At 41.6% G+C, this 121,896-nt stretch overlaps 3 protein-coding genes across 6 annotated transcripts; 1 reads left to right on the top strand and 2 right to left on the bottom strand.

Annotated features, from left to right (window-relative positions):
- Positions 1 to 626: 626 nt before the first annotated feature.
- Positions 627 to 102,330, bottom strand: LOC124133842. Of its 3 annotated transcripts, XM_048397015.1 has the most exons (11): positions 102,136 to 102,328; positions 55,927 to 56,110; positions 54,059 to 54,631; positions 39,643 to 39,721; positions 32,490 to 32,631; positions 29,732 to 29,844; positions 23,694 to 23,796; positions 21,001 to 21,081; positions 17,933 to 18,078; positions 16,219 to 16,359; positions 627 to 9,546 (listed from the first exon to the last, which is right to left on the bottom strand). In XM_048397015.1, exons 3-11 carry the CDS (start codon positions 54,619 to 54,621, stop codon positions 9,397 to 9,399), a joined length of 1,518 nt encoding a protein of 505 aa, XP_048252972.1. In that variant the 5' UTR covers positions 54,622 to 54,631; positions 55,927 to 56,110; positions 102,136 to 102,328; the 3' UTR covers positions 627 to 9,396. The 3 variants fall into 3 exon arrangements, with proteins under 3 accessions (XP_048252972.1, XP_048252971.1, XP_048252973.1); XM_048397014.1 differs by lacking the exon at positions 102,136 to 102,328 and having other exon boundaries at positions 55,927 to 57,888; XM_048397016.1 differs by lacking the exons at positions 54,059 to 54,631; positions 55,927 to 56,110 and having other exon boundaries at positions 102,136 to 102,330.
- Positions 102,331 to 105,541: 3,211 nt separating this feature from the next.
- LOC124133894 (postreplication repair E3 ubiquitin-protein ligase rad18-like) lies at positions 105,542 to 108,972 on the bottom strand. The gene is made up of 3 exons (XM_046498480.2): positions 108,837 to 108,972; positions 107,366 to 107,549; positions 105,542 to 106,170 (listed from the first exon to the last, which is right to left on the bottom strand). The coding sequence occupies exons 1-3, from the start codon at positions 108,950 to 108,952 to the stop codon at positions 105,661 to 105,663; spliced, it is 810 nt and encodes a 269-aa protein (XP_046354436.1). The 5' UTR covers positions 108,953 to 108,972; the 3' UTR covers positions 105,542 to 105,660.
- Positions 108,973 to 111,727: 2,755 nt separating this feature from the next.
- On the top strand, positions 111,728 to 114,777 carry LOC124133843. Of its 2 annotated transcripts, XM_046498422.2 has the most exons (2): positions 111,728 to 113,355; positions 114,278 to 114,777. In XM_046498422.2, exons 1-2 carry the CDS (start codon positions 111,974 to 111,976, stop codon positions 114,279 to 114,281), a joined length of 1,386 nt encoding a protein of 461 aa, XP_046354378.1. In that variant the 5' UTR covers positions 111,728 to 111,973; the 3' UTR covers positions 114,282 to 114,777. The 2 variants fall into 2 exon arrangements, with proteins under 2 accessions (XP_046354378.1, XP_046354379.1); XM_046498423.2 differs by lacking the exon at positions 114,278 to 114,777 and having other exon boundaries at positions 111,728 to 113,477.
- Positions 114,778 to 121,896: the final 7,119 nt, after the last annotated feature.

The raw sequence follows: 121,896 nt of genomic DNA, 5'->3' as shown, positions 1-121,896 counted from the left end.
TTAATGTTTGTTTCGGCTACCGAACATTCAATTTTTTAGGGAAAAAGCCATTAAAGATGATAATAAAAAAAACATTCTTTACTTTCACTTTAAAAGAAATCTAAACTTGTTTCTTGCACTACTCCTCCTACTTCCACTTTTTAACATTTTGAGGAAATCAAAAATATATTTGAAATGGGAATTTATACTTTTTTCATTTTTTCGACCAAGCAAAGTCGTATAGTGATATTTGTACATCTTTGGACGTGGTGAGTTGAATTTTTGGGCCCAAACAAAAAAGTCTGTCCCTTGAAAGTGACAACCATGGATTCTAACCACACACACACACTGCATCATAGGATATACATGTATCATGATTCACAAAAATAAGTCCCCAAAATAATGTAACATTACATCAAAAGAATATTTCACAACCCACTGTATATTGTTTCATAATGCGAAACCCAGGTGTAGTCAATGTGATGAGGGGGCACGGGTGGCCCAGTCGTCTAAGGCGCCGCGATTCGCTGTGCACAGTTGCGTCCCTTTGGCACGCCAGAAACCTATGATTGTGGGTTCGAATCCCGGTTCACCCCGATTATGTTTCTAGGTTTGTCAGCACCATACCCGTGCTCGTGGGTTTCACTGAAGTTTTAACGTCCGAGACCTGCATCACTTCGGGCTTTCCTCCCACATTAAGCTGACACGCCGTGATATAACAGGAATAATGTTAAAAGCGGCGTTAAACCCAACTCACTCACTCACTCAATGAGATGAAATGATGACAAATTCTACCCAGTGAAACTAGAACTGATCGTGAACCCGACATATATAACATGTAATGCTGAAGTCATGTGTCTAGGACATGCAGATTTACCGGTACCATCAAGAAGTCATCTTTGGTTGTGTGCAAGGCAAAAAGATTTAAATTAAAGCACAATAGTTACCATGTGCCATCTTTGGGCTAAGAATAAAGAATTGCGGTGTGTTCCCTTTACAAAACTGCTATGTGCGCTGACCAAGGTGGTCTGACCTTAAACATTTAGCAATTGTGGTATGTGCCATGGTCACGCTGGAGACTATATATATGGTTTTGACTTAACAATGATGTATGTATCTATTGCTTCTGTTGTCTGGGATCTTTCTGAAAAAATATTTTCCAAAGAAAAAAGAACATGAAATTCCTCAGGTTTTACCCCAAAATATAAATTTATCATTAGTTCCAAGATGTCCTGAAAATGAATGTTTAGTTAAATAAAATATTTATTGTTTTTCAAACCTTCCTACATAAGAAAACATCCAACTATGTTTTGTTTTTTAACATTTGAAAGATATAATGATCTTTGGGACACATCCATTTTCAAACTAAAAAATATTTTGCTGTCTGTCCATTTGTAAGATATTTTTAAAAATCAGGATCCAAATAACAATTATTATTTACCTAGCTCAAGGATGATGTGTATCAATGATTGAGTGATTTTGGCTTAATGCCGCTTTGAACGGTATTTCAGTTATGTCAGTGGGGAAAGGGGGGGGGAGTCTCAAGTGATGCATGTCTCAGACGATTCCCACTTAGGTGAATCCAATGAGCACGGGTATGGTGCTGACAAGCCTAGAAACATAATCGGGAAGAATTGGGATTCAAATCCACGATCATTAGATTCTGCCATGCCCAAGGGAAGCAACTGTTCACATTGAATTATAGTGCCTTACACGACTGGTCCACCCATGCTCCCGATGATGATAGTGATGATGATGATGATGATGATGGTGATGATGATGATGATGGATTTCATGATCATTCTGCATCAAGACAATAACACAAGAAAACAAAGGTACTGATTACATCAAACATAAACATACTCTGGTGTAAAATGGATTTCATCATGTGGTGGAATTTTGCAACAACAATATCATTAAAATCAGATCTAAGTTCTCGTTGTCGCTAAACAAAGATCTGAGGACATCCCATTACGAGTCACGTCAGAATGACCTTTCATGAACTTTGACCGACCACTGAAACATCTAACAATCATCCAGTTCCGGCAAGAACATTCCGGAATGTCTAATATATGGTTGTGATTGTATGGCAGTGCTTCCCACGTACTGTGCAATGCCTCTTCCGTTCAAATGTTTATCCCATGGAAGGGAGAGATACTTATGGGCCATAACTGTCGTTCGGAATAACCCGTTTTAACGTTTTTGAGGTTGCATGATCAAAAAACACATTCCGACTGTCACTTTCATGATCTGGTAAGCGACCCTTTAATTGGTCGGATGAAAGGTCGTTCTGACGTGACCCCTAATGGGATGTCCTCAGATCTTTGTTTAGCAATAGCGAGAACTAAGATCGGATTTAAATGAGATTGTACGCGACAAGGACTTGTACACACAGCATAAAATAACATAGTACAGTCTTTCTATTGATGGACAAAATAACATAAATAGTCTTCACATTTTGTTCACTTCAAAGAAGCTAAAATGACAAGAAACAAATAAATATAGTCTATTAATAAATGAAATTAAAATATAAGTTCCATGTTACAATAAAGGAACTTTTAATAAACACAGTACTTTTTTCTTCACTCAAACAAATTATTTCCTTCATCAGCACTAAGGAAAAAAATTGAATGAGAGTTGTTTTTTAAAGAAAAGGTTACTAAGCAACCTGTGCAAATGCACTATCAATCACATTTGTTAAAAAAACACTCAGTGAGTGTAAACTTTAGCGCTCACATTTCATCCACACACGCTACAGTATCTGCAAAATCTCTGCATTTTAACCACTTATAAATAATTTGATGGAAATATAATTTCTTATTATCTTGCTATCATTTAATACACATTTATATCATGTACTGGATAGCGTTATCGATGCAGTAAACCAATCTGATAAACTTGGTATCAGAATCTGATTAATATGCAAATGAGTGCCCCAAAGGAACTATATTTTATAAGCTCCCACGAATCAAGGCAAGGTCTACTTGGTCAATAAACAGTTACCTGACACTCCCAATAATCATAGACAGGTGTTTTTCATCGTGCGGATGTTTCTGTACACAAACATGACTTCAAATTATTTTTTCGAATTTAGTGATTAGGGTGGTTCACTCTTGCATTGTATTCATACATGTTTTACGAAAGACACTCAATTGACTGAAATATTGTCAGAAAGGGCAATTTTAAACAACGTTCTCCCCCTTCAAACAACGATTATTTTAAGAGTGCCATGTGATAAAGAGATTATCAACCTCGTGTGTTTCTGCATCTGTCATAAATATCATCAGGAATACAAGATATGGATTATACAACTTGTATCCCTGATATAGGATGGAAACACACTCGCCTAATTATATCTAAATTGGTCATTGTACTGAGAAAGGTTTAATTAGCTGTAAGCAGCCGGAACAACAGCTGAATATAAAATATCCATAATCAGGGCACATGTCCACAGTTGACCAAATTAATCCTCATAGAGCATGTACATGAACTAATACGTATTTGTTGAGATCATCATGACCCACACATTTGTAAACACTACAAAAAGTGTTTTTTCGGTGATGTTCATTGAACCATATAAGAGATCTGTGCCAAAAGCTCTTGAGTCTACGAGCTTGAATATATCTCTAAGTTGTGTTCAGTGGTGTCATATAAACTCTTATAGCTGACCTTACAAGACCAAACAGTTTTTAACAAAACTCAGGCTTCTGATTTGTGATTTAAACTCGCAGAAGTCTTTCAAATACTCTAAAGTTGAAATTTTGACCGCTAGGCAGTCAGAGTATCCAGAGCACAGAAATTATAGTGATACAACATAAAACCAAAAAGCGGTGAAATATGAAAAATCTATATAAAGATATGAATTGGAAATGTTAGAATTTATGTAATAATTCACAAAAAGTGGAAGCCAGAAATACAAATATGCTGAGTGTAGGGTGAAGACCCTCTGACTCTGGGCTACCCGGGAAACAATACAACCTGGACTCTGTTCCACAAAGCAATCTTAGCGCTAAGATGATCATAACTCCCATACTTTAACATAGGCTAACGGTAGTCATAGGGCTATGATCGCTTTGTGGAACGGGGCCCTGTACATATACAGTGGACCACAGTGACCTCCGTCGTGCACAGTGGACCACAGTGACCTCCGTTGTGCACAGTGGACCACATTGACCTCCGTCGTGCACAGTGGACCACAGTGACCTCCGTCGTGCACAGTGGACCACATTGACCTCCGTCGTGCACAGTGGACCACAGTGACCTCCGTCGTGCACAGTGGACCACAGTGACCTCCGTCGTGCACAGTGGACCACAGTGACCTCCGTCGTGAACAGTGGACCACAGTGACCTCCGTCATGCACGGCCCAGTGGACCACAGTGACCTCCGTCATGCACGGACCAGTGGACCACAGTGACCTCCGTCATGCATGGCCAAGTGGACCACAGTGACCTCCGTCGTGCACGGCCCAGTGGACCACAGTGACCTCCGTCATGCTCGGACCAGTGGACCACAGTGACCTCCGTCATGCTCGGACCAGTGGACCACAGTGACCTCCGTCATGCTCGGACCAGTGGATCTACAGAGGAAGACTTGTATGGAAGGAATGATGGGGAGACCATGGAATGATGAGAACAATATAATTTACACACTGATACCAATATTTACATATCTTATATACAAAATATTTTCATGCGATAAAAGTTTGGGAAAACATAGAGGAATATTCACCCAAATATTAAATATGAAACTTGAAGTTCAGGAATAAAACTGGGGAAGAAAAAAACCCTGGAGGTGCTTGCCAAATACCAGTATATTCAGGGCCCCGTTCCTCAAAGCGATCTTAGCGCGGCGATGATCGTAAGCCTATGTTAAAGTATGGGACTTACGATCACCTTAGCGCAAAGATTGCTTTGAGGAACGGGGCCCAGGTCAAGAATAGGGCCCATTCTGCAATGAAATTATTTTCCTAAAGGAACCTGCCCAGTATCAGAGCATATCAGTATCTTCAGGTTTTCAAGAATAGGGAATAAATAAAATTATTGCCCAATGTCAGAGAAAATATGTGATCTCACCCCTCTTTTATGCTCAATATTACTATATGTAGGTTTCATTATGGGTCAAATCTACAATGAGCGGGACCTCAGAAGCATGTGACACAATGAATCAATGTGGTCAGTCCTTTAACCTAAATACCCACAGTCTACACCAGTACTTCAATGGGACGAATAACTCACGAGTTTGTGTGTAATTGTCTAAATCCATTGACGCAGTAATGGTTCTTGTCTTGCCATAATCCCGTGTTATTCTGCCACACATCAATAAGGCTTGATATATAAACATAACAATAAACTATTAGCCTGTAAACAAGTTACATGTGTTGAAGCACATGTTTATCTAAAGCAGGTGTGTAGCGTTATCGAGTACACCGAACTCCATAACCTAAAGTCTTTAAGCTTTAAGTTTACATTACTTTATTTTATTGGTGCATTACTTGGTTTGCGAATCTACCAACTCAAAAATATGATATCTGACGTAATAAGCCCCCGCTCTAATAAACGCCCATGGCGATATTTGCTAATATATTGGCAAGTGAACAATCCCAATAAGGGCCCCCTAATTCTAATTTTGAGAGTGCCTGGGCATTTATTTCGTCGAATACGGTAATCCCAGCTTGTTTCGCTGACCCAGTCAAGTAATTCATGCTCACTGATAAAAAACACTACCACAAAACAAAGGATGTCGCCATGACAAATACCATCTTCTTCCCTATAAACACTGACTCACCAATAATGCAAAATTGAAAAAAACAAAAACAAAAAAAAAACAACATTTTTTATTTATCCAGGCACTAGGTTTTAAAATTTAAATCTAAGTGAGTCAGACAAAATTTAGAACAGGGCATACCTTCCACTGTGCACTGGCTGAAGAAAACTAAACATCAAATGTTGTTAGGAAAATAGTACTGAGTAGCTCTCCTCACAGGGAACTTGGTGTGTGGTTGTTGATATACAGTGGTGTTAATGGTCCCTTGGTTATTACTATTTGAAACTGAGTTCATATGCAATAAAGACATGTCTGTTGAAGTGAGTGTCATGTGAGGAATGCGAGTAGCTGAAGCGTGGCCATTGTAACACGAATCAAAGGCAATAATGATATGAAATATAGTTTTCAGTAATATTTCTGTTTTTGCACGACTATATCTTGCAGAAATGTGTCAGTGCCCCTGATTACTTGGCAGGAAAGTAACACTAGCTCTGTATTCCGATACATGTACAAACAAATATCCTGCCATGTTTCCCCATGTCAACTATTAAATATTATCTTATTACAAAAAATTATTGTGGGGTGAGTGAGTATGGTTTTACGCCGCTTTTAGCAATATTCCAGCAATATCACGGCGGGGGACACCACAAATGGGCTTCACACATTGTACCCATGTCGGGAATCGAACCCGGGTCTTCGGTGTGACGAGCTAACACTTTAACCACTAGGCTACCCGACTGCCCCCACAAAAACTAAATATTTTAGGCCTTAATCATAAGAAATAACTGATAAAATTTTCATAATTTGTCATTTTTCTCTTGCCTCACATCATTTTATTTTCCCCAGTTGCCTATTCATCATAGTCCAAAGATAGGCGGGGCGGATCTCCAGGGTGGGGTGGGGTGTAGACAATATCCACACAAAACCCCCACCCATCCATCCCACACACGCACATACACACACACACACACAATACTGAGAGATGGTTTTGATATTTTTGGACTCCTCCTTTTGAATAATGCTGGTTCCTCCTTTGCCAAGACATTTTACAGACAGATATTTTAAGCGCGCTTCATACAGTTTTCTGAGATCTCTGAAAATGGATTCATTACTTCAAAAACTTTTGATCTTTTTTTGTAGACAATATTTGCTGTTACCAACATATCTATACAAAGACAACACACCTGCTAAATATAATTTGCAATACCAAAGAATCTCCCACGCCAGCCATAGCCTACAGGATCAGCTGGTTTCTCCCCTTTGTGCAGATATTCATCCATGTTTCCCCATGTTAACTATTAGATATTATCTTATAACAAAAAATAAAGTGGGTTGAGTGAGTATGGTTTTACGCCGCTTTTAGCAATATTCCAGCAATATCACGGCAGGGGACACCAGAAATGGACTTCACACATTGTACCCATGTCGGGAATCGAACCCGGGTCTTCGGCGTGACGAGCGAATGCTTTAATCACGAGGCTACCAGACCGCCCCCACAAACCCATAGTGAAAACATGCACCTAATGCATTCACTTCTGTTCCCACACACATCCTTTCTAATCAACCCACAACACAGAAATATCTGTAGTGTTTCAACATATCTCAAGCCATTTCCCAAACTGTGTCTAAGTCTGCGGATTGTAAACAGTCCATCGATATTTGTAATCATCCTACCAACCAATGCATGTTCAGCTATCAGTTGTTCCTTCACAAATATGCTCGGATTCCAACTGTCAGTCCAACCTGTTCCTTTCTTTATGCTTTGACCCTGTTCCACAGAGCAATCTTAGCACAAAGATGATCGTAACTCCCATCCTATAACATAGACTTACGCTAACCACAGCAGTAAGATTGCTTTGACCCTGTTCCACAGAGCAAAATTAGCGCAAAGATGATCGTAACTCTGATACTATAATATAGACTTACGCTAACCACAGCAGTAAGATTGCTTTGACCCTGTTCCACAGAGCAAAATTAGCGCAAAGATGATCGTAACTCCCATCCTATAATATAGACCTACGCTATCCACAGAACTAAGAGGACCTGGGCCCTGTTCCTCAAAGCGATCTTAGCGCTACAATGATCGTAAACCTATGTTAAAGTAAGGGGCTTACGATCACCTTAGTGCTAAGATCGCTTGGTGGAAAGGGGCCCCCAGGCCCTATTCCTTTCTTTATGGCCATATATACTCACCAACAAAAGAAACGCGAATACCGTACATGTTCGTCAGTGTGTGAAGAATTACTCATATTCAAGAGGTATAAGATTGGTTCGATGCACAAACGAACATACTGGTATGTTGTGTGAACCGATACTCATGAATGCATCACATGTGACATCATAGATCCATGACTCAAGATGCACCTTTGTCTCGTGCAGGATTAGCGTGTAAAGTTTGGAAATCACGTGCAGCATATTGGGATAAGAAGACAGACACTCTGGGTAACACTTGACGGATTGTAAGTTTTGTCAGTAATCGGTACACACTGGAAACATCTCTTCTTAACATACATACTTCTCTATATGTTTCGATGGTTCGCGTTTCTATTGGTGGTGATATATTACATATCTCCAGTTAATAATATGGTCCTATGACCACAACCTTTGATCATTTTGATTTTGATCCAAATCTCTTCAAATTACAATTTCCTTCTTAATAAAAAAACAAAACATTTTTCAGACACATTACACTCATTTGTCACTTTTCTAAATTAAGCGACCTTTCTGAATAAAACAAAATTGTATTGTGATATACCTCTCATTCATTGGTGTAAAATAGCATTGAATGAGAATAACATGACTTCTAATCACCACCCACCTCCCCACTTGGACCCCCCATGGTCTGAGGCACAATGCTGTGTGCAGAGTTGTGTCCCTTAGATACCGGGGGTCCATGCCCCTTGCTTCACCAGTGATAAATGTCTACACCATGCTTCACTCGGGCACCCACAAAGTGATCTAAGGGCTAAGATTAACGTAACTTCCATGTTCTAACATAGACTTACGCTAACCACAGGACTAAGATCGCTTTGTCCCTGTTCAACAGAGCAAACTTAGTGCAAAAATTAACGTAACAACCTTACTATAACGTAGGCTTACGATTACCACAGGACTAAGATTGCTTTGACCCTGTTCCACAGAGCAATCTTAGCACAAAGATGATCGTAATTCCCATACTATAACATAGACTTACGCTTACCACAGGACTAAGATCGTTTAGACCCTGTTCCACAGAGCAAAATTAGTGCAAAAATTAACATAACATCCTTACTATAACGTAGGCTTATGATTACCACAGCACTAAGATTGCTTTGACCCTGTTCTTAGATTGCTCTGTGGAACAGGGTCAAAGCAATCTTAGCGCAAAGATGATCATAACTCCGATACTATAACATAGAGCAATCTTAGTGCAAAGATAATCACAACTCCCATACTATAACTTATGCTAACCACAGAACTAAGAGGACCTGGTCCCTGTTTCACAGTGTGACATTACCGCTAAGACAATAATAACTCTCACGTTTCAACAATAACTTAGATAGTTGTAGTGCTACGATCGCTTTGCGGAACGATGCCCTGGTCTCCATATGCGCAGCCACGCCGTGACGTAACTACAAAATTGTTGACAGCGGCGCTTAATCCAACTCACTCACTCAATTGTGTCTCTCTTGCTGCTCTTCCAATTGCTCTATTCGGCGAAGTTGCTGGCCGGCTCTGCGGGCGGCTTCCTTGTTGCCGAGTTTCTCCTCCATGTCCTTCAGGTAGAAGTAGAATGCCTTTTGGTAGGGTTCCACCTTGATGCCCTGCAGACGATATCAAAAATGCTCTTAGCAATAATCCAGCAATAGTACAACGAAATGTTAAAAAATCCCCGATTTATCTCCTGTATAATATCATATAAAATTTACGTAAATAACGAACTCTCTACAGCGAACTAACGGATACAGCGAACTGATATCTGATCACCGACAAGCCCATCTATCACTAATTAGTGACGTGTATAGCGAACTGAGAAATCTCACTCAGTGTCAAGTGTCACTGACAATTGGCTGTACGCAATCAGCGGCGAATCAAAACAATGGCGGCGAATCAATAGCGGTGACGGATCAACCTTGTTAAATGTGTACATAAAATAGTCTATTTAGCCTATTCTCAAACTTGCGACTTGCATAGATTATGGAAAGAAAACTATCAATAATAAAATCCTAACTTTTCCAGGGAAAACTCTTCCTTCTTTCATACATTGGGGTTTATGTTGCACATGTTAAAAGTGTTCCAACTATCATGAGAAAAGCAGTTAAGGAAGGTGATATCGTGAGAACAAATCCATGGGATTTAGAGTGTAGTACCAAAGACTTGTTTCTGTAGCACAAAAAGGTCATTTAAATAGAATCTGAAATGTTGGGGCGTAGGGAAAGGTCTTATTAACAAGAAAACATAGTGATCCATATCCCCCGCCATCTTTGCATTTTTAGTACAATTGTAAATACATATACATATCCAAGATGGCGGACGTTTCCGAGCGAAAACGTGTATAACGAACAACGGATATAACGAACTGATTTCTCTGGTCCCTTGAGTTCTGACCCGTGAAGATTCCGGGGAAGAATAGGTCTTCAGCAACCCATGCTTGCCGTAAAAGGTGACTATGCTTGTCGTAAAAGGCGACTAACGGGATCGGGTGGTCAGACTCGCTGACTTGGTTGATGCATGCCATCGATCCCAATTGCGTGGATCGATGCTCATGATATCAATAACTGGATTGTCTGGTCAAAACTTGATTATTTTACAGACCGCCATCATATAGCTGGAATATTGCTGAGTGCGGCGTTAAACAACAAACAAACCAACCAACCCACATGTAGACTGGTCTGTTTTCTTGGCACCCAAGGCAAGGGAGACAACTGATGTGACTCCAGCTTCCACACTTTCATGTGGAGGATTAAGCACATGTGAGGATTTTTATGAAATTAAAACCTGCGTCCACAGGATAATTTTCATCACAAGGATAAGGGTTTTAAATATCATAAAAACCAACGAGGAAGTGTTCTTATAAACCAAAAAAACAACAACTTTACACATTTTTATCAACATTTGTATGTTTCCAGCATACTTTCCATAAACCTTAGGAAATGGGCGTAAAATATTTGTTGCTGGCATAACGGTTCTTGAAAACGATGTTCTAAAAAGCATTGTGTTTTATCAGCGCCTCTGTAGCCTTGTGGTACACTCACTGGGCTACAGATACGAAGGTTGCGTGTTTGATCCTGGGAAATATAAAGAAAATGTTTTACATTTCATTGCATGTTACAATCTGAATGGAAGTTGTATCAATAAAATCCCCTCAATGTTTATAACACAGTATATAGCAAACATGCCTGGAATATTCATAAAATTCCGGGAATATTATATAAAGTCCTTGGGATATTACAACGTCCCTGTTTATGAGATTTAACCCCACTGGAGAACAATAGGATGACGTCACTGGAGGCTTATAAAGTCAGTTAACTCTCTTGCCTGGGGAAGCTGTTTTCTGGGCGACCTGTGTTCTCTTGATTCTCTTGAGTCACAGCCCTAAAAACTGAGCTGACCTGAATGTTTCTGGATTATTTGCAGCATCATCTATTCATGGATCAGACTACACACGTTAAGTGGCACACAATTGAAGCTCATTGTATGTGTGTATTATGCACACACTGGTAGTCAATCTGTAGTCAAATACTCTATATCCCAAGTACCCTATTGTTTGTGCTATTTTAAATCTGTTTGATATCAAAAGCGATATATATATATATATTTTGTGGTATTTAAGATGTTTTCATGATCACAAGTTTTATAATCATTGTGTTATAGTAGAGGTCATAACATCTATTTTATGGTCTCTGGTTATAGTGAGATTATATAATTGTGTTATAGTAGAGATCATAACATCTATTTTATGGTCTCTGGTTATAGTGAGATTATATAATAGTGTTATAGCAGAGATCATAACATCTATTTCTTGGTCTCTGGTTATAGTGAGATTATATAATAGTGTTATAGTAGAGATCATAACATCTATTTTATGGTCTCTGGTTATAGTGAGATTACATAACTGTGTTATAGCAGTCATCATAACATCTATTTTATGGTCTCTGGTTATTGTGAGATTATATAATGGTGTTATAGTAATACTGAATCATTTGGATTTAAAACATTTAGTTAAAGGTGACCATGAAAAAACCATAGATGCATCATCTAATTAAGCACACAAAGCTGGTTAACTGGTGGAAAAACATGGAACCTTTTTTTTGTATGCTCTTGAAAGCATGCATTGGATAACATGATGTTTTACAAAAGAACAAAGGCTTGGATTTCCTGCCTGAAGAGTTACCATGGTGACCACCACTACCTGCTTCAAATTGGACCAAGAGACAAATTTATCGGTATTTTACTCATCAAGGAATACATTTATGAATGGCCTTTCCCAGGTTGATATTACACAGCTGTATAATTGGTTACATATTAGTTTGGACAGCCCAGAACAAAGGAGGAAACTAGAGAGGCCACTTGTGCGCAAATTTTGTTTTTTTATTGAAACAATTTTTAGAAGCCTAACCTCGGAGTCGTGATTTATCCTATGCACAGGCATCACAGTAACCTCAAAATTCAGGATTTGGAAAACGTCCTGTCTAACCTGTCAAGTGAACATCTCACCTGTCAAGTGAACGTTTCACCTGTCAAAGCAGTGTCAGTGAACGTCTCACCTGTCAAGTGAACGTCTCACCTGTCAAGTAAACGTCTCACCTGTCAAGTGAACGTTTCACATGTCAAAGCAGTGTCAGTGAACATCTCACCTGTCAAGTGAACGTCTCACCTGTCACGTGAATGTTTCACCTGTCAAGGCAGGGTCAGTAAACGTCTCACCTGTCAAGTGAACGTCTCACCTGTCAAGTGAACGTTTCACCTGTCAAGGCAGGGTCAGTAAACGTCTCACCTGTCAAGTGAATGCCTCACCTGTCAAGGCAGTGTCAGTAACTGCCTCACCTGTCAAGGCAGTGTCAGTAACTGCCTCACCTGTCAAGGTAGTGTCAGTGAACGTCTCACCTGTCAAGGCAGTGTCAGTGAATGCCTCACCTGTCAAGGCAGTGTCAGTGAATGTCTCACCTGTCAAGGCAGTGTCAGTAACTGCCTCACCTGTCAAGGCAGTGTCAGTGAATGCCTCACCTGTCAAGGCAGTGTCAGTGAACGTCTCACCTGTCAAGGCACTGTCAGTGAACGTCTCACCTGTCAAGTGAACGTCTCACCTGTCAAGACAGTGTCAGTGAATGCCTCACCTGTCAAGGCAGGTCAGTAAACGTCTCACCTGTCAAGTGAATGCCTCACCTGTCAAGTGAACGTCTCACCTGTCAAGGCAGTGTCAGTTACTGCCTCACCTGTCAAGGCAGTGTCAGTGAATGCCTCACCTGTCAAGGAAGTGTCAGTAACTGCCTCACCTGTCAAGGCAGTGTCAGTAACTGCCTCACCTGTCAAGGCAGTGTCAGTGAATGCCTCACCTGTCAAGGCAGTGTCAGTGAATGCCTCACCTGTCAAGGCAGTGTCAGTGAACGTCTCACCTTTCAAGGCAGTGTCAGTGAATGCCTCACCTGTCAAGGCAGTGTCAGTGAATGCCTCACCTGTCAAGGCAGTGTCAGTGAATGTCTCACCTGTCAAGGCAGTGTCAGTAACTGCCTCATCTGTCAAGGCAGTGTCAGTGAACGTCTCACCTGTCAAGTAAACGTCTCACCTGTCAAGTGATCATCTCACCTGTCAAGTGAATGTCTCACCTGTCAAGTGAACGTCTTACCTGTCAAGTGAACGTCTCACCTGTCAAGTGAACGTCTCACCTGTCAAGGCAGTGTCAGTAACTGCCTCACCTGTCAAGGAAGTGTCAGTAACTGCCTCACCTGTCAAGGCAGTGTCAGTGAACGCCTCACCTGTCAAGGCAGGGTCAGTAAACGTCTCACCTGTCAAGTGAATGCCTCACCTGTCAAGGCAGTGTCAGTGAATACCTCACCGGCCAAGGCAGTGTCAGTGAATGCCTCACCTGCCAAGGCAGTGTCAGTGAACGTCTCACCTGTCAAGGCAGTGTCAGTGAATGCCTCACCTGTCAAGGCAGTGTCAGTGAATGTCTCACCTGTCAAGGCAGTGTCAGTAACTGCCTCACCTGTCAAGGCAGTGTCAGTGAATGCCTCACCTGTCAAGGCAGTGTCAGTGAACGTCTCACCTGTCAAGGCAGTGTCAGTGAACGTCTCACCTGTCAAGTGAACGTCTCACCTGTCAAGGCAGTGTCAGTGAATGCCTCACCTGTCAAGGCAGTGTCAGTAAACGTCTCACCTGTCAAGTGAATGCCTCACCTGTCAAGTGAACGTCTCACCTGTCAAGGCAGTGTCAGTTACTGCCTCACCTGTCAAGGCAGTGTCAGTGAATGCCTCACCTGTCAAGGCAGTGTCAGTAACTGCCTCACCTGTCAAGGCAGTGTCAGTAACTGCCTCACCTGTCAAGGCAGTGTCAGTGAATGCCTCACCTGTCAAGGCAGTGTCAGTGAACGTCTCACCTGTCAAGGCAGTGTCAGTGAATGCCTCACCTGTCAAGGCAGTGTCAGTGAATGCCTCACCTGTCAAGGCAGTGTCAGTGAATGTCTCACCTGTCAAGGCAGTGTCAGTTACTGCCTCATCTGTCAAGGCAGTGTCAGTGAACGTCTCACCTGTCAAGTGAACGTCTCACCTGTCAAGTGATCATCTCACCTGTCAAGTGAATGTCTCACCTGTCAAGTGAACGTCTTACCTGTCAAGTGAATGTCTCACCTGTCAAGTGAACGTCTCACCTGTCAAGGCAGTGTCAGTAACTGCCTCACCTGTCAAGGAAGTGTCAGTAACTGCCTCACCTGTCAAGGCAGTGTCAGTGAACGCCTCACCTGTCAAGGCAGGGTCAGTAAACGTCTCACCTGTCAAGTGAATGCCTCACCTGTCAAGGCAGTGTCAGTGAATACCTCACTGGCCAAGGCAGTGTCAGTGAATGCCTCACCTGCCAAGGCAGTGTCAGTGAACGCCTCACCTGTCAAGGCAGTGTCAGTGAATGCCTCACCTGTGAAGGCAGTGTCAGTGAATGTCTCACCTGTCAAGGCAGTGTCAGTAACTGCCTCATCTGTCAAGGCAGTGTCAGTGAACGTCTCACCTGTCAAGTGAACGTCTCACCTGTCAAATGATCATCTCACCTGTCAAGTGAATGTCTCACCTGTCAAGTGAACGTCTTACCTGTCAAGTGAACGTCTCACCTGTCAAGTGAACGTCTCACCTGTCAAGGCAGTGTCAGTAACTGCCTCACCTATCAAGGCAGTGTCAGTAACTGCCTCACCTGTCAAGGCAGTGTCAGTGAACGCCTCACCTGTCAAGGCAGGGTCAGTAAACGTCTCACCTGTCAAGTGAATGCCTCACCTGTCAAGGCAGTGTCAGTGAATACCTCACTGGCCAAGGCAGTGTCAGTGAATGCCTCACCTGCCAAGGCAGTGTCAGTGAACGCCTCACCTGTCAAGGCAGTGTCAGTGAATGCCTCACCTGTCAAGGCAGTGTCAGTGAATGTCTCACCTGTCAAGGCAGTGTCAGTAACTGCCTCATCTGTCAAGGCAGTGTCAGTGAACGTCTCACCTGTCAAGTGAACGTCTCACCTGTCAAATGATCATCTCACCTGTCAAGTGAATGTCTCACCTGTCAAGTGAACGTCTTACCTGTCAAGTGAACGTCTCACCTGTCAAGTGAACGTCTCACCTGTCAAGGCAGTGTCAGTAACTGCCTCACCTATCAAGGCAGTGTCAGTAACTGCCTCACCTGTCAAGGCAGTGTCAGTAACTGCCTCACCTGTCAAGGCAGTGTCAGTGAATGTCTCACCTGTCAAGGCAGTGTCAGTAACTGCCTCATCTGTCAAGGCAGTGTCAGTAACTGCCTCACCTGTCAAGGCAGTGTCAGTGAACGCCTCACCTGTCAAGGCAGGGTCAGTAAACATCTCACCTGTCAAGTGAATGCCTCACCTGTCAAGGCAGTGTCAGTTACTGCCTCACCTGTCAAGGCAGTGTCAGTGAATGCCTCACCTGCCAAGGCAGTGTCAGTGAACGCCTCACCTGTCAAGGCAGGGTCAGTAAACGTCTCACCTGTCAAGTGAATGCCTCACCTGTCAAGGCAGTGTCAGTGAATGCCTCACCGGCCAAGGCAGTGTCAGTGAATGCCTCACCTGCCAAGGCAGTGTCAGTGAACGCCTCACCTGTCAAGGCATTGTCAGTGAATGCCTCACCTGCCAAGGCAGTGTCAGTGAACGCCTCACCTGTCAAGGCAGGGTCAGTAAACGTCTCACCTGTCAAGTGAATGCCTCACCTGTCAAGGCAGTGTCAGTGAATGCCTCACCGGCCAAGGCAGTGTCAGTGAACGCCTCACCTTTCAAGGCAGTGTCAGTGAACCTCTCACCTGTCTAAAGATTTCTGCAGCATCTTTGAATCTCCCATTCTGTTTCAGGAAGGTCCCATATTTGGCATAAACATCCCACATATTGGGGTTGAGAGCTAGCGCTTTCTTCATGAGAGCCTCAGCCTCGTCGTTCTTGCCCAGCTGTAAGAAAGAATCAATTCTTCACACTTCATGTACAAGTATGGCTTAATTCTGCTCGACAAAGTTTTATTGATTTGCTGCGCAGAATAACTGCCTTTGGTCATCTTTTTCTTAGAGGCAAATTGAAGAAAAAGCTTGCATGTTTTTCTTACAGATGAGTCATAAAATACATACTGCCATTGTTTATCAAAGTCTACATTACAAAATAAATGCCTCATTTGCAAAACACTCTCCACGATTGCATATGTTCTTCATCTGTTTGGGGCACTGGTGGTCCAGTCGCCCGCCACGATTAACTGTGTAGAGTTGTGTCCCTTGGGCATGTAAGGAAACTTATGGTTGTGGGTTCGAATCCTGGTTCGCCCTGATTATGTTTCTAGGTTTGTCAGCACCATACCTGTGCTGGTAAACGTCTGAGACCTGCATCACTTCGGTCTTTCCTCCCACAATAAGCTGACATGCCGTGATATAACTAGAATACTGTTAAAAGCGGCGTTAAACCCAACTCACTCACTCACTCACTCACTCACAGCATACATTGTTTTACCTATCCCACATTGCTGTACAGCTCCATGTGCTGTCATCCAAGCCCTACCGGGAGCTAGTGATACGGTCACATTTATGTGTCAAGCCATATTGTCAGAGCTCCTCACTGCCGTAGATGTAGTAGCATATCGACACCACTTCGGTGAAACCCACGAGCACGGGTATGGTGCTGACAAACCTAGAAACATAATTGGGGCGAACCGGGATTCGAAACCACAATCATAGGTTTCTGTCATGCCCAAGGGACGCAACTCCACACAGTTAATCGTGGCGCCATGGACGATTGGGCCACCTGTGCCCCAAACAGATGAAGAACATATGCAATCGATTGGACTGTGTAAGATGTGATGTTGTGGCAGGTGATTTAGGCTGGCTGCAAACCCACAATCATAGGTTTCTGGCGTGCCCAAGGGACGCAACTCTGCACCGCGGATCGCAGCGCCTTAGACGACTGGGCCCCCCGTGCCCCCTACATAGTTATGCAAAACCATATGTAAAGTCCACTGAGAGGCTTACAATAGACCCATCTGTTCTTATTACAACAAAGAGAAAAGTCTGGTCATGTGATAAGCCTACGTGGTCACCGAGCAGAAACTTCTCGTGTGGAATAAGGCAAGCAGAGCCAAGTAAGCACAAAGGTTATTGGCTATTGTTTGCAAACAATGGTTAAGAACGGTCCACATACTGCAACTTAATGTCACACTCAGCAATATTCAAGCTATATGATGGTGAATTGTAAATATTCGAGTCTTTGGACCAGACAATACAGTAATGGATATAGTGATGGGGTAAATGACATGCAAACAGCCAGGTCACCTGATCAATTTCGAGTTACTAGATGTGCCCTAATGTCTTAATATTTTATCAACATCATAATTGTGTCTTGAGAGATTCACTGCAATTGTAAACGCCTGTGACCTGAGTTATTTTGACTTATTTTCCCACTCCTCAGCTGACATGATTTGACTGAAATACACTGTATAAAGCACTATAAAGACTCACTGACTGATGTGAGGGATGGGCTTACCTTAGCTTTCACCTCAGCCAGAACAAGGCGAGCTATCACAAAGTAAGGATCAATACTGGCAGCTCTTTGTAGGTAAGTCTCAGCTGATTCCATTTGGTTGATTTCTTGATTCAAGACTCCGAGACGCAGGTTCATCTCAGCACTTCCTGCACACACAGATTGGAAAGTCTTGGAAATTTCACTGACACTACACATATATTATTTACTTCAGTGTGAAAGACTGAGTTTTTGGAAGTTGCTAAATCTTTATTTCACTGCAGTCAACATAACACTTGATATTTTCATTGCAGTTAATGTAACACTTGATATTTTCATTGCAGTGAACTTAACACTTGATATTTTCATTGCAGTGAACTTAACACTTGATATTTTCATTGCAGTGAACTTAACACTTGATATTTTCATTGCAGTGAACATAAGACTTGATATTTTCATTGCAGTGAACATAACACTTGATATTTTCATTGCAGTGAACGTAACACTTGATATTTTCATTGCAGTGACCGTAACACTTGATATTTTCATTGCAGTAATCGTAACACTTGATATTTTCATTGCAGTGAACTTAACACTTGATATTTTCATTGCAGTGAACATAACACTTGATATTTTCATTGCAGTGAATGTAACACTTGATATTTTCATTGCAGTGAACATAATGGTCATTTATGGAGTTTATATCGTTTTTTGCTGTTTGTTATTCTTTCGAAAATGTGTCGTCACTGTAAACTTCTCGTTATGACTCGTCGAGACTGTTCGTTTTGCAACATTTTTGTTACTTGACCATCATGGATTCCTTCGCTTCCAAAAGTGGTCTCATAGCTTTCAAGAATATTTTTTTAAAGTTGAATTTGCATATAATCATATCCAAATATATGATAAAGAATTTTTGTGACCCTAGAAATATTGTTTACATTCTTTAAGATTTTGCAAAGTTGGAACCTCTTTTTAAGTCACAATTACAAGGGATGGTGAACATCCCTGTGTGTCAGGTAGGGAGAATTTACGTTTCAAGGTTTTACATTTGTAAAAAAATAAAATATTTCGTTAAGAAAACTACATAAAAAGTATACAATAAATATGAAATTCCATGTGTCTTGTGAAATATCACGTTTCTCTCATTTTGCTACTCGATGAGAAAAACATGATATTTCACTCGACACATTATATATCCTCAATATGTCTTTGAGATCTTGTGATGATAAATGACGAGGTGGGATTAGAGCCCTATTTGGCAACTGCTAATACCAAAATTGAAGTAACTAATTTTTGTTGTTGAAATATTACTATTTATACTGGCAAGACTTGTGAGAATTGTTCAAATGGCCAACATCTTTTTTCTTTCTTTCACATGCAGGTCCATGATATGATCAAGTATGGCTTCACAAAACAGACTCCAAAGCATTTTCCAAGGCTGTGACCCAAAATGGAGTTTTACAATATGTGTGCCGGTTGGGTTACCTCCCTTGAGCCTGGTCTGAAGGTGAACATTGGTCCATTCTGCTCAAGCCACATTTAATATTGCAGAGTGTGTGAGTGAATGAGTGAGTGAGTGAGTGGTTGCCTGTGTGGGTGGACAGGTTGGTGGAGTGAGTGAGTGAGTGAGTGAGTGAGTGAGTGAGTGGTTGCCTGTGTGGGTGGACAGGTTGGTGGAGTGAGTGAGTGAGTGAGTGCCTGTGTGGGTGGACAGGTTGGTGGAGTGAGTGAGTGAGTGAGTGAGTGAGTGAGTGAGTGGTTGCCTGTGTGGGTGGACAGGTTGGTGGAGTGAGTGAGTGAGTGAGTGAGTGAGTGAGTGGTTGCCTGTGTGGGTGGACAGGTTGGTGGAGTGAGTGAGTGAGTGAGTGAGTGAGTGAGTGGTTGCCTGTGTGGGTGGACAGGTTGGTGGAGTGAGTGAGTGAGTGAGTGCCTGTGTGGGTGGACAGGTTGGTGGAGTGAGTGAGTGAGTGAGTGAGTGAGTGAGTGGTTGCCTGTGTGGGTGGACAGGTTGGTGGAGTGAGTGAGTGAGTGAGTGAGTGGTTGCCTGTTTGGGTGGACAGGTTGGTGGAGTGAGTTAGTGAGTGAGTGAGTGAGTGGTTGCCTGTGTGGGTGGACAGGTTGGTGGGGTGAGTGAGTGAGTGAGTGAGTAATTGAGTGGTTGCCTGTGTGGGTGGACAGGTTGGTGGAGTGAGTGAGTGAGTGAGTGGTTGCCTGTGTGGGTGGACAGGTTGGTGGAGTGAGTGAGTGAGTGAGTGGTTGCCTGTGTGGGTGGACAGGTTGGTGGAGTGAGTGAGTGAGTGAGTGGTTGCCTGTGTGGGTGGACAGGTTGGTGGAGTGAGTGAGTGAGTGAGTGAGTGAGTGAGTGAGTGAGTGGTTGCCTGTGTGGGTGGACAGGTTGGTGGAGTGAGTGAGTGAGTGAGTGAGTGGTTGCCTGTTTGGGTGGACAGGTTGGTGGAGTGAGTTAGTGAATGAGTGAGTGAGTGGTTGCCTGTGTGGGTGGACAGGTTGGTGGGGTGAGTGAGTGAGTGAGTGAGTAATTGAGTGGTTGCCTGTGTGGGTGGACAGGTTGGTGGAGTGAGTGAGTGAGTGAGTGGTTGCCTGTGTGGGTGGACAGGTTGGTGGAGTGAGTGAGTGAGTGAGTGAGTGGTTGCCTGTGTGGGTGGACAGGTTGGTGGAGTGAGTGAGTGAGTGAGTGAGTGCCTGTGTGGGTGGACAGGTTGGTGGAGTGAGTGAGTGAGTGAGTGGTTGCCTGTGTGGATGGACAGGTGGGTGGAGTGAGTGAGTGAGTGAGTGATTGCCTGTGTGGATGGACAGGTGGGTGGAGTGAGTGAGTGAGTGAGTGAGTGAGTGAGTGTGCATGGGCGGATACAGCTTTTTTGAAAGGGGGGGTGCACAATTAAGATCTATTTATTGTCTTTGGTGGTAATTTATACAGAAATAAAGATTTTTTTCGAAATAATCTGTATCCGCCCATGGTGTGAGTGAGTGAGTGAGTGAGCGAGCCAGTGAGTTGCCCTCTTCATAACAAGATCTACCCTAAGTATCAAGTCGGTGATCTGAGGTTCGATTGGGGGGAGGAGAACAGGACTCACCTGGAAAGATGTCAAGCAGTTTAAAAGTGAGCTCCATTCTGTCAATAACAGTTGTCTCCCCTTTGGACCTCAGGTTATTTTCTGAAAATGTACATCCACCTTTAGTTACATGTTCTTGACAAATCACATATATTGTGTTTATGATATCACAACAATGTTTCATATTCGATGCACCTGTCTGTCACAAGTGATTATCTAAACCTAGACTTGGTCAATATCTGATGATGTAGATGAAAAGGATTGCGGATGCTAATGTACACGATGAGCTAATCCCAACAGTTAACACGTATTGTTTCATACCTCTTTATGGTTCACACCAAATCATGGTCTAATATTAGCTTCAGTCTCACAATAATCAGATCGTTTACTCTGATATACCTTTCTTTGGACATCTTCCCGAGGCAAGAGAGTTAACTGACCATAAAAGACCAGTTTCAACCCTTGCCGAACAAGGCTGGAATTATGGAGTTACATTTTGGCTGGATTAAAGAGTCTATGCATAGTCCAATCAAAATCATGCAATGAAATCGAAATCTGGTTCGTAAACTGTCGTGTAAATTTCGGTGGATTGCAGGATTTGCAAAGCATGTGCACCACCAGCTCGTTATCAACTGATATTTTCCAAATCTCTACATGTTTTTAATCAAGGTGCTCATGTGTTTTGATGCACTTTGCGATGCAAGACCCTTTTTATCACAATATAGATCTTTATTATCTATCAGATCGTCTTGACTGGGCGCCACCATTTTGTGATATGAGAGGTGGAATCTGATTTGTCTATAGGCTTAGAAGGGATATGACTCGTATTAACAGCTGGTGGCGCTATGATCCAGTCCAGGAATTCCAGCCTCGTTCGGCAAGGGTGGAAGCTGGACTTCTAAAGTCAGTTAACTTCTTGCCTTGGGAAGATGTTGCTTGTAAAGATCTGAGGACACCTTTTTAAGAGGTCGCATCAGGGGAACCTTGACCTTTGATTTCCCTATCCAAACGAAGAATGAGTGGGTTTCTGAGTCAATGAGATTTCAGCTTTTGAAGATGATTCAGCTTCATTTCTTTACCATCTTGATTTGGAAAGTTTGATCTAAAAAAATACAGCTGCAGAACACAAATATACCCTTGAGATAATCTCCTTTGGGGATTGAAATGCTATCACGCTAGAAATGACAGGCCACATAAAATGTCCACAACAATGTAATAGCACACCTTCATATTTTTGCATTCGGAAATCTTTGATGATATTTGTTTTCAAGATAAAGAAGCTAGTCCAATATCATCTCTGAGTGCTTTGCTCACTTACTTAAAAGCCTTGATCCGACTGGCTGATTAGAACGTTTATATGACATGAAGCATGGTCCCTATTGGCTGATTAGAACACTCACCTGACATGACATATGGACCTGATTGGCTGACTAAAACATTCACCTGACATGACTTATCATGGACTCTATTGGCTGACTAGAACATTCACCTGACATGACCTATCATGGACCCTATTGGCTGACTAGAACGTTCACCTGACATGACCTATCATGGACCCTATTGGCTGACTAGAACGTTCACCTGACATGACCTATCATGGACCCTATTGGCTGACTAGAACGTTCACCTGACTTGACCTATCATGGACTCTATTGGCTGACTAGAACGTTCACCTGACATGACCTATCATGGACCCTATTGGCTGACTAGAACGTTCACCTGACATGACCTATCATGGACTCTATTGGCTGACTAGAACGTTCACCTGACTTGACCTATCATGGACTCTATTGGCTGACTAGAACGTTCACCTGACTTGACCTATCATGGACTCTATTGGCTGACTAGAACGTTCACCTGACATGACCTATCATGGACCCTATTGGCTGACTAGAACGTTCACCTGACATGACCTATCATGGACTCTATTGGCTGACTAGAACGTTCACCTGACTTGACCTATCATGGACTCTATTGGCTGACTAGAACGTTCACCTGACTTGACCTATCATGGACTCTATTGGCTGACTAGAACGTTCACCTGACATGACCTATCATGGACTCTATTGGCTGACTAGAACGTTCACCTGACATGACCTATCATGGACTCTATTGGCTGACTAGAATGTTCACCTGTCATGACCTATCATGGACCCTATTGGCTGACTAGAACGTTCACCTGACATGACCTATCATGGACCCTATTGGCTGACTAGAACGTTCACCTGACATGACCTATCATGGACCCTATTGGCTGACTAGAACGTTCACCTGACTTGACCTATCATGGACCCTATTGGCTGACTAGAACGTTCACTTGACATGACCTATCATGGACCCTATTGGCTGACTAGAACATTCATCTGACATGACTGACTAGGGACCCTATTGGCTGACTAGAACATTCACCTGACATGACCTATCATGGACTCTATTGGCTGACTAGTACGTTCACTTGACATGACCTATCATGGAGCCTATTGGCTGACTAGAACATTCACCTGACATGACCTATCATGGACCCTATTGGCTGACTAGAACGTTCACCTGACAAACTGCAAAACAAATATTGGATTTGAACCCATGATTGTAAGATTCTATCAAACCCAAATGACACTAAAGTTAGGTGCCTTCAACGAATAGGCTACACATCCCCTGAAGTTTTTTGGGAGAGTACACCACTGACGGGTCCAACTCTTGGTGTCATTTCTCACCTTCATATACATACTTCATAGCCTCAGTGGCCGCCTCTTTCTTCTGGATGCCAATAGCTATCGTATCTCCGAGGTTGATGGTCCCATGGTACACGCCTTCAGGCTGGGTGAAGACAAATGAGTGAGTGAGTGAGTCAGTCAGGTGGGTTGAATGCTACCTTGAGCATTACCGTATTTCCTCTATAACAAGGTGTCTACTAAGGGCTGGGTCTTAGGGTGAAGGTTTGTTAACAATCAGGTGAGTGGGTGGGTGGCATTGCCGTATTTCTTCTATAACAAGGTGTCTACTAAGGGCTGGGTCTTGGGACGAAGGTTTGTTAACAATCAGGTGAGTGGGTGGGTGGCATTGCCGTATTTCTTCTATAACAAGGTGTCTACTAAAGATTGGGTCTCGGGGTGAAGGTTTGCTAATACGAGTCAGGCCTTCAGGATGGTTGAAGACAAACGAGTGAGTGAGTGAGTCAGTCAGGTGGGTAGAATGCTACCTTGAGCATTACCGTATTTCTTCTATAACAAGTGGTGTCTACTAAGGGCTGGGTCTCGGGGTGAAGGTTTGTTAACAATCAGGTGAGTGGGTGGGTGGCATTGCCGTATTTCTTCTATAACAAGGTGTCTACTAAGGGCTGGGTCTTGGGGTGAAAGTTTGTTAACAATCAGGTGAGTGGGTGGGTGGCATTACCATATTTCTATTATAACAAGGTGTCTACTAAGGGCTGGGTCTCGGGGTGAAGGTTTGTTAACAATCAGGTGAGTGGGTGGGTGGCATTACCATATTTCTATTATAACAAGGTGTCTACTAAGGGCTGGGTCTTGGGGCGAAGGTTTGTTAACAATCAGGTGAGTGGGTGGGTGGCATTACCATATTTCTATTATAACAAGGTGTCTACTAAGGGTTGGGTCTCGGGGTGAAGGTTTGCTAATACGAATCAGGCCTGCAGGATGCTTGAAGACAAACGATTGAGTGAGTCAGGTGGTTGGGTGGGTGGCATTGCCGTATTTCTTCTATAACAAGGTGTCTACAAAGGGCTGGGTCTCGGGGTGAAGGTTTGCTAATAAGAGTCAGGCCTTCAGGATGGTTGAAGACAAACGAGTAAGTGAGTCAGTCGGGTTTAATGCCACTTTGATCAGTACCAACATTTCCTCTTGTGTTCAATCATCACACCAAAGGTCCGGGTTTGAATCCCCCACAGGAGTCCAATGCGTGAGGCCCATTTCTGTTGTCCCCTGCCATGATACTGCTAAGAGCAGCGTAAAACAACACTCACCCACTTACAGCCGGTCTCTACTAAGGGCTGGGTATAAGGCTAAGGAGGGCGGTCGGGTAGCCCAGTGGTTAAAGCGTTCGCTCGTCACGCCAAAGACCTGAGTTCGATTCTCGACATGGGTACAATGTGTGAAGCCCATTTGTGGTGTCCCCCGCCGTGATATTGCTGGAATATTGCTAAAAGCGGCCTAAGACCTCACTCACTATAAGGCTAAAGCTTTGAAATAAGAGCTAGGCCTATCATAAGGGCCTGGGTGACTTTGTACAAAATATCCTTAAGGCTACGACTGTCGTAAGTCTATGTTCAGGTGTTGGAGTAAGGATCACCTTAACGCTACGACTGTCATAAGTCTATGTTCAGGTGTTGGAGTTAGGATCACCTTAACGCTACGACTGTCTGAAGTCTATGTTCAGGTGTTGGAGTTAGGATCACCTTAACGCTACGACTGTCTGAAGTCTATGTTCAGGTGTTGGAGTTAGGATCACCTTAACGCTACGACTGTCTGAAGTCTATTTTCAGGTGTTGGAGTTAGGATCACCTTAACACTACGACTGTCGTAAGTCTTTGTTCAGGTGTTGGAGTTAGGATCACCTTAACGCTACGACTGTCGTAAGTCTATGTTCAGGTGTTGGAGTTAGGATCACCTTAACGCTACGACTGTCGTAAGTCTATGTTCAGGTGTGGGAGTTAGGATCACCTTAACGCTACGACTGTTGTAAGTCTATGTTCAGGTGTTGGAGTTAGGATCACCTTAACGCTACGACTGTCTGAAGTCTATGTTCAGGTGTTGGAGTTAGGATCACCTTAACGCTACGACTGTCGTAAGTCTATGTTCAGGTGTTGGAGTTAGGATCACCTTAACGCTACGACTGTCGTAAGTCTATGTTCAGGTGTTGGAGTTAGGATCACCTTAACGCTACGACTGTCGTAAGTCTATGTTCAGGTGTTGGAGTTAGGATCACCTTAACGCTACGACTGTCGTAAGTCTATGTTCAGGTGTTGGAGTTAGGATCACCTTAACGCTACGACTGTCTGAAGTCTATGTTCAGGTGTTGGAGTTAGGATCACCTTAACGCTACGACTGTCGTAAGTCTATGTTCAGGTGTTGGAGTTAGGATCACCTTAACGCTACGACTGTCTGAAGTCTATGTTCAGGTGTTGGAGTTAGGATCACCTTAACGCTACGACTGTCGTAAGTCTATGTTCAGGTGTTGGAGTTAGGATCACCTTAACGCTACGACTGTCTGAAGTCTATGTTCAGGTGTTGGAGTTAGGATCACCTTAACGCTACGACTGTCTGAAGTCTATGTTCAGGTGTTGGAGTTAGGATCACCTTAACGCTACGACTGTCGTAAGTCTATGTTCAGGTGTTGGAGTTAGGATCACCTTAACGCTACGACTGTCTGAAGTCTATGTTCAGGTGTTGGAGTTAGGATCACCTTAACGCTATGACTGTCGTAAGTCTATGTTCAGGTGTTGGAGTTAGGATCACCTTAACGCTACGACTGTCGTAAGTCTATGTTCAGGTGTTGGAGTTAGGATCACCTTAACGCTACGACTGTCTGAAGTCTATGTTCAGGTGTTGGAGTTAGGATCACCTTAACGCTACGACTGTCGTAAGTCTATGTTCAGGTGTTGGAGTTAGGATCACCTTAACGCTACGACTGTCTGAAGTCTATGTTCAGGTGTTGGAGTTAGGATCACCTTAACGCTACGACTGTCGTAAGTCTATGTTCAGGTGTTGGAGTTAGGATCACCTTAACGCTACGACTGTCTGAAGTCTATGTTCAGGTGTTGGAGTTAGGATCACCTTAACGCTACGACTGTCTGAAGTCTATGTTCAGGTGTTGGAGTTAGGATCACCTTAACGCTACGACTGTCGTAAGTCTATGTTCAGGTGTTGGAGTTAGGATCACCTTAACGCTACGACTGTCGTAAGTCTATGTTCAGGTGTTGGAGTTAGGATCACCTTAACGCTACGACTGTCGTAAGTCTATGTTCAGGTGTTGGAGTTAGGATCACCTTAACGCTACGACTGTCGTAAGTCTATGTTCAGGTGTTGGAGTTAGGATCACCTTAACGCTACGACTGTCTGAAGTCTATGTTCAGGTGTTGGAGTTAGGATCACCTTAACGCTACGACTGTCGTAAGTCTATGTTCAGGTGTTGGAGTTAGGATCACCTTAACGCTACGACTGTCGTAAGTCTATGTTTAGGTGTGGGAGTTAGGATCACCTTAGCGCTACGACTGTCGTAAGTCTATGTTTAGGTGTGGGAGTTAGGATCACCTTAGCGCTAAGATCACTTTGTACAATGGCACCCTGGTCAGCTGCAGCTAATGATCTCTCCCCATAAAGTTTGAATACCTTTACTAAACTAAACCCTCCCTTCTTGTCACAAGCACAGGAAGAACATGGGCCTGGCCCCACATTCACAAAGAGATCTTAGCGCTACAACTGTCATAGGTCAATGTTAAGGTATACATCATCATCTAAGTTTAAAAAATAATTTATACTGTATATGACCGCAGATAAGACAATTTTAAGGACCAGAATAAAGATTCTGTCGAAAGGGGTCGGCTTATGTATGGGTTACACTTTCAAACAAACTTTTTCTGTTGGTAAAAAACTACATCGTACCGCTTCAGGTGAATGAACAACGCTATAACCAACTTTGTCAATGAAAATGTGAAATTTGCGATTGAACATCACCTGACATGATTTACCATTTTGATTGTATTTCCTGTTCTGCTAGGCGTTGTTTTATATGCAGGGATAAAGAATACTGTGTGTATTGTCTCGTAAACTAAGCCGGAAAAAGCAAATCAGCTGTACTCATGTGTTCTCCGAAAATACAGGTGATTACGTTAAAACATACCCAATAATATAACGGAAAAGAATTTTAATGCAATGATAGGAAAAAATAGTATCTTAAATTAATATTTTACTTCAAATAATATATTCTGATATCTAGGGCTGGGACGAGTCCAAATTTACTACCCGGGTACCCAACCCCCTATTACCCGACCCTACCCAGGTACCCACTGCAGGTCTCAGGAGATGTCTCAAAATGTCCGATTGGGAACATTTTTAGCATAGCCCTGGCAAAACGTATTTAGATACACGTATTAAACAATCTGGTCATTCATACACTGAAGTTGAATTAAGTTATATCTTTATTCAACCATATGAAAAATCAGAAGGAATGCACACATTAGTGACTCGTAGTGTAACCATAGAGTTCTAGATAATTTTTGTCATTAAACAATGTATCACGTGACTAACCACGGGTCCGGGTAGTCCTGTGGGTACCTGGGTCCTACTCAGTACCCACTCGACACGGGTACCCGAGTTACCCGTCCCAGGCCTACTGATATCGTGTTATTTTAATTGCAGGTTTTCTATATATCTCGAAAATAATGATAACCATTACCATGGTTACGCGGTAGCACTTTTGTGTATTGTCGGATTCTTTTTTCGCTCACCGTTGAGGTTTCGTGCGATCTCACTATTTCCATTGCAGAAACAATATGTTGACATTTAATCGTCAAATTACAACAAATGTTACTTTTATCGAGGGGGCGGTCGGGTAGCCTGGTGGTTAAAGCGTTCGCTCGCCACGCCGAAGACCCGGGTTCGATTCCCGACATGGGTACAATGTGTGAAGCCCATTTCTGGTGTCCCCCGCCGTGATGTTGCTGGAATATTGCTAAAAGCGGCGTAAAACCATACTCACTCACTTACTTTTATCGAGTCAAAGTATGGCAGATATGATATATGTATCCATTTTCTGTCAACTAAGGTTCGTTTCAAGGTGTCAATAGCGGTAATACAAGCATGGTTTCTGTAAATATTGGTGAGTTGGTAAACACACCTTAGTTGTAACGGAAGTTGTAAGTATCAGATGGACACAGAAATTAATGTAAATAATATTGAATGAAAGTTTGATTTAAATTACTAAAGTAGATTACAAACATAAGTGTTGATATACAACTAAACATTTTTTTTTACCGATGTTGTAATGACAGGATTAACTTGCGTAATTCATTATGGAATTGTTGATATTTTATTACCGATGGCGAGACGTAGTTTTAGGTTGGGAGTCTAGTCAGGACCAAGTTAATACCTTGGCTTATCTATGAGATCGGCTTATGTGCGGTTTTATACGGTAACTATAATAGTAGCAAGACTAAGGGTGTATTACAGTGGCCTGAAAATATTCAAGTCTGGACCAGACACACTAGTAATTGATATCATGTCTTTTGTTTGTTTGTTGTTTAACACCCAACTCACCAGTATTCCAGCTATATGACGGCGATCTGTAAATAATCGAGTCTGGACCAGACATTAAGTGATTGATATCATGAGCACTGATCCCGTTAGTGGCCTCTTATGACAAGCATAGTTGCCTCTTACGACAAGCTTAGTCGCCTCTTACGACAAGCATAATCGCCTCTTACGACAAGCACAGTTGCCTCTTATGACAAGCATAGTTGCCTTTTACGACAAGCACAGTCACCTCTTGGGACAAGTATAGTCGCCTCTTACGACAAGCATAGTCGCCTCTTACGACAAGCACAGTCGCTTTTTAAGAGTCCAAACTTTGTATTGGTGGGGATAAATATTTTAATTAGTCTTATCCTAAATTACAAAAAATGAATACATTGCACATTGTTTAACTTGGTGGTCTTAAATCAGTAACTTTTCCCTAATTTTATGTTCATATATACATAGTAGCTGTAGGGTAGACAGTAGACAGTAGACAGTAGACTGACCACATAAAGTATCTCGCCTGGCTCTTGGATGCACTCTGTTGGCTTCTGATCTGTCGTCAGGTTTGGGTACAAATTTTGAAACCAGTCTAGCTGTCCATATCCTGGGGTCACACCTGTAACACATATCCAGGAAATATAGACACTACACTGTGTGATAACAGAACATACCAGTCTAGCTGTCCATATCCTCGGGACACACCTGTAACACATATCCAGGAAATATAGACACTACACTGTGTGATAACAGAACATACCAATCTAGCTGTCCATATCCTGGGGACACACCTGTAACACATATCCAGGAAATATAGACACTACACTGTGTGATAACAGAACATACCAATCTAGCTGTCCATATCCTGGGGATACACCTGTAACACATATCCAGGAAATATAGACACTACACTGTGTGATAACAGAACATACCAGTCTAGCTGTCCATATCCTGGGGACACACCTGTAAAACATATCCAGGAAATATAGACACTACACTGTGTGATTACAGAACATACCAGTCTAGCTGTAGCTAAGGTTTGTTTGTTTGTTGTTTAACACCATGATCAACAATAATCCAGCTATATGACAGCAGTCTGTAAATAATCAAATCATGAGCATCGATCCACGCAATTGGGATATGATGACATGCATCAACCAAGTCAGCGAGCCTGACCACCCGATCCTGTTAGTCGCCTCTTAAGACAAGCATAGTCATCTTTTACAGCAAGCATTGGCAAATTAGATATGCAAATTAGATAACCGGAAGTGGGACTTTTTTCGCCGGTGCACGTGAGTAGGTATTTACAAACAACATGGATACCTTTGATGTTGAAGACATTATTTCAATTATTCTGCAAAAGTCTGTTCAAGTATTTTGTTTAAAATAATCCGAGGAACTTTTTTTCTCAGCGAAGGAATATGCAATAAAAAAGTTAAGAGGTTGTTTATTTTGGTTCACACGGCTATGGAAAACATGTATCACTACGCACGATCTATACGTAAGATTTTGAAAAGTTGCTGATGTTAATGTTTAATGCAATTATTCCTTAATTGGGGAGCAAAAATGTGAAAATGATATATAGAATTCATCACTCGTGTTTTTTAATATGGGAAATATCAACCTCGTCCCGTTAAATACCGATTAACTAAGACTCGGTTGATATTTCCCATATTAAAAAACACTTGCAAAAGATAGTAAACCACCATGTTTGATTGCGTTTAAAAAAGAAACGAACAAGAAATGGTAATTTGATGGTGATGTATTAGAATCGGATATAAGTTTGAAGTGTCTTGGCGACTGTTTTCAGTCTTGTTTGGAATTGGTTTTGACAAACACAATTTTGAAAAATGTATACTTTCTTTTGTTCTTGAGTATATGTGACATCAACAGCAACAACAGGACACATTGATAAGGGTTAGGGCTGGGACGGGTAACTCAGGTACCCAGGTCGGGTGGGTACTGAGTAGGGCCCGGGTACCCACAGGACTACCCGGACCCGTGGTTAGTCACGTGATATATTGTTCGATGACAAAAATTATCTAGAACTCTATTGTTACACTACAAGTCACTAATGTTCGCATTTCTTTCTGAAAATGCACCCATTCCTTCTGATTTTTCATTTTGTTGAATAAAGATATAACTAAATTCAACTTCAGTGTATGAATGACCACATTGTTTAATACATGTATCTAAATACGTTTTGCCAGGCCTATGCTAAAAATGTTCCCATTCGGACATTTTGAGACATCTCCTGAGACCTGCAGTGGGTACCCAGGTAGGGTCGGGTAATAGGGGGCTGGGTACCCGGGTAGGGTCGGGTAATAGGGGGGCGGTACCCGGGTAGGGTCGGGTAATAGGGGGGTGGTACCCGGGTAGGGTCAGGTAATAGGGGGGCGGTACCCGGGTAGGGTCGGGTCGGGTAATAGGGTGGTGGGTACCCGGGTAGGGTCGGGTAATAGGGTGGTGGTACCCAGGTAGGGTACCCACCTCCCTATTACCCGACCCCACCTGGGTACCCACCGCCTTATTACCCGACCCTACCTGGGTACCCACCACCCTATTACCTGACCCTACCTGGGTACCACCTCCCTATTACCCGACCCTACCCGGGTACCCACCCCACTATTACCCTACCCTACCCGGGTACCCACCTCCCTATTACCCGACCCTACCTGGGTACCCTCCACCCTATTACCCGACCCTACCCGGGTACCCACCCCCCTATTACCCTACCCTACCTGGGTACAACCTCCCTATTACCCGACCCTACCTGGGTACCCTCCACCCTATTACCCGACCCTACCTGGGTACCCACCTCCCTATTACCCGACCCTACCCGGGTACCCACCCCCCTATTACCCTACCCTACCTGGGTACAACCTCCCTATTACCCGACTCTACCTGGGTACCCTCCACCCTATTACCCGACCCTACCTGGGTACAACCTCCCTATTACCCGACCCTACCTGGGTACCCTCCACCCTATTACCCGACCCTACCTGGGTACAACCTCCCTATTACCCGTAATAGGGGGGCGGTACCCTGGTAGGGTCGGGTAATAGGGGTTGGGTACACGGGTAGTAAATTTGGACTCGTCCCAGCCCTAGGAAGCAATTGCCAGAACATAACCTATTACCCTTTGTTTCAATGAGATCAACCGTGTGCATGCACACTGGGTACAAGTATGCCTCGTTGAGACTTTGGGAATGGTCTAACACATTATAATTAGGGGTGTTTGGTTGTTCAGGGTACACAACTAACCGCCTGGGGGGTTCTGGTCAAAGTTGTAGAGGAACCATCGCTTGCGCCCGAAGATGACAGCGTTCCAGGCATCAGCGTGGTTGTGGAAGCTGACCCCGGTGCCGGTAGAGCCCAGGAAAAACAGGCTGTCTTCTAGATCAGTCTGGGGAGGAAACAAACAGAATTGTTGTTGTTATTTCAAGCAAAAGATGCTACAGGGTGGCCGAGTCATCTGAGGCGATGAGTTGCTGATACTGGAAGATGCAAGAATCCTAGATTTGCCTGATTATGTTTCTAGGTTTGTCAGCACCATACCAGAGCCTGAAGGTTTCATTGGAGTGGTAAACATCTAAGACCTGCATCATTTCGAGGTTATTTTCCATGTGAAGCTGACATTTGGTGATTCATGAATGAATGAATGAATGAATGAATGAATGAATGGATGAATGGATGATGGATGATGGATGGATGGATGGATGGATGGATGAAGGAATGAATGGATGGATGGGTAGATGATGGATGGATGGGTAGATGGATGGATGGATGGATGGATGGATGGATGAATGAAGGATGGATGAATGAAGGATGGATGGATGGATGTATGGATGGGTGGATGAAACAGATTCAGGATATTATTTTGAGTATATATTTCACTTAGTTACAAAAGTCAAAATGACAGTTAAAAGAGGTGAGAGTCAATCAAATGCAGAATTTTTGTAATATGTCCATTTTTTTATAATTTAGGAAAATATGAACAAAGTGGTAATTTGCTTGGGGCATTCATATACTTTCCTGCACTGTAGGTATATAAGGATACACTTATTAAGTTTCAGGTTTATGGATCAGCAGATAGCCGCAGAAAACCTCATCAGAAAAGACAAAAACAAGGACTAAAAATCTGTTTTTGATGGCTGATCGATGCTCTACATAAAATATTAAAAACATAAACCGGCATACAAATAGACTATAAAACAAACATTAAATTTTATGATTAACTTGAGGAAAATATGGTGTGAAATCCTCACTTGATGTTATCACAACAATGTAATCTTCAAACAGTCTTCACTTGCACCAAATCTTTTTTTGACCAACCCACTATTGTATCGTATTGCCACACACAGCAATATTCCAGCTATATGACATCACTCTGTAAATAATCGAGTCTTGACCAGACAATCCAGTGACTGATGTCATAAGCATCGATCCACGCAATTGGGATACAAAGACATGCATCAACCAAACCAGCGAGCCTGACCACCCGATCCTGTTAGTTGCCTCTTACAAAAAGGATAGTCACTTTTTACGGCAAGCCGTGGGTTGCTGAAGACCTATTTTACCCCGGATCTTCACGGGTCATCCAACCCACTAACAGTAGTAAGAAAACAAAAAAAAAATATATGGATTTACATCTGTTTGAACCCTAGAATTAATTCTAAAGAAATCTGAAAACTGAAAAAATACATGCATAGCTTAACTTATTCTGTCATACAGACCCTGATACAAATATATCCAATGCAGCCCATGCAAGTCTATAATGTTTGGCAAGTCTAGATTTCTCCAGTATCTGAAAATGAAGAGTCTGGGCTCCTTTTTATTATATTTGTATTAAGATATTTTAAAAACTGTTTTTTATCCTTAAGATAAGTTCATTTCAGAGACTAGAAGTCAGTCTAGGCCTAACTGTTTAGAGGTGAGGTGAAATTGGGTTTAACGTCGCGTCCAAGATTATTGCGCTTATATAGCGACGTGCATGTACGTGTGTGTGTGTGTGTGTGTGTGTGTGTGTGTGGCTGCTTGTACTAGTCCGGACTGATGCCGATTTATAGTGCTAGCACACTGAGATACCATGCCGCAGTTTAACATGGATAGACACAGTATACTGACTCAGAGCCAACCAGTCCTTGTTTTAGCCCTTTAATGCCGAGCCCGAGACAGGGTAACAACAAGTACCATCTTTTACCGTATTTTGGTATGGCGCGGCCGGGGATCAAACCCCGGACCTTCCGCTCTCCGGGCGGACGCTCTACCACTAGACCACGGAGGCGGTCTCTAACTGTTTAGAAATGTATCAGGTAGTTAAGACAGGAATATTACTGTTGAAGATCTGTCGGGAGATACGAACAATATTGCACGATCGGGAAGCAGGTATAAACAACTGTGCTGTTATCTTGCCTGCAAGTGTGCAGCTCACATTAAGTAATATGGATGCCAGTTACACTAGGATACTTGAGGCAGTTTATCACCTTTATCTGGCTTACACTGCTCCTGCCCCCTGTCACAGGGGAACACTGTTCTGGCAGTAATGGGGGGAACAAGTGCTCTAGACACATCACTGATCAGCTGCGCCCGGTAGACTCATTACCGCTCACTCTGATTACAACAATCTTATCATGCTGTAGGAGTGGTGGTATAACTTCTTGCACCAAGTCTGTGCATATGAGAGACTTCAGAATGGTGTTTTGTCTCAGATGTAGACATTTGGAGAATGGGATTATGTATGTATGTATGTATGTGTGTGTGTGTGTGTGTGTGTGTGTGTGTGTGTATTTATTGATTGACTGACTGACTGACTGACTGACTGACTGACTGACTGACTGACTGACTGACTGACTGACTGACTGACTGACTGACTGACTGACTGATTGATTGATTGATTGATTTATCTATGTATGTATTTATCTATTTATTTCGCAAGTATGCGTCAGATTTAGACATTTGGAGAAGGGATTTATTTATTTATTTATTTATTTATTTCCCAAATATGTGTCAGATTTAGACATTTGCAGAAGGGATTTATTTATTTATTTTATTTTATTTTATTATTTTATTTCATGACATTTCAGAAAAAGTACATTTTTTGACATAGGAATGTACTCAACAAGTGGGTTTATTACCAGACCATTTTTCCATGATCAAAGTTTAATAGTTAAAATATATTCTTCAAAATGTAAGAAGTTTGAGAAGAACATATGAACTTTTGACTTGTTTAAATCATACCAGGTAGGAGAAAAAGACATGGGTAAAGACTATACTCAAAGTGGAACAGAATTCCTAAAAGACAATTCTGATGTACATTTCTATTTTAGCTTTATGGTTTCTTTGTTCTTTGTTAAACGCGGCACTTGGCAATATTCCAGCTATATGATGTCGGCCTGTCAATAATTGAGGGCCTGGGGTCATGTGATTTAAAAAAAAAATTATTATCTGTTTTGAAAAACCTAGAAAAAAATTCAAGTTTTACAAGAAAAGAAAAATTGTTGACTGTATAGGCCGGATGTTGTAAGAACTAAAGTGATTTGGGTAAAACAAGCTAGATGTTGTGAGAACTAAAGCAGTTTGGGTAAAACCAAATTGTTGACTGTATAGGCTGGGTGTTGTGAGAACTAAAGTGGTTTGGGTAAAACAAGCTAGATGTTGTGAGAACTAAAGCAGTTTGGGTAAAACCAAATTGTTGACTGTATAGGCTGGGTGTTGTGAGAACTAAAGTGGTTTGGGTAAAACAAGCTAGATGTTGTGAGAACTAAAGCAGTTTGGGTAAAACCAAATTGTTGACTGTATAGGCTAGGTGTTGTGAGAACTAAAGCAGTTTGGGTAAAACCATATTGTTGACTGTATAGGCTGGGTGTTGTGAGAACTAAAGTGGTTTGGGTAAAACAAGCTAGATGTTGTGAGAACTAAAGCAGTTTGGGTAAAACCATATTGTTGACTGTATAGGCTGGGTGTTGTGAGAACTAAAGCGGTTTGGGTAAAACCAAACTGCTCCCCCTTCAAAGATATATTGTTTGGATATCTTGAAGAGCTGGCCCAAATCATATTCTGTCATGAACAAAAATCAAATCTCTCCTTTTAAATGGTTGGTCCTGAAGTGACAGATGATTGCATAACCTTAAAAATAAAACAGGATAGAATAGAGATAATCAATGTGAATATATTTCAAAACTTCGTGCAATAAATCATATGAAACAGATCATGTTATATAACAATTCAAGCCAGAGCTTAGCTGATTGATTTTGACAAGAGTATTCAAACATGCCATGATGTACTGATGGAAAACAAGTAGAGGAACAGTGAAACATATGGGAAATAAGACCGACTGTCAGTACGTTTGAAATAGTGCGCATACAAATTCAACACGTCAGATTCAAATGTTGAGATGTGTTTGTGTGCATTGTCTCCAGCGCGTATTTTGTACTTGGAAACCATTGATAGCATATCATGTTACTGTGTCTATAGCTAAGTGTTCCCTGATGGAAAACAAGTAGGAGAACAATGTTCCCTTAAGTGTTAAGCGTTCCCTTATTTATTTATTTCAGAATAAATCACTTTTCATATGTAACACGGTATTAATTTGCTCTGTCAATAACAATGTTTTTTACTACATTCTTATTTGCCAAACTTTACTGGACCGCCTCCATGGTCTAAAGGTAGAGCGTCGCCCAGAGAGAGGAAGGTCCGGGGTTTGATCCCCGGCCGCATCATACCAAAAGACGTTAAAAGAAGGTACTTGTTGTTACCCTGCCTGGGGCTCGGCATTAAGGGGCTAAAACAAGGACTGGTCGGCTCGGAATCAGTATACTGTGTCTGAGTGGGGTATTCATGTGAAACTGCGGCATGCACTATAAATCGGCATCAGTCCGGACTAGTACAAGTAGCCAAACACACACATACGTGCATGCACGTCACTATATAAGTGCAATAATCTTGAACGCCACGTTAGACACAATTTCACCATACTTTACCAAACTTAACTCCCAAACAAAATTTGGGTATTTTTGTCAAAAAAATATGGTTAAATCCAAAATCACTGTAACAATGTAAAGCAGTTTTAAGTCATGAAAAACATAGTGCATAAAATAAATAGAACCAGAAATGTGTATATATGTGAGTGGTCATTCAGGTCTGGAACACTCCTAAAGGGGCATTAAACCCTCCCCCTCACTCATCCCTCCCCCTCACTCATCCCCTCCATTACTCATCCCTCCCCATTACTCATCCCTCCCCCTCACTCATCCCTCCCCCTTACTCATCCCCCCAATTACTCATCCCTCCCCCTTACTCATCCCTCCCCCTCACTCATCCCCCCATTACTCATCCCTCCCCATTACTCATCCCTCCCCCTCACTCATCCCTCCCCCTCACTCATCCCTCCCCCTCCCCATCCCTCCCCTCCCCATCCCTCCCCCTCACTCATCCCCCCAATTACTCATCCCTCCCCCTCACTCATCCCTCCCCCTCCCCTCCCTCCCCTCCCCCTTACTCATCCCCCCAATTACTCATCCCTCCCCCTCACTCATCCCCCCAATTACTCATCCCTCCCCCTCACTCATCCCTCCCCCTCCCCTCCCTCCCCTCCCCCTTACTCATCCCCCCAATTACTCATCCCTCCCCCTCACTCATCCCCCCATTACTCATCCCTCCCCATTACTCATCCCTCCCCCTCACTCATCCCTCCCCCTCCCCATCCCTCCCCTCCCCATCCCTCCCCCTCACTCATCCCCCCAATTACTCATCCCTCCCCCTCACTCATCCCTCCCCCTCCCCTCCCTCCCCTCCCCCTTACTCATCCCCCCAATTACTCATCCCTCCCCCTCACTCATCCCCCCAATCACTCATCCCTCCCCCTCACTCATCCCCCACATTACTCATCCCTTCCCTCCCCCTCACTCACCCCCCCCATTACTCATCCCTCCCCCTCACTCATCCCCCCATTACTCATCCCTCCCCCTCACTCATCCCCCCCAATTACTCATCCCCCCATTACTCATCCCTCCCCCTCACTCATCCCTCCCCATTACTCATCCCTCCCCCTCACTCATCCCTCCCCCTCACTCATCCCCCCCAATTACTCATCCCCCCATTACTCATCCCCCCCCCTCACTCATCCCCCCATTACTCATCCCTCCCCCTCACTCATCCCCATTACTCATCCCTCCCCATTACTCATCCCTTCCCCTCACTCATCCCTCCCCATTACTCATCCCTCCCCTCACTCATCCCCCACATTACTCATCCCTTCCCTCCCCCTCACTCATCCCTCCCAATTACTCATTCCTCCCCCTCACTCATCCCCCCCATTACTCATCCCTCCCCCTCACTCATCCCTCCCCCTCACTCATCCCCCCCAATTACTCATCCCCCATTACTCATCCCTCCCCATTACTCATCCCTCCCCCTTACTCATCCCCCCATTACTCATCCCTCCCCCTCACTCATCCCCCCCATTACTCATCCCTCCCCCTCACTCATCCCCCCAATTACTCATCCCCCCCCTCACTCATCCCCCCATTACTCATCCCTCCCCATTACTCATCCCTCCCCATTACTCATCCCTCCCCCTCACTCATCCCCACAATTACTCATCCCTCCCCCTCACTCATCCCCCCATTACTCATCCCTCCCCTTCACTGATCCCCCCATTACTGATGCCTCCCCTTCACTCATCCCCCCATTACTCATCCCTCCCCATTACTCATCCCTCCCCCTCACTCATCCCTCCCCATTACTCATCACTCCCCCTCCCTCATCCCTCCCCCTTACTCATCCCTCCCCCTCACTCATCACTCCCCCTCCCTCATCCCTCCCCCTTACTCATCCCTCCCCCTTACTCATCCCTCCCCCTCACTCATCCCTCCCCCTCACTCATCCCCCACATTACTCATCCCTCCCCCTCACTCATCCCTCCCCCTCACTCATCCCTCCCCATTACTCATCCCCCCCATTACTCATCCCTCCCCCTCACTCATCCCCCCCATTACTCATCCCTCCCCATTAGTCATCCCTCCCCCTTACTTATCCCCCCCATTACTCATCCCTCCCCCTTACTCATCCCCCCATTACTCATCCCTCCCCCTCACTCATCCCTCCCCCTAACTCATCCCTCCCCCTCACTCATCCCCCCAATTACTCATCCCTCCCCCTCACTCATCCCCACAATTACTCATCCCTCCCCCTCACTCATCCCTCCCCATTACTCATCCCTCCCCATTACTCATCCCTCCCCCTTACTCATCCCTCCCCCTCACTCATCCCTCCCCATTACTCATCCCTCCCCATTACTCATCCCTCCCCCTCACTCATCCCCACAATTACTCATCCCTCCCCCTCACTCATCCCTCCCCATTACTCATCCCTCCCCCTCACTCATCCCTCCCCATTACTCATCCCGTATACTTACATCTACAGTGAGAAATGATGGAAGGTGGAGGGTGTCGGACAGGTCAGTGTCATCGTAGAACGCTCGATCAAACACGTACCTTGAAACACAAGAGAGAAATACAGTGAACAAGTCAATAACAAAGTAGAATGTAGCAAACTGTCAAAAAAGGCACGGTCTGGCAACACCCTCTCTGTGCTCATGGATTTTACAAATGTTTTACAAAATTCTTAATTTTCCTTACCATTAAGCAGACACACGGAGCTGTTGCCCCACTCTGACACACAGAGCTGTTGCCCCACTCTGACACACACAGCTGTTGCCCCACTCTGATACACACATCTGTTGCCCCACTCTGACACACAGAGCTGTTGCCCCACTCTGATACACACAGTTGTTGCCCCACTCTGACACACACAGCTGTTGCCCCACTCTGATACACACATCTGTTGCCCCACTCTGACACACAGAGCTGTTGCCCCACTCTGACACACACAGCTGTTGCCCCACTCTGACACACAGAGCTGTCGCCCCACTCTGACACATGCAGCTGTTGCCCCACTCTAACACACACAGATGTTGCCCCACTCTGACACACACAGCTGTTGCCCCACTCTGACACACACAGTTGTTGCCCCACTCTGACGCATGGAGCTGTTGCCCCTGCTCTGACACACACAGCTGTTGCCCCACTCTGACACACAGAGCTGTTGCCCCACTCTAACACACACAGATGTTGCCCCACTCTGACACACAGCTGTTGCCCCACTCTGACACACACAGTTGTTGCCCCACTCTGACGCATGGAGCTGTTGCCCCACTCTGACACACACAGCTCTTGCCCCACTCTGACACATGGAGCTGTTGCCCCACTCTGACACACACAGCTCTTGCCCCACTCTGACGTTGCCCCCGCTCTGACACATGGAGCTGTTACCCCCACTCTGACACACACAGCTCTTGCCCCACTCTGACACACACACAGCTGTTGCCCCCACTCTGACACACACACAGCTGTTGCCCCACTGACACACACATCTGTTGCCCCCATTCTGACACACACACACAGCTGTTGCCCCACTCTGACACACACAGATGTTGCTCCACTCTGACACACACAGCTGTTGCCCCCACTCTGACACACAAATACAACATGTAACACGGTATTCCATTGCCATGCCAAGTGACAAGTTTTTCAAATTTGGGACATGCTACTTATCAGGACGGGCAGTGAATAGTCCAGAGGTTTTCCCAATCCCACAATCTTTGCCATGTAGGTTTTTTTTGTAAAACGATTTTAAATCCATCTTAACAAAACAATTATTTCATTTTAGGCGGAAACAAACAGAGACCATGATGTAAACCAATCTCATTAAAATCAGATCTTAGCTCTCGCTATCGCTAAACAAAGATCTCAGGACATCCCATTACGGGTCACGTCAGACCGACCTTGCGTGAACTTTAGCCGACCAATGGAATGACCAAGCAGAAGGCAGCTTTCTCATGCTTTAAGGCACAAATTTCAAATTGGCACTACGCTTCGAAACATATTTTGACAAATTCTGGATTACAAATTTGAAACCTGAACAAAAAATCCATTCTGGAATGGCTAATAGATGGCATAGATTGTAAGGATTCAGTTGTTAAATCCGTAACTATCGTTCTGAATACCCTGTGTTAAAGTTTTAGAGATTGCATGATCAGAAATCACATTCCGACTGTCACTTTCATAATCTGGTAAGTGACGAACTGATTGGTCGGATGAAAGGTCGTTCTGACGTGACCCCTAATGGGATGTCTTCAGATCTTTGTTTAGCGATAGCGAGAACAAAGGTCTGATTTTAATGAGACCATGATGTAAACTCACTTGGTATTATAGGCAAGTGAGTTAAAAGAGTTTAATGATGGTGATAGTCTGCTAGACTGGGTACCCGGTAGGATGACATGGTAATGTAACTCTAAACCTCATCAGGACCTTACAGGCAACTGGTTGTTTACTTCAGGGAGACGTAAACGAAAATCAGTGCACACATCCATTGACCCAGATAACAATGTGAGTGAGTGAGTGAGTGGGTGGGTGGGTGAGTGAGTGAGTGAGTGAGTGAGTGAGTGAGTGAGTGAGTGAGTGAGTGAGTGAGTGAGTGAGTGAGTGAGTGAGTGAGTGAGTGAGTGAGTGAGGTTTTACGCCGCTTTTAGTAATATTCCAGCAATATCATGGCAGGGGACACCAGAAATGGGCTTCACACATTGTACCCATGTCAGGAATCGAACCCGGGTCTTCGGCGTGAAGAGAGAACGCTTTAACCACTAGGCTACCCGACCGCCCCAGATAACAATGTATTCACGCTTGAACAGACATGTGTATGGAGTTTAGTGGCATATAAGAGGCCTTATGATGATGATGTTTGCTGTTTAACACTGCATTTAGCAATATTCCAGCTATATGACGGCGGTCTGTAAATAATCGAGTCTGGACCAGACAATCCAGTGAATGACATCATGAGCATTGATCCACGCAATTGGGATACGATGTCAGGCATCCTTATTATTAATATAATTGGTGATGGTATAATGATATATGTACAACTATGAATAAGGCTAGCCCCTACCATGTATACTGAACAGGTGCAATACACTCTGTAACACCTGCCAGAAGGTGGGATAAAGGGACCTGTCAGCAAAAGGACCAGAAGAGGATTATTAATTATCTGCTCTGCAGCTTCGATTAGAACAGACATGTTTATGCTGTATAATCTGGCTGTTGACAGGTTCGGAACATATATCACCAGCAGATTAAAGGAGGACTTTGACATGTTGTCAGCGAATAGGGAAGGCATTTAACACTTGGAAACAGTCCTTGATGCATAGGGTCATAAATATAGTTTCTGGGTCAAAATAGGTTCCAGGTTTCCTTTGCTTGTGGTTCACTGAGTTGGGGATTATGAATTTTTACAAATTTCAGTTATCAGCTTAATGTAGGAGAAAACTTTGATTTTTACTTCTAATTATTTTTAAGATGTGATACAATATCCATTTTTTAAAAAATATTTTATTTAAAAAAGCTGTTTATTTATTTGATGGATGGGATACAGAGCAGGGATGATTGTAGGACTCCATATATGGTCTTTTGTATAAATTGAAGTGAGCGTGTGAATGTTTGTTGTGTAATGCTGTACTCAGTATGAGGATGAGTTGGGTTTAACGCCGCTTTTAACAGGATTCCAGTTATATCGCGGCGTGTCAGCTTAATGTGGGAGGAAAGCCCGAAGTGATGCAGGTCTCAGACGTTTACCACTTCGGTGGAAACCAACGAGCACGGGTATGGTGCTGACAAACCTAGAAACATAATCGGGCGAACCTGGATTCGAACCCACAATCATAGGTTTCTGGTGCGCCCAAGAGACGCAACTCTGTACAGTGAATTGCGGCGTCTCAGTGAGGCAGGACATGTTGTTGTGTCGGGTGGTCGGGTAACCTAGTGGTTAAAGCGGTCGCTTGCCACCCCGAAAACCCAGGTTGAATTCCCCACATTGGTACAGTAAGTGAGGCCATTTCTGGTGTCCCCCGCCATGATATTGCTGGAATATTGCTAAAAGCGGCGTAAACCCATACTCACTCACTCACTCACTCGTTGTAGTGAGGTAGGTGGGGGTGAAACTCAACTTATCAATCATAACCTTACAAAAAATATACCTAAGAACTCAACATATCTTACAACCAACTCTTGATTAACATGAAAATATACAGAATAGTTTTATTTTCCTGAGAATGAAAGTGTTTGTTTAAAATCACAAACAAACACGGCTTAAACATGACTACCGTATTCCATGTAATAAGCGCCCAGGGCGCTCTCAAAATTAGAAATAGGGGGCTCTTATTAGAATATTATTTTGGTGAAAAAAAACAGAGCTGAAAGATAAATTTTGTGGTTTATGCTGACAGCCTGAAATGTTTATTTACTGATATATTTTTCCAAAATTTAATTGCCCATTATTAAGGGTGCATACAACACACGAGTGTGTATTATACACGAACAAAACAGTCTTGTGATCAATCGGAAGGGGTGCTAATTGGGATTGTTCACAAGCCAATATATTAGCAAATATCGCCGTGGGCGCTTATTGGAGTGTGGCGCATATTACGTTGAATACAGCATTTTCATTCAAAGCACATTTTCATTTAATTTCATCTCTCAAATAAAATCCAAGAATACGCAGAGAATAAGGAATACTTCTTGACTGGCATGCCTATCAAATAATAATATCACAAACATTTAAAATGATGTCCCAAAGTGCATAAATCCTTTTGACAACCAGACAGAAAATGTAGCCAGTTCTGAGATGATTGTTCTTACAAATCAATAATATATATTTCAGAAAGGAATACCAGCATCAGACTAGCAATCAGATTACAAACTCTCTCCTGCAAAATCCCAAATCCTATATATACAACTCAACATTTCATAGGGATCAGCTGTATGGTGCATCAGGCACTGATAGGAACATCCCTAACAAACTGTGTGTAACATAGGAACACCAGGGGTGTCTCCAGCCAGTGAGGTCTGGAACGGAATACCGGTACCTTCATGTATTTGTTTCTTATCCAGTGAAATCAAACCCCAGCGATAGATGATCAGCAAACAGAATACAACTCTAATTGTTGATAAAAGCTAAAAGGTTTTCTTGTTGAGGAACCACTTCAACAATAAACATGATAGGGGCAGTTTATTGAACTTAGGGTGTGGGAGGTTGTTGTACCATGCACGGTCACAGCAAAGTGGCTTGCTAATTGGGCACATGCTGGTTCAGATCAGCAAGTGAGTTGTTCAACCCCCTATTGAACAGAATTTAAGTTGTATCAGTCTGTGTGCTTAATGTTGAATGGAAAAGTAAAGTGATACAGGTCCCAGATTTTACCCTTTTGTGAGTGAGTGAGTGAGTTGGGTTTAACGCCGCTTTTAACAGTATTCCAGTTTTATCAGGGCGTGTCAGCTTAATGTGGGAGAAAAGCCCCAAGTGATGCAGGTCTCGGACATTTACCACTTCGGGTGGCAAGGGTGGCCCAGTCGTCTAAGGCGCCGCAATTCGCTGTGCAGAGTTGCCTCCCTTGGGCACGCCAGAAACCTATGATAGTGGGTTTGAATCCCGGTTCGCCCCGATTATGTCTCTAGGTTTGTCAGCACCATACCCGTGCTCATGGGTTTCACCGAAGTGGTGAACGTCAGAGACCTGCATCACTTCGGGCTTTCCTCCCACATTAAGCTGACACGCCGCGATACTGTTAAAAGTGGCGTTAAACCCAACTCACTCACTCACTCACCTTTCAAGGAGCCTGTGTCTCGAACATAAACAAGAGATAACAAAACTTGAGATAATTTCTGTCTAATTTGTCTGTCCATATACAAGACTGTTTATTGAGCTATCGAAACAAAACCATGGAATTGGGATTCGGAACTTTGTATTTCTATGTCAGTTACACACCAATATAAAGTGTCAAAGTCAAACTTGTTGTCATGGAAATGGAAAAAAAATATAAATTCTAAAAAATCCTAAATAGCAAAAGGTACCAGTTGACAACTTGGTATTTGTGTGTGCACAGTTTCATGAAAGAGTACCTGTTTCTTTGAGAGATATGGTCTAGACCAACACGCCACTATGAACAGGGTCAAATTAAACATGTTGCCATGGAAACAGAAAAATGTAAATTTTAAAAATCCCTAAATAGCAAAAAAGCACCAGTTGACAATCTGGTCTTTTTCACAGTTTTTTAATAGAGTGCCCATTAGTTTTAGAGAGATGGTACAGACAAACACACCACTATGAACAGACTCAAACTTGTTGCCATGGAAACAGGAAATTTTAATCAGGAATTTAAAAAAAAAAAAATCCTTAATAGCAAAGGCACCACTTCAGACCCTGATTAATGCATGTGCCAAATTTTGATGAAATATGTTGAATTTGACACCAACTTCCTTTTCAGCTACGCCTAACTTGGTTCCAGGGAAAGAAGGAAAAATCAAATTTTGACATATTCCTAAATAGCAACTGTGAGGCACCCCCCTTCAGCTCTTGGTTAATGCATGTACCATGTTTGGATGAAAAGTCTTTCATGGTTTTCAAGCTGTGCTCCGGAGGCGAATTCCACACACCCCATTTGAGACAGAGTCCAAATTGTTTCCAAGGAATTCAAGTAAAATACAAACGGGGAAAAAAACGCAAATAGCAAAAGGCACCATTCAGGATCTGGTTGATATATCTGCCAAGTTTTGTTGAAAGACATTAAGCGTTTTTTTAATTGCGCTCCGGAAACAAAATGATTATGGATGAACGAACGGATGGATGGACAGGTGAGGCCTTGACTATATCACCCCACATTATATGCCAGGGGGATAAATATCAAAGACCAGAAAATCCCAAATCATCAAAAGGCACCAGTTCACCACTAGACCTATCTATGTGCCAACTTTGGAGAAGATATTATTTTCAAGATCGGCTCCGGAAACGAGACCTACCGCCATGTTTATTGACGTTGTAAATGCGAAAAGATGTCTGTAATTTTCCATTAACTCTCTTTCTGCACGTCCTCAAACAGCTGTGAGAGATAGATGATGACATAAGTCTGAGACAACTGAATCCGACTTGTTTGCTGTGAAGGTAAAACCAACTAAATCACCTTCTGAAATGTATTATTCAAATGCAATATGTAATTGATGAGGTACCGTCATCCCGTTGCTAAGTGCCACGTTTATCAATATTAGGTTATGATATCGGGAAAAGTATTCCTTCTAGTGAATAGTCCAACAGACATCCAGGCTCCAACTCCCAACATTTTTCAACCAATCCGATTGCAGCACACACTCCTATTGAATTTACATGTATATTATTCAATACAAAAACCAACCAATCAATGCACATTGAATCAGTCAGAATCAGTTGTTTTAGGCACATGGCATCATCTATCTCTCACAGCAGTTTGAGGACGTGCATAAAGAGAGTTAGTGGAAAATTACAGACACCTGTTCACATTTAAAATGTCGATTATGTGTTTTGAGATTTGTGAATGTTATTGAGTGAGTGAGTGAGTTTGGTTTAACGCCGCTTTTAACAGTATTTCAGTAATATCGCGGCGTCTCAGCTTAATGTGGGAGGAAAGCCCGAAGTGATGCAGGTCTCAGACGTTTACCACTTCGGTGAAACCCACGAGGATGGGTATGGTGCTGACAAACCTAGAAACATAATCGGGGCGAACCGGGATTCGAACCCACAATCATAGGTTTCTGGCTTGCCTGGATGTTTTCAATGGGAAGTCTCTGGCTTGTGCTGTTGGTTCCTAATGGAATTTCCAGGCATCAAATATTAAAAAAAAATCTCAGGACGTATAATACTTTACTCCTGAATATATCAACATATTTTTATCACAATGTTTTTTTGTAAATATTAAAATATGGAAACAAACGTTAAGATGATGTATGATGAGACGTATTTGGGCCCTCTGGAGAAGCCAAGTTTTGAAGTCACTGAAATCCAACATGAGTGAGTGACTGAGTATGGTTTTACGCCGCTATTAGCAATATTCCAGCAATATCAAGGCGGGGGACATCAGAAATGGGCTTCACACATTGTACCCATGTCGGAATTCGGCGTGATGAGCCAACGATTTAACCACTAGGCTACCCGACCGCCCCAAATCCAAAATGATCACTGACAGACAATAATATGTTTCAAGCAATTTTCCCCTACACTTGCAAGTTTTAGACTTCTGTCATTATAGGAGCATCTGAGGTAGGAACTAATGTGTAAATTGTGACGTCATGTAAACACCCACCCATTTACAGCGCAACCCTACATAAGCTCCGCCCACTGTGATTGGTGCAGACGCCAAACACGATCAATTCAATTTTTTATGATAAAACTACAGAAAATTTATTGACATGTATCTAGATATGAAGCCATTTGTGGTATCCAAGCTTTGTCATTCAAGTTGATACGAAGTTTGATGGTCAATGGTGATCTCGTTTACGTACGGTTTTAAAAAAGCTTCTCCCGACGCTCAGTTGTGTTTACATTGTCAGTCATTGTTCGAAACAGAAACACCGCCACCTTGCGGGCTATTTATAGTCAGGGTGGGGTTTTAAGTTCACAAGCATGTCAATAATGAGTGAAAATTTTCAAACTTCCAGAGGCAAAACAAATAATGCGAAAGTCAGTGATCCAGGATACACTTGTACTATTTGTTTGGCTGTTTTTACTTTCAGCTCCTTAGAAAATCAGCTTGGGTTAAAAAACTGTTTCTGTTCAAATATTAGAAAAACTCTTCCTCCAAACCTCCAAATTAGACATTTTTAAAGACTTTAGCCTTACCTATACATACAAGTGTATGAAATGAGCAAAGTCTAGTTCTCATTCATATAACACATCCGACATCTTTCAGAACGGACCGCCTCCGTGGTCTAGTGGTAGAGCGTTCACCCGGAGAGCGGAAGGTCGGGGTTCGATCCCCGGCCGCGTCATACCAAAAGACGCTAAAAGATGGTACTTGTTGTTACCCTGTCTGGCGCTCGGCATTAAGGGGCTAAAACAAGGACTGGTCGGCTCGGAGTCAGTATACTGTGTCTGAGTGGGACATCCATGTTAAACTGCGGCATGGTATCTCAATGAGCTAGCACTATAAATCGGCATCAGTCCGGACCAGTACAAGCAGCCACACAAACACACACACGTACATGCACGTCGCTATATAAGTGCAATAATCTTGGACGCGCCGTTAAACCCCATTTCACCTCACCTCACCTCTTTCAGAAAGATTTCTATTTTTTTTTCTCATTTCTGAACTTATGGTCCCCATCCTTCATTGATCTTAGCTTATGTTAATTAACCTTTAGCCTGCTGAATTGTTTGTACACTTCTAAGCCCTGCCTGCTGGATTAATTTTAGCATAAGGCGCTCTTAAGAGGGTGGGTGATTTCAAACAGTTGAGGCTTCATTATACAAGGGCCAATTGAAGAAATATTTTGCACATTTATTCCTGATAGAAAAATACACAGTACTATATAAAAAAATCCTGATGTTTTCAAACATACCAAGGTTAAGACCAAAACAAACACAAAATTTGTAAATTTTCGTGATCTTGTCTGAATTACGTTATTAAAGGTGGTTTACATTTCATGTTAGGAACCTTTTTAAAGCGTTAAATTTGTGCAAATTGATTTCAATAATCAGATCTTCGATATCTTAATTCTAACTGAGTATAAATTCGATGTTTAATATTGGTAAATAACAGTTGGATGGTAAATTATGAACCACTTCATTAAATATATTATCCAAATATTAAACAGAAAAAAACTAAAATTTCCAGGTCATCATGTCAGTTGCAGAAATACGAACATTCGAGTTAATCTAGCATGTCACGTTATCAAATTTGCAGGAAACAATAAATGACTCATGAATATTCACCAATCCTTATTTCCAGTGTTTTGGTTGAATATTTACGATATACGAAAATACAAGTACCGTGTCATGATGCTAGCAGACGTTCGAACATCAAACATGGCGCGCTTCGCCCGACCTCGGGATAACTTATTGCTATTGTAATATCAACAATGTTAACACTGTCTTCATGTATATATGCCTTGGTGAAAGTTTACAATCTTCTCAATCGAAGATTGTTTCATTTGTCATTTTCAGTTTAATATGACGAGAGAAAAACAAAGATAAAGATCGTAAATTCTGACAGCAATATCTCAGTTTGTGCAAAGGTCACCTGATGTGATGTCACAGACATGGGTAGTCTGCTGATAATCTTTCGGAACAGAACAATTACAGTCAATTTTAAAATATTTCGCCTGTATTATACAGAATAAACACAAATCACTACATATTATCAGTAATTGCCACTAATATGAAATTACAAAGTGATTTTCACGATATAATTGGCGTATTTTAGAATCCGTTTGACCTTGCATGCTCCGGAAACAGGAGAAGATGAATCAACAAGCCACATGCAAGTTTCTCGATATCTTTTATTTGAACTCGAATTGATATATGAGGATCACCATTCCATGTTACGTTGAATATTAAGTGATATGATTCATGTATCTGCGATATACATGCTGATGATTTTGTTTTCACTATTATAATTATGTGTGTGAAGCAATAAGTCTATAGAAATCGTTGATCGGCAATGATCACCCTCCACAACATGTGTGCGAAAAATAGGCGTGACAAAACGTGTTTTAAAATAGCATTCATGCGATGCCAAATATGATAGGATATACGCAGGTGTGTGATGTATATATCAATAAAATACTATAAACTTATTTTCAGTGTTAGTTTCTAATTACATTTGGGATAGTTAAAGTTTTTTCCCTTTTATAATACATTTATCAATTCTAGCATGATTTTACAACAATTCACAGAGCATATCAAAATTTATTCCATCAATATAGAGACCGCCATGATTGTGTATTGATGATAGATTTGTTAATGTTTAATCATTTACATCTGTTCACAGCTTCTAAAATAATAAGTTATATTTTTATATTTAGTAGCTATTTTTTTCCAAAATGATTATGTGTATGGATACTAAATATTGGTCAATGCACAGTGTAACTGATCAGACTTTAATTATTATCTTTAGTTTAAACATATTTTATTCAACAATTGTTATCTTTCACCTGAACATAAATTATGCAAATAAGTAACAATTTGATGTCATTATTAAAGTTTAGTATGCCATGAAAAATAAAGCAATAGATAAGAATAGATCCTAATGAACCTATACATACACAACTCATATGGACATTAATCTTGTGTATGAAGTTGTTTGTTTCCAAAAAACTAATTCTTAAATATAATTGTAATATGAATACGATACATTAATTTCTTGTAACAGAGCATGATATTTTTGTTTGTTTAATCACATGAACCAGGGCGGCACATAAGCTGGTGAGTTAGCCATATATATATATTTATAAGAGAATGTTATCTTTTGAAAGAGGAATAGGGCACATATACGTACATTGACAATTCTTGCAGTTCTGTTCTGTTGGAGAAAAGTACATGGAAATATCCTATCTTATGTATTTTTTCAAGGTTCTCTCCAATGAATAATGTGTAATTAGTGTGGCAGGACTTTCCAGGTTTGTTGTGGTATGCTGTTGTGTGCTTGACAGTGACACTCATGCATGTCCCCTGAAGGAGTGAGTGAGTTTGATTTTACGCCGCTTTTAGCAATATTTCAGCAATATCACGGCGGGGGACACCAGAAATGGGCTTCACACATTGTACCCATGTCGGGAATCGAACCCAGATCTTCGGCGTGATGAGCGGCGCTTTAACCACTAGGCTACCCGACCACCCCTGTCCCCTGAAGGAACATGAACCATCGTGAAATGTGATCAACAGGTTTTCGTTTTATCAGTCAATGTGATGTACAAAAATTCAAAATAAATGCAGATCATCACCAGCTTTGGATCTGACATCTTTGTTCATTTTGATGGGTTTCTGAATATACAGTCAGTATAGGTCCTTATGTTCTATGTGTCTCAGCCTTCTGGGTGGAATGAAAAGAAATGTCCCTGTATACATGATTACCTTTGTCAGATGTATTTTGTACTGTCAGCCACACCCCCTGACTTTATGTCACCTTATGTGGTTAATTTTCACATACATATACTGCTGCAAACCTTTTTTCCCTTGTATATGCAATCACAGTATCACACTTCATCAGCTGGTGTGTCACAAGTTCCTCAGTTGGTGTGTATTAAAGTGCCCTTGCCATCATGAAACAAGAAATGCCCAAAACAAAAGTATTTGCAATAGAAAAAAACCACATTTGTCCTTCCTTGAATAATCTTAGGTTTAGTGCTTGAAATAATCTGTTATTATTCTTTTAAATTTCATGAGGATTTTTCGTTGATGGACCAACGTCAAACCATTTGAGAAGTTAGATAGAATTATAACTTTAAAAGCCCTCATTTCTGAGGAGTCCATTTTTTTCAGGTTTTTTTTCTACTTCTAGGACAAAACATGAGCCGTCTACCTGAGCTTGGTTTCGTAAACAAATACTTGTTTAAAATGTGAAATGGAATTTCACTGATTAAAAATCTTTTTTTATCCCTTTGTTCTACGAAATCCATTTGAAATGTGCTTTTTGTACGTAAAATGTCTTGAGAATTTGTAGCCAAACAGGTATGATCTTTCGTGCCCACAATAATTTTGTATTGCAGTTTTGTAGTTTCAAACTTACACATTGCTTTCTGTATGAAAAAGTTAATTTATTATCACTTTTCTGTCAAAACACTAGATCTACAATTAACTTACGGTTTATCAATTTACTAGCCTCCTCTCCAGTGCCAAGAATTTATTACTTTCCTATCACAATCAATCAACCTGAGTTGTGCTAACGTGGACTGACTTCACTGAAGGACCAGGTAAATTTAGGTAAGTCATATTATGAACTTGATGAAATGTTTTAACATAATATTTAGCTCATTGTTTGCAATAAACATGAAAGAATAATCATGATCAAACATATTTAGTTTAGTTTTCTTGGGTACAAAATCACCAAGTACTTTGGGTACAATTTTGGGGCAATTGGAATCGATGACATGAATCAACCAAGTCAGCGAGTCTGACCACCCGATCCCGTTAGTCGCCTTTTACGACAAGCATGGGTTGCTGAAGACCTATTCTACCCCGCATCTTTATGGGTCCCTGCTTGGGTGTCATGTATGTAGCCAAGGTAAAGGTGCCTCAGTTTAGTTGCTGGTGATCTGTCATGACTAGAGCTGTTTTTTATCTGTATTGTTCTGTAATAGTGTCATATGACAGCGGTTTGAAAATAATTGAGACTGTATTTTGCAAACAGTTTCAGAACTCAGTTTATGAACACATAATATACGTTAAGAAACATATGCTTTCATGGTATAGCAAGCTGCTTTGGACAAAAAAATCGTAAAACTGAGTGTTGGGTGTTGTTCAGGATTGTCCCAATCGGTTGTTCAAACAATCGGTAGTTAAAACAATCGGTAGTTAAAACAATCGGTTGTTCAAACAATCGGTAGTTCAAACAATCGGTTGTTCAAACAATCGGTAGTTCAAACAATCGGTAGTTCAAACAAGCAACAAAGGCCAAAATTAAAATAGGTTGACACTATGAAGTATCAATCTGTTACAATTGCGAAAAATCACAAACTCGTCTTTACATGTGGTTATGATTCTTTTGGAATGGTTTGTTTTATGCACTGACCATTTTTTATGTTTTGTTTTGTTTTGTGAACGCCGCACTCAGCAATATTCCAGCTATATGACGGTGGTCTTTAAATAATAGAGTCTGCACCAGACAATCCAGTGATTGACATCATGAGCTTCAATCCATGCAATTGGGACACGATGACATGCGTCAACCAAGTCAGCGAGCCTGACCAACGGATAACATTAGTCGCCTCTTAAGACAAGCATAGTCATTTCTTATGGCAATCACGGGTTACTGAAGACCTATTCTACCCTGGATCTTCAGAGATCGCATAGTAAAATGAGTATTGTAAAGACATACATTCGTTCTTGTTGATAATTGCATGAAATAAGTGCAATAGTGTTTAAAATATTTGGTACTACATTTGGTAACAACCATTAGAGATACTTGTGTAGACTAAGATTTAGTCCAAGAAATATAGTTATTACTTATTTAAAGATATAAATCTACAAATATAAAAAATATAATCCAAATGGAGCCCAATTTTAGGGATGAACCAATCTAGACTTTCACAATCATTCTAGTCTTGAGATGGGCTCCTTTTGTAAATTATTCTCTGGGGTCTGGGAGGCAGAGAATATAAGCACCACTGCAAGAAAACAGAACCCACAGGCTAAGTACAAGTGGTTGAGATTGCTCGCCACAATTTAAATAAATTGAACAATTTCACATAAAAAATGGGTAAAATGGGACAAAACCTATGGGATCAGGGCCCACTTGCACAAAGCGATCTTAGCGCTAAGATGACCGTAACCCCCATACTTTAACATAGGCTTACAATAGTTGTAGCGCTAAGATGACCGTAACCCCAATGCTTTAACATAGGCTTACAATAGTTGAAGCGCTAAGATGACCGTAACCCCCATGCTTTAACATAGGCTTACAATAGTTGTAGCGCTAAGATGACCGTAACCCCCATGCTTTAACATAGGCTTACAATAGTTATAGCGCTAAGATGACCGTAACCCCCATGCTTTAACATAGGCTTACAATAGTTGTAGCGCTAAGATCGCTTTGTGCAAGGGGGTCCTGGAAAACGTGGTTGACAGCATGGGCACTGAAAATCACCGTCAGACAGGAAGACATTTTGAACAACCAAACCACAATGGCTCTGAACTATATCATTCTGGAACCCTCACTTTTTTAAGTGATAAAACAAACACAAAACATATGTCAAGCTTACGGAGGCTCCTTTTCAACATCACTGCCTTCGGACATCATTGCGTTTACATAATCTTCGAACGAAGATCCCATGTACCCGTTGCCGCCTCGTCTCACCAGTTCCAGAGAGCTACCGGAATACAACCTCCATTGTCCATATTGGGATATCAAACTCTTCAAAGTCCATTTCTCAGGATCTGTCCAGTCCTTAGCACCGTTCCGGAACTTTACTAGTAAAGGCTTTTTGAACCGATATTCCTTTTCAAACCGTTGTTCGGTAATTTCATCAGCGTATACTCTGTCAATATCGCATACCTTGAGCCCGTATTTCTGAAGTATTGCAGGATCAGCTTCGCGCCATTTTTCAACAGATTTGACCAAACTTTCAGATTTGTGTGATGTAGATCTTGTATTAAAGAGATTTAGAGAAACCATCCCAAAGTCTTTCAGTATAATGGCCGTTCCTACAACTGCTAGAAAAGCCAATATACCTGTCTTGTAAGGTTTTAGGGTTGACTCCGGCAAGGCAACATTGTGTTCCGACTTCACTTCACCATTTTTATCCTCCATGCTGCTTTTTGTCATTTTCTTAGATCTGAAATAAATCAAAATAGTCAGTATCGCTCGTGGAAATGAATCAATATGGCAAAACATGCTCTATAAAGTCTGTAACAGGCAGGTAGCCCTTACCACTGTTCACACTCTTCTTTATGTATATTTGCGCGTTCGTTCGTGCGTGCATGCATGTTTGTAAGATGTAAACATGGTTAATCCTACAGCGTGTGTGTATACCTTTACCTGTGTAAAAGTAATACCTTTACAACAAACTTCACACCTGTCCATTACCTGTGTAAAAGTAATACCTGACAACAAACTTCACACCTGTCCATTACCTGTGTAAAAGTAATACCTGACAACTAACTTCACACCTGACCATTACCTGTGTAAAAGTAATACCCGACAACACACGTCACAATTGTCCATTACCTGTGTAAAAGTAATACCTGACAACTAACTTCACACCTGTCCATTACCTGTGTAAAAGTAATACCCGACAACACACGTCACAATTGTCCATTACCTGTGTAAAAGTAATACCTGACAACTAACTTCCCACCTGTCCATCTACCTGTGTCAAAGTTAACACCCGACAACACACGTCACAATTGTCCATTACCTGTGTAAAAGTAATACCCGACAACTAACTTCACACCTGTCCATGTACCTGTGTCAAAGTTATGCCCGACAACACACGTCACAATTGTCCATTACCTGTGTAAAAGTAATACCTGACAACACACGTCACAATTGTCCATTACCTGTGTAAAAGTAATACCTGACAACACACGTCACAATTGTCCATTACCTGTGTAAAAGTAATACCTGACAACTAACTTCACACCTGTCCATTACCTGTGTAAAAGTAATACCCGACAACACACGTCACAATTGTCCATTACCTGTGTAAAAGTAATACCTGACAACTAACTTCCCACCTGTCCATCTACCTGTGTCAAAGTTAACACCCGACAACACACGTCACAATTGTCCATTACCTGTGTAAAAGTAATACCCGACAACTAACTTCACACCTGTCCATGTACCTGTGTCAAAGTTATGCCCGACAACACACGTCACAATTGTCCATTACCTGTGTAAAAGTAATACCTGACAACTAACTTCCCACCTGTCCATCTACCTGTGTCAAAGTTAACACCCGACAACACACGTCACAATTGTCCATTACCTGTGTAAAAGTAATACCTGACAACTAACTTCACACCTGTCCATGTACCTGTGTCAAAGTTATACCTGACAACTAACTTCCCACCTGTCCATTACCTGTGTAAAAGTAACACCCGACAACACACGTCACACCTGTCCACCTACCTGTATAGTGTATCAATGATGCTTCCTCTTCGAACAGCTGCCTGGTCCCCGGTCTCATCAGTCACATGACCAGCAAACCTCGCTCCCGCCACCTTCAGCGACCCCCGTCTGTCCCGAGATGCAACACGGATGCCGTCATCCCGATTCCGAGTCCTGCCCGTGGATCGACATTTCAGGGTGGGCGCTGCAGGCATGATATCACACAATAGAGAATGGAAACATATCATTTCACACTTCCATAATTATTTCAAAAATGTCACTTTCATGATCCTTTTTGTAGACAGCTGTGCATAATGAGAACCACATGTGTCGTATTTGAGGCGTTCCCGGACAAGATGAAGAATTTCGCATAAATCAATGTAAATGTTTTATCGATAAAACATTTCAGCATTTAATATAAGCTCAAATGATATCGATCTCAATGTGAAACTTCTACTTTGTGTCTGATCCAACAGTGCCGGTTGTTTCAATCACAAACACACATTTCAAATCAATTCCACATGAAGTCCTTCAAAGATCTTGCTGGGTAAGAAATCTAAAATTATCACCAGAAAATCATGACTACAGAAACCCACACACCATGAAACTGACACTATCAAATATTTCAACACAAAACCAGCTGTCACCATCCGCAATGGAAACAAATAGATCAAACTGTCAAAACACAGAAATATCTGTAAATGTGTCTTGAAAGTGTATCGTGTCTTCAAAACACGTCTAAAGCAGCCTATAACATCAAGGGCTTCGAATACATATCACCACTCTGACTCATGACAAACAACCAATTTGACTTCAATCAAAGTAAACAAGCTCTCTTACAATTTCAGCTGCATGTGTGATCTGTCATGAAACGTCTATAAATAGCCATAAGCAACTTTAATCCTCAGTGACTGTGAACTGTCATTGCCTTGATACTCATACATGATATTCACATTATGATCCAAATTCATGCACGACTTAATCTCAGGTAATATACTGTCATTGTTACAAGATACATTATATAGACAGGCTGTTATGACCTATGTGATAAGCCCCATACAACCCATGGGCCGTATGTAACAGTTTAAAACTATTCCTTTTCATAACACAAAACTCACACCTCATGTAATAATTTTGTACATACTTAATTTCAGACACGTCAAAGCTGATACTTCAAATATGAACATCATCAGACTTAAAATACAACAGGTTGCGTTTTGACGAAAAAATATTCCCTACCACTTCATGAGTAAATTCAATAGATAAATGAGACATAAGTTTGATAACACCACTGTTAGAAAGAACATCGGATGAAAGAGTAAGCATATACTCTGGAACGTGTTCCGCATAATAAAGAAGTTGACACCAATAGAATCTCTTCCCTGACACCGTAGAGGTTAACAAGCGTGATATGGGTAAATACTTGACACGAACACAGGAATAACAACACAAGGTAGATCTTGAAAGGAAAGAAGCTTCTCCTTGGCTGTTGTCATGACAGAAGCAATATAGCTGTCTGTCCAATGAATGTTCAGTGAATCACACGGTCATCCGTAGTCTCTATAAATGTCGAATTCACGGACCCTACACCTCTGGAATTACTTCAGCCATTAAACCCGCCTTCTGTAATTTATTCTGCTTTTTGATAGTTTCAACTCCAGGTAAACCTTCACCTGTCACAATTAATTGTCAATTAAGACTTTTAAAGGATTTCTTGTACAATGGAACACAATATGAAATCAGCATCCTTGAAAAACTGTTCTTTAAGTTTTCTATACACTGTACACATCGCAAACACACATGCTAGGTCCATGCTGCACGGAAAATGCTATTGCCTGAGTCTGGCAAGCTTGAGAACCTATGCCAGTACGGCCATAAACTATAGGGTTTACATTGTCTCCCTGCTGAGTATGTGGTGTGCCTGTCGACAGTTAACTGCGTGACTTGTACCACCACCATCATGGGGAGGCAGATCCCCCTCCCAGCAGGAAGTACCCACATGAGCTGATTATCAAGGTACATGCAGGCAGAGTGCAAGCTTCCTGACAAATATATGCGTGAACAAACGTGTTTTGAGCTGTTCCGTTAAGGCTAATTATGTCTATAGCCTTCTATCACCATGTCCCATCTCGGGATTTGGATGGGGCTTTGGCGGGAGTTTGGCCTGCTGGGCTATGATTATGACAATGTATTAATACTGATACTCCCCACAGGGTCCTAGAGGTTAAAATGTAGGGGTATTTATCATGTGTTGTTAGTTGTGTAGGATAATGAGTTTGGCAACTTAAATACCCTCACCAAGATCAACATGCTCTGTTGTGATAAGGTAACTAACGAGCAAATAATGTTCAACAACATAATTGTTTGTATTGTGAAGTGCTGATATCTTAAGGCAAGTTAAGCCCCCCCTAAAAAAAAGAACCTTTCAAAATGGCGTTCAATTGTAAAGATGTATCTCATAAGCATCACTTGGTTTATATGCATGATCACATTTAAAGAGGTTCTTTTTTGCTAATATATTTTTTTGTCTCCTGTCTGTTAGTATACGGACCAAAAAATATGAAATTGGTCCGGGACAAATGTTCATATGTTGTGAACTGTTACTGAACCAGTTCTTTCAAGTTATGTATTCAGTATAAGATAGAGGAATCCCTTGCATCAAAACTTCATCCTTAATGTTTCATTTGTGGAAAATAGATTATCTTCCCACAATCCCGTTTGAGCAAACAAATACTTTCTTCTTCCTGTCATCGGCTAAGTGGTACAATGAGCTTCAGCAGCTCTCTCCACTCGAAGGTTTGGGAAGTCATAATACCCAAAGTGCATCACTTCCGACGTTTATTTTGTGATGTACTGCAGTTTATCAACCATTTAGCGCAAATTATTAGGCATGTTTGGTGTAATGACAGGCTAATGCTACCCCAAACCTCCATTAAGTTAATGGTCCGTTCATGTACAGATGGTGTCAATAAAAGTTTGATACAACCACATTTAATGGCACATTAATTACATGGGTGACACATTAATGGTGAGGTGATGTGAAATGGGGTTTAACTTCGCGTCCAAGATTATTGTACTTATATAGCGACGTGCATGTACATGTGTGTGTGTGTGGCTGCTTGTACTGGTCCGGACTGATGCCGATTTAAAGTGCAAGCCCACTGAGATACCATGCCGCAGTTTAATATGAATACCCCACTCAGGCACAGTATACTGACTCCGAGCCGACCAGTCCTTGTTTTAGCCCCTTAATGCCGAGTGCCAGACAGGGTAACAACAAGTACCATCTTTTAACGTCTTTTGGTATAACGCAGTCGGGGAATGAACCCTGGACCTTTTGCTCTCCGGGTGGACGCACTACCACTAGACTACGGAGACGGTTGCGAGTTAGGACACATCCAAACGTAGCATCTTAAAGCTGAACTACCATCTTTTGACCTCTTTTGGTATGACGTGGCCGGGGATCAAACCCTGGGCGGACGCTCTACCACTAGACCACGGAGACGGTCGCGACTTAACGTAGCATCTTAAAGCTGAACTACCATCTTTTGACCTCTTTGGTATGACGTGGCCGGGGATCGACCCCTGGACCTTCCGCTCTCCGAGCGGGCGCTCTACCACAAGACCATGGAGGCGGTCAACACATTAATCTATCATTAAACTCTGATATAACTGGGTCAAGACGTAGCCGTGTAGTGTCCGTCCAGATACCCAGGGGGATGAGTAAACTTGTAATGAGAGTGTGCTCATGATATATTTAAAAGTTTTTTGTTTTTTTAAATTTTCCAACATCTCATAATGATCACATGAAAAATTAAACTTAAGTTAATTATTATTCATCAACAGCATAACCAATTACATATACCAATTCTGTTTTTTTTTCTTACCAAAATTATATTCTTATAAAAACCCGCTATTTCTAATTTTGATAGTGCCCTGGGCGCTCATTATGTCGAATACGGTAAGTGACTTACTGGTAATACAGGTCATGTTATCAAGAGACAACACAAGTAGAGATTTGATATATGTAGATAGAGATATTCACCTGGGGTGGCCTAAAGGATCAGGCTTCCTATGCTAAAGGTCTAGGTTTGATTCCCACATAGGCACAAAGTGTGAAGGTCAAGATATTCCTGGAACATTGCAATGCAATCCTGACACTCACTCGTTCTAAACATTACGCCTCTGATGTCAAAACTTAATAGTTCCATCAGGCGACCAGACAATCAAGTGATTGACATCATGAGCATCGATACATGCAATTAGGATACGATGACATGCATCAATCAAGTCAGCGAGCCTGACCACCCGATCTTATTAGCTGTCTCTAACGACAAGCATAGTCGCCTTTTATGGCAAGCATGGGTTGCTGAAGACCTATTCAAACCTGGATTTTCACGGGTCTTCTTAGGATTGCCTATCATAACCGAGATTTGTATAGAACTAGCCACTAAATATTCCAGGGGGGCGGGGGTCTGACATTCTTGGTAAGGTGGGACGAGATGAGGTGAAACAGGGTTTAACGTTGCAATCAAGATGATTGCACTTGTACAGCAACGTGCGTGTGTGTGTGTCTGCATGCAGAGATCCAGAGTAATGCTTGTTTTATAGTTCTAGCCCATTGAGATACCATGACACAGTTAACTGACTCCGAGTCCTTGTGTTGTCCCCTTAAAGCCAAGTGTCAGGCAGGGTAACAACAAGTACCATCTTTAACCCGCTGGATGCCGAGGTTTTTTTCTGACGCACATTTTCCTAAGATAGGAAAAGTGAAGGTTATGTGAGAATTGCGCTCACGGGGCACTGGATCTACCTCTGGCATTTAAATCATGCAGAGGTGGAGAATATTAAATTTCCTATTTGATGCTGTAAATTTAACTGCAAATATTAAACTGGTTTAAAAAAAAGACACTTCTAAGTGTTGTCTGAGAATTTATTCTGCGTTGAAAAGCAGTAGATTTCTCCGCTTTTTATTGTACACCGATAAAAGTACTGTGCGACTATTTTTTTATATTTAGCTTTACGGAAACTATGAGCGAACAAAATACTGCCTAATATCTGAACGACATAACTATATATAAAAAGGAGCTATATGCGTATGTATAACGACATACATTCAATGCCAAAAATATCAAGCCATAAATGACGAAAACTGATTTTTCTCTATGACGTCAAAAGGCGACAGAGAGGTTACACACGTACAAAGAAAAGGGGGCTAACTCTGCTTTGCTTAGCACAAGTTTATTGTAACTCAGGTCACTTGGTGAGAATTAGCTGTGGATAAGGACATTTTCATGGTGTTTTGTTCATGAGGAACCAAACTATTCCAACACAAATATCGATATTGAAACTGTATATGTTTAGTTATACAAAAAAACCATAAGAAATGATGAAATCACACTTCATAAAAAAAGAGGTAATAGAGAAATGGATGGCCCTATCTAACATATAACTTAGTCCTTAGATTCCAACATTCTCCTGAATGTGTAAGTGTAATTTGACTAATGTTGCATCATTATTAATGGAGCACTAGCCTTATCATCAAATGTAATGAAATACCAAAAATATAACACCATTCTTATTGACGTCATGGCTGGTTTTATGACTTTGATAACGTTGGAGAAAGACGACACTGGTATTTTGATTAATATATATCTTCCCTAATTTTCGTTCATGGTATGGAAAATCTTGATGTGTAAAACAGAATTTGACGCTTTTTCGACACAACATTAAATGACTGCTTTCACCAAATTAATAATGTCTTGAATATATAATCAATTAGATAGTTTATCGTGTATCTTAATTGGACAAGACACACACCAGTTTGGCATCAATTTACGTAATGAAATATGTCAAAGAATATTTCAAAACAACCAAAATTATATTCAATATTGGACATATATTTGTTCATTATTATGTTTTTATTTCTCTTCATCTCGTCTTAGAATTACACAATAAAAGCTCTATTGGTATAGAATTATCAGGATAATCGTTTAAGGTTGAACCAACAGGGTACCTGGCATGGATTTTATTTTTATCCTTTTTACAATTCCCTGGAGAAATAAAGTAAACAGTTTAATATCCTGTGATCACAATATTGAAAAAAGAATGAACCCGTTGATTATATAATGCAAAACGAGAGGAATAATTCGTAAATTGTTTGTGACTAACACGCACTTGGCGAATCGTTAGATATCACTGTTCTGTGTATCAAACGACATAAAAAAAAAACAATTCCAAGACCAAGACAATTCTTTCAGAAATGTGTGCATATATTTTACCGAAAAATATTATCCATTTAGTAAAAGTAATATATTCAGTTTTAGTTATAAACTAAAATGAAACGGCAATTCATGGACATTGGTTATATGAACTTATAATAATGACTATTACACATCCCAAGAAATACGTACATATGCTGATATTACATTTACACTTCATCTTGTAACACTTGTCCAAAGGAAAGAAATATCATATTCGACACCAAAAACCTATCAAACAGGAGATTATCAAAGGTTCGTTCATACACGTTGTGGCCTATAATTGTGTGAAAAAATGTATAAAAGATATGCAAAATCTACATCATAACTGAAACTGTAAACAGCATGGTACAATGATCGTGTGCACTCTCATTCAAGGATCTTCACCTCAAAGAAATCACCAAATATGTACAAAAATGTTGACGTATGACATCACTACTGGTGACAAAATGGCGTGTTCACTGTCAACAGTACGCGGGATTTTACGAGGGGACTTTCCTTGATTCTGGGGTCGTATATACATAAATGTGACATGTAAGTAATCAGACCCATTCTGACAATCTGTGTACTGTTATTTGCTGTTATAATTTTCATTGAAACAAACAGAAATAGTCAGAAATTCTGATAAATACTGTTGTCGTTGTGCATGATTTTGCGTCAGTCATGGCGTCACACAGAAAGGTAACTTTGACAATTTCTGTTGAAAATATCAAATCATTGCAATGTATCTATTTTATATTCCCTAATTCTTCCTATGATTCTCTTCACATGCATATTCTGAAAATGTTGAGCCAATACATCGAACAAATAGACGAATGGATGGCTCAAAATAGGAGAAAATGCTACTCTGTGTAAAATCTGAAGTTTGCTTTGTTTACATTTCAAACAAGTGCAGTTTTTCTAGCACAGCATTCGTTTTCACACCTAACTTATTTTGCTTGATTTCATCTGGGCAGTTTGTATTGGTGACAAAATCCATTATTCATTTGATTCTAAAATGTATGAGGAATTCAAGGATGTATGTATTGCAGCTGAGTTTGAAATATATGTGATGTTACAGGCATCTCATAACCGGTGTACGTGAATTGTGATATTGTAAACACTATCCAATGTGGCTGAAATTTAGATTTCAAAACATGCTGTAAATAACGCAGTGGGTAGTGATTTAGTAATGTGTAAAAAATGGCGACATTTACGATGTACCTAATTTTCAGAGGACATTTTCAGTTCTTTTGCTTGGCCTAAAATGCCAGTGGATGATATCACAGAACGGGGAATTCCCCACCTTATTCAAAACTGTGAATTGTATCCGTGTGGGCAATGTATTTTGAATTTTATTCAACTTCAAAGTGAGGATTGTAGTAGAGGAGGGACGAATATGTCCCTGTGGCATCCAGGGAGTTAAACATCTTTTGGTATAGCGCAGCCACGGCATCGAACCACAGACTTTTTGTTGTCCGGGCAGGCGCTCACTCCACGGAGGCGGGTATTCTTGTAAGAGAGAGATATTTTTTCGGTCATTGTTGCAAGACAAACAAACTATTTCTCGGAAAGGAGAAGCAAAGGATTTGTTTTCAGGAAATGGACATATCCTGCAAATGTTTGATTTAATTTTGAAAACCTAAGACAAACTTAATTTTCCAGATTCCAGGACCCCAAACAGAATATCAAATGGTTGCACCCTCGTTTGTTTGCTTGTTTGTTTGTGTAACGCCACACTCATCAATATTCCAGCTATATGATGGCGGTCTGTAGATAATCGAGTCTGGACCAGAGAGTCCATGCAATTGGGATACGATGACACGCATCAACCAAGTCAGCGATCCTGACCACCCGATTCCGTTAGTCTCCTCATCTACTTAACCTAGATGGCTGTTCTGTCTTTCTTTAAGCGAGGCAGTTTATAAGTGGCCTTGTAACGAATTAATATCTGAGGTTTCATGTTGATTTTGCTGTTGAGGATTTTCACTGTATCACACTGCCTCGCCTTATTATATATCACGTTGATGGATCTAATTCCAGAGAATGTGTCCCCGTAAAGGTAAATAAGCATGAATGAAATTGAGGTCAAAACGAAGCTTCCTGTGTGATAACTGACACAATATTAAAGAAACCCTTTGATTGTTTTGTTTGTTTGTTTGTTTGTTGTTTAACGCCTCACTCAGCAATATTCCAGCTATATGACGGCGGTCTGCAAACAATCGAGTCTGGGCCAGACAATCCAGTGATTGACATCATGAGCATCGATCCACGCAATTGGGATCGATGACATGCATCAACCAAGTCAGCGAGCCTGACCACCCGATCCCGTTGGTCGCCTTTTACGACAAACATAGTCGCCTTTTACGGCAAGCATGGGTTGCTGAAGACCTATTCTACCCCGGAGTCTTCACGGGTCGCCAGGTCATGGACCGCAACATCTGATCCTCATCTCATGACAAGCACTGGGTGCCATGACCCATTCTTCCCCAGGATCCCCAAGCATCAGCACAATGACAGTAACCATGGTAACTGCTGCTTATGAAATACCAAAGGCTCACATAATACAATTTTTATTCCTAATATATTATATATATATGATATAAGATAGGAACAGACTTGGCTAATAATCGCTCTATATATTACTGTATTTAAAATATCTCTAAATTTGAGAAATAATTTTTTTTAAATACTTTACAAAATAATGCTTTTTCCCTTTTTTGCCTTCTTTATAGCCTTGATAAAGCTCTGCCAAGTCTGAATGTGATTTGACACTACTACAAGAGTGCATCTGTGGCCAAGTCGTCTGAAGTGTGGCAATTCGCAGTGTAGTGTGTGACCCTTTGGCACGTCTATGACCTATGATCATTGGTTCTTGGGTTTCACCAAAATAGTAAATGTCTGAGAACTGCATCACTTCGGGATTTCTTCTATTTAAGCTGACATTCTGTGATATAACTGGAATACTGTTCAAAGGGGCATGCAAACCAACACACTCACTCAATCACTATTGCTAAGATCATTTATACACATTTATATATCAAGTGGAACCAAAGGTTACAAAGTCTGTTTGTGGTAGGATGGTGTTTGGCCAGTGTTGTGGGAGGCTTGGGCCAGTGTTGTGGGGGGCTTGGGCCAGTGTTGTGGGAGGCTTGGGCCAGTGTTGTGGGAGGCTTGGGCCAGTGTTTTGGGGGATTGGACCGGCGTTTTTTGGGTGGTTGGGCCAGTGTTTAGGGGGATTGGACCGGCGTTTTTTGGGTGGTTGGGCCAGTGTTTTGGGGGATTGGACCGGCGTTTTTTGGGTGGTTGGGCCGGTGTTTAGGGGGATTGGGCCGGTGTTTTGGGGAATTGGATCAGTGTTTTGGGGTGGTGGGCCAGTGTTTTGGGGGCTTGGGCCGGTGTTTTGGGAGGCTGGACCGGTGTTTTTGGGTGGTTGGGCCAGTGTTTAGGGGGCTTGGGCCAGTGTTTAGGGGGCTTTGGCCAGTGTTTTGGGGGATTGGACCGGCGTTTTTTGGGTCGTTGGGCCAGTGTTTTGGGGGATTGGACCGGCGTTTTTTGGGTGGTTGGGCCGGTGTTTAGGGGGCTTGGGCCGGTGTTTTGGGGGCTTTGGCCAGTGTTTAGGGGGATTGGACCGGCGTTTTTTGGGTCGTTGGGCCAGTGTTTTGGGGGATTGGACCGGCGTTTTTTGGGTGGTTGGGCCGGTGTTTAGGGGGCTTGGGCCGGTGTTTTGGGGGCTTTGGCCAGTGTTTAGGGGGATTGGACCGGTGTTTTTGGGTGGTTGGGCCAGTGTTTAGGGGGCTTGGGCCAGTGTTTAGGGGGCTTTGGCCAGTGTTAAGGGGGGTTGGACCGGTGTTTTTTTGGTGGTTGGGCCAGTGTTTTGGGGGATTGGACCGGCGTTTTTTGGGTGGTTGGGCCGGTGTTTTGGGGAATTGGACCGGTGTTTTTGGGTGGTGGGCCATTGTTAAGGGGGCTTGGGCCAGTGTTTAGGGGGCTTTGGCCGGTGTTTTGGGGGATTGGACCGGCGTTTTTTTGGTGGTTGGGCCAGTGTTTTGGGGGATTGGGCTGGTGTTTTGGGGGCTTTGGCCAGTGTTTAGGGGGATTGGACCGGCGTTTTTTTGGTGGTTGGGCCAGTGTTTAGGGGGATTGGACCGGCGTTTTTTGGGTGGTTGGGCCGGTGTTTAGGGGGATTGGGCCGGTGTTTTGGGGAATTGGACCGGTGTTTTTGGGTGGTGGGCCAGTGTTTTGGGGGCTTGGGCTGGTGTTTTGGGAGGCTGGACCGGTGTTTTTGGGTGGTTGGGCCAGTGTTTTGGGGGTTTTAGCCAGTGTTTTGGGTGGTTGGGCCGGTGTTTTTGGGTGGTGGGCCAGTGTTTAGGGGGATTGGGCCGGTGTTTCGGGAGGCTGGACCGGTGTATTTGGGTGGTTGGGCCGGTGTTTAGGGGGCTTGGGCTGGTGTTTTGGGAGGCTGGACCGGTGTTTTTGGGTGGTTGGGCCGGTGTTTAGGGGGCTTGGGCTGGTGTTTTGGGAGGCTGGACTGGTGTTTTTGGGTGGTTGGGCCAGTGTTTAGGGGGCTTTGGCCAGTGTTTTGGGGATTGGACCGGCGTTTTTTGGGTGGTTGGGCCGGTGTTTAGGGGGATTGGGCCGGTGTTTTGGGGAATTGGACCGGTGTTTTGGGGTGGTGGGCCGGTGTTTTGGGAGGCTCGACCGGTGTTTTTGGGTGGTGGGCCAGTTTTTGGGGGGCTTCGGCCAGTGTTTTTGGGGGATTGGACCGGCGTTTTTTGGGTGGTTGGGCCAGTGTTTAGGGGGATTGGACCGGCGTTTTTGGGGTGGTTGGGCCGGTGTTTAGGGGGATTGGGCCGGTGTTTTGGGGAATTGGACCAGTGTTTTTGGGTGGTGGGCCAGTGTTTTGGGGGCTTGGGCCGGTGTTTTGGGAGGCTGGACCGGTGTTTTTGGGTGGTTGGGCCAGTGTTTAGGGGGCTTGGACCAGTGTTTAGGGGGCTTTGGCCAGTGTTTTGGGGGATTGGACTGGTGTTTTGGGAGGCTGGACCGGTGTTTTTGGGTGGTTGGGCCAGTGTTTAGGGGGCTTGGACCAGTGTTTAGGGGGCTTTGGCCAGTGTTTTGGGGGATTGGACTGGCATTTTTTGGGTTGTTGGGCCGGTGTTTAGGGGGATTGGGCCAGTGTTTAGGGGGCTTTGGCCAGTGTTTTCGGGGATTGGACCAGCGTTTTTTGGGTGGTTGGGCCAGTGTTTAGGGGGATTGGGCCGGTGTTTTGGGAGGCTGGACCGGTGTTAGGGGGATTGGGCCAGTGTTTTGGGGGCTTTGGCCAGTGTTTTGGGTGGTTGGGCCGGTGTTTTGGGGTGGTGGGCCAGTGTTTAAGGGGATTGGGCCGGTGTTTTGGGAGACTGGACCGGTGTTTTTGGGTGGTTGGGCCGGTGTTTAGGGGGATTGGGCCGGTGTTTTGGGGAATTGGACCGGTGTTTTGGGGTGGTGGGCCAGTGTTTTGGGGGATTGGGCTGGTGTTTTGGGAGACTGGACCGGTGATTTTGGGTGGTTGGGCTGGTGTTTTGGGGGATTGGACCGGTGTTGTTGGGTGGTTGGGCCAGTGTTTTGGGGGATTGGACCGGCGTTTTTTGGGTGGATGGGCCAGTGTTTAGGGGGATTGGGCCGGTGTTTTGGGAGGCTGGACCGGTGTTTAGGGGGAATGGGCCAGTGTTTTGGGGGCTTTGGCCAGTGTTTTGGGTGGTTGGGCCGGTGTTTTGGGGTGGTGGGCCAGTGTTTAGGGGGATTGGGCCGGTGTTTTGGGATGCTGGACCGGTGTTTTTGGGTGGTTGGGCCAGTGTTTAGGGGGCTTGGGCCAGTGTTTTGGGAGGCTGGACCGGTGTTTTTGGGTGGTTGGGCCAGTGTTTTGGGGGCTTTGGCCAGTGTTTTGGGGGATTGGACCGGCGTTTTTTGGCTGGTTGGGCTGGTGTTTAGGGGGCTTGGGCCAGTGTTTTGGGGGATTGGACCAGCGTTTTTTGGGTGGTTGGGCCGGTGTTTAGGGGGATTGGGCCAGTGTTTAGGGGGCTTTGGCCAGTGCTTTGGGGATGGGACCGGCGTTTTTTGGGTGGTTGGGCCGGTGTTTAGGGGGATTGGGCCGGTGTTTTGGGGAATTGGACCGGTGTTTTGGGGTGGTGGGCCAGTGTTTTGGGAGGCTGGACCGGTATTTTGGGGTGGTTGGGCTGGTGTTTAGGGGGCTTGGGCTGGTGTTTTGAGAGGCTGGACCGGTGTTTTTGGGTGGTGGGCCAGTTTTTTGGGGGCTTGGGCCAGTGTTTTGGGAGGCTGGACCGATGTTTTTGGGTGGTTGGGCCAGTGTTTAGGGGGCTTGGGCCTGTGTTTTGGGGGATTGGACCGGTGTTTTGGGGTGGTGGGCCAGTGTTTTGGGGGGCTGGACCGGTGTTTTTGGGTGGTTGGGCCGGTGTTTAGAGGGCTTGGGCTGTTATTTTTGGGGATTGGACCGGCGTTTTTTGGGTGGTTGGGCCGGTGTTTAGGGGGCTTGGGCCGTTGTTTTTGGGGATTGGACCAGTGTTTTGGGGGCTTGGGCCTGTGTTTTGGGGTGGTGGGCCAGTGTTTTGGGGGCTTGGGCCAGTGTTTTGGGGGCTTGGGCCGGTGTTTTGGGAGGCTGGACCTGTGTTTTTTGGTGGTTGGGCCAGTATCTAGGGGGCTTGGGCCGGTGTTTTGGGAGACTGGACCTGTGTTTTTTGGTGGTTGGGCCAGTATCTAGGGGGCTTGGGCCAGTGTTTTGGGGGCTTGGGCCGGTGTTTTGGGAGGCTGGACCTGTGTTTTTTGGTGGTTGGGCCAGTATCTAGGGGGCTTGGGCCAGTGTTTTGGGGGCTTGGGCCGGTGTTTTGGGAGACTGGACCGGTGTTTTGGGGTGGTTGGGCCAGTGTTTAGGGGGCTTGGGCCAGTGTTTAGGGGGCTTGGGACAGTGTTTTGGCGTGGTGGACTGGTGTTTTGGGGGGTTGGATTGGTGTTTTTTGGAGGGGGTTGGACCAGTGTTTTGGGTGGTGGACTTGTGTTTTGGGGGCTTGGGCCGGTGTTTTTAGAGGCTTGACCGCGGTTTCGGGGGGCTTGGGCCAGTGTTGAGGGGGGTTGGGCCAGTGTTTTGGGAGGCTGGAACGGTGTTTTTGGGTGGTTGGGACAGTGTTTAAGGGACTTGGGACAGTGTTTTGGCATGGTGGACTGGTGTTTTGGGGGGTTGGATTGGTGTTTTTTGGAGGGGGTTGGACCAGTGTTTTGGGTGGTTGGGCTGGTATTTAGGGAGCCTGGGTCGGTGTTTGGGGGCTTGGGCTGGTGTTTTGGAGGGTTGGACCAGTGTTGGGGGTGGGTGGTGGTGCTGTTTTGGGGGGGTTGGAGGAGGTTACTTGAAGATCATATTTAGTATGGCAAAAAATGATAATATGCCTTGCAAAAATATATGTTTTCCCATGCAACATACTGCATGCATATCTCACTTCCACGCATCATGATAAACAGCTCCCTATAGAAGAGAATGACACTTTTATTGTGGCTGTCATGAAGTTTTTAATATCAGAAGGGAATTCGACAAGCACAGAACACTGTAGTAGGGATAATCAGTGCAAAGTACTTGTACCACCTTCACAGATCGGGTGAGGGGCGGTCGGGTAGCCTAGTGGTAAAAGCGTTCGCTTGTCACGCCGAAGACCTGGGTTCGATTCCCGACATGGGTACAATGTGTGAAGCCCATTTCTGGTATCCCCTGCCGTGATATTGCTGGAATATTGCTAAAAGAGGCGTAAAACCTCACTCACTCACCCACAGATCTGGTGATTTTAGAGCAGCTGTGAATAGATGTGGATCTGTAGTCAGTGATTGGTTGAGTGACAGGTTGAGTGAGAGGTTGAGTGGGTGGTTGAGTGGGTGATTGGTTGAGTGAGAGGTTGAGTGAGTGGGTGGTTGAGTGGGTGATTGGTTGAGTGAGAGGTTGAGTGAGTGGGTGGTTGAGTGGGTGATTGGTTGAGTGAGAGGTTGAGTGAGTGGGTGGTTGAGTGGGTGATTGGTTGAGTGAGTGGGTGGTTGAGTGGGTGAGTGAGTGGCAAGAACAAATATTAATTCTATTGTGTTGCAACCTATCATCTCAGTTTTATTTTTCAAGACCTTGAGGTTTTTTACAACTTGATTTTTTTGTAAGAATGATATTTTCTATGTTTAATTATTTTTTTCTTCAAAAATTGTAACCCTTTTTATTAATGCCAAAAACAAATATTATTGAAATTTTATGTTCATCTGACGACAATGTTAAAGTTGGTTAATAAATTTTCAGTAATATCAAAAGTAAGCCAATAGGATTCACTTCGTCACACCCCAATATCTTTTGCTTCAGGGGGCACGGGTGGCCCAGTCGTCTAAGGCGCTGCGATTCGCTATGATTGTGGGTTCGAATCCTGGTTCGCCCGATTATGTTTCTAGGTTTGTCAGCACCATACCCGTGCTTGTGGGTTTCACCGAAGTGGTAAACATCTGAGACCTGCATCACTTCGGGCTTTCCTCCCACATTAAGCTGACACGCCGTGATATAACTGGAATACTGTTAAAAGCGGCGTTAAACCCGACTAGCTCACTCACTCACTCTTTTGCTTCATTTCTGACATATTTCCTAAGACCTACAATAATTTTAAGATAAAATTTTGAGGAACAAAAGAAGATTTTCTACATTGTTATTTTCAATTTTACTTCACAGACAGTTCCTAGTCCTAATTTAAAGTAAACACACACTTTTTCACTAACCGCTGCCAATAATCAAGATATTCTGTTTTTTGGTGCACATGTGATTCTACAAGCGCAGTACAGCAGTATTAATTTTCTAATGAAAGCCCGGTTCCTGAAAGGGTAAACAACGTCATAGTTTTGTATCTTTTTCCCCCATACCTAACAAAAACCATATTAGGAAAGACTTTTCTTTGATCTTGTACCCATTAACACTTTTTTAAATATGATTCCGAATATCTTTTAGCAAATACTCCTGATCTTCAAGATTTCCCAAACATAAATTACCAAATATAAAAAGTTGATTATATTCTACCATTTGTCACCATCAGTCATACACTTTTGCCACTGATTTTTTTCCCAGTGACACATTAAAGGGAGACAACTCTTTTCACGGTAAAGTTTAATGTTGAAATACTTGTGAATTAGTTCTATACATAGTTTGCCAGATATCATCAATGGATCACACTCAACAATGTTCTTGTGTATTTCCATTGCAATAAGAAGCAATAGAAATAACGAACTCCACATGGAGACCGAAATCTGATACCCTTGTTCTGTGAACATATCCATACTTCAGCAAACCCTCTTAGCCAAGCAGGAACATTAATACCGATGTCAAAAGGGCCAAAGTGCCATCCACATGAAATTCAACAACTCCATACATCACCAGGCATTAGCTGAATATTTTCCTGTCAAGTTCATGCAACTTTACCTTTCTCCTACATGATTGTTTTGTGTGAGAGGAGTGGTTTGACCCTGTAGGGAGCACTGACATGAAACATGTGGGGGGGGGGGGGGGGGTTTGTGTGGTTACAGGGCTTAGCTTCAGCATAGTTGGTATTTTCAATTTCTACATCAGAGTGAGTGAGTGAGTTGGGTTTAACGTCGCTTTTAACATTATTCCAGTTATATCACGGTGTGTCAGCTTAATGTGGGAGGAAAGCCCGAAGTGGTGCAGGTCTCAGACGTTTACCACTTCGGTGAAACCCACAAGCACGGGTATGGTGCTGACAAACCTAGAAACATAATTGGGGCGAACCGGGATTCGAACCCACAATCATAGGTTTCTGGCGTGCCCAAGGGATGCAACTCTGCACAGCGAATCGCGGCGCCTTAGACGACTGGGCCACCCGTGCCTCTTCTACATCAGAGCTCAAGATAAGCAGCGTAATTGCGTAAAATGTAAAATACACATTAAATAAACAGAATATGCAGGCCAATCAAATATGCAACAAAAAATATTTTTAACATATTTAAAATAAAATGTATGCGTATATAACAACAAAACGATTGCGTATATTACAACTGATAGATAAAGTGATTGTGTATCAGCCAATCACAAATTCACTTACCGATAGTTATATTTGGAAAAGCTTCTGCCTTAAACATACTGATGACAATTGAAAAGAACATCATGCCTAGTCTATGTACATGTTGTATTTTAATCAGTCGCTGATTGGTGATTAAAAAATAGCACCTTTCTTACAATGCAAGGTTTGGCGAACAAAAATGGCTTCCCGGAGAGGAAGTTGCAAGCAGACGCAGATGGGTATATTAATATTCCCATAGTTTTAAATGATTTACAAGGATTGTTATGAAACAGACTTTCACGTTCACCAAAACATCAAGAAACCGGTGGGTAATTTTTTTTTGAATACCCTAAAAAAAATATTTGTGAATACCAAATCAAAATCAAAACCCTGGGTAAAATACCCAAATAACCTAAGAAGGATCTATAGCTCTGTGGGAATTCTGGTTGGAATTGGTCAACAGCCAAATGTACCAATGCCCAATGGATCTGTGGTCTGACTGTAACTGGTGTGTCATCGTACCTCAACAACGTGGATCGTTACATTATCAATCACTTGTTTGTCTGATTATTCATTAGGCTGTAATATTGGTGTGTGCTGCTTTAAACAACAAAGACACAGAGACAGACTTGTTTTAACATTGTTGTTTTGTTTGTTGTTAAATGCATCTTCCCGAGACAAGAGAGTTAACTGACTTTAAAAGTCCAGTTTCCACCCTTGCCGAACTAGATTGGAATTCCTGGGCTCGATCGTATCGCCACCAGTAGTTATTAGCAGTTGTGTCCCTTCTAAGCCTCTCCTATGGACCAATCAGGTTCCACCCCTCGTATCACTTTCATTGTGTTTCAAACAAAATGGTGGCGCCCAGTCATGACAATCTGATCGAGAATCAAGGTCTATATTGTGATAAAACAGGTCTTACATCGCAAAGCGTATCAAATCACGTGACCACCTTGATCAAAAACATGAAAAGACTTGGAAAATATCAGTTGACAACAGGTGGCGGTGCACATGCTTTGCAAATCATGCAATCGACTGAAATCTGCATGACAGCTTACAAACCGGATTTTGATTTCGTTGCACGATTTTGATTGGACTATACATTGACTCGTTAGTCCAGCCAAAATGTAACTCCATAATACCAGCCTAGTCCGGCAAGGGTGGAAACTGGACTTTTATAGTTAGTTAACTCTCTAGCCTCGGGAAGATGTTTTGAATAATATTGGGGCAACAAGGGTTGGGGATAGACCTGAAAGGTAGATAAGACAGACATGTTTTGACAATCAGTGGAATCTTGCTCAAGCCTTTGATCCAGGTGGGTACTAAAGATACTACGGTAGATTTCTGGGAAAATGAAAATAAGATTGATCCAGTAGTGATAGAAAATGGCAATATGTTAATTGTAAATGAATAGACATTCTAAGAACCATAATTGTCATGGAAATCAAATAGGAGGCACTTGAATGTGGATGCACATGAAACGCCTCCACTTCTTGGATTATATTTATCTGTGTTTAATGTTCCATGAAACATTTATACAACGTGAATTAACTTTTAATATCTTGGTTGGTACAGACATTTCTTCTGTGCAATATAATAGGCCTCATACCAGCTCATGTTCCCAAACTGGGTGAAATTCATGAAAAACACAATTCAGTTGACCTTTTCTGATGTAAAATTCCTTGGCCTGTTGCAATTATATTTTTGTATTTTGAGCAAATAAATGTATATTTTATTAAAGCTGTATATCCCTCCTAATTTCTGCTGTTGTCATTACATGAAACAAAACCCGTGAAGATCCGGGGTATAATAGGTCTTCAGCAACCCATGCTTGCCGTAAAAGGCGACTATGCTTGCCGTTAAAGGCGACTAACGGGATCAGGTGGTCAGACTTGCTGACTTGATCATGCATGTCATCATATCCCAATTGCATGGATCGATGCTCATGATGTCAGTCACTGGATTGTCTGGTCCAGACTCTATTATTTAAAGACCACCGTCATGTGGCTGGAATATTGCTGAGTGCGGCGTTCACAAAACAAAACAAAACAAAACAAAACATGAAAAAATGGTCAGTGCATAAAACAAACCATTCCAAAAGAATCATATTCACATGTAAAGACAAGCTTGTGACTTTTTGCAATTGTAACGGATTGATACTTCATAGTGTCAACCTATTATATTTTTGGCCTTTGTTGGTTGTTTGAACTACCGATTGTTTGAACTACCGATTGTTTGAACTACAGATTGGGGCACCCAACACTCAGTTTTACGATTTTTTTTGTCCAAAGCAGCTTGCTATACCATGATAGCGTATGTTTCTTAACGTATTCTATGTGTTCATATGGAGACGAAAATAACCGGAAATTATGACCTACTTCAGAAACTGTTTACAAAATATAGTTCATTCCAAGAAATTAACCGTCCATTCCCAGAATAGAATGAATGCGAGTCCACCAGGCACTAAAAATTCTTATTCTTAATTAACTACGAAACACCCGATATTATTGTATGACTTTTTGTGCATCTCATGACCAAAACATAAATTCTTAATGATGCAGATGAGAAGAATTCAGGAACAAATTTAATTGAATCACTGATCCATCAACAGCATATCACAGTCTGTGTGCAATGTTTGTCAACCTTTAAATATATACGCATAAATATACTTTGATAGCGTTATTTACATGCATACCTATCAATGATCATAATTGTCCATCTTCCCAAGGCATGGGAGTTCACTGACTGTAAAAGTGCAGTTTCCACCCTTGCCTAACAGGACGGAATTTAGTGGCTCGAGCGTAGCGCCACCAGTGGCTATTACGATTCACTTCTATGTCTCTCCTATTGACCAATCAGATTCCACCTCTCATATCACTTGCATTTGCCTCAAAGCAAACAAAATGGCAGCACTCAGTCAAGACGATCTGACAGATAATCAAGATCTTTAATACAATAAAACGGGTCTTACCTAGCAAAGTGCATCAAATTACTTGAGCACCTTGATTAAAAACATGAAAATTTGGAAAATATCCGAAGATGCTCAGTCAACGGTACACATGCTCTGCAAAACCCTTCAATCGATCAACATCTGTACATCAGTCGCCATGAACAGGATGTCAAGTTTGTTTGTGATTTTGATTGTACTATGCATAGACTCAGTCAAGCCAAAATGTAACTCCATAATACCAGCCTAGTTCGGCAAGGGTTGAAACTGGACTTTTATAGTCCTTTAACTCCCTTGCTTCAGGAAGATGTGTACCAATCAGATCTCTTCATTCTGACATGAAGGTATGAAGTCTTGTGGCGTTTTATTGATGAAATTGTTTTGTTTCTTTGTTGTTTAATGCCTCACTCAGCAACATCACAGCTATGTGACAGCAGTCTGTAAATAATCAAGTCTGGACCAGACAATCCTATTAAAAGTCAGTGTCTGATAGATCATTATTCAATCACTCATTCACTTTGGTGAGTGAGTTGTGTTCAGCACCACTTTGAATCGTGTTTTACAGTTGCAGCTTCTCAGTGAATGTGTGGGTACTCTGGTACTCAGTACCGACCCGAGTACCCACAGGACTACCCAGGCCTGTGGTTAGTCATATTGTTTAATGACAAAAATGATACAGAACTCTATGTGGTTGTACTACAAATCACACTGTTCACATTTCTTTCTGACCATGCAACTATTCCTTCTGATTTTTATATGTTTGAATAAAGATAAAACTTCTGTAAACTTGTATGCCTGATCGTATTATACATGTTTTTGCCAGGGCTCCGGTCAAACTATTCCCAATTGGACATATGTACCCAACTCTTGACACCTACAGCAGGTACCTGGGTAGGGTTGGGGAAAAGGGGGTACCCCGCTAGTAAATTTGGACTTGCCCGAAAGGATGCCCAAAGTTATTCAAAATGAGGACGAATCTGGGATTTGAACCCACACAGGCACGCCAAAGGGACATAACTCACAGCTGCACCTTTAACGACATCCGTCACCACTCGCCCCTTTCCGTAACCTGCAAGAAGACTCGTCCCCCTATCGATGAATGTTATGTGCGAAAATACGACAAACCAATCAGAACGCGTGTATGATTTCAAATTCTTCATCAAAGAATCCCTCAGAAATAATTTTTGATTTTACATATGTCTTGCATCTAAAAATATACCCAAGACACAGTTAAATGTGCTTAATCATACTGTATAATTCCGCATGCCCAGATGTGCTTTAAATTGCATCTGAAATATATTTAATATATGGGGAAATAAATGTGAACCATTACGCAACGAGTTGACAATTGTTTTAGGTATGCCTGTTTTGGCTAAGACGGAACCCGGTCGCAAAAATGGCCAAGAGAGGGGCACGAGTCGCTATTTGGCTTGTCCCGAAATAACACGAGTTGGTCACGAATGCTTTAACGACTGGGCAACCTGTCTCCTCCTCAACAGAACACCATGACTCTACTCTAACCAAGAGCAGTGACAAAGATCCTCCAGGACATCTGCAATAGCTGTCAGTAGCATGGATGTGAGGTCTCCCGCTGAGGGCAATACCCACCCAGGCAAGTGTGTTCTCCTTGAAATACAACACCTCCTTAATTCACTGCAGGATAATATCTGCGCCACACGACCACTACACGGGGTAATCGCACACATCTACTGCCATGTATTGCCCCTCAACGTCGTCGCCTAATGACGAGGAAAGACTCATATTGTTGTTTCTTCACGTTCTACATTTCTCTGGTTGTTTCCCCTGCCAGAAGAGGTTTCCCAGACTTGAAGTAGTTTTAAAAACCTGTTTACTAATGATCCTGCTGTATCACAGTGTGGGTATATTGTGAGCTTTATCTAGATTCAGTCTCTGCACTACAGCACTACTTGAAGAACAGCATTGTCACTGTGGTCTGCCTGCCACATTCTTGGAAGCATTGCTCACCTGCTTTAAGGCCACAATTAATATATTAAACAGTGTCAGGAAGGAGGACCATTTTGCATGTATTTTAAAAAAACTGTTTAAAGGGCAAGTTCACACGGAAATGAACCAATTTTTCTTGTACTTTTTCCACATTAAAAGTGTTAAAATAGAAGTGTCATAGACAAAAATATAAAAACATCATATTTAATTAACATATTTTTTGCATTAAAACGATTTATATTTTTCACATTTACCAAGTGTTCTATTTCCATAACGAAAACAACATGGCTTATGCCCCTTGCAATATGACGTCATTGGTGCCAATTGATAAACATTATGACGTCATCATGCTTTGTTAGAGCCGCTTCACGTGGTGTAGGTACAGTTTTGTGATTTTAGCGTCTCAGATGCCAGCCAGAATTGTGTTATACTGAGTCACCACTGCGCCGGAGTGTGTCGTAGACCATGTTGTTTTACCGCAAACTGGTCCTTGATATCTTTTGCGTTGAGAATAGACAGGGACCCAGTTGAATTAGCACCAATTACGTCATAATCTAAGGGGGATAACTCAGGCCTATTTCGCTCGTAAAACGAAGGCCTCATAACGGCATATCATTTTAACACTATTGTGATCTTCCTACTTTCACTGTGAAAAAAAATGAGTGTATATTTTCAAACACAGATACTAACTAATTCTAAAATTGCGTTTTGTTTAGAAAAAGAAAGAAAGTGATTTTTGCGTGTACACTTCCCCTTTAAAGTATCGGTGTACAATAACTGTGTAATTTAATATTAACTGATGGGTGATTCACACGAAGAGAGAGAACACACAGAGATCTATTTTATATGGAGGTACTTTGGGGACAAAAAGCTGATGTGAGATGGGGTGTTTGTTAGTGAGGTGGGGTGTTTGTTAGTGAGGTGGGGTGTTTGTTAGTGAGGTGGGGTGTTTGTTAGTGAGGTGGGGTGTTTGTAAGTGAGGTGGGGTGTTTGTTAGTGAGGTGGGGTGTTTGTTAGTGAGGTGGGGTGTTTGTTAGTGAAGTGGGGTGTTTGTAAGTGAGGTGGGCTGTTTGTTAGTGAGGTGGGGTGTTTGTTAGTGAGATGGGGTGTTTGTAAGTGAGGTGGGGTGATTGTAAGTGAGATGGGGTGTTTGTAAATGAGGTGGGGTGTTTGTTAGTGAGGTGGGGTGTTTGTAAGTGAGGTGGGGTGATTGTAAGTGAGATGGGGTGTTTGTAAATGAGGTGGGGTGTTTGTTAGTGAGGTGGGATGTTTGTAAGTGAGGTGGGGTGATTGTAAGTGAGATGGGGTGTTTGTAAATGAGGTGGGGTGTTTGTTAGTGAGGTGGGGTGTTTGTTAGTGAGGTGGGGTGTTTGTTAGTGAGGTGGGGTGTTTGTTAGTGAGGTGGGGTGTTTGTTAGTGAGGTGGTGTGTTTGTTAGTTGGGTTGGTCGTTTGTAAATGAGTAGGGTGTTTGTTAGTGAGGTGGGGTGTTTGTAAGTGAGATGGGGTGTTTGTTAGTGAGGTGGAGTGTTTGTTAGTGAGGTGGGGTGTTTGTTAGTGAGGTGGAGTGTTTGTTAGTGAGGTGGGGTGTTTGTAAGTGAGATGGGGTGTTTGTTAGTGAGGTGGATTGTTTGTTAGTGAGGTGGGGTGTTTGTAAGTGAGGTGGGGTGTTTGTAAGTGAGATGGGGTGTTTGTTAGTGAGGTGGTGTGTTTGTTAGTTGGGTTGGGTGTTTGTAAATGAGTAGGGTGTTTGTTAGTGAGGTTGGGTGTTTGTAAGTGAGATGGGGTGTTTGTTAGTGAGGTGGAGTGTTTGTTAGTGCGGTGGGGTGTTTGTTAGTTAGGTTGGGTGTTTGTAAATGAGTAGGGTGTTTGTTAGTGAAGTTGGGTGTTTGTTAGTGAGGTGGGGTGTTTGTTAGTGAGGTGGGGTGTTTGTAAGTGAGATGGGGTGTTTGTTAGTGAGGTGGAGTGTTTGTTAGTGAGGTGGGGTGTTTGTAAGTGAGGTGGAGTGTTTGTTAGTGAGGTGTTGTGTTTGTTAGTTAGGTTGGGTGTTTGTAAATGAGTAGGGTGTTTGTTAGTGAGGTTGGGTGTTTGTTAGTGAGGTGGAGTGTTTGTTAGTGAGGTGGTGTGTTTGTTAGTTAGGTTGGGTGTTTGTAAATGAGTAGGGTGTTTGTTAGTGAGGTTGGGTGATTGTTAGTGAGGTGGAGTGTTTGTTAGTGAGGTGGTGTGTTTGTAAATGAGTAGGGTGTTTGTTAGTGAGGTGGTGTGTTTGTTAGTTAGGTTGGGTGTTTGTAAATGAGTAGGGTGTTTGTTAGTGAGGTTGGGTGTTTGTTAGTGAGGTGGAGTGTTTGTTAGTGAGGTGGTGTGTTTGTAAATGAGTAGGGTGTTTGTTAGTGAGGTTGGGTGTTTGTTAGTGAGGTGGTGTGTTTGTTAGTTAGGTTGGGTGTTTGTAAATGAGTAGGGTGTTTGTTAGTGAGGTTGGGTGTTTGTTAGTGAGGTTGGGTGTTTGTTAGTGAGGTGGGGTGTTTGTAAGTGAGGTTGGGTGTTTGTAAGTGAGTAGGGTGTTTGTTAGTGAGGTGGAGTGTTTGTTAGTGAGATGGGGTGTTTGTAAGTGAGTAGGGTGTTTGTTAGTGAGGTGGTGTGTTTGTAAATGAGTAGGGTGTTTGTTAGTGAGGTTGGGTGTTTGTTAGTGAGGTGGTGTGTTTGTTAGTTAGGTTGGGTGTTTGTAAATGAGTAGGGTGTTTGTTAGTGAGGTTGGGTGTTTGTTAGTGAGGTGGAGTGTTTGTTAGTGAGGTGGTGTGTTTGTAAATGAGTAGGGTGTTTGTTAGTGAGGTTGGGTGTTTGTTAGTGAGGTTGGGTGTTTGTAAGTGAGGTGGGGTGTTTGTTAGTTAGGCTAGGTGTTTGTTAGTAAGGTGGGGTGTTTGTAAGTGAGGCGGGGTGTTTGTTAGTGAGGTGGGGTGTTTGTTAGTGAGGTTGGGTGTTTGTAAGTGAGTAGGGTGTTTGTTAGTGAGGTGGAGTGTTTGTTAGTGAGGTGGGGTGTTTGTTAGTGTGGTGGGGTGTTTGTTAGTGAGGTGGGGTGTTTGTAAGTGAGATTGGGTGTTTGTAAGTGAGGTGGGGTGTTTGTTAGTGAGGTTGGGTGTTTGTAAGTGAGATGGGGTGTTTGTAAGTGAGGTTGGGTGTTTGTTAGTGAGGTGGGGTGTTTGTTAGCGAGGCGATGTGTTTGTTAGTGAGGTTGGGTGTTTGTTAGTGAGGTGGTGTGTTTGTTAGTTAGGTTGGGTGTTTGTAAATGAGTAGGGTGTTTGTTAGTGAGGTTGGGTGTTTGTAAGTGAGATGGGGTGTTTGTTAGTGAGGTTGGGTGTTTGTAAGTGAGGTGGGGTGTTTGTTAGTGAGGCTAGGTGTTTGTTAGTAAGGTGGGGTGTTGGTTAGTGAGGTGGGGTGTTTGTAAGTGAGGCGGGGTGTTTGTTAGTGAGGTGGGGTGTTTGTTAGGGAGGTTGGGTGTTTGTAAGTGAGTAGGGTGTTTGTTAGTGAGGTGGAGTGTTTGTTAGTGAGGTGGGGGTGTTTGTTAGTGTGGTGGGGTGTTTGTTAGTGAGGTGGGGTGTTTGTAAGTGAGATTGGGTGTTTGTAAGTGAGGTGGGGTGTTTGTTAGTGAGGTTGGGTGTTTGTAAGTGAGATGGGGTGTTTGTCAGTGAGGTTGGGTGTTGGTTAGTGAGGTGGGGTGTTTGTTAGCGAGGCGATGTGTTTGTTAGTGAGGTGGAGTGTTTATTAGTGAGGTGATGTTTGTTAGTGAGGTGGGGTGTTTAGTTGTGAGGCAAGGTGTTCGTAATAAAGTGGGATGTTTGGAAGTGAGGCAGGCAGGGATAAAATCCAACAAGTAACTTATTATTAAATTATAAATTTAAAACATTCATTGCTGACAACACAATTAATTTGATTTATGTAGTGAAGATGTGACAGCTTGTGAGTGAGTGAGTGAATGGTGTTTAACGCTGCCGTCAGTACTATTTCACCTCTATCAGGGGACGGTTGGGTAGCCTAGTGGTTAAAGCGTTCGCTCGTCACGCCGAGGACCTGGGTTCGATTCCCCACACTTGAACAATGTGTGAAGCCCATTTCTGGTGTCCCCCGCTGTGATATTGCTGGAATATTGCTAAAAGCGGCGTAAAATCTCACTCACTCACCCCTATCAGTGAAGCCAGTAAGAATCAGGGTCAGGCAGATGATTAAAATCAGATAAAATTCTGTGAGTGTATTAGAGACACTATGACCATATACACACATTTTCAGCTTCATAAACACAGAGGATTCAGACGTATTCGAAATGCAGTAACACAAGACAGATTGTGTGTGGGAAGGTCAAAGTCATGGTTTGGTTACAAATAAAAAAAATCAAAATATGCATTGCCTTTCTCCATACCACATACAATACTGCGTATACAATGTCACAGCGATCCATGCAGCAATGGCAGGGTAATTGGCACAATTACATTTTGATTACAGCTGTTGTGGCATCCCTGCGCGAAATCAGACTGGAATCTTGTGAGCCGCTTCTAATGTCAGCATTGCTGGGATCTAACAGTATCGACTCAATATGAGAGTCAAACTTGTGTCTTGGAGTTAAAAATCAAAATATAAAAAAACTCAAAATCATGTGTCACTTTATGAACAGCTGGGATTATTAATATAAAATTTCAGCTCCACAGGTCTTGTAGTTTAAGAAAAGATGTCACAAATGATGTAACAGTTAACAATGGACAGACAGCTGACAAAGCACCAATATATGAGTACAGGACAAAAATAGATTTTATTGACACACAGGGTTATCAAGGATTCTAAACAAGGCAGACAAATTGGGAAAAAAATATTATTTTGTTCAAATGGAGTTCGTTATTTTTCTATTATTTTTTAAAAAAATCAAAGGTATTTTAACATTCTTCTTTCACTTTTAATTCAATTGAAACAAAAAAGTAGCATTATCACTATCAACCGCTATGGGGCTCATTAGAATTTTGTTTGTTAAAATATTAGCGAATATAAACTATTAAAAAGAGTCCTGAAAAGCCTTAAGAAGAGACAGGCACTTGGGTCGTTAATGTCATCAGAAAAAATGATTAAATGTGAAGTTAATGCACACAAAAGGCCCCTTTACTGGAACAAAATAACTCAATCTTGAGTGTTCATCTCTTGTATAAGCTTCAGCAGTTTCTCAGAAAACTTGTCCCCATAGTACACAGTATGCACTAAGTTAAAAAACACGGAGCAAGGGCCATAACTCTGTAAAAAATGTCTACGACACCAACTGAGAACCAAGACTATTATTTATTTAGCCTGATAATTCAGTGATGAGAAACTCTGCATGCAGTGCTCCCAAGATAATCAGAGAACCCAATTCAACATCATTACAAAAGCACTTCAAAGGCAAACTTAAGATCAGTATGTTCTGAAAGTGTTGCTATTTCCCATCTGATGTTCTCATATTTTAAATGTTTCAATTCAGGAAATGAAGATTGAGAATTATTTTCAGATATTGGTTTTGGGCAACGATATTTCTAGAGATCTGGACATCATGCCCTGAAAATGGGTCATTAGACAAGGTTTTAGATATCTCAAAGTACAAATATCTAAAATGATAGGCCATTTGAAAATATCAAGAGCTACTACCAAAACCTATTAAGACACTAATCGCCTATTTCCCCTTATTCTACATACAGACTTGAATTACATTTGGACGCATTGAGATCAATTTGTGGGGCGGTTCGTGGTACCAGTCATGTTAAAATTTACAACGAAACTAATTTTCAATCCACAACACCGCTTCAAATTGATTACATTTTACAAAATGAAAAACGGTATCTCACCTGCATGTCTCAACAATCTCATTCCAAGTCAAGTCTCTGATAATAGCAATTATATACTTAGAAATAGGTCTAACTTACAAACAATCAAATGTAGAACCAAGATCTATGCTAAATCATTTCTTCCGGATACGATTAACCGGTGGAACACACTACCAGATGAAGTAACTAATGCTCGCTCATTAAAAGAATTCAAATCCTTAATTAATCGTTCTGATATAATTATTAATAATTTTGATTTAAAATATGGTCATAGATCATGCCAAATTGTCCCCTGTCGCCTTAGGCTAGGCTCCAGTGACTTAAACGCTGATAAGTTTAGACGACATGTATCAGACATACCAGACTGCACTTGTGGATATCACTTTGAAGATGCAATTCACTTTTTCTATACCTGTCAAAAATACGATAATATCAGAAACGCTATGTATTTCTATACACATGGGTATGATTTAAAAACGATATTACATGGCAATAGTTAAGAGAATTTTAAGAGAAAAATATATAACTATCCCTTGGCAGATGCAGATGGTATAAATCAAGGTATTAATGAGATTGACCTGGATAGCCTATTCTCATCTGATAATATTAACATTATCACTGAAGATCTGACTTGTAGACTTAAAGACATATTTGATAAATACATTCCAACTAAAACTGTCACAATACGAACAAAGGATCCTCTATGGATAAATAACGAGATACCCCCTCTTATTAGGAAACGTAATCGTATTCACAAAATTGCTAAAAACAGAAATCGACTGTCAGATTGGGTAAAATTTAGGCTTTGCAGAAATAAAGTAAAATCATCAGTCAGAATAGCCAAAAGAGCTCACAAATTAAAAATAGATAACATCATAAATACTTCATATCATACTAAGATCTGGTGGCAATTAGTTAAAAAATATGTCAAAACGCACACTGAAAATTCGTTGTTTCCGTCAATAGTATTAAATAATGTTTTATATGATGATATTGAAGATATTACAAATGTCCTAAATGAATTTTTCACTGATCAAGCAAGAGTAAGAAACCCTGATTCTGACCTTCCATCTATTGGACCATATACAATCGACGATCCATTACTATCTGTGAATCTAAATCTAGAAGAAGTTCGGGATATTCTTCTTTCTGTAGATACAACTAAGGCAACAGGGCCAGATGGTATAGGTAACAATTTACTTAAATTAACAGTGACTCGTCTAGCTCCGATCCTGACAAAATTACTTAACTTGTCGCTTAAAAACAAAAGTAGTTTAGTCAGCAGTTCTACAAACATGACTATTCTTAAATCAATTCACGATTTCATTGTCAAAAGCAAAAGATTCGAGTAGCTTAATTTTATGCATGTAATTGAAAACTGCTATATCTTATTTCACAGACACCACTTGTATTGGCTTTATATATTTCATTTGTGCATTTAGTATGTTTATGTTTAGCACTATATTACATATAAACTTATATATATAACCAGCTGTTGTAAAGTTATTACCTGGTTATTTACATAAGCAAGATTTCCTTGTTTACCGATCCTGATTTCTTTTGAAATAAAAATATGTTTAAACCATCCCCAGTGGAATGATACATATCCTAACCCTTAATCCAATCCAACAGCAAACAGCACAGATTATTAGCAATGAGAAAAGCACTTCCGTAATAACAATAAACAGTGTTCTCCTAAAATCAACACACAGTTTATATGTTTACTCTGTTGACTGGCATTAAGGAAGTTCAAAGGCAATAAAATAATTGAACCAACAACAGTTCACTGATTGGTATGCGGAGAAGGTGTCAACAAGCTTGACACGAGTGGGTAGAACTCTTGACCCCAGCAGTGATAACTCACTGGATGCCTATTGTGTAATTCCTATTCTTTGAATGACATTGTAATATACTTGTTACAACTGCTGCTCAATAAACCGTGTTTGTGTTTATATTCAAGTTGGTATTTCCGCTTTCCAAAGTGTGCAGTGAGGACGTCTTATTGTTGATTGTCATTTGGAGACATAAAAATGAAGTTAATTAATGCGAGGAAAGACCACCACACTTTTCGCTTTTAATTCACGCTCGCGTTAATTTCAAGATTTACAGCATTCAAACTGAAAATATTTCTAATCAATGATTATTAAATATATAAGTAACCCTGGCAAAATAATAGAAACAAACTGCATATACATGATCATAAAAAATCATAAACAACATATACCTTCAAACAGTAAGAACTAAAATATGGCAAACGTTTTCATCCACTTATATTGTATATCAAACAAACAAAACTATGCAACAATATTTTCACGGCTAAATTACAATCCAACTGTATGGTACATATTAAACCTTCTTTCAGTGGCATTTAGAAGTTGGTGTGATGAAGTAAGACAAGTAATACAGCTAATTGTAATAAAGAAGTTGTTCATCCATAGAACTAGTCTTACATCATATTAAACCTACCTGCGCCAATGATTCCAAGTCAACAGGCCCAGGATTACTTGCCCTGTATATCCCCTCTGTGGAGTAAGAAGCTATAACACTCAAGACCGCTTCCAGATGCTTAACAGCTAAGTAACAAACGCAGAAACTGCACTAAGCTCTCCTTCCAAGTCAATCATGCAACTGGGAACATGTGTCGAGCAAGGCGTATTGACTGTGATGGAGAGAGGCAGGCCACTTTCAGGTAGCAGTTCCTGCTACTTAGGCAATGTTGGAGACTAGGGAGGCCACAGATCACGTTTTATGATGCAGCGGCATTTGCTAACTGATTAGCTCGGATTGGCTGGAACAAGCGACAATGTGATTGTGTACATGAATATATTTGGGTTGACATTGTTTGGGTCGAATGGTTTATTGACAAAAATAAATACCTGTTTGTAGCTTAAACCTTAGTAACACTTTAGCATTATTTGTGTTTTAGGTTTTTGTGGCTGTCAATAGATCTAACTGCAACTTTGATCAATGATATTTGAAATCATTAATATTTTTTTCATGACACTTTGGGTTTATTGTTTTAGTTTCTAATCTCTCCGAAACAAAGTTTGAGGGGCAAATAAAAAGAATTAGAATGTGAGGCCAGGCCTATGTAATTCCTTGACATCTCAAGGTGTACAGAGCCCTTGAAGTATTTTCTGTTTGTTCTTTCACTGATTATTTTATTTGAAAGGGATTAGTTATTATTTTTTTTCCCTTCATGTCTTCAGATATTTCATGGGTAAAACTATGAAACACAAAAGTTTTTGGTTTGAAGCTCTTGGCTGTGGTTGATTGATTCCTCAAATTTCCCCCCAAATGTTGCTCAGGCCTTACAGATAATGCTTGGTTAACGGATGCAAAAATAAAAATTGAAAATTTGGAAATTACAATAACCTAACAAATATTTCACTATCAAAATTGACCGTCTCTGTGGTCTAGTGGTAGAGTGTCCACCCAGAGAGCGGAAGGTCCGTGGTATAATCCCTGGCTGCGTCATACCAACAGAAGATGGTCTTGTTACCCTGTCTGAAACTTGGCATTTAAGGGATTAAACAAGGACTGGTCGGCTCGGAGTCTGTATATTCATTACTTTACAGGACCCTCATATTGCCTTAAATTAATTTTTGGGGTCCCTGACCCCCACTTTTGAAAGTCAAGGTAAGACCCTGATCTTGGAAGAGACCTTAATACCCCATTTCACCTCACCTCACCTTCCCTCACTATCCAAATGTGTTAACCCAAAAAATTATGTATCGAAAACTGGCAGTTGTCACAGTGGAACTTGTTTGACAGAAGCATGGTCTCAAATTACAGGATGACATTTGTACAAGGCCATATATCAACTAAATGATTTTGCAACACAGCATTTGCAACACACACAGTTCTGTATGAAACTAAGCAGCATAAAACCTCTACATCAGCTTCAGGGTGGACATGTGGGCAGTTCCCTGGAGTCTGTGCTCTTCATTTCAAACACAGCAAACTACATGCTCTCAGCATTGTTGCTATGGATATCCAAACCTGATATCAGTACCTGAATATGTTGCAGTTCTTAGAAATTCAGCAAGAATTTGGTACGGAATTGGAACCAGACTAATAGTTTTGAACAAGATATGGACGTCTGAGGACAGACCCATTGCTGATAAAGTAGTCCTACCAAATGGCTTGTGGAGTAATCCTCCTTGCCGCATGTATAAAGTATTAAGTATTAAAAGTTATCGTAAAGTATTAATAATAGATGTGTCATTTTGCAGGATATCAAGTCACACTGGCAATTATGTGTCCTTGGAGACAGCCATTAAAAGACAGAGCTGAGTGGCACTGTAGTTCACCTATATGATCTGGAATATTTGCATCATAACGTCACATTATTGATCTTAGCATCCTAAAGGTTATACAAGGATCCAAAACAAAAATATGACAAAAAATAATGAATTTTTTATACAACTGTCTGTCATAAGACATACTAATGTGTCAATAAGTGTCTGCATAGTGGGACATATTTACAAATTTTATATGGCTCTGAACTTAAGCTCTATCAACAGTTTTAACAAATGTTCGTTTTGTTTTGTTTGTTGTTTAACGCTGCACTCAGCAATAGTCCAGTTTTATGATGGCGGTCTGTAAATCATCGAGTCTGGACCCGACAATCCAGTGATTGATGACATGAGCATCGATCACGCAATTGGAATACGATGTAATGCATCAACCAAGTCAGCGAGCCTGACCACCTGTACCCTTGTACCCATGTCAGGAACTGAACCTGGGTCTTTGGCGTGCCGAACGAACGCTTTAACCACTAGGCTACCCGACCGCCCCTTGTGCAATTGAAAAGAAACATGTTATGTTAACTTCCTACAAGAATTGCCGGTGTGTCAGAAAGCTTCCCTCTATCTCATCTCCTGCTTCTTAAGCATCCGGCTTGACAGGAACAGATTATCTGTCAACACGCCCTGATGTGTGTCTATCAAAAATCTCCAGAGAGGCTTGTATATTTAATGTAAGTAAGTAAGTTGTATATCTAGGTTATGATTCAGCTTGCCATTCTCCTCCCAAAACCCTTGAAAAAGGAACTTGAGGTGGGGTCCACTAAAAAACCCTTGATTTATTTGTTTTGATATGTTAATAAGTTTCCATCCACTGATTATGTTTGTTTGTTTAATGTTTAACGCCGCACTCAGCAATATTCCAGCTATATGACGGCGGTCTGTAAATAATCGAGCCTGGACCAGACAATCCAGTGATTGATATCATGAGCATCGATCCAAGCAATGATCAACCAAGTCAGCCAGCCTGACCACCCGATCCCGTTAGTCGCCTTTTATGACAAGCATTGTCACCTTTTAAGCCAAGCATGGGTTGCTGAAGACCTATTTTACCCCAGATCTGAACCAGTGGTAGTGCATACACCATACATCGATGTGATTACTATTCCCAGGTTATCAGAAGAAAAACTTTATTGATTGCAATGTTAAAAAATAGGCTGACTGGAAATACAATTAAAGTTGTCAATCACCTTGTCTAGTGACTCCTATCTCTAATGTTTCAGTTCCTTCGAAGTTTGATCTTAGTTTGTTGTCTCTTGCTCAATCTCTGATACCAAAATTAACTTGATACCGTTTGTCATTTCTAAGCACTGTGGGTGCTTTTCATGGAGAATTTGGTACATTTATACCAAATTGAAAAGACAGACATACTGAGTATTTGATATACTGGAGCCTTAAAGGGACCGCCTCCGTGGTCTGATGGTAGAGCGTCCGCCCGGAGAGCCGAAGGGCCGGGGTTCGATCCCCAGCCTCGTCATACCAAAAGACGTTAAAAGATGGTACTTGTTGTTACCCTGTCTGGCGCTCGGCATTAAGGGGCTAAAACAAGGACTGGTCGGCTCGGATTCAGTATACTGTGTCTGAGTGGGGTATTCATGTTAAACTGCGGCATGGTATCTCAGTGTGCTAGCACTATAAATCAGCATCAGTCCGGACTAGTACAAGCAGCCACACACACACACACACACGTGCATGCACGTCGCTATATAAGTGCAATAATCATCGACGCAACGTTAAACCTCATTTCACCTCACTTCATCTGTAGCCTTAAAGGATGACATCTCTCAGAGCAGTCCCAGAAATGTTGCTTCAAGTCATAACATCATGATATTCCAGGTACTATTTTAACCATTGAGTATTTAGTCCCACACAATCATTCTCAATGAGAACTTGTATTTCCTTTATTATTATATAATTTTTTATTATATTTTATTTTTCAGTATTCAAACCAGTGTGTACCCATTCTTAAAAAAATAATTCTGCAAGTCAGTAAATTGAGTAAGTCGACCGTTCTGAAGCATTGTTTGTAAACAATAGCCGATAACCCCTCAGTTTACTCAGCCCTGCTCGCCTTATTCAGTGCGAGAAGTTTCTGCTCCTGTGACCACACTGCGGGTGTATGCTTATCACGTGACAGGACTTTACTATTGTTTGTAAACAAATGCACTTATTCTGTAAGAAGAATAGATGGGCCCAATGCAAGCCTTTTGGTGCGCTTTACATAATATTTTGTACATCTTCCCGAGGCAAAGGAGTTAACCGACTCTTTCCACCCTTGCCAAACTCCATTTCTGGGCTTGATTGTAGCGCCATCAGTGACTATTACGTGTTATGTCCCTTCTATGCCCCTCCTATTGACCAGTTGGATTCCATCTCTCATATCACTTGCATTTGCTTCAAACAAAATTAACCGCCGTCATATAGCTGGAATATTGCTGAGTGAGGCATCAAACAACAAACAAACAAAACAAATCAAACAAAATTGCTGCACCCAGTCAAGACGATCTGATCGATGCTCAAGATATATATTGTAATAAAACGGATCTCATTGGCTAAAAACATGAAAAGATTTGGAAAATATCTGTCGACACCCAGTTGATGGTACACATCCGAAATCTGCCATTGAAATCCATGTTGTCCAGCCAAAACATAACTCCAGAATTCCAGTCCTGTTCAGGAAGGGTGGAAACTGGATTTTTAAACTCCCTTGCCTTGGGAAGATGTATTTTACACATAATCATATAGATACAACAACTGCAACAGTGAGGGGCATGGCAATCGTTAGCTCTCTGAAGGGCTTCGCTTACAGCACGTGGAACCAATATAAAATTTAGCGGCCATAAAATTTCCGAGTCCCGTGATGGGATTCGAACCACGGACCTTCTGATCCGAGGTCGGACGCCTTGTCCACATGACCAAAAAGGTTAACCCCGTCAGCAAGCTGACAAGGTAAGGATGTCATCTGTGGGACGACTCCACGCCCTGCTACATACTCCCCCGATAACAGAAGGCACGTCCCGGGCCGCATAGTAGGGTACTGAGGCTTATTTTGCTCAAATTTAATATGAACGTGCTCAGCCCCACGTTGAGCGCCAACGTAGCGGCAATAAAATTTCCGAGTCCTGTGATGGGATTCGAACCACGGATCTTCTGATCCGAGGTCGGACGCCTTGTCCACATGACCAAAGAGGTTAACCCCATCAGCAAGCTGACAAGGTAAGGATGTCATCTGTGGGACGACTCCACGCCCTGCTACATAAACAAAGGATAAATATGTCACGTTTTAGGATATCTTCACAATGAAAGTTCAACATTCCATGACATATGTTCAACTTAATGTATAGATTTGTCAAAAAAGATGAAAAATATCTTGAAAAAACGGTGTCAGATGTGACCAATTCGCAGAGTTACTTGACTGGCTTTGTAATCAAGCTTGCAATAAGTATTTTGTAACTCAACTGCAAGAAATACACACACTTTCTCGTCAATTTGCCTCCAATAGAAACATGACCGAAGCCGGTTATTCTGCGCAGTGCTTGTGTTTTCGGCTTCACTGTGAGGAGCTCCATTGTTTTGGTTTGAGAATTGAATCGTGCATGAACTGAAGGTGTGACGTCAAACTTGGAAATTAATTCCTGTATGATTTGAAAACACCCAGAACTGTCGACATACTGTCGTTTAAATTTGCTGTTCCAGGTGACTTTTATGTGATATCTGTCCATGTGCTGGCCCAGTGTGTCACATGTCACAGGCCCATAGCAGCCATGTCCTGGTTACCCGAAGCAAGGTAGCGTTCTCTTCATTATTCATGCAGTAAAGTTTGTGTACAGCTGCACTAGATCTGCAGTCATCTGTAGTCGCCTGCAGAGTTGACAAATGGATCATAGGTCAGATTCGTGTTTTACAGTATCCAGATGATGACCTGGATCGTTGCTCATACTATTAATCACTTGATTGCTTGACATGGACTAAATCATTTATAGGCTGCTGTGATATAGCTGGTATTGCGGAGTGCGCATTAAAACAACAAAGAAATAACAACAATTTGTTTGTTATTTAGTGCTGCACTTATATTCCAGCTATATAACAACAACAATAACGATAATAATAATAATAATAATAATAGTCCATTTATATGGCACTGTACTCCATACATAAGCATGCTCTCAGAGCTTAGACTTTTATTACCCTGTTCACTGGATCAATGTCCACTCAACAATCATTCTCAGCTCCCTGGGGAGTATACAACCCAAGCTGCCTGTTAGGCGCTAGAAGGTTAACACACCACATTGCCATCTCATCCTACCGGGTACCCATTCACTACTGGGTGAACAGAGGCACATTTCGAACAAAGTCACTAAGGTGACACTACATGTGGTACATGTGCTTCAGTGTGGGGCAGGACCGAAGCCCTAGAAACTCCCAGGAGTCAAGCTGCCGAACTCGGTCCCACATCAAATGACGCTCTGCGACTGACATTGGTTAACCTCACCTGATTTGTGACCACATGCCAGACCCGTGAAGATCCGGGGTAGAATAGGTCTTCAGCAACCCATACTTGCCGTAAAAGCCGACTATGCTTGTCGTAAGAGGCGACTAACAGGATCGGGTGGTCAGGCTCGTTGACTTGGCTGATGCATGTCATCGATCCCAATTGCATGGATCGATGCTCATGATGTCAATCACTGGACTGTCTGGTCCAGACTAGATTATTTACAGACCGCCATCATATAGCTGGAATATTGCTGAGTGAGGTGTTAAACAACTAACAAACAAAACAAACAAACAAACAACCAAGTGCCACCACAACAAACATGGGAGGCAGAATCACTCAGGGTTTTACCTGTGTTATTCATTTTGCAGGTCCACGGGGACTGAAAGCCTTTACCATATTCGACGTAATAAGCGCCCCGCCCTAATAAGTGCCCACGGTGATATTTGCTCATATATTGGCTTGTGAACAATCCCAATTAGCACCCCGTCCAATTGATCAATGTACACAAGACTTATTTATTCATGTATAATACACACTTGTGTGTTTTTGCACCCTTAATTATGGGCAATTTAATTCTGGAAAAATATATCTGTCGGACATAAACATTTCAGGCTGTCAGCATAAACCACAAAATTTATCTTTCAACTCTGTTTCTTTCACCAAAATAATATTCTAATAAGAGCCCCCTATTCCTAATTTTTAGAGCGCCCTGGGCGCTTATTACATAGAATACTTTAATTGTAGGTTACAAAATGAGGGTAACAGGGGAATGTCAATATTTTCATCACACATTATTTTAAAAAAGATGTGGAATTCCCCAAATAAAACAAATCTACAAGAGCCAGTGCTAGAACATTGTGAAGCTTTTGACTGTGTTTTGTATATTTTAAATGATTACATACAAAAAATAATCTTTAAGTGGTTGTAATTATGATATAGCAACATTGACTTCCAAACACATTTTATGCACGCCAGAGGATGCAGTCTGTAATTTTTTGCATCCGTTTTCACATTTCATGCATACAGAAATAAGAATTTCAGGTCAGGTAATACCTGCACTCTCCAGCAGCCCTTGATATTTGAGTGACATTCAAGACCAGGAATGCAAACCAAATGTCGGTCGTAAATTCCATGAATAAATAAATTTCATGACAATTGTGTTCAGTGTCTCATACTGGTGTCACGCAATAACTGAAGAAAAAAGGTGACTATGCTTGTCTTAAGAGGCGACTATGCTTGTTGTAAGAGGCGACTAACGGGATCGTGTCAGGCTCGCTGACTTGGTTGATGCATGTCATCGTATCCCATTTGTGATGCTCATGATTTCAATCACTGGATTGTCTGGTCCAGACAATTATTCATAGACCACCGTCATATAGCGGGAATATTGCTGAGTGCGGCGTTAAACAACACACAAACACTTACTGAAGACCGCCTCCATAGTCTAATGGTAGAGCCTCTGCCCAGAGAGCAGAAGGTTGGCTGTTCGATCCCTGCCGCGTCATACAAACAGATGCTGGTACTTATTGTTTCCCTGCCTGGTTGGCTTGGAGTCAGTATACTGTGTCTGAGTGGGGTACTCATGTTAAACTGCAACATGGTGTCTCCGTGGTTTAGTACAATAAAATTGGCATTACTGCAGAAATGTACAAGCACACGCACACGCACACGCACACGCACGCACGCACGTCACTATATAAGTGCAATAACGCGGCGTTAAAACCCATTTCACTTCACCTCACGAGTTCAATATGATGATGAAAAACCTAAAATAGATCGCATAATCTCATTGCAGTCTTTCAGTAAGCACATAGAGTTTTAATATTCGGGTGGGACAGAAGCGACAGATAAAACAGAATATTCTTCATTCTGTGCTTCAAGACATACAATTTTCGCTCAGGAATTAAGAGCAATACAATCCATTAGCAAGACTTTATACTGACATATAATAGTCGAACTACAAATATAATATGACTTTCAGCGAGTCAATGTATGGCATTAATGATATACATATCCATTCTCTATCCACTAAAGTCATTTCAAGGCATGAATAGCGGTAATATTACCCTGGTTACTGTAAACAAAAATCTTCAGATCACTTCACATACAATTTTGCCGAAATGAATGGAAACAATATTGAATGAAATTTTGAATAAAATTAATAAAATAGATTACAAAGGTAAGTCCAGATATATAATGAACTCTTTTTATAACCAGACAGTGTAATTATATGATTAGTTTGTGAACTTCAGTACGGATTTGTTGACATGGTATTTTCGTTGTTACGTGCTTACAGTAATGTCTTGGGGGGGGGGGGGGGGGGGACATCAAAACTCTTCAACCCTGTGTCTAGTCTGACCAGACCTGTTCGTCACGGGTGGAACGAGCATTCATTGAAACAGCCATCTGCATAATGCTACCCCTGCATCACAGGGCCATATGACACAGTTGAACCAATCAACTCAACTCGAAAGGGTGCACGGGAATCGTTGAGACGTTGAGACGCCCAACGCTAACACTGTATTCGTGCGTGCGTGATTCCCGTGCACCCTTTCAAGTTGAGTTGTTCATGAAATATAGTGATAGCTAAATAGACAGATTTTTTATTCATCCACCGATTGTCTTTAAATGTAATATCCAGTTATGTCTGACTGTTTAATAATCTCATACCAATTTTGACTGGAGTAGGTCAGATAGTTTTTCAGATATTGTAGTAAACGTCGGTGCCTTAAATTACCTTCCAGACTATATAAGACAACCCCCTTGATGGCCCCCTTATTCTAGGTAGGACAAACCTGCCTTATTCACACCAATATACAGTACCTTCTCCCACTAAAATCTCAAACATACAGCAGTAGAGTATACCAGATCTCATTAATATAATATAACTGGGGCAAAGATATGAAATTAATATTTTCACTCTATTCATTTTTAAAACTCTTTCATCATGCTTACACAGTATCTGAGTGGGTTGCTGCAGAGCACAAAAAGAATCAAGTATTAAATGTTCATAACTCTGAAAGGATTCCTATATCAGCATTGATGCATGGTTGACATTGGGACAATATCAATAAATTACAAACTTCAGTGGTAAGATCGTGACGAGTGAACGCTTTAACCACTAGGCTACCCGACCGCCCCTTCTAAGGAAGAAGAGAGTGTTTCTGATCTCATAAATATTATATATCCGAGGCAATGATATGAAAGCAATATCTTTACTTTAAAAAAAAACAAAAACAACTTTTTAAACTGTTTTATCATGCTTATTTCCATTATTCATATAATTCATGTACAGATTACATTTTACACTCTATTTAAAAGTGTTGCTGTGGTGCACTAAAGATTGAAGTATAAATTATTCATGACGCCAAAAGGTTTCCTATGATATAAGCATAGGCAGGTAGTAGACATTGTGATGATAGAAATCTGAAAGAAAAATTCAGAAAGTTCAGCAATAAGGTTGTGTTAAAAAAAAGAAGAGAATCATTGGCAAAATTGTAGACTAGAGTAAGTTCGCCAAGAAAGCTACGTAAGCAAGAAATATTTCTGTTTGAGGCATTATACCCTACAAAGCTCTGGGGGGCATGGGTGGCCCAGTCGTCTAAGGCGCCGTGATTCGCTGTGCTGAGTTGTGTCCCTTGGACACGCCAGAAACCTATGATTGTGGGTTCGAATACAATTATGTTTCTAGGTTTATCAGCACCATACCCGTGCTCGTCGGTTTCACCGAAGTGGTAAACGTCTGAGACCTGCATCACTTCGGGCTTTCCTCCCACATTAAGCTGACACGCCGTGATATAACTGGAATACTGTTTAAAGCGGCGTTAAATCCAACTCACTTACTCACTCACTACAAAGCTCTGTAGGCACATAGGTGAATTATTAATTTTTTAAAATTTTGTCGATCTGTATTTGATCAAATCATTGTGTGTGTGTGTATTTTTCTTCAACAGGAAGAAATCGATGGCATTTTGTATCAAAGCAATGTTTAAAGTCCAAACACAAACTTACAAAAACTTGTGAATTAGATTGTGAAATTGGTTTGGAGATCAAATTATTTTGTAAACAGTTGACCTATCTACCCATCTGTTTAAAATGGAATATGTTTTCATGTGGACAAATCATTCCTTATTCCCTATGTGCTATTACCCCTGAAAGTGTTTCAAATGATACTAAAATAAAAACCTGGAATCATTTTCATCAACTGTCATACCCAACACACACAGTGCTCATTCAACATGTTATTAACATACAAACAATTGCCATTTCCTAAAACCTAATGTCAAGTATTTGATAATTTTATGAGTAAATTTTTTTTTTCACTTACTGGGGTAAGAGTATCCATAACCTAATTACAAAGGCAGGGCCGCAGGGGTACGGGGTACGGGGTAATGGCAAGACCAAAATGATTATTTTGAATATAATGAACAACAAAAGTTCCTGTGGCATTGAATAACGTTTAATGCAAAGTTCTGTTTTTTACCAAATCTGAAACAATTTCGGCTTGCAACAGATAAAAGACTCCTGTAAGTGTTCAAATGGTTTAATTTCAGACTTCAGAAAATGTGTGATTTCATAAAGAACATGAACATGCCTAAATGTCAATTTACAAATCAATAGCGTGTGTGTTCATCTCTGGTTGCGATGCAAGCAACACATCTTCATCTCATGGAATGGACCAGGCGTTTACTTGTTTGAAAAATACACTTAAATATTGGTGTCACAGGAACTTTTGTTGTTGAGTATAGTTTACTCATAAAATTCATATAATGGTATTTAAATAATACTCCACAAAATAAATTATTTATCAAGGAACACTATTTTAGGAACGATGGATATGAAAAAAAAACCAAATGGTGATTTCATATTTCAAATCTACTGATACTACACTATGCTTAATTCACCAGGTGTAAAGATACCATATTTCATCTGGTAAATGCTCAATCACGTACTAAGAGCAGTTGTTTTTTGGAGGCCCAATTAAAACCTGCTGAAAATTAATCTGAAAAACATCAAAGTGCAATGAATTATGCTGAACAGCAACAGATCCGTGTCTACAATGGGAGGCAGTTAACTAAACCTTGCTTTTTTTCCCCTAGTCCTTTCATTCCCAATTTTTTATTTTTTATTCCTTTCTACCAACTTCACATTTTGAGGAAAGGAACTATTTATTATATGGTTTCTTAAAGGGTTTTACTGTGACCTCCAAAACTAGGGGTCCAGAGGATCCCTAATTACTTATTTTGTGGGTCCTCACAGGACATATGAGGTGAGGTGAGGTGAAATTGGGTTTAACGTTGTGTCCAAGATTATTGCACTTTTAGCGACGTGCATGCACCTGTGTGTGTGTGTATGGCTGTTTGTGCTAGTCCGGACTGATGCCGATTTATAGTGCTAGCTCACTGAGATACCATGCCGCAGTTTAACATGAATACCCCACTCAGACACAGTATACTGACTCCGAGCCGACCAGTCCTTGTTTTAGCCCATTAATGCCGAGTGCCAGACAGGGCAACAACAAGTACCACCTATAAAAGTCTTTTGGTATGATGCGGCCGGGGATCGAACCCCGGACTTTCTGCTCTCTGGGCAGACGCTCTACCATTAGACCACAGAGGCGGTCCACAGGAAATAGGAGAGTCCTGTTATGTAATGAAATAGTACAGTGTACCGTACTGTAAGATTTAATAATTACCGGTACCTTTATTTACAGTGCCACGGGACGCAATATATATTTTTTTTTGCGTCCATTCTATACATCGTGTAAAGCAACGAAGTGTGCATTCTTCCAATTCGATTTTGAGACGGGGCATATTGGAAAGACTGTAGTTTATTAGAGGAAATATGGTACTATGGCATGCTGATCAATACATCACACCAACAGACACATAGATAAGATTTAGCAACAACAGCCTGCACACAGATGAGAGTGTTCAGTTCTAGATCATATCTCCACCTTCTCGATACATTGTCATAACAGAAATACCAGGGCTGCATATGATGAATTATTGATTGCTCTTTTTTAGCATTTAAAGCATCCTCTGAATGACAAATAGTTTCTCTACACAAGACTTAATGACCTTTTTATGAAACACCAAACACCCCAACCCTAATTCTGTGGTGCACCTACACTCAATCTCAGTAAAATCAGATCCTTTACTCCGATAATGATTGTATGAGTGTGTGAAGATCTGAGTACACCTCCGTAGTGTCACTTGAACCCTAAGCGAACTTTGACAAGGATTTAAAAATCAGAATATATGCTGGTCTCATTGTTTTGACTCATGCGAGAATTTAGAAGCCAAGTGTTGATGTTGACTGGCTGATTTGAAATTTCACCAGAAGCAACCTATAGTCCTAAGATGTTTGATTCAAACAGACTGCACCCGCTCTACAAATTGTGAGTGAGTGAGTGAGTTGGGTTTAACGCCGCTTTGAACAGTATTCCAGTTATTTCGCGGCGTGTCAGCTTAATGTGGGAGGAAAGCTCGAAGTGATGCAGGTCTTAGACGTTTACCACTTCGGTGAAACCCACGAGCCTGGGTATGGTGCTGACAAACATAGAAACATAATCTGGGTGAACCGGGATTCCAATCCACAATCATAGGTTTCTGGCGTGCCCAAGGGACGCAACTCTGCACAGCAAATTGCGGCGCCCTAGAAGACTGGGCCACCCGTGCCCCCTCACGAGCAGAAGGATTCTGTCAATATTCCATATATACATTCTGAAGTTGTGCGTAATTTTGTGTTCGAAAAACGTCCTTATCAGGCTTGGCAAGTTTTTCAGCTGCCGCATTCAACTTGTAACTTACTCATCGTAAATTGTGACATTTTGACTGACAGTAATGATAGAACAATGTTACCATGGATACATTAGATCACTGGAAGGTTTGTTTGTTTGTTGTTTAACGCCACACTCAGCAATACCCCAGCTATATGACGGCGGTCTTTAAATAATAGAGTCTGGACCAGTGATTGACATCATGAGCATCGATCCACACAATTGGGATACGATGACATGCATCAACCAAGTCAGCCAGCCTGACCTCCCGATCCCGTTAGTCGCCTCTTACGACGCCATCCCATAATGATATAACACAAAAAGTGTACTGTACTGCAGGAATAAGTACAGTCGGCACCTTTGATCTTCGAAGCTGAGGTATAAGCACAAGCACTGGACAGCCGTATCTTTATCCCATGGCCATTATGCATGCTGTTTTACAAAACCTGGACCCGAAAATTCAACGTAGGTGGTTGTCAAAAATATACCTAAAAATTTAACTTCCAAATTAACATAATATTAATGAATGAAAAACAAACAAGTTTAAACTTGGATGTTAATACTGTTGTCAGTTTATATGTGTGACTGTAGTAGAGGCACTTGAGCCTACGGTTTGTCTAATGTATAAAGTCTGGAAGGTAATTTAAGGTACTGACGTTTACTACAATATCTGAAAAACTATCGGACCTACTCCAGTCAAAGTTGGTATGAGATTATTAAACAGTCATACATAACTGGATATTACATTTAAAGACAATCGGTGCATGAATAAAAAATCTGTCTGTTAAGCTATCACTATATTTCATCAACAACCAGACCTGTTCGTCACGGGTGGAACGAGCATTCATTGAAACAGCCATCTGCATAATGCTACCCCTGCGTCACAGGGCCATATGACACAGTTGAACCAATCAACTCACCTCGAAAGGGTGCAAGGGAATCACGCATGCACGAATATGGTGTTAGTGTTGGGCGTCTCAACGTGTGTGATTCCCGTGCACCCTTTCGATAGTTTTTCAGATATTGTAGTAAACGTTGGTACCTTAAATTACCTTCCAGACTATAAAGGGTATTACAACTTGTAGCATGATCACGAGGGGTACATGAGTTTTTTCCTTCCCGCGTTAGGTGGAGGCGAATGGTACAAAACTTAACGAGGGATGCATAAAACCGCACGTACCACTCGTGATCCTACTACAACGAATTTTCAACGAATTCATGTTTTAATATGACACTGTCAAATAATTCAAACAAATTCAAAATTAGTAGAAAACAGCTCCTCAATTGAACTGAGGTTAGCTTGTGCTAATGTCACGTGACTACCAGTTTCAGGGAAAAAGCATGCAGCTTTTTGCTTTGAAACGGGTATAAGGGATTTGTTCTGCCTCTCAGAAATCCATGTGCAGCCCGACTAGCTCGTGGCGGGGTATAAGAGATGTATTCCCCTGCTGAGAAATCTTTTTCCCTCCAAGGCAGGATAAACAGCATTTTATCAAGATCATGTGGACCAGTCAGCTCTCATCATTCTGACTTGAAGGTATGATACACGTATTTATTACCCATACCGTTAGAAATAACCAAGTTAAAAAAAACGTATGTGCACTCGTGCAAATATCACTTCTCGCGCATCAGTGTATTGTTTCGTCATCCTGATGGCATCGTTGACGTAATTCAAATCTTATTGTGGCGTAAGGTTGGAAATGACGTCACACTAGGAATGACAACAAAGCTTAAGATCGTCGACATCATTGGACAAATTGTAGTTTTCTAAGGCAGCAGTGGTGATCAGTGCATTTTTCAAAAGGGTAGCTCAAAAGGATTAAGGTAAAAAGGATGGGTAAAAAAGAATTACACTAGCGTGTGTGTGTATCATACTGATTTTGGGGCCGGGTGGCCCAGTCGTCTAAGGCGAGTTGCGTCCCTTCGGCACGCCAGAAACCTATGATTGTGGGTTCGGATCGCCCCAATTATGTTTATAGGTTTGTCAGCACCATACGCGTGCTCGTGGGTTTCACCGAAGTGGTAAACGTCTGAGACCTGCATCACTTCGGGCTTTCCTCCCACATTAAGCTGACACGCCGTGATATGACTGGAATACTGTTAAAAGCGGTGTTAAACACAACTCACTCACTCACTCATACTGATTTTATGAAACTTGTGTAAGAATGCATGCATTACCCTGGCACTAACTTAAGGAACAAGAATTCTGACACTCGTGTCATGAAAGTGACAAAGTACATATGACTAGTAGTCCACTTTCAGGAATTTTAGGCAGTGGCCATACCACAATATTGGGACAAGTAAATGGTTGAGGATGATTTGCATCCCTGCTTCAGCAGACTCCATCTTTGAGTGCAGCAGTCCCCAAATATTCACACCAGTCTCGATTAATATTAGGAAAGCTGCCACACAAGTTGTTCAAATATTTATCAGTTTGTAAACGGTAGAGGATTTCATCCTCCAAACAGCCATATAACTTATGTGATTTTCATATTTTGGGGATAACACCTAATTGTGAAATAAAGTCAACTCTTAAAGGTTTTATTGTCAATATACACGTAACATAGATTTATATCTGGACCTGCACAGAGACCGATATCCTACCCAAGTCTGCAGTAGACGTCAGTAAAAAGTCCCAAATAGGTGCTAAAATAATTCCTTATTCACATTAATTTAGGCATATAACTACTGATAATAATTAATAACTAACAACAGGGCCAGGAAAGACATGAGGCATTAATTATTGAATTCAATGCAATGTTAAAATACCTCTGAATTCAAGAACATCTGAACTGAAAATAAATCTAATCTAAAATATTTTTTGCCAAAATGCCAAGAGCACTTTGTTAGGAAACAGATAAATCTCTGCTTTATATTTTTGTAATTTTAATAAGGGTGATGTGTCCATGACGTTGGTTGGTTTTGTAAAACAACATTAAAAGGCTGTACCAAGACATAGCGACTTGTTCCTGGTTGTAATTGCAATGCATCACCTTTATGCTGTGTAGTGTGGTACCATTCTTTTAGGGATCTATACTGATCAACATACATGATCAATATATTTTCTCAATACCTATTTCTGGACTGGGAAAAATATTAAAATATTTCAATATTATTCAAATATAAATAATTAACACTCCGACCTTATCCCATAATGCATTCGATATTTACTGCAATGTGTTAGAAAACAGACAAACAACTCATTTAAATATATACCAGTTGTTCTTAACTCAACACGACTCTCAAGTTTGTTGCAAAGTTCACAACAATAGACACGAGACAGAACTCTTGTCAATTTCGTCACAGATCATGAATCTGTCACCATTCGCTATGGCATTCGGGAGTTCTCTGTTTCACAATTACCCACGTCAATGAATTGACAAATATTTTTTACAGTAAACCGTTAACAGTAAAATCGTTGCAAAGTGTCGACTAAATAGCACTATCGATATATAATCTTCTTCAAAAGCTTCATTGACCTAGTTTGACAGTCTGAGCTAGAGGTACAGGGTGACAATGCCGTTATTGTTTTTATCACATATCCCCATGACGTAATTCAATAAGTTTCCGCACGTGGGGTCCGTGCATTCTCACCTGCAATCCGTGGAGAAAGCGTGTATCTGTCGCTGACTTCGATGCGCTTTGTCACTGAGCATTGATTACGCTGTCATCTGTCACCTTTGGGCACCTGGCGGTATAGGGGAGGTAACTCTATCTGACCACTGCAACAGGTGTGTGGTTCATCGTGGAGTACGGAAGATTGAATGAGTATGGTTTTACGCCGCTTTTAGCAATATTCCAGCAATATCACGGAGGGGTACACCAGAAATGGGCTTCACAAGCACGGAAGACATTTGGCTGTGTGGATAACGCCTCAGCTGCATGTGTTTATTACCACGTTATCATCAAAAGACAGTTATTCGGATTAAATCCCTTGCAATATTTGCAATTATTCAAGGAGGTCAAAATTGTCAATTTCAGATTAAACAAAGAAATATGTTGCGTAAAGTCAAATAATCCCTAATTCTCACATCAAGCTGTGATAATAATTTACAATTTCCGTTTTCGCGAAGGATTAAACTGCTTATAAGGGCGTTAACTTGAATAACAATATTCTGTGAATTCATTTTTTTACTGTATATAAAGAATTAAGCACTTATCTGTATGTACCGCCGACGTTTAAACACAATTAATGACACCCGTTATTGCAATGGAGCTGCACGTGCTAGCGCCACGCAAACGTGCAGATCAGGAGAGACGGCTCTCCAGCTTGGCCTGACTTTCATGCCACGACTTCCTGGAAATAAAAAACCTTGCTTATGGGAAGATTGATCAGTGACGGCTACCGTACAATCTCATTATAATAAGATCTTAGTTTTCGCTACCGCTAAACAACTAAGATATGATTTTAATGACATAGCTACCGTAAAGCATTTGTCCTTTAAATATAGATCCCTGCAAGAATTGAAAAATAATATATAGAATTCGAAGGGAAGGTGTCGAAGGAAAAAGAAAATGTTACAAACAAATATATATGCGTAAATAAGTTGTGACGTGGCGAAACACCGATTTGGCTCTCAGTGTGCGTTGCATAAACCATTATATCCTACCGTTGTCGACCAGTTGTTTTCTTTTCATCAGGTAACAAAAAATATGATCGAATGGGAAAAATGATAAAATGATAAAGAAAATATCTGACTGCATACCGCTCACCGTGAAGTTCTAAAAGTCAACAATGGCCGTTTCTGGTATTTGTGTGCTGAGATATTTGGGTGATATTTTCTTAACTCGCAATGTTTTCTTTTTTTCGGTAAATATACTACTGAAGTTTTGATATTTTGAAAGCTGAGCATTTTGCATATCACACGTAATCTAAATGATACACAAAGCCTACTCCTTAAACAGTTATTGCGAGTTTCATTTGAAGGTGCGCCTGTCGAATAGGTTCGCCTGCAGCATCGAGAGCTAGGAATACATTGTAAACAAAGCTAGAACGATAGGAGTGCACTGCTTAACCTTAGAAAAGAACAATGTTCAACTATTTGTTGCATAGTTAACAGATCATTCAACTGATCAGAGACTGCTGTGTGCGATAACTATGCTATGACACGATTCAAGTAGATTATATATTCTATTCGTAGCGATACTGATTTTATTTAACATAGAATAAGGTTATCTCTGCATGTCTTTTGAGCTTCTCAAATTTAAACGGCGAAACAAATCTTGAAGAAAGCTCGCGAGTTGAAATTCACTTGAAACTCACACCAAAGAAATAAAAATAGGACTTTGTAAATATCCTATGAGTGTGAATGTTTCCCTGTTTTATGTTCAGGATTTCCTTGTGTTATCCAGTCAGCCATCTCCCGTGAGCTGTCACCATGTAGAATCTCACGTCGAACAAAACGGAAACATGCGTTATCAAAAACTGCCATGTCAAACAGACAGATTGCACCACGCACTTCCTTTAAGATATGTTGATAGTGAATTATAGAATTACAATCTCATTAAAATCGGATCTCTTACTTCAATACGATGCCGCTTTGGGTCAAACACTGGCGCTGCGAAGGGACGCCAGTCTATCAACATATCAGTCTAATGATGCCTCTGAAAGAATATTAAGTTTGAAAACAAACAAAAATAGATAATACGCACACGAATATAGACAAAGAGACAGAACACGTATTTAGTTAAAATATTGATAATATGCAGTCATTTATTCACAATCAAATCAGCTTACACACATTGTTAAACGATAGACGTGTACACGTTTTGCAATTGCTGCATTATTTCTAAAAATGGATCTATAAAAATGTGTCTGTCACCTGCTATGTATCGATTTGTCTCACTATTGAAACTGTCTGTATATTACAATACGACATTCATTGAACGTCATGGGTCTTAGAAAGAAGCATGATATAAAATACTTAATACTAAATTAATATTTCGGTTTATCCAAATTTCGTGGTTATATCGAGACCTGACTGTATTGTAAACATCCTTCAGTAAAAATCCAAGATGGTTATTACTGACCTACTATGAGACCGTACACCGTCAGTAACAGCCATTTTGAATTTTCCAACACCCACCTCACATGGAAATTCTAGTACAGAAATTCGTTATTCGACACTGTTTTGTGTTTTAATAAAATGAATTGTGATGAGCAAAGACATTATTTATTAAAGAAACCATGTTCGTGACTTTATTGATAAAAATTAAAGAGAAAAAAAGCTAAACGGAGGTCACTGAGTTACAAATGTCAACATCATAGAACATAGTATAGGATAACGTCACAAACAAGAAACGTGACGCCAATGACGTCACATAGGAATAGAATAGACAGTAGCCCGTCGTTAGGGGAAAGCGGACTGCTGTCAAGTTCTGTTAACATGCGGGAATTTTTATGATAATTCTATTCATTTTAGCTATACTAATTTAAACGTTCATATTTAGTCCATTATATATTACATTGTTAATTTTTATGTTTACATTAAAGCGTTGTATCGAAAAACATATGTAATGGTCCTGTCCTTTATACCGGTTTTATAGCTAAAATGGATAGAATTATCATTAAACCGCCCGCATGTTATCAAAAATGAGCGGGCCACTGTAACTTGATAATGCCCTCATATTGCTTGACGACGGGCCATTATCACGCCCGTTGTTAGGTGACGTCGTATGATAGGGATAGGTGCGTCACGTTCAATAGTGACGTCATCTGGTTTGTTCTATGACGTTTCCATATTTGTAAAAGTAGGTCAGTGACATTGGTGTTGATTGCAGTAAATGTTTCAAAACCGATATTGTTGATTCTTTATATTTGATAACTAATTCAATCCATTTTAGCTACAATAACGGTAACGCTATTTTTCAGGGCATTATCATTTGCAGAAGCCCTCGGTCTTTTCAACTGCCCTCCTTCGTCGGGCAGTTGATGGAAGACCTCGGGCTTCTACCAATGATAATGCCCTGAAAAATAGCGTTACCCTTATAGGTAGTGTCAAGAATTCATTTTGACATGACATGTCAAATGGTCAGGGGTCTTTATCACAATAAAATTGAGATATAATACCCTTGATACTCGAGGATGGCCCATAGCTTCAAAAGAACTAATACAGGCATCTACATCTCATATCTGTTGGGTAGTCTGTCTGTGTAAATTATTACCATGAATAAAACTGAGTAAAGTATCATGTAGGGCAGGAAATTAACGGCTACCATCATAATAACGATGGTGTACGTAGCCCACACAATAACCATCAACGTCCTGGTCGGGGACCATCCTGGTCGACCTCTTTCAACGCGCACCGGTTGACCTGCGTCATGACCTTCACCTTCATTCTCAAGGTCATCGACTGGTTCATCGTTGAGGTCATCAAATTCTTGAATGTCGGCTAGATTGGATTCGCTGGTACTGTTTCGCGCATAGACTCGCTGGTTGTCATTTGTGTCTCCACATGATTGGTCCGAGTCACCGGACAAGATGGCCGCTTGGAGGTACTGAATGTCTGAGCGGAGCTTAAGGTAGCTTTCGTCTTTACTGACAACTTCCGGTTTACGGTGGTGCGTCCTTGATGGGTTGTCGGTTTGGGTTGATCTTGAATGGACCATTACTTGTCCGGATGTGGCAATCTGCGCGGCAAAATAACGGTTGATAATTATCCTTAGCGATGATCTCAAGCTCCATATACAATTGAGTAGCAAATAAATTTCCACCGAAACAGATTCCACTTGGTATCCTTTCTACTCTCTTTGTTGTTTAACGCCGCTCTCAGCAATATTCCAGCTATATGACGGCGGTCTGTAAATAATTGAGCCTGGACCAGACGATCCAGTGATTAACATCATGAGAATCGATCTATGCAACTGGGATCGATGACATGTATCAATCAAGTAAGCGAGCCTGACCACCCGATCCCGTTAGTCGCCTCTTACGACAAGCATAGTCGCCTCTTACGACAAGCATAGGCGCCCTTTGCGGCAAGCATGGGTTGCTGAAGACCTGTTCTTTCTGGGTCTCACGGGTCCCACTTGGTGAAAAAAGACAAAAACGCTATGAAAATTCTTTGAATTGATCACTGAAAATCAGTTATGTCGTCAACGTCTCAGAGGTGCCAACGTCTCAGAGGAAGATTTCAATAGTTCGAAACATTAATGTATCGTGAGTAAACGCACTATATACCTATCAATACATGTACCAAAGTGGGACCGCCTCCGTGGTCTAGTGGTAGAGCGTCCGCCCGGAGAGCGGAAGGTTCGGGGTTCGATCCCCGGCTGCGTCATACCAAAAGACGTTAAAATATGGTACTTGTTGTTACCCTGTCTGGTGCTCGGCATTAAGGGGTTAAAGCAAGGACTGGTCGTCTCGGAGTCAGTATACTGTGTCTGAGTGGGGTATTCATGTTAAACTGCTGCATGGTATCTCAGTGTGCTAGCACTATAAATCGGCATCAGTCCGGACTAGTACAAGCAGCCACACACATACACAAGTGCATGCACGTCGCTATATAAGTACAATAATCTTGGACGCGACGTTAAACCCAATTTCACCTCACCTCACCTCACCAAAGTGGGCGCGGGTAGCCCAAAGGTATCTGCTAGAATTTGCCGATCGTGGGTTTGAATCCTAACCATGGTTTCAGTAAACCCAACCCCAGTGCTCGTGGTTTTCAGCAACGTGTGTGATATTCATGTTAAAGTGCGGCATAGTATATCAGTGGGCTACCACTGATCACCACTGTTAAACCCAAATAAGTTCATCTGCGTATCAGGGCGTGTCAGCTTGCTGTGGGAGGAAAACCCGAAGTAACCACCTTTTAATACGTACATTGCTTCTCTCTGCTCGCCACCCTTCAACGAGATCTTGTAAGACAAACGAGATGTTGGCATCGTTCCTCAAGAACATCTGCGCAGGTACACCATGTCTGCAAGTCGGACACCACATGCGCAGTCGATGCTCAGGGACATCCGGGTGGTTTTCTTCCATTGTCTCGGCCATCCGCCGCATACATCTGAAAAGTGCACGCAGCCGTATATAAAACTGTGTACCGTCTTTCCTCTATTAGACGCCCGTGCTTCTATTTATTTCGGACAAGCCTTTGACCCCGCGTCAATTAGAGGCCAGGTGTCTATTGGAGGCCCGGCTTCTATTAATACCCCCATTTCACTATGACCACGAATGTCCCGAATCGTCACGAAATGGAAATATTTTGTGTTCGTAGATATCCGTAGATATATCTCAATCAATTCTCGAAGTCCGTACTTGTATCAATTGATCGACCCGGCGTCTATTAGAGGCCCGGCTTCTATTTTTTTGCACTGAACAATTGACCCGGCTTCTATTAGAGGAAATACGGTACTCATCTTATCCAGGGGTGTAGTTTTCAGAATCACTCCTATGCGTGTAGAAACAAATGAGAATATATTTCCAATGGAGGTCACGTGGTACTGCGGCTTGAGAGGGATCCGACCCCAGGTACTTTATCGAATGCCAGTTTTTCAACGGTGAAATTTAGTTTTCGTCTACTTTTTCTTGCAGAGGTTGACAAATCAATAAAATGTTTATTCCAAAGCTTATGAGAACGCATGGATTAATTTACTCGTATCGGTTGCACCGGGTAAAGATACACCCACTTAACTAGATTTTTTACTGCTCTTTCGAGACAATCACACACAGTATAATATGATTGCCGATTTTTTTCTGTGTAAGTTATTTTGATTTAACGCCGCTTTTAACATAATTTCATATGAGTTGAGGTGAAATGGGGTTTCACGTAGCTTTCAAGATTATTGCACTTATATACGTGTGTGTGTGTGTGTTATTTTTCAAATAGTGATGCTGTCGCGTGCGGCTTCATGAGCAGTATCAAACAAACAAGGCGGATACGTGTCCGTTATAGTGCATGTGTACCCACTTTATGCTTGCCGTGATATAACGGAAATACTGTTATTAGTTTGTCAGATTCGGTTTAGTCATCATTTCATATCAATAGATGTCCAGTTATAGGGTAGACTGCAGTATTTTGGTTCCCAATCCGGAACGAACGGTTCACGTTTTTACGGAAACTGTACACTTAACTGCCATGTTTGTTTGATGTTACGGTACTAATACAGCTGCAAGCGATAATCGTATTATTTGCAAAAATCAGCGATAAAGCTCAAAAATAAGCAGGAAGGGTCTGCAAATTTATTTTTCTAATAAAATAGCTAGACGGTACAAAAAACCGGTTGACTCAATCTAGATTCAAATGCACACGAAGATACATATGATGTTTGGATTGAAGTGTATCACAGCTTACCCTTTGCAGTAAGTATGCCCGCAGAACAATGTGACGGGTTCATGGAAGTAAGAAAAACACACTGAACATCGGAGGAGATTTGTCCAGTGCCGAGGATGGCTCATGGGCGCAGCCATGTTGTCCGTTCAATGTAACATGACGTCAATTATGATGTCATAATGTCGTGGAGTCACAAAGGCTATGTAAATGACGTCATACTTATGGTGACGTCGAATGCTTTTTTTCGTGTTTTTCATCTTTGACTGTCTTTCGGTTGCCGTAATGGTTGGTTGGTTTGTTGTTTTACGCCGCACTCAGCATTTTTCCAGCTATATGACGGCGGTCTGTAAATAATCGAGTCTGGACCAGACAATCCAGTGATTAATATCATGAGCATCGATCCACGCAATTGGGATCGATGACATGCATCAACCAAGTCAGCGAGCCTGACCACCCGATCCCTTCAGTCGCCTTTTACTACAAGCATAGTCGCCTTTTACGGGAAGCATGTGTTGCTGAAGACCTATTCTATCCCGGATCTTCTCGGGTCTTGCCGTAATGGAAAAGAGTCAATACATATTGAGAGTGATAAATATAGTTCACTTCATAGTTTCATTTGACCGTTTTTCCACGTTTATGGGACATCCACAGTGTCACATCATTGTCATGGCGGAGTCTGTAGTGGGATACAGCCTCGAGGTGCGGGGCTGGGATTTTGTATGGCGACAAGATACTTTTATTTTCTTATTACAACCGTGAGCCTAAATATTGTTTTAAAAAAACATATTGCAACAGTGTATTTTTCCTGAAGCAAAAATATTTTTCAAACATTATCTAGTACAATTTTTGTCTTCGATAAATTAATTATTTAAAAATATATCATCGATATTTCACTTGAGTGAAATAACACGATATGGCAACGACTAGTCTGTCTTACAGACCCTGATACAAATGTATATCAAATACAGCCCATGCAAGTCTATAATGTTTGGCAAGTCTAGATTACTGCAGAGATGAAGAGAGTCACTGGGCACCCTTTTATTATATTTGTATTAAGATAACTGAACAACTGTTTTTTTCTGTACGATATGTTCATTTCAGAGACTAGATGTTAGTCTAGGCAACTACTGCACCAATGATACTCTTGAGGTTTCAGAATAAAATCACCAAGATCGGTAAAAAAGAATACATGACAAATAGGAAACAGTCATTTCTCGTCAAAGGACATGTTTATCTCATCCTTTTACCTAAAAAAACCTACATTTTCACTTACGATAGCGCCACCCATGGTGATAATATAGTTCTTAGGGATAATCATGCTGTGTGACAAGAAAAGTCAAACATAATCTTTCGACGTTGCCCGTCTCGTGTTTGTTCCCTGTGTTATTATAAATGTGACGTGACTGCCCCAGTAAGGTTGGTTGGTTGGTTGGTTGGTTTGTTGTTTAACGCCGCACTCAGCAATATTCCAGCTATATGACGGCAGTCTGTAAATAATCGAGTCTGGACCAGACAATCCAGTGATTAATATCACGAGCATCGATCCACGCAATTGGGATCGATGACATGCATCAACCAAGTCAGCGAGCCTGACCACCCGATCCCGTTAGTCGCCTGTTACGACAAGCATAGTCACCTTTTACGGCAAGCATGGGTTGCTGAAGACCTAAGGGGCTCTTGTACAATACACACTGTCCACAGTGAATCCCTGTTAATCCGTAAACCCAACTCTCCGGACGATCACTGTTGTCAATGAACGTCTGCATGTATAAAAAAGGACATTAGTTATTTGAGGATGTTCTTAATCCTGACATTTGAAAGGGAACAACACTACACTGTGACGGAGGTCCTCCAGATTTGCAACAGACAAACATTTACAGGAAGCAAGTAAAGCGTGCTCTAATTTCTAAAACATTGGTAAATCCAGCTCGCTGTTTCATTGGGTGAATCGTTTGCGTTCTAGAAATGCTTGAGATTGCAATTATGTTCCGTCAAATGACCGAAAAGGAGCACGGTTTGATTTGCCAAGAAATCTATTTTACTGTTACGCTTGTATTTTATCGTAGTGGATCATCTGCTATACCACGGGACGGGCGTGCCGTTTCAGTTTCACGGCGAGTAGTTATTTATAGAACATATGAATTGAGAAGGCAGTGCCAGATGTTTTCTTCTCGCAGATATTTTAACATTAAAAAAACAACAAAACAAAACAACTTAAACAATCTTGACAAATTTCAAAGATACTTGAATAAAAGTGTATATAATTCAGAGGCTCTATTGCCCAGTTGCGTGGATCGATGCTCATGATATTAAAATATATATACACGTATAGAACCAGAAGAGCCATTCACACGTGTGTGTGTGTATATATATATATACAAAACTGGTCTCCACTATTTATATCGCTTTGGTGGGATCACATCGCTTTGGAGACTATTGTGACGTCATCCTTGTTTACGAACTGAAACTGGTGAAAGAATTATGTTGGTTGATTAATAGAATCTCACCCTCATGTCTTTTGATATCAAATATATCAACACTCGTCGATAAAAGTTAAAACTGCCTCGGCAAGCATCGGAGTATTAAACTTTCATCGACTCGTGTGGATATATTTGATATCAAAAGACACGAGGGTGAGATTCTCTACACATTATTGCAGGGAGTCTTGTATAGACACCCTGAATAGTGTTGATTTCGCTTATTTAAATTACCCCTGTATCTCGCCTAAAACGACACCAGGCTGACTGATATGACAGAGTAAGCCAGTCGACAGCGAGCGAGATCACGAACTTTCCAGAAGAGCCATTCACACGATAAGCTCCGCCTACTGCGTTATTTTTAGTCTTGCGACTGCGCACTGGCTCTGTTTCGTCGCTTCCGTAAACAGAATCACGCTGTCATCCCGGCTCTCGAATCATCTGTTACTTTCTCGTTGCGTTTGCTGGAAGAATCGACGAGGTTGTGGGTGTGTTGTGTAGCTGTATATAAGGTGAGGGTTAAAACTGGATGTCATTCTGTCATTCAGCTTCAACACTGAGCACGACTGACAACAGACCGCCGAAGCAGCGAGAGCGCCAAGGGTATCTATCGTAACTGGGCCATTTACATTGAACTACTTCACCTACATCGTTGACGAGCAGACGAAACCATCAACGACGATGTTGTTCCACGTGGTACCCGAGAACGTGTTCGGAGACCGGGCCGGGTATTCGAGACCCTGCTATTACCGGAGACACCCGTGCCGTCGACAGCAGCAGTTGAGTAATATTGGGTTTCTCCACGACATTCTCCGCCCTCTAATGGTGATGTCGCACAACAACCCTGAGTCGGAATGTTGTCACAGTAGACGCCTATGTGACACAGAAAGTGGAGGGGCACAGAGAGGGGAGTGTCCTGCCCAGAAACAGGTGCCGAAGTCTATGATTGCATGCCTCGATTTCCGCGGTTTTTCTGCAGGGGAAATAAAAGTGAAAGTCACAGACAGCGCCGTAGTTGTGTGTGGCCGACATGATGACCCCGGCAACTCCTTCCGGGTCACAAGAACACTTCCGCTACCACCTGGTTTTGACAGAACGGGAATTATCTGCCGATATGTTGACGGCAAGGTCACCCTTGAGATCCCCGCGTCCACGAAAGTCACTGTGGAGGAGAAACCGGAGAAGCAAAAGGATGAGAAGAAAATTGAACAAAAAGAGGAGAATATCAAAACTGACCCTACCAGGACAAGTGACACGGGCGATGATGACGATGACGATGGACTGGAAATAGATAGCGAAGTCCAAGCAGCTTTTCAAGTAGGCATGGAACATCTGACGGGACTTTTTTCCAGCATCTTTGGTCTTCCTCCTGAGGAGAAGAAAGATTTGGTCAATAGGAGCCTTGATAAGAAGGAAGAACCTGCTGAACAGACAAACACAGGTCTAGACAGAGATGAACCTCGTTCGGAAGACAACACAACAGAAACAGAGTCCTTGGACGATCTAACGGATGTCGAGGAAGAGATAAGCGAGGAAGAGAAAGGAGAAGAAGAAGATACCTGCCTAATGTTGAAATATGACGAGAAGTTGTCTCTCACAGATGACGCTGATGACTTCCTGCACGTGGAGAAGCAGACGACAGGTGACAGTGCTCCAGATCAGACGACAGTCCGTATAATGCCCGAAGGCGAAGATGTAGCACGACTGACGTCTGATAGAGAGGAAGATGTTGAGAAGACACAGGTCAAAGCCGAGGAGAAAGTTCCCATCTCCTCTACACCACAAGATTTCAAAATTCGGTTCGATCTGTCCAGCTACAAACCAGACGACATCCGGGTAGTTGTAAGAAGTGGTGACGTCATCGTGGAAGCCGAGCGCGAGAACAAGCATGACGAGTACACCGAGACTGAGACACTGCGAAGGCGCATTCGTCTCCCGGAAAAAGTGGACCAGTCCATGTTGACGAGTGTCCTGAATGCAGAGGGCGAGATGACCATTCAGGCGCCATTCCTGTCTCAGGCCATCAGTGGGAAGGAAGACAAAACTGTCCCGGTTATTTGGGAATAATTAAATTTTCGTTGTGTTCATGGAAATTCCTGCATTCTGATTAGCTGAATTGGTCACGTGTTATTGCATTCATTTCCCAATGAACGTAAAAAATTAAGCCACGCCCACCGCGGCGCACTACTTTTATTACTTCGGAATGTCGGGGAATCCCAATAATACAGTCGAGGGAATTCCCTTTCTGCTCACGTGTATCGTCATGCACAGGACATTTAGCGACTTTCATGCATATTCATTGTCCAAACTACCCTTTGAAACCGATGGCCGAGAATGAATGAAACAGCAAACGTGCAGGCTCGCTCGCCTGTTTTATTCCCGCTCGCCCCGGTTCAACTTCCATGTCTTCGGGTTTCATTTCTAACTAGCATTTCTCCAACCGTGTTTTACCGTAATCAGGGAAGTAATGTTTGAATCACGCAGTAAATGACCATGCTATTTGAAACTGCCGCCTTCTCTCGGACATATTTCTTCCGGTTCGTTACAGTCTGACTGTTGCAGTTCTTTTCGCCTCTTGCCTTAATTGACAGGTCAAATGAACATTGTTTTAATCCCACTCTCCGTTGATTGGCTACTGACTGTGTAGGCGTGTCAAGCTATGTGCATAAATTAAACGATCACCTGATTCATGTCAGGCCACTGTATGTATTCCTACACCTGGAATGTTTATCAATGTCGTCATTTTTGTCTGTTTTGCTATATGCAACTGTTTTGGGTTAAACTATTGTAGATAAAACATGTTTTACGTTGTCGAATTTAATTATAAGCATTGACTGTATATTTTTTTCGGTTCATTGAGGTATGAATCGAAAAGCCGATGTGCAAACTTTTGTAAGAATCCGCTACGCGGATTCATACAGTTTGCATATCGGCTTTTCGATTCATACCTCAATGAACCGAAAAAAATACACAGTCAATCCTTAAGTGATTTGAGATTGTGGACAGTCCATGGCGGATATATGGGACTCAGTATTCGATGTGTTGAGGGAGTCACATTTTTGTCTTTTGTTATATGGTAAAAATGTGCGTCTTGATAAATATTTACTGTCGCTAAACGAATAATAGGTCTTATGAAAATCGTGTTATGAAATTGATGGTTTGACAAAAACATTATATCTGTCAGATGCCAAGAATAGTTTGTATTGTTTTGTTTTAGTTTTAAACATATTTTATATTGTCACGTCAGTATTGGGGTACATTCTGACATCCTCTCTGTGCATAATCCAATGAGATTCATCAAAATACTAACCAAAATTACCACATATTACATTATTTTTCATTTCGTTGTTGATCTTTGTTCGTAAACAGTTCATGGGCTGTATTTTTCCCGTTGTCATATATTATTCAGTTTCATATATTTTTCCATACATTTGTTTTGTTGATACGTGTATCATGTTTCACAAATAATAAAATGACCAAATGCATACATCTTTTTTTTAATATTATGTCGCAGAAGCACATCGGTCGATATGAAGACTTTCATCATGTAATACACACACTGTGTATGTTGTAAAGAATATTCACATTGCTCTAGCCCCGTGAAGATCCGGGATGGAATAGGTCTTCAGCAACCCATGCTTGCCGTAAAAGGTGACTATTCTTGTCGTAAGAGGCGACTAACGGGATCGGGTGGTCAGGCTCGCTGACTTGGTTGATGCATGTCATCGTATCCCAATTGCGTGGATCGATGCTCATGATGTCAATCACTGGTCTGGTCCAGACTCGATTATTTACAGACTGCTGTCATACAGCTGGAATATTGCTGAGTGCGGCGTTAAACAACAAACAAACAAACAAACAAAACGAGGCCCAGGTGATTTCATTTGTTTGTGTCACAACACTCAGCAATGTTCCAACTTTGTGGCGACGGTCTGTAAATAAGAGCCTGGGCCCTGTTCCATAAAGCAATCGTAGCGCTACGACAGTCGTAAGTCTATGTTAAAGTTTTGGAGTTACGATCGTCTTAGCGCTAAGATAGCTTTGTGGAACGGGGCCCACAAAGCGATCTCAGTGCTACGTTGATCGTAAGCCTATGATCAAGTGTGGGAGTTACGACCAACTAAGCACTAAGATCGCTTTGTGGAACAGGTTCCTGGACCAGACAATCTAGTGATCACTGCTGTGAACAACGATCCACACCATCAGGATACAATGACACACAACCAACCAAGTTGCTGAGCCTCGTCCATGTCGTCACCTCTTACAGCCAGCAGAGGTTTCAAGGGACCTTTTGTTACCCGGTATCCCCACGAGAAACTCTTGACAGTGCTTGTTCGCTTCACTAAACCAGCAGAGGTTTCATGGTTTGAATCCCAGATTCGGCCTGATTATGATTCCTGGTTTGTTGGTTTGTTGGTTTGTTTATAGTCAATTAACTCCTTTGCCTCAGGAAGATGAAGACCTGCATCATTAAACTTTCCTCCCACATCAAGCTGACACTCCCCGATATTACTGAAGCACTGTTCAAAGCGGCATTAAACTAAACTCACTCATTCACAGCAGTGTTAAACCAATGTCCCTCAGAGGTTTAACATAGTGATGATCGGACAGGACCAGGTGGTCAGCCCTTGTGTGTGATCAGATGACTACATTCATACATGATCAAATGAGGTTCAGATCAGTTTCATGATTACACTGCCTACGCAAAACTTGCGATCACAACCAACATTCTGTGTTTAAGGCTTAAAACAATAAAATAGAATTGGTTCTCAGGCAATGGTTTTTGAAAATATAGTGTGGGCGGGCGATGTCTTTTCTTCCTTTTTTTAGGTGTGTGTGTGTGTGTGTGTGTGTGTGTGTGGTCAAACTATTATGTAACCAAATAAACAATTGTGTACAATCAACCTCGGAAATTGACTCCCTACATCCTGTATTCCTTGATGAGTAAAATATTGGAATACAGTATTTGACTACGGTTGATGATCGTAACTCCCATTCTTTAACATGGGCTTACGACTACCTTGCGCTAAGATGATCGTAACTCCCATTCTTTAACATGGGCTTTCGACTATCTTGCGCTAAGATGATCGTAACTCCCATTCTTTAACATGGGCTTACGGCTACCTTGCGCTAAGATGATCGTAACTCCCATTCTTTAACATGGGCTTTCGACTATTTTGCGCTAAGATGATCGTAACTCCCATTCTTTAACATGGGCTTTCGACTATCTTGCGCTAAGATGATCGTAACTCCCATTCTTTAACATGGGCCTACGACTACCTTGCACTAAGATGATCGTAACTCCCATTCTTTAACATGGGCTTTCGACTATCTTGCGCTAAGATGATCGTAACTCCCATTCTTTAACATGGGCTTTCGACTATCTTGCGCTAAGATGATCGTAACTCCCATTCTTTAACATGGGCTTTCGACTATCTTGCGCTAAGATGATCGTAACTCCCATTCTTTAACATGGGCTTACGACTATCGTAGCGCTAAGATGATCGTAACTCCCATTCTTTAACATGGGCTTTCGACTATCTTGCGCTAAGATGATCGTAACTCCCATTCTTTAACATGGGCTTACGACTATCTTGCGCTAAGATGATCGTAACTCCCTTTCTTCAACATGGGCTTACGACTATCTTGCGCCAAGATGATCGTAACTCCCATTCTTTAACATGGGCTTTCGACTATCGTAGCGCTAAGATGATCGTAACTCCCACATAGGCTTACGGTTTACAACTATTGTAGTGCTAAGATCGCTTTGTGGAAATGGGCCTTGTGTTTATACACTTGGCTCAAATACTTATTAGGTAGGGAGGATGCTGTAGTTAGAGCACACAGCAGTTTATTAGATTGTGATAGTTTTAGTGTAGAAGACATTCTCTCGGTCAAGTAATCCACAGGGTATTATGGGAGCAGGGTGGAGATACATGTCCTGGGTTTCAAGACAATATCTCAGTTTACAGGGTGACTGCAAGCGTGTTGGAGAACTTATACTGTAAACTTGTAAGCTTACGCTTAAGCCTGTCATTTCAACACATGCTATCTCTATTCAACTTGGTATTGCAATTTTTTTTTTAAATTTCTAAGAAATATGACATGTCAATAATATTTTGTAATTATTCAAGTCTGATAAAGGTAAATGGGGAAAATTGTAAATTCAAAACCCATTTTTGTTTTCGAGGAGTTTGTTATAAGATTTGTAGACATTTTTACAGATTATTTCTTTGTTTCAGCAAATTACATGCCTATTCATAAAGTTCCATCCATTTCTTATTCTGGGGTTGCCTAAGATATTTATTTTCACAAATAACCAATTCCCTAAAGTCCTCAAAAGAAATATTTAATATTTGGGGTAGCCTAATAGTTAAGCATTCGCTTGCCACACCAAAGCCCCGGGTTGGATTTCCAGAATAGGTACAATGTTACCAGAAGGTTTGTCATGGTTTTGACACCTGACATATGCATAAATTATTTTGTTTTATTAATAAACATCTTGGGCTCAAGCCTTAAGCTTGTAGAATGTGCTAGAAACTTTGGCACTCATGTTAGTCATAATAGAGAGACATATTCGTGTGAGGTATGTGCTGGTCTCCCAGGATAATATTTATGTAATGTGTTGGTATATTTTTACTTAATGAGTGAATGGAGTGTGAGAATGGTCTCAATGTGAAAATAAACATTTTCAGCAATAGTTTCATTGTTTGTCTTTTTTTTATATTATCTTCACAAACAACATGTGTCAAGCTGTATCCCAATGGCGTAGATCGATGCTCATGATGTCAATAACTGGATTGTCTGATCCAGACTTTATTATTCACAAGCCGCGGTCATATAGCTGGAATATTGCTGAGTGGATAATGAGCAGGGATTTTAAATACAGAGGAGATGACCAAGCACTATCCGATAACACATACGCTGTTGTCACATAAACAAAAAGAAAAGCAGGCATTGTACAGTATTTCTAAACCGATGCAAGCATACAACTGTCTTTAAAGACTGCTTTAGACTATTTATACAAACACATGTCAAATCAAGTTTGAGGCGTTGTATATTTCATGCAGGTGTTCGCCAGCAGTACCACGCGATACTATGGTTACGAGTTGAACCAATCAGAACTCACTTCCGGTGCACGAGTTTCTTGTGCGCGTTAATTCTAGACATCTTGAATGGAAGCAGAAGTGGCGTATGTTTGACGACTGTTCCGGCGCATGTCAAATCCCAACAAACTGGTGAGAATTCTTTTAAAACGGAGATGAACATTAGCTTAGACACATATTATTGACGTCTGAACGACATAAGCGCTACATTAAACTTTCATTTGGAATTGTTAGACTGTAATTTGCATGAGGAAGCCTATCCACAATGAAAAGTTTTTTATCTGATTGTTCGTTCCCCTGCTGTGATTTTGTGGTGAACGTTGGAAATATCTGTAAGGTAAGTGCGGAATATGGAATAAGACAATATGTTTGTGGCAACGTAGAGTATAACATATTCACTAATTCACCCCAATTGTAACATGTATGTCTGTAGTGGGTGACTTAGGGTTAGCGTAGTATTCAACAGTATGCCAGGGTTGTGTCGGCGTATCGCCAGTTTGTTCGATAGTGTTGTATGGTTGTGTAATTTGTTATTTTACAAGAGTGAAAACCATTATCAGTTCAACGGACATCCCTACAATAATCATCGAATATTGCTTCAAATTTATATAAAATTAATCATATGGCGATTGCTATCCCGACCTTACTATCCCGACGTAGAGGAGCGGAAGGTCGGAGATTCGATCTCCTGGCCGAGTCATATCAAAAGATGTTTGAATAAGTTTAAATAAGGTTCCTATCATCAGGCAATAAGTCAAATATGAAATTATATGTGCAAATCAGATTCACGGACACTTGCATAACATATACTACACCGGGACTTACATCGAACTCGGAACAATATTAATATAAACATACGGATCTTTTCCACATACAGACCCTAATCACGTTAAGCTGATCAACTTAATCCTAAACATGTTTAGATCTAAATATGTAAGAAATATGAGACAAGGAACGTGTGTAGGTTTGTGTTTAGGATCATTTTTACAGTGCAGTGGACGCGGTGTAATATAATGTGCGCTTCCATTCTCGTGTTTTGGCATATTTAGCTCTTTTCCAAAGGTCGAGATCGCGAGAATGTCCCTTACAGTATTCCATATATACGGGTCTTTCCCACATTTAAACCCAAGTCACATTTAGCTGTTAACCATAATCCTTAACATGTTTGGACCTAAATATGTAAAAAATATGAGACATGGGACGTGTGTAGGTATGTGTTTGGGATCTAAACACATTTTTACAGTACAGTAGACTTCGGTGTAATATTAACGTACACCTCTACCCAAGTATAGGTTATACCCAGACGACCAAGGTGCCTGGACATGGGTTACACACTACAGCTGTCCGTGGTCACGTGGGCTCCATTCTGAGAAAGCCATGTTATGCTGGACTTCCCTGTGAAGAATGTGGTCAGTAGATATAGGGGTGTATTTTGCTGGTCAGAATGTTCCGAGTAGCGGGGAAAGTATAACCTTCCGCATTCATGGTGAAGTGTAAGAATGAGTTGCGGGTGCTGTCCACACCCAATGATACCCCAGTTACCGTAGAAAGGCAGTTGTAGTGTCAGCTGAGGTCGTCTGGAAGCCTGGTCCCATGTGATTACATGTGGATAGATTCGGAATAGCTCAAAGCAGTTTTTTCAGATGCAAGTTGTTTTCTTTAACAGTCTGGAACCAATGATGTTTTTCAAGAATTTTCGGGAACAATATATTTCCATAAAACCCTATGAGAAAAGCAGGGACGAAATTTTGACCGAACGCAATTTAGCTGAAGGAGGTCCTCAAGGATCCTCGGCGATCCTGAGGCATTAACTAGTAATTAACATGTTGAACAAGGTGCTCGTCGGCATACAAAGAGAAACCACTCCCAACTGGGGTATAAACTTTGATAAGGCCTAGCTGCCCCGGACTGTTCCTAAAGGTCACGGTCATTAGTTATGTTAGTATAGCTTGCAGATGCCAGATAGTGAGATAGTGCAGATATGATAAGTTTGTTTTTTCTATCCTTTCCAAATATTATCGAAGAGGTATGTTTGCGTTCCTTCTGTTTTCCAAGTGTTGATTCGAATCTTGTAGTTTATTATTAATAACAAAACTCCTTTCAATGTTTGAGTGTAAAACCGAATATTAGTGTGAAACTGTAAGGCCTAATCTTGTACGCCATCTTGTCGAGATGACTCGGATCAGGTGACATTTTAAGACACTGTACAAGTGGATGGCTGTTAAAGGCAAAGGTTACGATAGTTCTGTCCAACGGAACATGTATGGAATGGTTACTATGGTACTTCCCTCTTTAATGTTCGGACGGTCGGGTAGCCTTGTGGTTAAAGCGTTCGCACGTCACGCCGAAGACCCAGGTTCGATTCCCGACATGGGTACAATATGTGAAGCCCATTTCTGGTGTCACCCGCCATGATATTGCACGAATATTGCTAAAAGCGGCGTAAAATCAATGTCACTCACTCACCCACTTTAATGTTCGATTGTGGCCCAGACAAAGAAGTGGTTGAGACCATATATGACCAAATATCCGTGTGACAATATCCAATACACGTGAATCCACGACTGTTTATTTTTTCAAGATCCGTCATGAGATAGAACTTCTGATGTATTTGTGAAAAGCCTGCGAATGACCATCTTTATTATGGTGTGACTGTCTTTTATCTTGCGAGACGTTAACATCAAACGACGCCATTTGGTTGTCAATTTTACTACAGTAAACTACGGTTATAGCGAACACGCTTATAACGAACTGACGGATATAACGAACTTACTTTTTTGGTCCCGACCGTTTGCTGTAGTTATGCTGTATATATGCTTATAACGAACTACGGTTATAACGAACTGGAATTAGTAGTCCCTATGAGTTCATTATAACCGTAGTTTATTGTACTGAAATCCTCTCGCCTCTTCGTCGTTTTTCCTTCTGTTTCGTACTTCTGTTTATCTGCGCATCATGTTTGCCTGGGTCGCAAGTGGTTATTACCAAGGTATTGAATTTATGGCTTTTAGGTGCTTAGATTTCGGTACAGTAGAACATGGATATAACGAACTGTTTGTTTTGTCTTGAGATATTGAGAATACGAACACCAGGTTTTATTTTAGCCATAAGTTCCATCAGTTTAGCTTTTTCTCTATTTCAAAGGACTTTTACTTCCTACGATTTTAATGGTTTGTTTTTAGTGTGCCAAGAGTGTCTTACAGAGAATTGAGTATATTAAAAAAATGCCAGACGATAAGACAGACAGACAGACATTCTTTATTTCCTCTAATAATTGAAGGGTACATATGGAAGTAAGTTTGGTCAAATCATAGATGACCTGTAATTAACCAAACGCAGATAACAAAAAAATACATACAATGCCCTTCTAGGTAGGTGCTAGTGAACAGTAACGGTTATAAGATGTTTTGTTGATGTGTAGCCTGCAAATATGTACAAACTTTGAGACAACCAACACAAATCGTATCCAAGTGCTAAAATCAACACGACATAAGGTGT

Source organism: Haliotis rufescens, unplaced genomic scaffold (genome assembly GCF_023055435.1).
Source record: "Haliotis rufescens isolate VD_foot unplaced genomic scaffold, xgHalRufe1.0.p SCAF_16, whole genome shotgun sequence".
Lineage (NCBI taxonomy): Eukaryota > Metazoa > Mollusca > Gastropoda > Lepetellida > Haliotidae > Haliotis > Haliotis rufescens.
This window is presented reverse-complemented; position numbering and strand designations above follow the sequence as displayed.

Coding starts and splice junctions, on each gene's coding strand:
- LOC124133842 (XM_048397014.1), bottom strand. CDS start 56,153: ATGATATGTTTCCATTCTCTATTGTGTGATATCATGCCTGCAGCGCCC. Junction 29,845..32,489: donor TGACCAGAACCCCCCAGGCG/GTTAGTTGTGTA, acceptor TATGTGTTACAG/GTGTGACCCCAGGATATGGA. Junction 9,547..16,218: donor CTGCAGAAATCTTTAGACAG/GTGAGAGGTTCA, acceptor TATCGTCTGCAG/GGCATCAAGGTGGAACCCTA.
- LOC124133894 (XM_046498480.2), bottom strand. CDS start 108,952: ATGGCTGCGCCCATGAGCCATCCTCGGCACTGGACAAATCTCCTCCGA. Junction 107,550..108,836: donor GGGCATACTTACTGCAAAGG/GTAAGCTGTGAT, acceptor TGCACTTTTCAG/ATGTATGCGGCGGATGGCCG. Junction 106,171..107,365: donor GGCGAGCAGAGAGAAGCAAT/GTACGTATTAAA, acceptor TTTGCCGCGCAG/ATTGCCACATCCGGACAAGT.
- LOC124133843 (XM_046498422.2), top strand. CDS start 111,974: ATGTTGTTCCACGTGGTACCCGAGAACGTGTTCGGAGACCGGGCCGGG.